Source organism: Ornithorhynchus anatinus, chromosome X1 (assembly GCF_004115215.2).
Source record: "Ornithorhynchus anatinus isolate Pmale09 chromosome X1, mOrnAna1.pri.v4, whole genome shotgun sequence".
Classification (NCBI taxonomy): Eukaryota; Metazoa; Chordata; class Mammalia; order Monotremata; family Ornithorhynchidae; genus Ornithorhynchus; species Ornithorhynchus anatinus.
This window is the reverse complement of record NC_041749.1, coordinates 55,259,585-55,391,411: the sequence shown is the minus strand read 5'-3', so window position 1 is coordinate 55,391,411 and position 131,827 is coordinate 55,259,585. Positions and strand designations below refer to the sequence as shown.

Here is a 131,827-nt window from a genome sequence, read left to right as displayed (position 1 = left end):
TTGGGAGATAGATATGGGCTTAAGTGCTGTGGGGCTGGAAGGGGGGACGAATAAAGGGGGAAGGAGGGATGAATAAAGGGAGAAAGTCAGGGTGAAACAGAAGGGAGTGGGAGAACAGGAAAAGGAGGGCCTCATGGACAAGACTTGCCTTCAATAAAGGTTTGAAGGAGGGGAGAGTCATTGTTGGATCTGAAAAGGGAGGGCATTCCAGGCCCTTACGCTCTGCACACAGTAGGTGTCCAGAACATTCATTCATTCATTCAATAGTATTTACTGAGCACTTTCTGTGTGCAGAGCACTGTACTAAGCACTGGGAATGTACAATTGGGCAACAGATAGAGACAATCCCTGCCCAACAATGGGCTGACAGTCTAAAAGGGGGAGACAGCCAGCCAAACAAAACAAGTAGACAGGCATCAATACCATAAAAATAGAGTCATAGATATATACACATCATTAATAAAATAGAGTAATAAATAACATATACAAATATACACAAGTGCTGTGGGGAGGGGAAGGGAGTAGAGCAGAGGGAGTCAGTAGTGGCAATGGGGAGGGGAGGAGGGGCAGAAGGAAAGGGAAGACTCATTCTGGGAAGGCATCCTGGAGGAGGTGACCTCTCAGTAGGGCTTTGAAGAAGGGAAGAGAGTTAGTTTGGCGGATGTGAGGAGGGAGGGCTTTCCAGGTCAGAGGTAGGACGTGGGGCAGGGGTCGACGGCAGGACAGGCGAGAATGAGGCATAGCTGAGGCACAGCGAGGAGGTTAGCGGCAGAGGAGCAGAATGTACGGGCTGGGTTGTAGAAGGAGAGAAGGGAGGTGAGGTAGGAGGGGGCAAGGTGATGAAGAGCTCTAAAGCCAAGAGTGAGGAGTTTTTGCTTTGTGCGAAGGTTGATAGGCAACCACTGGAAGCTTTTGAGGAGGGGAGAGACATGCCCAGAGCGTTTTTGTAGGAAGATGATCCGAGCAGCGGAATGAAGAATAGACTGGAGTGGGAAGAGACAGGAGGACGGGAGATCAGAGAGGAGGCCGATGCAATAATCCAGTTGGGATACTATGAGAGGTTGTACTAGCAAGGAGATGGAGAGGAAAGGGCACATCTTGGCAATGTTGTGAAGGTGAGACTGGCAGGTATTGGTGACGGATTGGTTGTGTGAGGTGAATGAGAGAGCAGAGTCAAGGATGACACCAAGGTTGTGAGCTTGTGAGACAGGAAGGACAGTAGTGCTGTCAACAGTAACAGAAAAGTCAGGGAGAGGACAGGGTTTGGGAGGGAAGATAAGGAGCTCAGTCTTGGACATGTTGAGTTTTAGGTGGCAGGCAGACATCCAGGAGGAGATGTCCTGAAGGCAGGAGGAGATACAAGCCTGGAGGGAGGGAGAGAGAGCAGGGGAGGAGATGTAGATTTGGGTGTCATCTGCATAGAGATGAAAGTTGAAGCTGTGGGAGCGAATGAGTTCACCAAGGGAGTGAGTGTAGTTGGAGAACAGAAGAGGGCCAAGAACTGACCCTTGAGGAACCCCTACACTTAGGGGATGGGAGGGGGAGGAGGAGCCCACGAAGGAGACCGAGAAGGAATGGCCAAAAAGATAAGAGGAGAACCAGGAGAGGACGGAGTCCAGGAAGCCAAGGTTGGATAATATGTTGAGGAGAAGGGGATGGTCGACAGTGTCAAAGGCAGCTGAGAGGTCGAGGAGGATTAGGATAGAGTAGGAGCCATTGGATTTGGCAAGAAGGAGGTCACTGGGTGACCTGTGAGAGGGCAGTTTCGGTGGAGTGGAGGGAATGGAAGCCAGATTGGAGGGGGTCCAGGAGAGAGTTGGAGTTGAGGAATTCAAGGCAGCCAGTGTAGACAACTTGTTCTAGGAGTTTGGAAAGAAAGGGTGGGAGGGAGATAGGACGATAACTGGAGGGGGAAGTGGGGTCAAGAGAGGGGTTTTTTTAGGATGGGGGAGACATGGGCACGTTTGAAGGCAGAGGCGAAGAAGCCCTTGGAGAGTGAGTGGTTAAAGATGGACGTTAGGGAGAGGAAGAGGGAAGAGGCGATAGTTTTTATAAGATGAGCGGGAATGAGGTCCGAAGCACAGGTGGAGAGAGTGGCATCTGCAAGGAGGAAGGAGATCTCCTCTGAAGATATTGCTGGGAAGGATGGGAAAGTAGAGGAGAGAGTAGGTTGAGAGTGGGGGGGGCGTGGATGGAGAGGGGGAGGGGTGACTTTGGGGAGCTCAAACCTGATGTGTTAATTTTCCTAATGAAGTAGGTGGCTAGATGGTTGGGGGTGAGGGATGGAGGAGGGGAAGGAAGAGGGGGCCTGAGGAGGGAGTTAAATGTCCCAAACAGTTGGTGGGGTGATGGGCATGGGCATGGGTGTCAATGAGGGAAGAAAAATAGTTTTGCCTGGCAGAGGAGAGGGCAGAGTTAAGGCAGGAAAGGATAAATTAAAAGTGAACAAGTTAGGCGGCAGAGGAGTCACCGGCTACATCCATGTGGATGTTGAAGTCTCCGAGGATCAGAGTGGGCATGGAAAAGGAGAGAAAGAAGGTGAGAAAAGGGTCAAAGTGGTTAAAGAAGTTGGAGGTGGGACCAAGGAGGCGGTAGATGACAGCTATAAGAATCTGGAGGGGGTGGTAAAAGCAAATAATATGGGCTTCAAAGGAGGGGAAGGAAAGAGAAGGGGGAAGGGGGATAGTGCGAAAGCAGCATTGAGGTGCAAGAAGGAAGCCGACGCTTCCTCCTTTCCCGGTGAGTCTTGGGGAGTGGGAGAAGGAGAGACTTCCACTGGAGAGAGCAGCAGAGGAGACCATGTCAGCTGAGGTGAGCCAGGACTCAGTAAGGGTGAGGAGGAGGAGAGAGTGGGAAAGGAACAGGTCAAGGATGAAAGGGAGCTTACCTATAATAGAGCGGGGGTTCCATAGGCCACACTTGGCAGCAGTTGTAGAGGGAGGGGAGAGAGGGGGAAGGATGTGGAGGGGGAAGGGAGGGTTTGGATGGGAATGAGATGGCGGGGACCTGGGCAGGGAGAGGGGGATGAGGGATGGCGATGAGACAGGAGAACTGGGATGGGACAAGGGAAGGGGTTGGAAGGGAGGGGTTTGGTGGGGAACTGTGCAAGAGGAAGGGGATGAGGGTTGGCGCTGGTATAGTGGGATTCTAGGGAGGGGGAGGGGAGGAGAGGAGGGGGCGGAGGAAAGTGAAGGAAAGAGCAGGATGGGAGAGGGGAAAGGGAAGGTGAGGATTGAGAAGGGCAGATGGGAGCAAGGGAATTGGAAGGTCACGGTGAGGTCAGCGGCAGCACTGAGATCAGTTAACAATTAACATGGAGTAGCAACAATAAAATAAGCAGGTGATGCCCACAGTAGAATGCTGAATTGTCCATGGGTCAATCAAATCAAAAAGGCTAGTGGCAAGGAGAGTCCAGTGGCTCTTGGCCCAGTTGTCTCTGAGGCTGTGGAGCAAGTCCTGTGGATGGCCGATTTGGAGAAGGATGGAACTGTTATGGGGGACATGGGAAAGGAAATGCCCGGGGAGAGGAGTAAATAACCAAATAACATGGGTGGGCTGAGTAGATGCAAATGCAGGAAGTAGCTAAAAGTAACAGAGTGAGAACAAGGGCACTGTTACCCGGGGAGGGGGGCGGGGGGGGGGAATCAGTCAAATCCAGTCCAAACACAGGGAAGGAGGGAGTGGGGGCTCCCCAAAGATGGTCACTTTTGGTGGACGGGGACTGGGAAACACAATATGCCATGGCCCTGGTCGGGTTGTGGGGGAGTTGGGGAACACAATGTCCCACGGCCCTGGTCGGGGGAGCAGAAGAACATAATGTTTCATGGCCCGGGGGGGTAGGGGGAGTTGTGGGGTGGGGGGTGGAAGGGTGGCAGGGGGAGCTGGGGAACACAATGTCCCACGGCTCTGGTTGGCTACCTGGACGGACTAAAAGTCGCTTCGAGGGGTGGTTCTAGCGATCATGGGAGGGGTCCCAGTCCAGGGGAGTTGGATGGTCAGCAGAGAGATCAACTCTTGGGGATCATCTGGGAGATAAAGGAGGTCCTGACCGCTGCGGGGCCTGCGGTAGGGGGGATGGGGGGGCCTCAGCACACAGTAGATGCCCAGTACAGTGTTCTGCACACAGCTGGTGTCCCAAACAGTGCTCTGCACCCAGTAGGCCCCAGTATAAATCCTGAACAGTAGGTCCCCAGTTTAATGCTTTGAGCAGTGAAGAGTTCTCTGGACACAGTCGATGCAAATTCAGTGCTCCTCATGCAATTGGCCTCAATCAATACCGGTGTTGCAGAGAAGGATGGGGAGGGAGAAGGTGGGAAAGAGTGGAAGGGGGCTGTTGGGGGGAGGGGAGGCAGGGGGAGGGGAATGGATCCCCTTGGTAACTCCAGTTCTGACAGAGCTGGCCCCCGGGGCAGGCCTTTGTCTACTCTCCGGTTCTCTGACCACCAGTGGGTGGGGCTGGGGATGGGGGTGGGGCAGTCCAGCTGAGGCCTCGTTCCCATGTCAACTCCAGGCTGCGCCAGAGCTCTGGACTGCTGTTTGGAACAATAATAATAATAGCAATTACTACGGTATTTATTAAGCACTTTCTATCTGCCGGGCACTGTACTAAGCCCTGGTGTGGATACAAGCAAATCGCGCTGGATCCAGTCCCCATCCCACAGGGGGCTCAGAGTCTTCATCCCCATTTTAGAGATGAGGGAAGTGAGACATAGAAGTTTAGTGACTTGCCCAAGGTCACCTAGGTCGCATGTGGTCAAAGGGTCATTCCTGACTCTTGCCTGAGTTTGCTAGCACTGGACTCTGACCTGGGCCTTGTCTCTGGCCCCAGCCCCATTTATGCTCATTCATTCAGTCAGTCAGTCATAGTCATGGAGCTCCTCAGCCCCCTCCCAGCCCCACTCCATCCCCATCTACTCCCCACCTCCAGTCCCTCTCCGGCCCATCCCAGCTCCATCTCCAGCCCATAATTGAGGGTGAGGGTAGAGGGACGGTGGCAAAGGTGATGAGGGTGACAATCGTGAGGGTGACAGTGAGGGAGAGGGGTGCAGTGAGGGTGCTCTGAGTGCTCTATGCCCTGCCCAGCTCCGGAGGGGCACTTGGGCTTATGGCCGTGGACTGGCGACTTGTCCCTGGGCAGCAACAGCTACGCGTGTGCGCACGCACACGTGGCACACACCAGTCAGTCAGTCATCAGTCAGTCGATGGTAATTATTGGGCACTTACTGTGAGCAGAGCACTGTACTGAGCTCTCGGGTGATGACAATCGAACAACAGAACCAGCACATTCCCTGCTCACAAGTGCCTTGCCTCCTTTTCCTTCCCTTCCATGCAATGCAGATTCTCTCTTTCCAGCCCCGTGGCCCCCATCTTCTGCCCCACTCCTGCCCTCCTCCAGTGCAGGACACAAGTTAGTGGGTGATGAAGACCCAGGACTACACAACGCAGAAGCAGCATGGATAGTGGATACAGCCCGGGCCTGGGAGTCAGAAGGACCTGGGTTCTAATCCCAGCTCTGTTACTTGATCACTTCACTTCTCTGGGCCTCAGTGACCTCATCTGTAAAATGGGGATTGAGTCTGTAAACTCCACATGGGACAGGGACGGTGTCCAACCTGATTAGCTTGCATCTCCCCGGCGTTTAGTATGGTGCCTGGCACATACTAAGCACTTAACAAGTGACATTAAAGAAACCCCAACCCATCCTGGATCTTGGCTCCCATGGGTCCTGGGGCCCACCACAGTGGAGGATCGGGAGTGAACCGGTGGAAGATGGATGAGGGACCCTTGGGTACTGTGTGTGTGTTGGGGGGGGTGGCCCCAAAGGCACCTAGGCCCACCTGCTCCCCAGGAAACCATCCCCCGCTTTCCACTCCCCGTCCCTCACCCCTGACTCCTTGCCAGGGAGGAGGGGATTCCCTCAGGGCTGGCAGCCCCACCACTAGAGCCAGGGGATGTGACTGAAGGCCGCTAGGGTCCACCCTGTCCCAGACCCTATGGTGCCCATCCACTTTGGAAGGGGGCAAAGGAACACCTGGGCCAGCTGTGGGGGTAAGGGGAGGGAGGAAACCATCAACCCCAGCTCCTGGACCCCACATCTGCTCCTGGGCAGGCTGAGCTCTGCCCTCCCAAGTGGGTTCAGGGAAGAAGGGGTAGATCACTACTTACTGGGCTTGTGGGGGTGGGAGCGGTCATGACTGGAAGAGGGGGGCAATTCAGCTGGCAGTGCCCAGAGGAACCTGAGCCAGCAGGAAATGGGCTCTGAGTTCTCCAAAGACAAAGCCAAGCAGCCCAGGGCCGCTGGAGTCTTTGTTCTGGCCTTAGCCATTCTCAGAGGCCACTGCTGCTCCCCTCCCCCCTTCAACCCACCCCAGGGAGAGCACCTGGGGGAAGGAGGGGGGTTCCCACGGGATCTAGTTCCTCCTGATTGGGGCAATAATGAGCCAGGTGTGTGTGGTGGGAGTGGGGAGGCTGGAGTCCTCAGCTGTCCCCACCGTCTGACTCAGCACAGCCTCTCTCCGCGCTTGTGGCATTCGTAGTATTATTTATTAAGTAGCAGTACAGTATTTATTAAGTGATTCCTGTGGGCAGAGCACTGTACTAAGCACTGGAAAAGAACACATGGGTGGAATTAGGGTCCCTGGCCCTCAAGGGGCGCTCAGCCTAAGAGAAAAGTGTGGGGGGGGGGGGACTGGCGATGGACAACCCCCCAAGGAAAAAAAATAAAGCAACGAGAACACAGAAACTACATGAAGGATGAGGAGGGGATGAAATGAATCGAATCAAATCAAAGCCGAAGGGTCCCGGGGCCAGAGAAGCAGAATGGGGGGCTTCTTGAGGTTCAGAGGGTAACAGTCGCAGCTGCAGCCCCAGCGACCATCACAGCTGTGGCCTTGCCAGAATCCTCCATTGCGGGGAGGCGGTCTGCTATCCCTGCCACAGGCTCTTCCCCTACCGCCTCAGCCCCCACCGAGACGGAGCGAAGCAGAACGGGATGGTGGGCCCAGGATGACGAAGGCTGGGGGAGGGGAGAGGAAGTGGGTTACCCAAGAAGGGGCTTGGCTATAATGGTCTCATGCGGTGGATGTGTGTGTAACTAATCCACTCCCACGGCTTCAGCTACCACTTCTACACGGATGACATCCGAGACTACCTCACTAGCCCTGACCTCTTTCCTCTACCATCTCACGTTTCCTTAATCAATTAATAAACTGTGCTCATGGAGAGATTACTGGGTACCGCAAACTGAACTAAGCACTTGAGAGAACACAACAGAGTAAACAGACCCGTTCCCGGCTCACAAGGAGCTTACATCTAGAGGGGGAGAGGCAGATGTTAAAATAAATTAAGGATACGTACGAAAGTGTTGTGGGAACGAGGGCGGGGGCGCGGTGGGGGGGGATGTAAAGTGCTCAGAGGGGACAGATGCAAATGCGAGGGTAATGCAAAGGGAAGAGGGAGTAGGGGAAATGATAGGGAGGCCTCCTGGAAAAAATGTCACTTTAATAAGGCTCTGAAGGTGGGGAGAGGGGTGGTCCGTCGTATATAAAGGGGGAAGGAGTGCCGGGTCAGAGGCAGGATGTGGGCGAGGGGTTGGCGACAAAACAGACGAGATCGAGGTACGGAGAGTAGGTTGGCATTAGAGAAGTGAAGTGAGGGGACTAGGTTGTAGTAGGAGAGCAGGGAGGTGAGGTAGGAGGGAGCAAACTGGTCACCTCTGAATGTGTCCCTCCACCTCAGGCTCAACATGCCCCAACCTGAACTTTTCGTCTTCCCTCCCAAATCTCCTCCCCGTGACTTTCCCATCACAGTGGATACCGCTGCCATCTTCCCCATCTCTCCTGCCTCCTAGGCATCAGGTAATCAAGTAATCAGGTTTCCCACATAGTATTTATGCACATATTGTAAATATTCTATTAATTCCTCCTACCTGTAGTATAGGTCAGGGATGATGGCTATTCATTCCACTGTATTTTCCCAAGTGCTTACTGCTGTGCTCTGCGCAAAGTGGATGCTCAGTCGACTGTGCTCTGCACATTGTAAACGCTCGATATATATCATCGATTGACTGAGTGACTGATAGGTGGGGAATCCTTTGGAAACTGCACTTTGGCTTAAAATGAACGGTGCTCTTAAGAAGCGGCATGGTCTAGTGGTTAAAGCATGGGCCTGGGAAGGATACAAGATGATCGGGTCAGACACAGCCCCTGTCCCACATGGGACTCACAGTTTAAGTGGGAAGGAAAACAGGTTTTGAATCCCCATTTTGCTGAGGAGGGAACGGAAACACAGAGAGGTGAAGTGACTTGCTTGAGGTCACAGAGCAGGCAAGCTGTGGAGCTGGGATGAGAACCCTCCCTCCTCATATCTGACCGACAATCACTCTTCCTCCATTCAAAGCCTTACTGAAGGCACATCTCCTCCAGGAGGCCTTCCCTGACTAAGTCTTCCTTTCCTCTTCTCCAACTCCTTTCTGCATTGCCTTGACTTGCTCCCTTTATTCATCCCCCCTCCCAGCCCCACAGCACATGTGTACATATCTGTAACATTTATTTCTATTAATGTCTACCTCCCACTCTGGACTGTAAGCTTGCTGTGGGCAGGGAATGTGTCTGTTTATTGTTATATTGTATGCTCCCAAGTGCTCAGGACAGTGCTTGGTGCATAGTAAGCACTCAACATATATGACTGGCTGACAGACTGACAGACTGACCGAACCCAAGTCTCCCAAATCCCAGGCCCTTGTACTTGCCAATAAGCCCCACTGCTCCCCCACACCACAGAAGCCGTGGACCACACTTTTTTAAAAAACGGTATCTGTTTAGTGCTTACTGTGTAAAAGGCACTGTTTCTAAGTGCTTGAGGAGATACAAGCACTTGATTCTATTTATTGCTATTGTTCTTGCCTGCCTGTCTTCCCCGATTAGACTGTAAGCCCATCAAAGGGCAGGGACTGTCTCTATCTGTTACCGATTTGTACATTCCAAGCACTTAGTACAGTGCTCTGCACATAGTAAGTGCTCAATAAATACTATTGAATGAATGAATGAATACAAGGTAATCAGATTGGACACAGTCCCTGTCCCACATGGGGCTCGTAGTCTCCATCGTTAATTTACAGATGAGCTAGTTGAGGCCCAGAGAAGTGAAGTGACTTGCCCGAGGTCACACAGCAGACAAGAGATGGAGCAGGAGGAGAACCCAGGTCCCTCTGACTCGGAGGCCTGGGCTCCTGCTTCTCAAGTGCAGTGAAGAGTCTCCCACAGCGCCAGGGACTCCTGGTGCTTTAAGGGCACGCCAGTCGAGCAGAGTGGAGTCCACGCTGGCTGGGCAGGAAGTTGAGGTCGGCTGTGGGAGGGATCGGCCTCCCGGGGGCAGGGTAGGCCTCTCCTTGGCACAGCCGACCCCAGCCGGCAGCTTCCGGGCAGCGGCACCACGTTGCGGTCGACACGTTCTCCGGTTTTGCCTCCCTCCGCTAGGCCCCTCTCTTCCCCTTCCCTCCACCCCCCACGGGTCATGCCCCAGCCACGACCCGGCCCAGCCCCTCCCAGCTCTCCCACCCACGACCGGCCAAGCCCACGCGGCTGCTGCTGCCGTTGTGGGGCCGGGGCCGGGCCTGGGCGAAGGGAGGCGGCGGAGGAGGGCAGTGCCAGGAACAGGGAGGGCAGCCGGGGAGAGGAAACAGGCTCTTGGCTCTCTCACTCCCTCGTTCTGAGCTGACTTCCTGCTCCACCGTGAGCCCGATTATTTTGCTCCTCTCAGGCGACTCTCCCTCCCTCCCCAGCTCTCTTGCCTTTCGCTTGCCTTGAGCAACTTTCTCACTCAGCCTTAGGCAACTTCCCCCGCCTTCGAAGCCACCTCCTCCAGGAAGACTCCTGTGGCTGCCCTTAGCTTCTCCGCCTCAATCAATAGATTAATCATTTCTATTGAGGGCTTCTGGTGTGCTCTGTACTAAGGACTCAGGAGAGGACAATGTAAAAGAGTTGGTAAATCAATCAATTCTATTTATTGAGCACTTACTGGGTGCAGAGCAGTGTACTAAGCCACATCACCTTTTCGGCCCACTCATTTATTCATTCAATCGTATTTATTGAGGGCTTACTGTGTGCACCTGGGACAGTACAGTATAACAATAAGCAGACCCATTCCCTGCTCACCACCAGCTCACTCACACTTCACTGGTTGCCTGTCTTGTCTATTTATTTCGGGGCCTGTTAGTTTTATCAGAGAAGTGGCGTGGCTCAGTGGAAAAGAGCCGGAACTGGGATTTGGGAGACCTGGGTTTCAATCCCAGGGCCACCCCTTGTTTCCTCTTTGACCTTGGGGACAGGTCATTTAACTTCTTAGTGCCTCAGTTTCCTCATCTGGAAATGGGGAGTAATGTGGCCTGTTTATTTTAATGGCATTTAAGTGCTTATTATGTACCAGGCATTGTACTAAGCACTGGGAAGGTACAAGACTTTCAGTTTGGACACAGTCCATGCCCTGCGTGGGGCTCCCAGTCTTAATCCCCATTTTACAGATGAGGAAACCGAGGCACAGAAAAATGAAGTGACTTGCCCAAGGTCACACAGACAAGTGGCAGAGCTGGGATTAGGGCCCAGGTCTTTCTGACTCACAGGCCCATGTCTTGCCACTAGGCCAGGCTGCCAGGGAGTCAGAGGACCTGGGTTCTAATCCTGACTCTGTCCCTCGACTGCAGCATGTCTTTGGGCAGCTTGCTTAAGTTCTCTGTGCCTCAGTTTCCTCACCTCTAAAATGGGGATTCAACATCTCTCCTCCTTCCTAATTAAACTGGCAGCCCCACGTAGGACCTGATTATCTTGTATCTACCCCAGCACTTAGTACAGTGCTTGACATCTAATAACCGCTGAACACACACCACAGTTATTATTACCTCTGGGAGTTCTGGGTCAATGGAGTTGTTCAAGCATAGGTCAGATACAACAAGGTAAAGTGTTAGGATGAGAAGCCATGTGGCCTAGTGGAAAAAACCCAGGCCTGGGAGTCAGAAGGACCTGGGTTCTAATCCTGGCACTGCCACTTGTCTGCTGCATGACCTTGGGCAAGTCACTTCATGTCTCCGGGATCTCAGTTTTCTTATCTGTAAAATGGGAGTTCAATGCCTCTTTCTCCCTCCGACTTGGACTGGGAGCCCCTGTGGGACAGGGACCGTGTCCGACCTGATTATCTTCTATCTACCCTAGGGCTTATAATAATAATAGTGTATTTGTTAAATGCTTACTATGTGCCCGGTGCCGTACTAAGTTCTGGGGTAGACACAAGCGAGTGTAGTTAATAATAATGTTGGTATTTGTTAAACGCTATAATAATAATGTTGGTATTTGTTAAGCACTTACTATGTGCCGAGCACTGTTCTAAGCGCTGGGGTAGACATAGGGGAATCAGGTTGTCCCACATGGGGCTCACAGTCTTAATCCCCATTTTACAGATGAGGGAACTGAGGCACAGAGAAGTTAAGTGACTTGCCCACAGTCACACAGCTGACAATTGGCAGAGCCGGGAGCCGAACCCAAGACCTCTGACTCCGAAGCCCAGACTCTTTCCACTGAGCCACACTGCTTGCTAGTTGGACACAGCCCCTGTCCCACATGGGGCTCCCAGTCTCAATTCCAATTTTACAGCGGTAACTGAGGCCCGGAGATGTGAAGAGTCTTGCCCAAGGTCATACAGCAGACAAGTGGCGGAGAAGGGATTAGAGCCCATGACCTTCTGACTCCCGGGCCCAGGCTTTATCCACTACGCCATTTTTCTTCTTCTTTGTATTATTAATAATAATAATAACAATAAAAAGAAGAACAGCTCATTGTGGGCAGGGAACGTGCCTGTAATATTGTTATAGCATACACCTGCAAGCTGCACGCGGTAAGAGCTCAATAAATACGACTGATGGATTGTTGGACTGGCTGACAGGGACTGCGACCGACCTAGTCTATCTACCTCGGCGGCTCAGTTCAGGGCTCAGCACATGGTAAGTGCTAAACAAATACCAATGAATGAATGAATGAATGAATGAATGAATGAATGATAGAAAGGCAGTGTCGGGCGTGGGGGCAGCGCGCCCCCTAGTGGCTCCGAGCGGAGATGGCGGAGGCCCGGCGGCTCCCCATCTTCCTGGGCGCCGATGATGACGATGGTATTTGGTTAAGCGCTTACTACGTGCCAAGCACTGTTCTAAGCGCTGGGGTAGATGCATGGTCATCAGGTTGTCCCACGTGGGGCTCACAGTCTTCACCTCCATTTTACAGATGAGGTCACTGAGGCCCAGAGCAGTGAAGTGGCTTGCCCAAAGTCACCCAACCGACAAGGGCCGGGATTAGAACTCACGACCTCTGACTCCCAAGCCCAGGCTCTTGCCACTAAGCCAAGCTACTGACGACAATCCGGTGCCACCGCTTCCAGGAAGTCCTCCCTTCTAAGCATTTTGCAAACTTCTCCAAACAACGCAGCGGCTGACGGGGAGAAGGCAAGCTCAACAAGAAGAAAACATGGCTCTGGGAGGAGAGCAGTGCTCGGGGGCTTGGGCCTTAAGAGCAGAGTTTATCATTGCGGTTGATTGCGGGGCACTGTACTGTGCAACTTCGGTGTGCAGGGCCCTGGACTGAACACCAACTGTGTGCAGAGCACAGAACTGGACTCCCAGTACTGAACTGTAAGCACGTTGTGTGCAGGGAATGTGTTTATTGTTCTACTGTCCTCTCCCAACCACTTCGCACACAGTAAGCATTCAATAAATACGACTGAATGAATGGAAGGCCTTCTGAGAGCAAATTCCTGCAGAGTGCTGGGTTAAGTGCTTACTGTGTGCAGAGTACTTACTGAATGCCTACTTTTTAATGGTATTTATAAGCACTCACTATGTGCCAAGCACTGAACTAAGTACTGGGATAGATACAAGCCAATTGGGTTGGACACAGTCCGTGTCCCACATGGGGCTCACAGTCTTAGCCCCCATTTTACAGGCGACGTAACTGAGGCCCGGAGAAGTGAAGTGACTTGCCCAAGGTCACACAGCAGACAAGAGGCAGAGTGGGGATTAGAACTCAGGTCCTCTGACCCTCAGGCCCGTGGCTCTTTCCACCAGACCACGCTGCTTCCCAGTGTTGGCTGCCTACTGCATGCAAGAGGATTGTACTGAATGTCTATTGTATGCAGAGACTGTGTTGGGTGCCTGACTGTGTACAGAGCACTGTACTGAGCCACTCTTTTGCACAGAGCACCATATTGCATACCTAACTTGGTGCAGAGCATTTTATTAAGCCCCTACCTAGTGCAGAGCACTTTACTGGGTACCTACTGCATACTCTCATGTGCCAAGTTCCCTAATTTTCACAACTATTTTGTTCAGAGCACTTTATAGGGAACTTACTGCAAGCAGAGTGATGTTCTGCAGAAGAAAACATGGAAAAGTTCTTAAAGTCTGAAGGGGAAGACAGACAGACTGCTGATAAGAACCAATATCGTTAACACCGAGAAACATTCGGAATAATTCATGGGAGGGAGCAAAGAGCAAAAAGAGCAATGGAGAGGAGGTGGGAAATGTAAGAGAGAGAAAGAGAGAGAGCTGATGAAAACTCGAGGACGCCGGCCAGAAACTTGTTTACAGAGTAGGCAAAGGGCAGATCTTCCTCTGCAACTGGATGGGGAGGTGAGTGAAGGTATTTGTTAAGCTCTTACTATGTGCTAAGTGCTGGGTAGTTACTGTAGACTGTAAACTCTATATACTCTCTCTGTATATCAATATATGCATATATCTCTACATAGAGAAAGCATACTCTGTATACTCTAGATCGGAAGCTCATTTTGGGCAGGGAATGTGTTTGTTACATCGTACTCTCCCAAGTGATTAGTACAGTGCTCTGCATACAGTAAGCATTCAATAGATAAAATTGATTGATACAAAATAATCAGGTCCCACACGGGGCCCACAGTCTAAAGAGGAAGGAGAACAGGCATTGAATTCCCATTTTATTCGTTCATTCATCCGATCGTATTTATTGAGCACTTACTATGTGCAGAGCACTATACTAAGCACTTGGGAGAGTACAACAATAAACAGATACATTCCCTGCCCACAACGAGCTTACAGTCTAGAGGGAATTGAGGCCCAGAGAAGTGAAGTGACTTGCCCAGGGTCACCCAGCAGAAGTGTGATTAGAACCTAGGTTCTTCTGACTCCGAGGCCCGGGCTCTTTCCACTAAGCCATGTGCTTCTCATTGTAAACTGAGTGGACAGGCAAAGGGGAGAAGGGTGTAGGAAATGTGCTGGGGCTGGAGGAGGAGGGTTCTGGGGGCTGTTCTGGGGTGGGGCCCAGGCTTCCAAGGACCTGGAGGAGCTACAGTGGAGGGCCTCCAGGCTCTCAGGGGCAGGGAGAGAGGAACGGGGATGGGGGGAGCAGGGTCCAGCCTAGATGGACTTCGACTGGCAGGGGGTGGGTGGCCAGGGAAGGACTTGGCACTCTAGCTGGGCACCGACGGACCGTGCCAGTGGCCAATGACAGCAAGGCCAGACACATGTGTGGAGGTGTCCCTGGGGGCAGCCAGGGTGAAGGGGAGAGTTGGGTGTTCTGGAACCCAGGTCCTTCTGACTCCAAGGTACTAGGTCACACTGCTTCTCTCCTCCCCCTGCGGTCTCCCTTCACTGGAGGCGGGGAGATGCCAGGGGAGACCTTCCAGCACCTGCTGTCCCCCTTGCCTACATGACCACGGCTAGAAGTCCCTTCCAGGCAGGATCGGTTGCCCCTTGGATACTTCCAGGGGCGCAGAAGGGATGTCCGGGCCGGGGGTGGTGGGGGGCGGGGATGTCTGGGCAGGGGGGCCGGCCAGGGACCCTCTGCAGTGAGCAGGACCGCTCCTCAAAAGTGGTCTGGCTGATCTTGGCCGGCTGGCGGGGCCTTAATCAAGCCATCGAGCAGCGTGGCTCAGTGGAAAGAGCCCAGGCTTGGGAGTCAGAGGCTCCGCTCCTTGTCAGCTGTGTGACTTTGGGCAAGTCATTTAACTTCTCTGTGCCTCAGTTCCCTCATCTGTAAAATGGGGATTAAGACCAAAAGCCCCACGTGGGTCAACCTGATCACCTTGTATCCCCCCCAGCGCTTAGATCTCCTCCCCTGTTCTCTCCCCGTCCCTCCAGGCTCGTATCTCCTCCTGCCTCCAGGACATCTCCACCTGGATGTCTGCCCGCCACCTAAAACTCAACTGTCCAAAACTGAGCTCCTTATCTTCCCTCCAAAGCCCAGTCCTCTCCCTGACTTCCCTGTCACTGTGGATGGCACGTCCATCCTTCCCGTCTCACAGATCCGCAACCTCGGTGTCGTCCTTGACTCAGCTCTCTCATTCACCCCACACATCCAATCCGTCACCGACACCTGCCGGTCTCACCTTCACAATATCGCCAAGATCCGCCCTTTCCTCTCCATCCAAACTGCTATCGTGCTGGTACAAGCTCTCATAATATCCCGGCTGGATTGTGTCAGCCTCCTCTCGGATCTCCCTTCCTCCCGTCTCTCCTTGCTCCAGTCTGTCCTTCATTCCGTTGCCCGGATCATCTTCCTACAGAAATACTCTGGGCATGTCACTCCCCTCCTTAAAAACCTCCAGTGGTTGCCTATCAACTTCCGCACGAAATAAAGACTCCTCACTCTTGGCTTCAAAGTTCTCCATCACCTTGGCCCCTCCTACCTCACCTCCCTTCTCTCTTTCTACTGCCTGTACACTCCGCTCCTCTGCCGCTCACCTCCTCACTGTCCCCCATTCACACCTATCCCGCCGTCGACCCCCGGCCCACGTCCTCCCGCTGTCCTGGAAAGCCCTCCCTCATCACGTCCGCCAACTACCCCTCTTCCCCTCTTCAAAGCCCTACTGAGAGCTCACCTCTTCCAAGAGGCCTTTCCAGACTGAGCCCCTTGTCCCTCTGCTCCCCCTCCCCTCCACACTGTGCTCATTTGTATATATTTTATTACCCTATTAATTTTTTAAATGAGGTATATATCTCCTTGATTCTATTTATCTTGATGATGTTGTCTTGTTTTTGTTTTGTTCTGTTTTGCTTTACTGTCCATCTCCCCCATTTAAACTGTGAGCCCATCAGTGTGCAGGGATTGTCTCTGTTGCCAAATTGTACATTCCAAGCTCTTAGTACAGTGCTCTGCACATAGTAAGCGCTCAATAAATACTATTGAATGAACAGTACTTTGCACATACTAAGCGCTTAACAAATACCATCATCATCATTTATTGAGTGCTTACTGCATGCAGGGGACTGTACTGCACTCTTGGGAGAGTACAACACAGCAATCTAACAGACACGTTCCCCGCCCACGACAAGTTCATGACCGGCTCCAGTGGGGGCTCCCACTGTCCTTGCATTCCCAAGGCCCGTACTCCATCTCTCCCCCGCCCCCGTCCCCCTCACCATCCCCCTGCCCCACCCTACCCTCAGTGGGGACAGGAATTCTAGGCCAGAGCCCAGGCCCCAAGAGGCCGGAAGATAAAGCTCAACCAGGTTTAGGCCAGAGGGACTCGGGGCCGGGGGGGGGACACGGACGGACGCCTCTCAGTCAGTCGTATTTATTGAGCGGTTACTGTGTACTGTACTATACTGTGTGCTTGGAGAGTACAATATAACAGTATAACAGACACATTCCCTGCCCACACGAGCTTACAGTCTAGAGGAGGAGACAGACATTAATAGAAATCGATAAATTACAGATATGGACACAAGTGCTGTAGGGCTGGGAGGGAGATGAATATAGGGATCAAGTCAGGGTGACACAAAAGGGAGTGGGAGAAGAGGAAAAGGAGACCTTAGTCAGGGAATGCCTCTTGGACGAGATGGGCCTTCAATAAGGCTTTGAAGGCCGGGAGAGTCATCGTCTGCAAGATATGAAGAGGGAGGGCGTCGCAGGCCAGAAGCAGGACGCGGGCAAGAAGTCGGAGGTAGGAGAGAGGAGATCGAGGTACAGAGAGGAGGTTGGCATTAGAGGAGCCGAGTGTTTGGGCTGGGTTGTAATAAGAGAGTAGTGAGGTGAGGTAGGCAGGGGCAAGGTGATTAAGTGCTTTAAAGTCAATGGTGAGGAGTATCTGTTTTGATGTGGAAGTTCTTGAGGAGTGGGGAAACATGGTCTGAATGTTTCTGTAGGACAATGATCAGGGCAGCAGAATGAACTACAGACTGGAGGGAGGAGAGACAGGAGGCAGGGAGATCAGCAAGGAGGCTGATAGTAATCAAGGCGAAATAGGATGAGAGATCGGATTAACAAGGGGGCAGTTTGGATGGAAAGGTAAGGGCAGATTTTAGTGATGTTGTGAAGGTCAAACCGACAGGATTTACTGATGGATTGAATATGTGGGTTGAATGATAGAGAGGAGTCAAGGATAACACCAAGGTTACAGGCCTGTGAGACAGGAAGGATAGTAGTGCCGCCTACAGTGATGGGAAAGTCACTAGGAGGACAGGCTTTAGGTGTGAAGATAGGTTCTGTTTCAGACATATTAAGTTTGAGGTGATGGGAGGACATCCAAATAGAGAGGTCTTGAAGGCAGGAGGAAAGATGAGACTGCAGAGAGATAGAGATAGAGAGAGAGAGAGAGAGAGAGAGATCAGGGTTGGAGATGAGGATTTGGGAATTATCCCCATTATGAAGCCATGTGAGCGAATGAGATTCCCAAGGGAGTGGGTGGAGATGGAGAAGAGCAGGGGACCCAGGACTGAACCTTGAAGGACCCCCGCTGTTAGGGGGTGGGAAGCAGAGGAGGAGCCCACAAAAGAGACTGAAGATGAGCGGCCAGAGAGATAGGAGGAAAACCAGGAGAGGCCAGTGTCAGTGAAGCCGAGGTTGGATGATCTTTCAGCTGAGAGGTTGAGGAGGATGAGGATGGAGTAGAGGCCGCTGGATTTGGCAAGAAGGAGATCACCGGTGACCTTTGAGAGGGAGGTTTCTGGGGAGTGTAGGGGCCGGAGGCCAGACTGGAGGGGATCAAGGAGAAAATTGGAGGAGAGGAACTTGAGGCAGCGGGTGTAGACAACTCGCTCAACTTACTGTACTAAGTGCTAGGGAGAGTAATCGGGCCGAATACAGTCCCTTGTCTCACAAGGGCCTTCCAGTCCAGGAGGGAGAGCAGGGATTGAATTCTCATTTTGCAGTTGAGGAAACTAAGGCTCAGAGAAGTGAAGTGACTTGCCCAAGGTCACACAGCGGATAAGTGGCAGAGCTGGGATTAGAACCCAGGTCGTTGTGACTCCCAGGCCCGTATTGTAATGGTATTTATTAAGCGCTTACTATGTGCCACCCACTGTACTAAGCACTTGGTGGGGGGAATACAAGCAAATCATGTTGGACACGGTCCCTGTCCCATATGGGGCTCACAGTCTTAATCCCCCTTTTACGGATGAGGTAACTGAGGCACTGAGAAATGAAATGACTTGCCCAAGGTCACACAGAAGACGAGTGGTAGAACGGGGATTAGAACCCAGGTCGTTCTGATTCCCAGGCCCGGGTTCTATCCACTAGGGCACTCTGCTTCCCTAGGAATGGAATAGGTGGGTTTTGTGTCCCCACCTGGGTAAAATGGGGAGAAGGGTCCCTCTCCCTTCTGGGTCACCATCTGCACCCTTTAAGCACTTGATACCCCATCCTTGGTCCCGTGGCATTTATGAGCATATCCATAATTTAGCGTAATGTCTGTCTCCCCCTCTAGCTTATGAACTCCTTGTGGGCAGGACACGTGTCTACCCACTCTTTTTTTTTTTCCAGTGGCATTTGTTATGTGCTTACTATGTACCAGACCCTGTTCTAAGCGCTGGGGTAGATTCGAGCTAATCAGATTGGACAGAGTCCATGTCCCACAGGGGGCTCACATCTTACTCCCCATTTTACAGGTGAGGGAACCGACGCCAAGAAAAGGGAAGTGACTTGCTCAAGGTCACACATAGCAGATGAGTGACGGAGTCAGGATTAGAACCCAGGTCCTCCACAAGGCCCCGCTGTGTCTCTGTCGTATCGCACTCTCCCAAGTGCTCAGTATGGGGTTTCGCAGACCGCGAACGCTCAATAAACACCACTGATTGACAAGTCCTCAGTGCTGCGGAGATAGCCTCAGATGAAATTGGGTGACCCCGTCTGCCCCACTTTTCTGTGCCTCAGTTACCTCAGCTCTGCCTGGTTCTTGGGGAACTCTGGGTCCTCGGCGGGCCCGCCGCAGACTAGGATCACCAGGGGTCACCAGCAGTAGCTCCCGCTGGGAGCTGCTCCGGCTGCTGTCTGCTGTCGGCTGCTGTCCCTTTGAAGGTGCTTTATCGAAGGTCGGGTTCCTGGAGAGCCTCCATTTGGCATCAAATTCTATTAGAGAAGGGGAGGTGGAAAGGGAAAACAGGTCCTGCCGGGATGGGGGCAGGGCTCGGGGAGAGGAAGAGGCAGAACAGCAGGCCCCTGTCGGAGGGCCAGACAGCTCCCAGTCTGAGAATTGATCAGTCGTGTTTCTTGCGCACTTACTGTATGCAGAGCACTGTGTTAAGTGCTTGGGGGAGTACAGTAGAACAGAATTGGTAGACATGTTCCCTGTCCACAGGGGCTTAACAGCCAGAGTCACTCAGTCAATCGTATCTACTGAGGGCTTACTCTGTGCAGATCCACTACGAGAATGATTGCAGACAGACAGCGGGGCCTTCTGCTGTCTGCAATATAATAATAAACAGGCACATTCCCTGCCCACAATGAGCTTACAGGCTTCGGGGGAGAGGGGGTGGAAAGAAGAGAGTGGAGCTACCCGGGGGGCAGGGTCATAGAGGAAGGGGCGCTTTTCTCAGGCCCAGATCCCATTCCGAGAGCCATGAGGAGAAGTGGGTGTGCCCCATGGAGGTACCAGGATCACTGGAACCTTTATGGCCAGACCTCCTGGAATGATTTCTTTGTCCCAGCCTCTGTGACTCTACCAGTTCATCTCTTTGCTTATTTGCTTTTCGCTAAACCACGATAACTTGGGGCCATTCCATTTCTTGGACTTAATCCTGGTGGTTTGAGGACTTTGGCTTAGTTTAGAAAGGGGACAGCCTGAGTTGAGGAAGAGGAGAGTTTAAAATCACCTGGCAAGGACCCTCCCCGACTTCTGGCCCTAGAGGGGCCATTCCGAGGGGGGCTGAGGAGAGTCGGGCTGTGGGGACCCCCAGGACCTGGGTCTCTGGCCCCAGGGGAACACCCGGGAGGAGGAAGGGATGGTCTCAATCAATCAATCTGTACACTACAATACAGTGGGTAGATCCGTTCCCCTGCCCACAATGAGCTTAGAGTCTAGTGGGGGATAGTAATATCTGTCTATAAATAAATTATGGATCTGTACATAAGCGCTCCCCTCTCAGGGTCGCACATGGAGAGTTTCCAGTCCTCTACCGGTCTCGACGACCGGAGGGAGAGTCAAGCAGAGGCCTGTCCATTCCAGTCCTAGCTTGGGCGGTGGCTAGTGAGGGGAAGGCTACTGCTACAAGTTGGAACTCACCTGTGCTGGGCAGAGGTGGCACGGGTGAGAGTCGAGGGCGGAGACTGAAGTTGACTGCGCGGAAGGCGGCAAGGGTAAACCACTTTGGGAATTTTACTAAGAAAACTCTCTGGATCCATTACTACCAGGACGATCGCAGATGGAGACCGGGGCCTTCGGAGAGAGACGTGTCCGTGACGTTGCTATGGGTCGGCGACGACTCAACGGCGTAAGACACGAGCGCTGTGGGGTGAATTAAGGGTGCAAACCCAAGCGCACCCTTCTCCACGAGGGTAAGAAGCCCAGGAGGCCTGTGCAGATCCCCGTTGGGCAAAAGCGTGGCCTAGTGACAGCGTGGCTCAGTGGAAAGAGCACAGGCTTGGGAGCCAGAGGTCATGGGTTCGTATCCCACCTCTGTCACTTGTCAGCTGTGTGACTGTGGGAAAGTCACTTAACTTCTCTGTACCTCAGTTCCCTCATCTGTAAAATGGGGATTAAGACTGTGAGCCTCACGTGGGACAACCTGATTACCCTGTATCTAGCCCAGTGCTTAGAACAGTGCTCTGCACATAGTAAGTGCTTAACAAATACCAACATTATTATTGTTAGTGGGAAAAGTCTGGGCCTGGGAGTCCGAGGCCCTGGATTCTACTCCCACCTCCACCGCTTCTTTGCTGTGTGACCTCGAGCGAGTCACTTAATTCCTCGGGCCTTAGTTTCTTCATCTGTAAGACGGAGAGTCAATCCCCCTTCTCTGGCCGACTTCGAGTTGGGAGCCCCATGCGGGAGCAGTTTAAGCAGCAGCGTGGCTCAGTGGAAAGAGTCCGGGCTCGGGAGCAGAGGTCATGGGTTCGGATGCCGGCTCTGCCCCTTGGCAGCTGTGTGACTGTGGGCAAGTCACTTCACTTCTCTGGGTCTCAGTTCCCTCATCTGGAAAATGGGGATGCAGACTGCGAGCCTCTCGTGGGACAATCTGATGACCCTGTATCTACCCCAGCGCTTAGAACAGTGCTCTGCACATAGTAAGTGCTTAACTAATACCAACATTATTATTAGCCATTCCAAGCGCTCAGTCCAGCGCTCTGCACATAGTAAGCGCTCAGTAAATACTATTGAACAGGACTCCACACATAGTAAGCGCTTCACCAATACCAACATTATTAGTCCATTCCAAGTGCTCAGGCCAGCGCTCCGCACATAGTAAGCGCTCAATAAATACTACTGAATGAACAGTGCTCTGCATGAGTAAGCGCTTCACCAATACCAACATTATTAGTCCATTCCAAGCGCTCAGGCCAGTGGTCTGCACATAGTAAGTGCTCAGTAAATAGCTGTGTGACTGTGGGCAAGTCATTTAACTTCTCTGTGCCTCAGTTACCTAATTTGTAAAATGAGGATTAAGACTGTGAGCCTCATGTGGGACAACCTGATTACCCTGTCTACCCCAGTGCTTAGAACAGTGCTCTGCACATAGTAAGCGCTTAACAAACACCAACATTATTATTATTACTATTGAATGAACAGTGCTCCGCACATAGTAAGCGCTTCACCAATACCAACATTATTAGTCCATTCCCAGCGCTCAGCCCAGCGCTCCGCACATAGTAAGCGCTCAGTAAATACTCCTGAATGAACAGTGCTCCGCACATAGTGAGCGCTTCACCAATACCAACATTATTAGTCCATTCCCAGCGCTCAGGCCAGCGCTCCGCACATAGTAAGCGCTCAATAAATACTCCTGAATGAACAGTGCTCCGCACATAGTGAGCGCTTCACCAATATCAACATTATTAGTCCATTCCCAGCGCTCAGCCCAGCGCTCCGCACATAGTAAGCGCTCCGTAAATACTCCTGAATGAACAGGGCTCCGCACATCGTAAGCGCTGCACCAACACCCACGTTATTAGCTGAGGGTGCTCGGGCCCGAGTCAGGGCCTAACGCAGGGCAGAGGGGAGGAGGCTGGGGCCCCGGGGGGGGGGAGGGGGCAGCTGCCGCGCGGGGAACAAAAGGGAGGCCGTTGCTCGCGGGCGCGCGCGCGCGCCCCGCCCCCGCGCGCGCCGCGGCCCAATGGGCGGCCGAGGCCCGGCGGCGCGCGCCCCCCCCCCCCCCCGGGCCGCGGCGCGCGGCAGCCCCGGCCTGCGAGGACCGACCGACCGCCCGCCCGCCCGCCAGGACCGACCGCCCGCCATGGCCGCCTACCTGCGGGCCGCGCAGTCGCTGTGCAGGCCCCCCGCCCGCACCCTGACCAAACCGGCCCCGGTCCTGGCGGCCGCCGTGCTCCCCCTGCAGCGCCAGCCAAACCGCGACTGTGAGTGTCCCCTCTCCGACGTGCCTTCAAGGTCGTTGGCATCAGAGCCCCCCCGCCCCCCTCCGGACCCCGGAGGGGCGAGGGTCTTGGGGTTGCCATGGCGACCGGCCAAATTGGGCGGGGGGGGGGCTTGGACCCGGGTTGGTGATGGTTAACCCGCCGGCGGGACTCCACCCGGGGGGAGGGGAGGCGAAAGAGCCCCGGGAGACATTCACTAGTATTTATTGAGCGCTTTCTATGTGCAGAGCACTGGACTGAGCGCTTGGGATGGACAAATTCAATAGTATTTATTGAGCGCTTCCTATGTGCAGAGCACTGTACTAAGCGCTTGGGATGAACAAGTCGGCAACAGATAGAGACAGTCCCTGCCGTTTGACGGGCTTACGGTCTAATCGGGGGAGACGGACAGACGAGAACAATGGCAATAAATAGAGTCGAGGGGAAGAACAGCTCGTAAAAACAATGGCGACTAAATAGACAAATCGGTAACGGAGCCAGTCCCTGCCCTTGGACGGGCTTACAGTCTCAGCCCATTCCCTCCTCCCCCAGCCCCAGGGGGAGGGGGGACCCCCGCAGCTGGCACCGAGGAAGGGGGACCCCGAGACGCCCAGGGCTGGGGTCCCTCTTGCTGCCCAAGCCGGCCCCCTCGAGCCACGGGCCGTGGGCTTGGAGGGCCCGGAAAGGAGGGTCCCTGGGGTCGTCCATTCTTCCCTTAGTAGACCGGCAGGACCTATTGGCAGGACTGGCAGGACCGGGGTCTGCAGCCGCCCCAGCCCACCCTGCCCCGCTGGACAGCGTTCCGGGACAGCCACCCTGCCCTTTCCTTTCTTTCCCCTCCCCTCGCCACAGCCTATTTTCTCCCCCCTGGAGCCCTGCCCCCAGCCCTTCTCAGGTGCCAGGCTGCTGCCTTTTTGGGCCTGGAGGCCTCCGGAGTCCCACCTCCTCCCCTCGGGCTCCGAGCTGATCTCTCTTCATGGAAAGTTCGGGTCACCCTCCCTCCCAGCTCCGTCAAGGGCAGCGCTCGGTGCCCTCCAGGAGGCCCCCCGGCCGCACTGGGCCGGGAAGACCCTCCCCGAAGAGGCCTCTCTCTTCAGGCCCAGAGAAGGCAGGGCCTGGCTGCGAGGGAAGACCAAAAATCGAATCCATCATCAGGGTGTCCGCTAGGCAATTTCAGGCACGCGGTCCCCGCCCCCGCTTTAGGACTCCCAGTCTACCCGCTGTTATTCAGGGAGCGCCTGCTATGTGCTGAACACTCCAACAAGCGCTTGGGAGAGTTTCCATGGAGGTAGGAGGCGTGATCTCGGCCCATAAGGAGTTCACAGTGTAAGGAATAGGCGTAAAATAATTGGCAAACAGGAGGAAGTCGTTCCCGAACGTATATTCCCCCCCCCCCCCCCCCCCCCCCCCCGACTCTAAGCTTTTTTGTTTAAATGGTATTTAGGTGCCGACTATGTGCCAGGCACTGGGGTAGATACAAGCTCATCAGGATGGACGCAGCCCCCGTCCCACACGGGGCTCACAGTCTTATTCGCCGTTTTACCGACGAGGTGATTGAAGCGCAGAGAAGTAAGTGACTTACCCGAGGTCACACAGCAGGCATGATGGAGCCGGGATTAGAATGCAGGCCATGCTGCTTCTTGCGCTGGCGTGTAGCAGTCAATCGTATTCAGTGAGCGTTTCCTGTGTGCAGAACACTGTGCTAAGTGCCTGGGAGCGTACGCTGGAACGATAGTCACATTCCCCACCCACAGTGAGCTTGCGGTCTGAGGGGAAAAAAAGCTAAAGAGGTGCCCTAAAACCAATGGTCAGACGTTTGTCTGATGTGAAGATGCTAATAATAAAAATGATGGTATTTGTTAAGCCAAACACTGATGTAAGCCTTGGGGTAGATATGAGGTAATCAGGTTGTCCCCTGTGGGGGCTCACGGTCTTCATCCCCGTTTTAGAGATGAGATGACAGATGTGTAGAAAGATATTTGAGAAAGAGAATCTGAGCGGAAGAGTGAAGTAGAGCCTGATGAGGGGAGAGAGTGGAGTCCGGGAGAGGAGTTGGGGTATGGCGAGTGCCTGACCTGGAAGGGCGACCTTCTGCGTGGAGAGGAAAGAGCGGATCTTGGAAATGTGAATTTAGTGATCAGTTGAATGTGGGAGTTGAAATGGAGTGAGATGTCAAGGGTGACGTCCAGGAAGGTGGGGAGTCCAGCTTTCTACCTAGAGAACTAGCGTAGCCTCGTGGTTGGAGTCCGGGCTTGAGAGTCAGAAGGACCTGGGTTCTAGTCCTGACACTGGCCCTTGTCAGCTGTGGGACCTTGCGGGAGTCACTTTGCTTCTCTGGGCTTCATCTCCCGCACCTGTGAAATGGAGATTAAGATTGTGAGCTCCACGTGGGACATGGACTTTGTCTAACCTGATTAGTTTGTATCTACTGAGAAGCAGCGTGGCTCAGTGGAAAAGGCACGGGCTTGGGAGTCCGAGGTCATGTGTTCCCATCCCGGCTTCGCCGCTCGTCAGCTGTGGGACTTTGGGCAAGTCACTTCACTTCTCTGGGCCTCAGTTCCCTCATCTGTAAAATGAGAATGAAGCCCGTGAGCCCCACGTGGGACAACCTTGTATCCTTCCCAGCACTTAGAACGGTGCTTTGCACATCGTAAACGCTCAACAGATGCCATCATTATTATTATTATTGTTACCCCAGCTCTAAGAATGGTGCTGGACACATAGTAAGCGCCCAACAAATACCGTTGTTGTTATTGTCACTACTTATTGAGCCGAGAGACCGGGGGTCCAGACGAACGGAGGAGGCGTGAGGCGTTGCAGATGGAGGACGAGGTCGGGCCTAGCGAGGCAGATTTGGGAGTTATCCGTGTGGAGGCGGAACGGAAGCTAGGGGAGAAGGTGAACACCCGTTCCGAGTGAGTTTGGAGTGAGAAGAAAAGGGAACACGGGAAAGCCTTGAGGGGGACACACGGTTTGGGGATGAGGGATTGGAAGAGGAGCCAGCGAGACACCGAGAGGGCGTCCAGAGAGGAAAGAGGAGAACCTGGGAGACAGCTGCCTTGAGGAAACCAAGATCAGACTGTGTTTCCAGGAGGAGGACAGGGGCGTCCAGCCAAAGGGAGCCGAGAGGTCAAGGAAGCAGCCTGACTTGACGGAAAGAGCACGGATGTCTGGATGTCAGGGGACCTGGGTTCTGATCCCCACTCCACCGTTTTTCCACTGTGTGACCTTGGGCAAGTCACTTAACTTCTCTGGCCCTCGGTTTCCTCGCCTGTAAAGTGGGGATTCAATACCTCTTCTCCCTCCTACTTAGACGTGGAGCTCCGTGTGGGACAGGAACTATGTCCAACCCGATGACTTTGTGCCTACCCCGGTGCTTAGTACAGTGCCTAGCATGCTGTCCCCGGTGGGGGGGGGGGGGCAGTGGGCAGAAGTTCCTTATCCCCATCTTTACAGTTGGGGAAACTGAGGCGACACCTCTCCGACTGGCAGGGCTGGCGCCGGAGACCCCTTTGTGATGGCCCCTTGGGTCTGTGAGTAGGTGAGGGTGGGGGGTCCTAGCGTGTAGTCTCACACAGTTGTGTCTGGCGCATAACTGCCCCACTCAGATTTTTGAGGAGGAAATAGAAGTTCATTTTTCTGGTACTACAGAATTGTAAACAGTGACCGATAGCCAGGGAGAGGAGCGGAAGGTGAGAATGGGGTAGAAACAGTGGGTGGTGAGTTGTGGCGTCTAAGCATGGGCCAGGTGCGAAACATTATGCTAAGCACCGTGGCCCCTACACCTAATCAGGTTGGGCCCAGTGTGTGTCCTACCTGAGCTCACTGTTTAGAGGAGAGGGAGAACAGGTATTAAACCTCCATTTTACAGAGGAGGAAACCGAGGCCCAGAGGAGAAGACGACAAAGAATTATTATCATGGTACTTAAGCGCTCACTACGTGGCAAGCACTGTTCTGAGAACTGTGGTAGATACAAATGAATCAGGATGCACACAGTCCCTGTCCCACATGGGGCTCACACTCTTAAATCCCCATTTTACAGCTGAGGTAACCGAGGCCCAGAGAAATGAAGTGACTTGCCCAAGATCACACAGCAAAGTGGCAGAGCGGGATCAGAACCCAGGTCCTTCTGACTCCCAGGCTCCGTTCACTAGGGCACACCGCTTCTAAGTGAAATGACTTGTCTAGGTTACCTCCCCCTTTTTTTTTTTAATGGCATTTGTTAAGCGTTTAGTGTGTGCCAGGTACTACACTAAATGTTGGGGTAGATATAAGTTAATCAGGTTGGACCCAGTCCATGTCCCACATGGGGCTCACAGTCTTAATCCTCATTTAGCAGATGAAACTGCTGAGGCACAGGGAATGAAATGACTTGCCCAAGGTCACACGGCAAGCAGTTGGCAGAGCTGGGATGAGAACCCAGGTCCTCTGACTCCCAGGCCTGTACTCTGACCGCAACACCACGCGGCTTCTAACTCTGGGAGTTTCCCCGGAGCCGTGTGAGACCTCGGCCCCCAGGCAGGTCAGAAGGCGTTCGTGCTGCTCTGGATGTCGACCACTTATCGGTCCCCGGATGGGAGCCTCTGGGGCTTCCTTCAACTTGCCCAGAGCTCCTGGCTCGTGCCCAATTCTGGCCGGGCTGGAAGTCCAGCCGAGGAGGCAGGTTGTAGGGGAGAGACTGCGGGCCTGGGAGTCAGGAGCAACAAAGCTCCCGGTTCTCATCTCAGTTCCATCACTTGCTTGCTCTGTGACCTCACGCAAATCTCTTAACTTCTCCGCCTCACCTCTCTCCCTAGACGAAGCTCATTGTGGGCAGGGAACGTGTGTCCCAACTTTGTTAGACTGAACTCTCCCGACTGCTCAGTAGGCCGCTTATCATACAGTAAGCGTTCAGTAAATACGATCGGTCTATAAAATAACATGGAATAGGGACCGTGTCCGTTCTGATGGTCTCCTACCTACCCCAGAGCGTTGAGCACAGTCTTTGGCACCTAGTAAGCGCTATAAGGAGTACCATTCCCCTCCCCGCCACTACATTTTAACCCCCTTTGGCCAGGGCCCGGGAAGCTGTCGGGAAGTCTTCCAGAAAGCAAATCCAGGTGTCTCCCAGCCTCCGGGGGCTTCCCGTGCGTGTGCAGTGCTGCCCATCGTGATGCCTCCCCCCCCCCAAAGAACGTGGTTGGGGACGGAAGGTGGACCCGCCAGCCTGGCCCACAATTTGTGCTTGGTGGTGAGAGGGTAGTGGGGCTTGGAGTCCTCTGACTCCTCAGTCAGTAAACCAAATGTCTCCCAAGAGCAGATGCCACCTTCTGATGGGTGACCAATCAGGGCCGGCTCATTTGGACGGGGTGGCCGACCGCCTCCTATCCTTCCCGTGCCACCCCTCCAGGGGGCTTAGGATCCGGGCCTTCCGGGTTCATTTGCTGGGACCGAGAGAGATTCCGGTCTTCCAGAATCTGACCAGGGTGCGGTAGGTGCGGTAATGTCCGGTTGGGGGTGGTGGGCGTGAGAGGGGCTGGGCAGCTAATAACCCCCAAGTGACGTGGTCAGCTGGAGTGGCAGCTGTGATTTCCTCGATTTTCCTGCAGTCCTTTCTCCTGGCAGCCAGCACCGCCCCCGAAGATCATCCCGAGTTTTCTCCCCGATCCCCGGCCGGGTCCCCTCCGATCCCTCGCGTCTCAGGACCTTCTGTTTCTGGTCTTGGTTGGGCCAGACCCTGCCCCGCCCAGCAGAACTGACGGGAATCTCGGAGAGAGCGCTGTGCAGCGGGCCTGGCACTCCGCAGTCCTTGAGGCGCCACCTCAAGTGGAGGAAGCCGGGTGCCCGGTTCTAGGGACACCTTGGTCCCTCTCTGACCAAGCGTATGCCGAGGCGGGGAGTTGCCCTCGTCCCAGTCACCTGGTTGGAGCCCACCCTTTCTCACTCCTAAAACCTCCAGGGGCCTCCCCGGTGCCACCCTGGATCATGAGCTTCGAGGCTTCCGCCGCCAACTCCCTCTGACCTGTCTGCTGTCTTCTCCCGCAACACCCTTGTTCAGTCTGCTCTTCCTGAGCAATACCTCACTCTCGACCCTTCTGCCTCGGACCGGTTGCTCGTGCCTTTTTCTCCTCCCCATTTAGGACCCCTCAGGTTAAGTCAACCACCTCCTTCTCTATCTAAAGGATCCCTTCAGCCGTCTCAGCTTTCTCGAATTTATCTGTTGGAGAGGCAGCATGGAGAAGTGGATAGAACATGGGCCAGGGATTCAGAAGTTTGTGGGTTCTAATCCCTGCTCTGCTGCTTGTTTGCTGTGTGACCTTGAGCAAGTCACTTCACTTCTCTGTGCCTCTTACCTCATCTGTAACATAGGGATTGAGAATGAGTCCCACAAGGGACATCCCGATTTGCTTGTATCCACCCCAGCGCTTAGTACGGTGCCTGGCAGGTAGTAAGCGGTTAACAGATGCCTCAGTGGTTATTACCGTTTGTGCTTCGTTTATCCATTTGCACCTGTTATTTATGTCTATTCTCTCATACTGACGGTAGATGGGCCGGTTTATGTTTCCCTTCCCCTTCATTAGATCGAAGGCTCCCGAAGGGCAGAAACAGGCATCTTTTACAACTGTCCGTTCCCCGAGGGACTGGTAGAGCGCCGAACCCAGTGTCGGCTCGATCAGTACGGTTGATGCTAAAGATCACGAAGAGCGGAAGCTCCTGAGGACAGGGATCGTATCTACTAATTATCGTACTCAAGTGCTCAGTACAGTGCTCTGCACGTAGTAAGCGCTCCCTAAATTACCGTCTCCCGATGGACTGGGTCAAGAAGGAGAGTTGCTGTGGGGGAGCCGGAGAGGGGCGATCGGGGAAAGCCCCCTGCCGCCCCCCAGATCTGAGACCCGGGGCGGGGTTCCCTTTCAGATGCCGATAAACGGATCAAGGTGGCGAAGCCGGTGGTGGAGATGGACGGAGATGAGATGACCCGCATCATCTGGCAGTTCATCAAGGAGAAGGTTGACCAGGGGCTGCCCATCTCCCTCTCCCCCCTCCAGGCCTCAGCCGGGGCTGGGCGTACCTCCTGACCCTTCCCCTACACACATAGTGCCCTCAGAGGGGGTTGGCATCACAAGGGCATCATTTTCCCTCTCTTGTCCCGTCTACTGCCCCGCTGCCCAGCCTGCAGCCGAACCTTCTGTCTGTCTAGCTGGTTTTGGGGTTTGTCAGCCCGGCCCGCCCAGCCCTTCCCTCTCTCCCTTCCAGCCGCCGGGGAAGGTCTCACTACTGGGGGAAGACCCCTCTCTGGACTGTGTGCAGAGCGTATAGTGCGTGATGCCCTGTGCCAAGCACTGGGGAAATCCAAGGGTGTTCGTCTAGACCCCGGCCCAGTCCCACGAGGACTGGGAGAGGTTGAACCCAGAAGACGTGCAGACCGAGTAAATGAAACCGGAAACAGCGGCGGCTAGAGAGAGAACCATTTGTTTCTCACTCTGGGGCCGCCTCCTTCCGGCCCTAGCCGGGGGTTCCTCCCACCCTCCCTCCCTCCCTCCCTGTCACCTCCGCACAGTCCCGTGGCAGCTGGGCCCCCTCCCACTTCCTCCTTCGCCTCCAGCTGGGCACCAGGCCATTCCCCTGGGCCACCTGTCCCAGGTTGTGTTTGCGATGAAACCCGTTGCATTCAGTCACCCTCGGCCGCCCTATTTGGAGAGGTCCCTCTCCAAGCGGTGTCTGGCCACCAGTCTTGCCCCTTTCTAGCCCTCTGATCTGGCCACCCTCTCCTTTCCTCCCCCCGCCCCCCAAGTCCCCTCTTGAACCACCCTGTTTCCGCTTCTCCCTAGCTAATCCTGTCGCACGTGGATGTTCAACTCAAATACTTTGACCTGGGGCTTCCGCACCGTGACCAGACGGATGACCAGGTGACCATCGACTCGGCGCTGGCCACTCAGAAGTACAGCGTGGCTGTCAAGTGTGCCACCATCACTCCTGATGAAGCTCGGGTGGAAGGTAGGGGCATGCGTGTGTGCGTAAGTAGAAGAGTATAAGGGAAGCAGCGTGGCCTAGTGTAGCCCTGGGAGTCTCGGACCTGGGTTCTCATCCCAGCTCTGCCATTTATCTGCTGTGTGACCTTGGGTGAGTCACTTCATTTCTCTGGGCCTCCATTTCTTAAAATGGGGATTAAGACTGAGCCTGATGTGGGACTGGGACCATGTCCAACCTGATTGACTTCTTTCTACCCTAGCGCTTAGTACAGTGCCAGGCACAGAGTAAGTGCTCAGCAAATACCATTTAAAGAAAAAAAATGTGCGCTTGGGGCAGTGGGGTGTGTGTGTATGTACGTGTGTGTGCGCAGGTAGAGAAGCATGGGTCAGATCCTAGCAGGGCCTTGGGAAGAGGAACGAGACCCTGCTCTGAGCTGGGGCCCAATGGGGGATGAACCCTCCTCTGCTTCCACCCCGGAGGTTGCCCCCGACTCCCAGAGGCTGACCCCCTCCCCCACCCCGCGCCCTGGAGATGGACCCCTCCCCCCACCCTAGAGACTGACCATTCCCCCCGCCGCCCCCGGGTGCCGCAGAGTTCAAGCTGAAGAAGATGTGGAAGAGCCCCAACGGCACCATCAGGAACATCCTCGGGGGGACGGTCTTTCGGGAGCCCATCATCTGCAAGAACATCCCCCGCCTGGTCCCCGGCTGGACCCGAGCCATCACCATCGGGAGACACGCCCATGGCGACCAGGTGCGCCCGCTGTGGGGGCGGGGGCGTTGAGGGGGCGCGGCGGGGCGCCCGGGATCCCTTCAACACCCCGCCTTGCTTTCACAGTACAAAGCGACAGACTTTGTGGTGGACCGGTCGGGCTCCTTCAAGATGGTGTTCACCCCGAAGGACGGCAGCGGGGTGAAGGAATGGGAGGTGTACAACTTCCCCGGCGGCGGCGTGGGCATGGGCATGTACAACACCGACGAGGTGAGTGCTCAGCTCGCCACGGGGGCCCTGGTGGGGGGTGAAGGCGGCGCCTCCGGCCGGCTGCCCCACCCAGTGATCTTCTGAGCCGTCCCCCTCCCAAGACCTGGGGCTGGGGATGACCGGGGACTCTCTCTCTGACCCGGCCGGCTGGAGGCTTCGCAACAGTAGCTTCCAGCTTCTCCCTCGGGGGCACTCAGTGGGATGGAAGGGCAGTGGGGAGGCCTGGGGCCACCTCCCCAGGGGCCGGGGCTGAGGACGTGTCCCCGCCTCCCCGCAGTCCATCTCAGGGTTTGCGCACAGCTGCTTTCAGTACGCCATCCAGAAGAAGTGGCCCCTGTACATGAGCACCAAGAACACCATCCTCAAGGCCTACGACGGCCGCTTCAAGGACATCTTCCAGGAAATCTTTGACAAGTAACGTGGGAGCGGGAGGAGGAGCAGGAGGAGGTAGAGGGACCCGGCCTACTGGCTCTCCCCACTTCCCGGTCCCAGCCCGGGGGCGGGAGGCCTGTCAGGGTAGGGATTGGGACCCTGCCCCCTTTGGTTGTCCCTTTCCTGGCCCTGGGTGCCTCGTGTTGGACACCAGCTCCTCCCCGGTTCCCGCAGGCACTACAAGACGGAATTCGACAAGAACAAGATCTGGTACGAACACCGGCTCATCGACGACATGGTGGCCCAAGTGCTCAAGTCCTCGGGCGGCTTCGTCTGGGCCTGCAAGAACTACGACGGCGACGTGCAGTCCGACATCCTGGCCCAGGGTACGGCGAGGGGTCACCGGGGCGGGGCCCGTGGGGTGAGGGGCCGGGCCGAGTTTGTGCCCCCAGGGTGGGCAGCCTTCATGGCTGCATCCGCCGCCAGAGGAGTCTTTGAGCATAGAGCCCAAGGGAGCTGGTGCCCTACAGCCAATTGAGGAGCAGTGTGGCCTAATGGGAAGATCCCGGGCCTGGGAGTGACAGGATCTGGGTTCTAATCCTGGCTCGCTCTGCCCCAGTGTCAGCTGCAAATCACTTCACTTCTGTGGGCCTCAGTTAACCTCATCTGTAAAATGGGGATTAAGACTATGAGCCCCATGTGGGTCAGGGACTGTATCCAACCCGATTTGCTTGTATCCTCCCCCCGCGCTTAGTACAGCGCTTGGCACATAGTAAGTACTTAACAAATACCGCTATGACTGTTATTCTGTGGGTGGGCCTCAGTTTCCACAAATGTAAAATGCAGATTCAATCCTCCTCCTTCCAACTGAGAAGCAGCGTGGCTCAGTGGAAAGAGCACAGGCTTTGGAGTCAGAGGTCATGGGTTTGAATCCCGGCTCAGCCACTTGTCAGCTGTGTGACTTTGGGCAAGTCACTTAACTTCTCAGTGCCTCAGTTACCTCATCTGTAAAATGGGGATTAAGACTGTGAGCCCCACATGGGACAACCTGATTCCCCTGTGTCTACCCCAGCGCTTAGAACAGTGCTCGGCACATAGCGCTTAACAAATACCAACATTATTAACTTAGATTGTGAGACCCCATGTGGGATGAAGGCTGTGTCCAGCCTGGTAAACTTGTGTCTGCCCCGATGCTCGGCGCCTAATAAGCGCTTAACAAATACCATAAACAAAAAAATGGAAAAAACTAGGCCGGGGCCTCAGAAGGGGAGCAACAGGGCAGCTGTCGTGGCTGATGGGAATGCCGCTAAAGGCCATCACACCAGGTCGCTCGGTGGAGCGGAGGAGTAGCGGGGGAGTCGAGGAACAAGATCAGGGAAAGTCAAAGCACGGAAGAAGACGTAGATTGGGTCTCTAGAATTCATTCATTAATTCAGTCGTACTTATTGAGCGCTTACTGTGTGCAGAACACTGTACTAAGAGCTTGGAGAGTACAATCTAGTAATCGAGAAGCAGTGTGGTTCAGTGGAAAGAGCCCGGGCTTGAGAGTCAGAGGTCACGGCTTTGAATCCCGGCTCCGCCACCTGTCAGCTCTGTGACTGTGGGCAAGTCACTTCACTTCTCTGGGCCTCACTTACCTCATCTGTAAAATGGGGATTAACTGTGAGCCTCATGTGGGACAACCTGATGACCCTGTATCTACCCCAGCGCTTAACAAATACCAACTTTTTTTTTTTTTTTTTTGAGAGAGAGAGAGACAGTCCCTGCCCACACCAGGCTTACAGTCTAGAAATCCTGCCCCGACCCTAGAGAGGCCTGAGCTTCAGGTTGGGGACTCGGAGTGGGTCGGGGGGCTCGTGAAGCCTTCCCTATGGGACTTTCAGAGGAATTCCTGGCCGCTTAGGATGGAGAAAATGGTTGAACTTTTTTTTTTTTTGAGAGAGAGAGAGAGAGATAGTCCCTGCCCACACCAGGCTTACAGTCTAGAAATCCTGCCCCGACCCTAGAGAGGCCTGAGCTTCAGGTTGGGGACTCGGAGTGGGTCGGGGGGCTCGTGAAGCCTTCCCTATGGGACTTTCAGAGGAATTCCTGGCCGCTTAGGACGGAGAAAATGGTTGTCCCTTGTCGTGTTACTCTGAAGTTTGCACTGTTTTCACTTTTGCCTTCTTCGCTCTCACTTCTGCTCAAAAAGAGCCTCTCCTGTCTTGGCTGCAGCAGTCTCGTGGATATCCTGCTGAGGGTTCTCCACACGTTATAGTAACAATAATAAGAATAGATGTGGTCTTTGAGCACTTACCATGGGCCCGAGAATTGCGGGAGATACAGTACAATCAGCTCGGGTATAGTCCCTGTCGCATGTGGGACTCAGAGTCTAAAGGGATGGGGGAATAAAATATTTAAACATTCCCACTTTACAGATGAGGTAACTGAGACCCATGGAGGTTATGGCCTAATGAAAAGCGCATGGGCCTGAGAGTCAGAGGACCTGAGTTGTAGCTCCCAGTCTGCCATATGTCTGCAGTGTGACCTGGGGCAAGTCACTGAACCTGTGTGTGCTGGTGTGCTCATCTGGAGAATGTAAAATCTGAAAAAATACTTATTCTCTCTCTTATTTGGACTCTGAGCCCCATCTGGAATGGGGACTGGTCCAAGTTGATTAACTTGGATCTACCCCAGCCCTTCGAGTGTTTGACACATAGTAAGCGCTTAACAAGGGCCATAATTCATTCAGTGACTTGCCTGAGGTCACGCAGCAGGCTGGCGGCGGAGCTCGGATCAGAACCCAGTTCGCCTCGTGGCAGAAAGGAGGGAGTGGCTTGGGGGGGGATGTGGAGTCTGGCAGGACTGGGGGGCCCGCTGGAGCAGCGGGAGGTCTCCTGCCGAGAGACGTCATCTCTGCCCTCCGCGGCGGCCCCCGGAATGCTGACATCTGGCCGCCGGCCTCTGATCCCCAGGCTTTGGCTCCCTCGGGCTCATGACCTCCGTGCTGGTGTGCCCAGATGGGAAGACCATCGAAGCGGAAGCGGCTCACGGCACCGTCACCCGCCATTACCGGGAGCACCAGAAGGTGGGTGCCGGGCCGGCCGGGGTCAGTGGGGTGGACACGCCACCACCACCCACCCGCTGCCCTCCTGAGGGGGCTTCCTGAGAGCTCCAGTCGTGGTCGTGCCTTCCGGGGCCAGGGCAGAGTAAATGGGAGGGCGAGGCCCGGGCGGGAAATCCCAGGGCTTCCTTCCCCAGGCAGAGGAGGGGCATCTCCATCCCGGCCTGGGGGCTGGCCTGCCGCAGCTTTGGTGGGGCCGGGGGCGAGGGGCAACCCCCCCCTCCCCTGCTCGGGGTTCCTGTGACCCTGGGTTCCAGTCTGGGGTCCCATCCCCTCCTCGTCTCCCCCCCCCCCCCCCCCCGGTCTCCCAGGGCCGGCCCACCAGCACTAACCCGATCGCCAGCATTTTTGCCTGGACCCGGGGCCTGGAGCACCGAGGAAAGCTAGACAGCAATCAGGACCTAATCAAGTAAGCAGGGCCTGGGCCGGGGTGGGGGTGGGATTTGGGGGGACACGGACGGCGTGGGGAAATGAGGTGGACGTTGTAGTTCGGGCGCTGTCAAAATCAGATATTCAGTGAGGACCTACTGTGTGCAGAGCACTGTACTGTGTACTTGGGAGAGTACAATAGGAGCAGGAGACATGATCCCTGCCTTCAAGGAGCTTTCACTCTAAAGAGCGTTTATCAGTCAGATTGCCTATACTGAGTGCTCATTCTGTGCCAGGCACTAGTAAAGGCTTGGGAGAGTACAGTCGGATCAGGCGGTCCCGGCTTGGCCCCTTGTGTGCTGCGTGACTTTGGGCAGGTCACTTCATTTATCTGTGCCTCAGTTCCCTTAATTTGTAAAATGGGGATTGACTGTGAGCCCCCTGTGGGATAGGGACTGTTTCCAATCCAATTTGCTTGTATCCCTCCCACCCAGCGCTTAATACAGTGCCTGGAACACAGTAAGCGCTTAAAAGATGCCGCAATTATTATCGGCTGGCACGTTCCCTTCCCTCAAGTAGCTTACAGTCTAGCAGCGAAACCCTCGGGGAAAGCTTCGTTCTTAGGGTCTCACACCTCCCTTCTCCAGCATCTCCAGGCCCCTCCTCTGGCCCAGCTGTTTACTGTTCTATTGTCCTCTCCCAAGTGCTTAGCACAGTGCTTTGTGCACAGAAAGCGCTCAATAAATGAGAATGAATGAATGACCTCCCCATCAAATTGGTATCGACTGGGCACTTGCTAGGGGCAGGGGGCTGTAGTGGGTGCCTGCCGGATGCAGGACTGGGTGCCTTCTGGGTGCAGGGTGTTGGATAAGATTTTTGGGTGACATGGAGATAATGTGCCCACCTCTCTTTATATGGAGGTTGGATTCTTGCAGGAATCACATATTAAGGAAAACTCGCGCTGATTGCTCTATTGCACAAACGCATACAAACCCCCCACACCAGCTTAGCTGTGCACACGTGTGACCGGCACTGCGTGAAGACAGATCTTCCCTCATCCCACCTCTAGCCAGAATGTGTAGGGAAAGCGTGAGTTCCTCAAGAACCGAGCGTCTAAGACGCGATCCTTGTCCTTGGGGAGCTTACTGACTGCTGCGGGAAACAGAAGACGTAAGTTGAGTACAGGTCTACTGGGCTGAGAAGTATCGAGGCCTAGTGGAAAGAGCCCGGGCCTGGGAATCAGGGGACCTGGGTTCTAATCCTGACTTTGCCACATGCTTGCTGTGTGACCTTGGGCAAGTCACAATTCTCTGCCTCAGTTTCCTCATCTGTAAAATGGGGATTCGGTATCTGTTCTTCCTCCCCCTTAGACTGTGAGCCCCATGTAGGACAGAGACTGTGTCTGACCTGATTATTTTGTATGCTCCGCTGTGTAGCACAGTGTTTAAGCTCATTGTTGGCAGGGAATGTGTGCGTTTATTGTTATTCGTTCATTCAGTCGTACCTACTGAGCGCTTACAGGGTGCAGAGCACTTTACTAAGCCCTTGGAAAAGTACAACACAGGAGTAGAGACAATTCCTGCCCATTAATAAGTGGAACTAATAGACCCCAGGAAAGAAATGACTACTAAGTAGACGGATAAGTGTATGAAGGTGGGGGATCCCGTGGGGAGGGGCTGTTTAGCAGAGCTCCGTGGGAGAAGCGGATGAGGGTTGAACGACCCTGAGGGGAGGCGGAGGTTGCCGGGGGTTCCTGACCCGGCCGGCCGACAGAGAGAAACGATCGGACCCCTCTCCAGCTTTGCCCAGACCCTGGAAAAGGTTTGTGTCCAGACGGTGGAGAGCGGAGCCATGACCAAGGATCTCGCCGGTTGCATCCATGGGCTGAGCAAGTAAGCGGTCCTTCCCATCCCCACGGCGGGGGGCTGGTGGGTGGGCTGGCCATCCCGGCGGGGCCGGACGGGAGGAGTCGGGGGCCGGGACCCACTTCTGCTCCAGGGGACACCCAGCCCTCAAAAGCGGGGTCCAGGAAGCTGGGGGACACTGCCCTGCACAGTGCCCAAGCGGGATCTGAGAGGCCAGAGCAGGCGGGAGCTGTGAGCGGTTCTGATGGGGCAGACCGGTAGTCCTGGGAGGAGGGGGCGACTAGGTCCAGAAGTCACCAGAGGCCCCCGCCCCTCACCGCGGGTTCTCTCCGCAGCGTGAAGCTGAACGAGCACTACCTGAACACCACCGACTTCCTGGACGCCATCAAGAACAACCTGGACAAAGCCCTGGGCAAGAGCTAAGGGCCGGGAGGAGTCGCCGGGCCCTGCAGCCTCCACGCCGGGGGCCGGGGAGGGGCGGGCACGGAGGGTGGAGAACCTCACCCGGTAGTCGGTAGCCCTCTCCCCACCCATCCCGCCCGCCACGGGTGCAGAGAGCCAACCAGGGGTTTTCTAAATCGGGTTGTTTATTCGTTTTGGTTTTTTTTAAAGGTTTTCTAAACGGGTGTCCTACCTCGGCCACCCACCTCAGCCAAAGGTGACGACGTGACCTGCGGGTCCCCGTCTGTAACTTATGTGCCTTCTCCAGGACTCACAGTGCCATATTTAGCTACTAAAATCTCTTCACCGAGCCGGCTGCCTGCTGCTGCCGTTGTGTTTTGTGTTGTGTTTTGTGGGGGGGATCGGAAGATGCAGTAAGCACTCAGTAAATGCAATTGAATGAATGAATGAATTGGGGGGGTGGGTGCCAGGTGAAAGGAAAGACCCGGTCGGGGGCTGGAGGGATGTCTCACTGCCGGCAGGAAGGAGGGTGGAGGACGTGGGGTCGGGCCAGAGCTGGGCTGCTGATATCCACCGCGGGAGGCATATTAATTAATAGGCAGAACCGGAAGAAAAATATGGTCCTGCCTGCCCCTGCCCCTCCTGGGAAGCTGATAGTGTCTCCATGGAGATGCCCGGGCCGCCAGCTTTACCTTTTGGTCCCCCGGACTGGATCCTCCACCTGATAGCACGCCCTGGGCCACAGCTGCTGTACCCCTGCCAGCAACCCCCTCCCCAATTCCTGTCTCCTCAGCCCTTCCCTTCCTCTCCCGCCCTCCTCTTGGCCCAAACCACTGAGCCAACCCCCTGCAACCATTTATGGCTCCAGGCAAAGAGTGGGCCCGGGGTTGCGGGGATGGGGATTTTTTCCCCTGGTTTCAGCTCCCTGACCCTAAGACTCATCTTGGCCTGTTGGTGCTATGCTTAGGAATGTCAGGAGGCTCAGGGAAGAACAGAGAAGCGGCGTGGCTCAGTGGATAGAGAATGGACCTGGGAGTCAGGAGGACCTGGGTTCTAATCCCAGTTCCACCAGTGTTTCACACAGAGTAAGCGCTTAACAAATACCACCATTATTATTAGTCTGCTGCATTACCTCAGGCAAGTTACTTCACTTCTGGGCCTGTTACCACCTAATAATAATGGTATTTAAGTGTACCTCATCTGTGAAACTGAACCCCATGTGGGACATGGACTGTGTTCAACTTGATTAGCTTGTATCTTCCCCAGTACGGTGCCTGGCACATAAGTACTATTTAAAAAGGCAAAAAAAAAGATTTGGACCTTTGGCTTCTTTCAGCTCGTGTTTGTATCCGTCAGGTACTCAGGGGGTTAAAGCAGAGCAAGCAAGGTACTGGGGCCCCCCCCAACGTGTCTTGGGGATTTGGGACCCATCCCAGGAGGGCAGTGTCATCTTGAGACCCCTCCCCAGGTCCCCGGAGCTAAGACACCCCCACTGCTGTGCTCTATCCCAACCCAGACCCCCCCCCCCCCCCCCCCCCGCCACCAGGTCCCCCTTCCCGCCATAGCAGACTCTGCTGAAAAGAATATTCATTTATTGATCATTATTGCTAGGTAAACAACTTCTCTTTAAAACAGAAACATAAAAAACACAGTAGGGCTTTGCACAAGTGGAATTCCTAAATTGCTGCTCTGGGCCCGGAAGGAAATAAGTTAAAAGGGGATTTTTCACACAGGGGCCGGTGGGAGATCCAGGAGAGGCTGCTTCCGTGTCTGGAGGGGGTGGCTGAAGGGTGGGGTGGGAGGGTCGGGGGAGGCTGGCTTGGCCATGGCTGACCCCGGGGTGGGAATTGTGCTGCTGCCCCCTTCTTGGCCTCCCCTGCGGGGACAGACACTGACTTGGGGAGCCGTTTTCAAGTATGAGGAAGAGAGGAGGGCAGAGGGTACCGGTGGGGCGGGCACCGCTCCCCCCCGACAATGGGTTCGGCCGGGGGGAAGGGCCCTCGCCAGGGCTGGTCCCCGGGCAGGGAGGAGGGCGGCACGTCTTTTTGGTACCAGACAAAGTGGCTAGAGGTAGTTTGTGGGGTTGAAACTGTCTGGCTGAGCAAGAGAAAAGGTCCCATGCAGGAGCTGGACTTACGAGGTCCCAACGGGGACGACTGGGACGGTGGCCGGTGGATATCTCGGGGTATCGTAGGGTTAACTGACGCCTTTCCTGCCACAGCGGGGGTGAGGGTGGGAAGCATCCGGAAAGTCCTCAGTTGAGCTTGCTGGAGGAGGAGGAAGGGCCAGGGGGAGGCTGGCTCATAGGAAGCCCCCAGGGTCAGCCTCCCCTCAGAGGTGACTTAGTGGCGGGTGGTCACCTCTCTTCCCCTACTGATTCTTTTCTCCTCTCTCAGAGGGCACGGAAGGAGCAGTTTACACCCAGGGCTCCGTCCCGGGCCCACCGCCCCATCGCCGGCCTCTGCTCGGCCCTCGCCCTCCGGCCCCAAGGGGAACCCTCTACCCTCGTCTACCCAGACGAGGGTAGAGGGTTCCCTCTACCACACTGACCCCGATCCCTCTTCCCCTCCTCTTAGTCCTCCCTCCTGTCCTCCCTTCCCCCCACCCCCCATCCCCTGCCACCTCCCCAGGCCTGAGGCCACTCAAGCCTCCCCGTTTCGGCAGATCCTAGGCCTTGGAGGAAGCCCGGGCCGGCCGGGAGAGAGGGAGGGGAAGGACCCTGTGGCCGCAGCGGCGGGGCACGTGAGGGCAAGGGAACATGAAGGCCAGCTGCTGGCTGCTCCTGCCCCCGTGGTCAGGGGCCTTGGATGGAAACAGCTCGCGGCCCCCTTAGCTGCCCCCACCCCCCTGGTTTTCTTTAGGTAGTGATAGCACATCTGTCTTTGGTCCACCACAGTGTAGTGCTGGCAGCAACAGTCACCATCGGAGCCCTGAGTTTGGATACAGCCCGCTCTGGTTCGAGTCTCAATCAGCCAATCCATCAGTCAATCGATCTCTCTCACACCCATACTCTGTCTCTCACACACACACCTATCTGCACATGGCATGTGCACACACACCTGTGCATGTGTGCACCTCTGCACATGCCTACACACCTGCCAGCACATGCGTGTGTACCCACACACAAACCCATCTTCTGCACAAACCCCTACCCGCATATGCCCACACGTAGGTACACATACACCCACACACACCCCTCTACCTGCATACACCCCTCTACCTGCACGCGCGCACACACACACACACTCACATAAACACACGGTCCACAGGAATTACTGAGTTTGGAAAAAAAAAAAAGAACCCATTTCTGGTGAAAGAGAAAGTTCCACAGATCAGCAAGTAGTCAGGGGAAAACAAAATAAATTACTCTCAAAATACCCCATTGGCTGCAAACTTTGTGAACAGACCCGGCTTCCCTTGAGTTCCCTTAAGCCCCACACCTCACTGCAGGCAGGCAGGCCGACCGGCCAGGCACGGCGCCTGGCCTCCATCTTCCAAAGCGGGGTCCGTGTTCATAAGAAAATACATCTTTTTTTCTCCACCGGGATGAACCCTCCTCAAGCTCCTCGTACCCTCCCCGGTCCCTGCTCCACCCCCACGACCCTGTCCCTGACGACTTTCCCAGCGGCTGGAGGCTGCAGATCCCTTGTGTTTTGACGCTGGAGACCCCCGCCCCTTCTCCCTGGATTGAAGGGAGGGGGGGCTGAGGCCAGGGGAACAGGCGCTTTGGAAGTCACTGTCCCGAGGAGAGGATGGAGAAGGGAGCACAGGGCGGAAGGGAGGGATCGGGCAGGAGGGCTGGATCGGCCCGGATGGGCCGGGAATACATTCGTCCTTTGCCACGGGCTGGCCCATGGGCTGAGGGGGCCCGGCGCCCCGGAAATGGACACGGAGGTCCGGAGGGGAGCCGGGAGGTAGAACGCAATGAGGGCGGTCGCCCCTGGCCCGGGCCTTCTCGTAGTGCACTTGAGGTGGCAGGAACGGGCCCTGGGCCCTCAGAGGGCCCCCTTCCCATGCCCGTCCTGCCCCTCGGAGGGAGGTGATTTGGGGGCCAGGCAGAAATGAGCCCGTCACACCGTGGATGGCACGAAGAAGAGAGACCCGCAGCCCAGAGTCTCCAGTGTTTGGCATGAACGAGGTGCCCCGACGGGAGACGGGGAGAGACTCGGTGGAAAGGGGCAGCCCTGGGGTACCGGGCTTCCCCTGCTTTCCCCAGGAGGGTCCCATCCCCAAGCTGCTCTCCCTCCCGCCCCCGAGTCTCCCTCTGGGCTTTGGGCCGGGGACCACGTCGCCGCCTGGTCGATACGAGTCCGAACTCCCGGGACGGGGCATCGGAGCCGGAGGGGAGGGGGCTCGTTTCTTCAGCAGCAGGGTCTCCTCTCCCCGCCCCCTCCCTGACAGTGCTCTCCGGGGGCTGGAGGCTGGGCCGGGGAGAGAGGGAGCTGGGCTGCAGCTCCCGGCTACAACACGTTATAGTAGGCCATTTCTTTCATGGCCTGGTCTGCTAGGGCGGCCTGGTCTTCGCCGTGGGGCACCCCGCCATACCCGTAGGCGTTCTCCTCCTCGTAGTCCTCCATCTCCTGCTGACCGTCCAGCTCTGAGGGATCCCCGCCCGTCAGCTCCATCATGGGATCTGGAAGGCACCGCACCACACCCGTTTGGGACGGACGGACGGACGCCGCCCGCCGCCCGGGTTCTCCGTCCAGGGTCTCAGGACGGAGCCTCATCCCTCCTGCTGGGGGCCACCCCCGCTCCTTCCATCCGTGTTGCTGCTGTTCCTCCTATTGCTCCCGCTACTCTTCCATTCAATAGTATTTATTGAACGCTTGTTATGTGCAGAGCACTGTACTAAGCGCTTGGGATGTACAGTTCGGCCACAGACAGAGGCGATCCCTGCCCAATGACAGGCTCTACTCTCGCTACTTTGCTTTGGACCGAATTGTACATTCCAAGCGCTGAGTACAGAGGTCATAGGTTTGAATCCCGGCTCTGCCCTTTGTCAGCTGTGTGACTGTGGGCAAGTCACTTCACTTCTCTGTGCCTCAGTTACCTCATCTGTAAAATAGGGATTAACTGTGAGCCCCATGTGGGGCAACCTGATTGCCCTGTATCTACCAGCGCTTAGAACAGTGCTCTGCACATAGTAAGCGTTTAACAAATACCAACATTATTATTATTACAGTGCTCTGCGCACAGTAAGCACTCAATAAATGAATGAATGCTACGGCTCCTACTGCTGGTACTCCTCCTCCTGCTGCTGCTCCTTGCTGTAGCGCCCAAGCGCGTGCAGCCACGCGCCCGACAGTCATCTGAAGGGCAGTGGCGCCTTTGAGTGGCAGCCGGCACCGCAGCCCAGCAGAAATACACGAGGTAGGCCGGACCCCCAAAGGAACCTGTTGGTCTCAGTCTGGGTCGGGTTCCCAAATCTAATCTCTCCGGGGTGCCAGAGGCTCTTCCAGTCCTCCTGAGGGAGGCGCTCTCCTCCAAGGAACTCCTGGGAGCCTCCCGGCCGACCCAACTTTGAAACTCGGGGTCCTCCGGGCGGGGAGCTTCGAAGTCGCCCTACCGCAGGCAGTGGCCCTCCCTGCCCCCTCACACACGGCGGGGTCAGCTGGGGGAGCTGCTGGCCTCGCTCTCCTCGGGGTCCCCCTAGATGGCAGGGATCGGCTGGTCTGGAGGTCCTGGTCCGGGGTGTGCGGGCTGGGGGTTCCTTTCATTTATTCACACATTCATTCGATCGTATTTATCGAGGGCTCCCTGTGCGCAGAGCACTGTACTAAATGCTTGGGGGAGAGTACAATATAACAATGAACAGACACATTCACTGCACTGCTCTAAGCACTCTAAGTTAATCAGGCTGGACAAAGTCCCTGTCCCACACGCAGCTCACACTCCAAGTAGGAGGGAGTAGGATTCAATCCCCATTTTTCAGATGAGGTAACTGAGGGACAGAGAAGTGAAATGACTTTGTCCAAGGTCAAACAGCACGCATGTGGCAGAGTTGGGGATAGAACCTAGGTCCTCTGATTCCCAGGCCCGTGCTCTTTCCATCGGGCCACACTGGTTAAAATCCGGCCTAGGAATCATAGGGCTGGGGCTGTAATCCCAGCCCTGCCACTTGTCTGCTGAGTGACCTTGGGCAAGTCACTTCACTTCTCTGTGCCTCAGTTCCCTCATCTGTGAAATGGGGATGAAGACTGTGTGAGCCCCAAGTGGGACATGGACTATATCCAACCTATGATCTTGTATCTACCCTAGTGCCTGGCACATAGTAAGCCCTGAACAAATACCATAAAAAAAAAAGGTTCGTTGGCCCCAAGGTTCTGAGGCTCCACTGACCTACTTGTCCATTGGGGACTGGCAAGCGGGGACGGTGAGCAGACCCCGCCACCTCCAGCCTCCCCCCGGGCCACTCAGTCGCAGCCTCCGCCACCGGCCGTCGCCCCCCGCCCCTCCCTCCACCTTCCCCGCCAACCCCAGACGCGTTTTGAAGCCGTGGTGGCGGCCAGAGGCACAGCAGCGGCCGTCTCTCGTCACCCATCCCTGCGACGGCTCCGCTTCTGTCTGGGCTTCCCGGACCGCTCGCCTCTTCCGGGGGGCCCCTTTTCTCCATGCCCCCCAGGGCCCCTCGAACCCCCCGGGGTGGAAAACATCCACTCTGAGGAGCTCCCAGAGGGGCAGCTGAACCCGGGCCGCCATGCTGCTGGCCCGGGTTCCCATTCCCCTTGGCATTCCCCAACTCAGTCACCTACCAGTGTGGCCTACTGGAAAGAGCCCGGGCCTGGGAGTCAGAGGACCTGGGTTATAATCTCAGCTCCGCCACTTGTCTGCTGGGAGACCTTGGGCGAGCCACATAATTTTTCTGGCCTCCATCTGAAAATGGGGATTCAGTGTCAGTTCTCCCTTCCCCTTCAACTGTGAGCCCTATGTGCTCTGCACAAAATGGAGAAGCAGCATGGCCTAGTGAGTAGAGCACAGACTTGGGAGTCAGAAGGACCTGGGTTCTAATCCTGACTCCGCCACTAGTCTGCTGTGTGACCTTGGGCAAGTCATTTAATTTCTCCACGCTTGAGTTACCTCGTGTAAAAATGGAGATTAAGGTTGTGTGAACCCCAACGTGGGACATAGACAGCATTCAATCTGATTAACTGGTATTTACCCCAGCGCCTAGAACAGTGCCTGGCACATAGTAAACACTTTCCGAAAACCATTTAAAAAATGACTTTCATATGGGACAGGGACTGTGTCTGACCTGATTATCCTGTATCTACCCTAGTGCTTAGAACAGTGCCTGGCACATAGTAAGCACTTAACGAAAACCATAAGAAAATTTGTAATATGGGACAGGGACTGTGTCTGACTGATTATCCTGTATCTACCCCAGTGCTCAGCACATAGCAAGTGTTTAAGCAACACTGTAATTATTATAATTGTCATTATTATTCTCATAATTACCGTGGCTGTCCAGGCTGATGTCCATGACCCCGTGTTTGACCTTCATGTGCCGACTCAGGTTGCCCTTGAGGTTGAACTTGCTGGAGCAGTAGGGACACTTGAAGGGCTTGCTGCCCGCGTGGAGGTGCATGTGGCCCAGCAGGTTGTACATGCGATTGAAGGACTTCCCGCAGACCTGGGGAAGACCCGAGCCCGTCAGCCCCAGGCCGGGTGCTGGCCCCAGCCTTCCTCTCCTGGCCGGCTCCTGGGCTGCCCGGCTGGCTCAGGCCTCTCTGGCCTCTCGGGCCCCCAGGAAGAACCTCTGGTGGCGGAAGAGAAGCTGTGTAGCCTAGTGGATAGAGCACAGGCCTGGAAGGCCTCTCCCCACTCCAGTCTATTCTTCATTCCGCTGCTTGGATTATCTTCCTACAGAAACACTCTGGGCAGGTCACTCCCCTCCTCAAAAACCTCCAGTGGTTCCCTATCAACCTTTGCACGGAACGAAAACTCCTCACTCTTGGCTTTAAAGCTCTCCATCATCTTGCCCCCTCCTACCTCACCTCCCTTCTCTCTTTCTATTGCCCATCCCGTGCACTCTGCTCCTCTGCCGCTCACCTCCTCACGGTCCCCCGTTCGCGCGTGTCCCATAGTCGACCCCGGCCCACGTCCTACCGCTGTCCCGGAATGCCCTCCCTCCTCACATCCGCCAAACTAACTCTCTTCTCCTCTTCAAAGCCCTACTGAGAGCTCATATCCTCCAGGAGGCCTCCCCAGACTGAGCCCTTCCTTTCCCTCTGCTCCCCCTCCCCCCAGCCTCTGCTCTTCCCCATCCCCTCCCCTCAGCACTGTGCTCATTTCTATACATTATTTATTACCCTATTTATTTTGTTAATAAGGTGTATATCTCCTTGATTCTATTTATCTTGATGATTTATTGTTTTCGTTTTGTTGTTTTGCTTTGCTGTCTGTCTCCCCCATTTAGACTGTGAGCCCGTCACTGGGCAGGGATTGTCTCTATCTGTTGCCGAATTGTACATTCCAAGCACTTAGAACAGTGCTCTGCACATAGTAAATGCTCAATAAATACTATTAAATGATTGAATGAAGTCAGGAGGACCGGAGTTCTAATCTCAGCTCCGCCGCATGTCTGTGTGCCTCATCTGTAAAATGGGGATCAAGATTTGAGCCCCATATGGGACAGGGCCTGTGTCCAATCTTATTAACTTATTAAGCACCCCAGTGCTTAAGGGTGCTTGGCACAAAATAAGTGCTTAACAAGTACAAGAATAATAATATTATTATTTTTATTATTATTATTGCTCACCCCCAGCAGTCTGCCCTCTTCTCCCTTCTGGTTCAGGTGGCCCCAGGGGCAGAGGAGTGGGACCTTGGGGGCAGGGCCCAATTCTCCAGGTTCCCAGTAGATCTGTCAATTAATGGTACTTACTGAGCACCTACTGTTTGCAGGGCACTGTACTAAGTGCTTGGGAGAGTACAATATACCAGAGTTAGCAGCCAAATTTCCTCCACAGAACAAGCTTCGAGTCTAGACTACAGATGCTCTATGAGCATCTTCTTACCAGAACCCTGCCTTGTGCCCCCATCCCCTCCATGTTCTCCCCCGCCTTGGGCCTCTGGAAAGCACACCCCACCCCTCCCGGCCCCGGACAAAGCCATCCTCCGCATCCACCCTCGGAGCGGTCAGTCCCCTGGACAGTGCCACCCTCCTTATCCTCCCTTCGAGTAGCCAGCCCCGCACTGTGCCTGCCCGCCCTGAATGATGCCACCCCGGGTCTCCCCCTTCCAGCTAGCCCCGGGCCCAGCCATCGGGTACCTTGCATTTGAACGGCTTCACCGGGGAGTGCACGATCATGTGGGTCTTGAGCGTCTGCTTCTGCACGAAGGTCTTGAAGCAGACGTGGCACTGGAATGGGCGGACGCTGGTGTGGATCAGCTTGTGTCGCTTCATGTTGGCCTGCAGTGTGAACTCCCGGCCACACACCTCACACTTGAACTCCTTCACGCCCTGAGGGAGGCATGGCCGCATGAGTCTATAACCCAGCCCGCAGAGTCTATAACCCAGCCCGCGCACACTTCGCTCCTCTGGTGCTAACATTCTCACTGTGCCTCGATCTCGCCCCGTCTCGTCGCCAACCACTGGCCCACGTCCTACCTCTGGCCTGGAGCGCCCTCCCTCCTCAAATCCACCAAACGATTACTCTCCCCGCCTTCAAAGTCTTACTGAAGGCACATCTCCTCCAAGAGGCCTTCCCAGACTAAGCCCCACTTTTCTTCATCTCCCACCCCCTTCTACATAGCCCTGACCTTTGCTCTTCCCCCTCTCCCTGCCCCATAGCATTATATATATATATATATGTAATTTTATTGATTTATATTTATGTCTGTTTATTTGCATTGATGTCTGTCTCTCCCGCTTTAGACTGTGAGCTCGTTGTGGGCAGAGATTGTCACTCTTTATTGTTGTACTGTACTTTCCCAAGTGCTCAGTACAGTGCTCTGCACATAGTAAGCGCTCAATAAATACAATTGAATGAATAAATGAAAGGAGTCCCTGCGTCAGGAGGGCCCCGGGGGAGGCCGTTCTTTGCTCCATCGACCAGCCACCGCCCCCTGACCCGGGCGGCCCCTCTGGCCCATGGCAGAGAGGAACTGGACGGCCTGGCCTACTGGGTCCTGGCCCTCCAGAAGGCAAGACCTCAGAGTGACTCCCCAGGGGAGGACCTCCGGTCTGGCCCTCCCAATAGTAATAATAATGATAATAATTGTGGTATTTGTTAAGCACTTACTGTGTGCCAGGCACAGTACTAAGTGCTGGGGTGGATACGAGCAAATCGGGTTGGACACAGTCCATGACCACGTGAGGTTCACAGTCCCATCCCCCATTTTGTGAGTGAGGGAACTGAGGCCCAGATAAGTGAAGTGACCTGCACAAGGTCACACAGCAGACAAGTGGCAGAGCGGGGATTAGAACCCATGTCCTTCTAACTCCAAAGCCCGGCTCTTTCCACTACAACATGCCGCTTCTCGTGCACCACGCTGCTTCTCCTCTCCGCTGGTCCCTGGTGGGTGTGCAGACAAATGGGGACCCATCACCCCTTTCCAGGGCACCGGGAAGCTGCTTTCCCTCAGGCCAGGGGTCGCGGGCGGGGGGGGCCAGGGTGGGGTTCTTCCTGCTCAGGGCGGCCAGAGGGTCCTCTGCGGAATGGCCTAATGGATAAAGCCCGGGCCTGGGAGTCAGAAGGTCTTGGGTTCTAATCCTGGCTCTGCCACAGGTCTGTGTGACCTTGGGCAAATCACTTCACTTCCCTTGGGTCTCAGTTCCCTCATTTGTAAAATGGGGATGAAGACCGGGATCCCCATGTGGGACAGGGACAGTGACAAACCCGATTAACTTGTATATCTCCCCCAGTGCTTAGAACAGTGTTTGGCACACAGTAAGTGCTTAACAAGTACCATCATTATTATGATTCTTCCCCCGGGGTGCCACTCCTGGGGGAGAGCAACAGGGGAGCGCCAGTCCCTCTCCCTGCTGATGGCTCTGTCCCTGAGTGGAGTCCAGGTGGCGGGTGCCCAGAAGCCCCCACATCAGCTCCCTCACCCTCAGCTGCTGGCAGGGGGATGGGGGCAGGACATCAGAGCCCCCTTCCCCACCGGCTGTGGAAGCAGGCGGTCTGCCGGTCCCTGCGGGGGTGTTCCGGGGACCCCCTCCAACCATGGCCCGGGGGCCTGGATCAGCACCCAGGGTTGGTGCCTCCACGGGAAGCTTGCAGGAAACAAACCTGGCCTCCGACCTCTGAACTCTGGCCTTGACCGTACTGGGCCAGGCCGACCCCACAGGCTGTCTCCCCTGACACACCGCCTGCCCCTGATGGAGTCCGGCTGGGCCCTGGAGGCCTGCTTGGCCTCCCCATCTTTGGTAGACTGGAGCAGCAGGGAAGTCGCCTCCTGCCCCTCCCCTCCGCTCCTTCCTCCCTTCCTTCCCCTATTTATAACAACAGTAATAATAGTGATATTTGTTAAGCACTTACTATGTGCCAGGCACCGTTATAAGCGCTGGGGTGGATACAAGCACATCGGGTTGGACCCAGGCCCTGTCCCACCTGGGGCTCACAATCTCAATCCCCACTTTACAGATGAGGTACAGAGAAGTGAAGTGACTTACCCAAAGTCACCCAGCAGACAGGTGGTGGAACGGAATCAGAACCCATGATCTTCTGACTCCCAGGACCATGCTCTGTCCACTATGCCATGCTGCCGTTTCTCCCTTCCTCTCTCCCTCCCCCAGTTCCCCTCTCTATCCAGGGTTCTGACTTGGGCAGCGGATCAAGGGCACCAGTGTCCCGATTTGGGTTTCGGCTCCAGTCACGGAAGGGGAGGCAAGTGTAATTTATTTACTTCTATTAATGTCTGTCTGCCCCTCTTTTCATTTTGTTTCTGGTATTTGTTAAACTCTTACCCTGTGCACTGCTCTAAGCGCTTGGGGAGATACAAGTTAATCTAGTTGGTCACATGTGGTGCTCACAGTCTTAATCCCCATTTTGCAGATGAGGTCCCTGAGGCACCGAGAAGCCAAGTGACTTGCCTAGGGTTACACAGCAGACAAGTGGGGGAGTTGGGAGTAGAACCCAGGTCCTTCTGACTCCCAACCCCATCAGCTATTCACTAGGTCATTAGTCTGTCTTTTCCCTTGAATAACCCCCAGGACCTTTTGTTTAGAACCCCCCAAGCCATGTCTAGTGCTTCCCCAGAGCCCACGGACCCTGCCTCCACAGAGCAGGGGGCCGGGCCTGGCCGGGCAGGCCGGGATGTGGAGAAGGGCGGACTGGGATTGGCCTCGAGGGCTGGGGGGAGGAGGATGAGATGAGTTGGCCCAGCCCCCACTTGGCAGGGAATGTGTCTGCTTATTGTTATAGCGTACTCTCCCCAGTGCTTAGTCCAGTGCTCTGCACACAGTAAGTGCTCAATAAGTACAATTGAATTGAATAAGTTCTGCCCCAGACCCCCTCAGCTTTAGACCCTTCATTTCCCCCTTGGCATCCACCAGGGCCCAGGCATTTGGGCAGGACTGGGAGTGGGAGTACAGAGGGGGAAAGCAGGAGGCCTCCCCACGGCCCAGACGGAGCAAATCTCGGAGCACCGGGAGGTACCTTCTCCGGGGGCCAGCCTGATGGAGACGCTGGGCCACGGTGGGAGGGGATGAAGCTGGGGCACACCGCTCCCCGACCCGAGAGCTTTTCCTGCTGCTGCTGACGACAAGAAACTTGGGGCCGGGCCATCCCTGTTGACGTCTGGATTCCGGTTTTCCCTTCGGTTTTCCGGTCTGCCTCTCATTTTTAAGGCTTGAAAAGGAGCCACCCCTCATTACCATCGCTCAAGGGTAGCCCACGGCAGGGACAGGCACCTGGGGTGAGTCAGGGCACTCCCTCTTCCACCAGGTTCCCCGACTCTCCATCAAGGAGGTGGGGCTTCCCTCAGGAGCCGGGCTCTGAAGAGAAGCAGCATGGTGTAGTGGAGAGGGCACGGGCCTGGGAGTCAGAAGGTCACGGCTCTGCCACTTGTCTGCTGTGTGATCTTGGGCAGATCACTTTACTTCTCTGTACCTCAATTACCTCATCGTAAAACAGGGGTGGAGGCTGTGAGCCCCATGTGGGACAGGGACCGTGTCCAACCCGATTAACTTGTATCTTCCCTTGCGCTGAACAAATACCCCAATTACCATCATTACTATCATTATCATTAAGAGTGGACGGAGGCGACGGGGGCTGGGGGCGGGGCGGGGCGGGCAGGGCGGAGGAGGCGGAGTGGCCTCCGGGACTCCCGGTGGGCAGTACCCGGTGGGCTCTCACCTTGTGCGTGAGCGAATGCTGCTTGAGGTGGTGGATCTGGCTGAACTCCATGCCACACTCGGTGCAGACGAAGGGCCGGACGTCCTGGTGCTTGAGCATGTGGTTCTGCAGCTGGCTGCGGTAGTGGAAGGCCTTGCTGCACTCCAGGCACTGGTAGAGCGTGGGGCCCTGGTGGGTGGCCAGGTGGCGCTTGAGCTGGGGCAGGGTGGAGAAGTCCAGCCCACACTCGACGCACACGTGGCAGCGCCCGCTCTCGTGCTTGGCCTCGTGGGCCCGGAGCTCGCTGGGGTAGGCGAAGCCACGGCCGCAGAAGCGGCAGCTGTAGGGTTTGACGTCCGTGTGCAGCAGCATGTGCCGCTTGAGGTGGCTGGTCTGCGTGAAGGCCTTGAGGCAGACCTGGCACTTGTGGGGCCGCGTGCCCTGGTGGGTCAGCAGGTGGGTCTGCAGGTGGCTGGGCTGCTTGAAGAGCTTGCCGCAGCGGGCGCAGGCGTGGGGCTTGACCCCGCTGTGGCCCAGGATGTGGGTCACCAGGTTGTACTTGGAGGTGTAGGACTTGTCACACATGCGGCACTGCCAGCGCTTCTGCCGGGCGCCGACCTCCACCAGGTACGAGTCGTCGATCTGCACGTTGATGTCCAGCCGGTCCAGCTGGGCCTTCTTGTGCCGCTCGGCGGGGGCCCCGCCCGCTCCCGGCCCGGCCCCGCCCTGCCACACGAAGCCCGGTTCGCTCTTCACCGGCTCCGGGGAACCCGGCCCCGCCGCCGGGTCCGCCCGCCCCGGGCCGCCGGCTCCGTCCGCTCTGCCCGAGCCGCCGCCATAGCCGTCCCGGAGTGGGTCGGGGAAGTGGGGGTCGTGGGCCGGGCCGGGGGGCTGCGGCCGGGCGGGGCGGACCTGGTGCCGGAGTCGCCGGGGCTTCCGGCCGAAGGCGCTCAGGTCGATCATCTTCACGGCGCTGGTCGGCAGTGGGGCCTCCCCTCCTGCTCCCTGCCCGGGCCCCCCCGGTAGCCCCTCCTCACCCTCGCCCCCATCCGGTGCCGCCGCCGCCTCCAATCCCGCTTCGTCCTCCTCCTCTTCCTCCTCCTCGCCCCCCTCCTCCGCCGCCTCCTCCTCGTCCTCGTCGCCCTCCTCGCTGCCGCTCGCCCTCTGGCCCTTGGCCTTGGGCACCAGCCTCACGGGGGGCCGTTTCTTCCGGCGCGGGTGCCTCCCGGGGGCCACCTCCGCCTCCGGTCCCTCCGTCTCCTCCGGCCCCCGCCGGCGGTCCGGGGGTTCCGGTGGCTCCGGCTCGGCCCCCGCGGCCGCCTGGTTCCCCGGCGCTGGGTAGAAGGCCCCGGGGCCTACGGTGGCACCGAACAGCACGTTTTCGGAGACCAGGCCCAGCACGGCCGCCTGGGCGAGGGACAGGACCACCACGGCATCGGTCTGGGTCCCCGAGTCGGCGAAGCGCTCCATGGCTCCTGTCCGGCTAGGCTCGCATGGCTGTGGAAAGAGAGAGGGGCGTCAGACCCCCACCCCGGGACCCCTCTGCTCCCCTCCACTGCTCCCGGCCCGGAGGCTCCGTTCCTTCCGCCTTATGTAATCATTTCCCCTGGCCCCCAGCCCCTAGCCGGGCTGCACCCCCAACTGCCCTCAGCCTCGCTCTGCCTCCCTGGGGAACCCCTGTTTTCCTTACTCCCTGCACCGCTCCCCACTGGCGTCCTGCCCCCCACCGCCCCTCCACTCTCCCTACAGGCCAGACAGGAAGGCCCCTAAAAAGGAGTATGATGGGCGAAAAGACAAGGAAACAGAGTGGCCTAGTGGACAAAGCCCAGGCCTGGAAGTCAGAAGGACCTAGGTTCTGATCCCGTCTCTGCTGCTCATCTGCCGTGGGACGTTGGACAAGTCACTTTATGTCTTTGGCCCTCAGTTTTTTTATCTGTAAAATGGCATTAAGACTGAGAGCCCCGTGTGGCTGATAAACTTGTATCTATCCCAGGCCTTAGCACAGTTCCTGGTACATAGTAAGTGCTTAGCAAATACAATAAAAAAATTAAAAGGAGAAAATGTGTCAGATTTCATTTTTGGCCCATAACCATTAATAATAGTATTAATAATAATTATGGTATTTGTTAAGAGCTTACTATGTGCCAAGCACTGTTCTAAGCGCTGACAGGGCTTGGGTCACACTGTCTTTGACTGGAGGCTGGACGCTCCCGTGGGCAGGTGGGGCCGGTGAAGAGCAGCCCACCCCAGGCCCCTCAAAGCCCCCAGGAAGCCTGACAAAAGCCTGACACAACAGGCCCACAAGCCACCTTCTCCTTCCCCCGCCGATTCCACAGCTCAAATCCCGATCGATCGCTGGATCGTTCCGTGAGGATCCCGGGAGGCTGTGGGACTGGGGATAGCGGTGCAGGGGTGGTGGAGTGGGGAGCTCATTCAGGGAACCCCAGATTTCTCCACTGCTCCTTCATTCCCCCCGCCCCTCCGCCCTTCCCCGCTGGGTCCTCCACTTCCCCTTCCTGCACTTGGGCTAAAGCGCAGGCCGGAGGGACCCGTCTTCCTAGAAACGGAGACCAGAGCTGGAGCCATAGGGGGCAGAGTGGACTCCCGGAGCCCAGGACCAGACATGGTCTGGCTCGGCCCGGCAGCAGGGATTCCAAGGTCGGCAGCCACTGCGGCTCTATGAAACCACACTTGTCCTTCCTGCTCCAGCAGGCATATGCTTGCACGCACACTTTCCTGTGTACATTCTCTCTTCACTCACACATACACACACACACACTCCCCCCTCCCTGTGTGAATTTTCTTTTCACACACACACACCTTCCTGTGTGAATTCTATCTTTCCTCATACACACACACAAGTACACTCTCTCCTGTCGAACTCTACTCATACACACTCTACCCCCCACAGTTTTCTGTGCAGACTCTCTACACCCTCTCAACACACACACACACACACACGCACACTCTGTCTCTCCTGTACAAATTATCTCTACCCCCCACCACACACTCACACACATACACACACACACACCTGTGTTTGTGCCATTTCTTGTGGGTGAATTCTCTCTTGGCAGCTGGGATGGGACAGACTGGGATGGAATGGGATGCGACAGGATGGGATGGGACAAGCTGGGACAGGATGGGATGCTCCGGGATGGGACGGGACAGGATGGGATGCGACGAGATAGGACGGGATGTGACGTGACAGGCTGGGACAGGATGAGGTGGGCTGGGACAGGCTGGATTTCAGATCCAGCAATGAGAGCAGCTGGAGGCTGGGGGAGCCAGAACCCCCTCCAGCCCAGCGTCCCCCCACAACCACGAGGCCCCAAGGGACTCGTCAAACCTTGACGGGCACCACCCACCCTGCAGTGGGGAGACTTGGGTCCTTGGCCGCGTGGGGTTCTTACGCTGCCCACGAGCTCCCCAGCCAGGCCTCCATCCAGGCTGCCCACCCTAGATCCCTCCTCTCCTCCTCCACCCCCCCAAGAATTCTGCATGGGAAACTGCTATAGGGAGGAAGATTGAAATTTGGAAGCATGGGGCCTTCCACTGAGGCTCAGACCTCTGTACATCTGCCCGGGATCCCACCCTCTGCTGTCTCCATTTTGGAGAGATGACAGCTCCCAAGTCAAAGGGCCCCAGAGCCCCTGACTCTGGCTGAGGGGGGGGGAGGCCCGGGCCAGAGGAGAAGACACACAAAGATGGGAGGAAGAGGCAGGAAGGAGGGGGAGCTGGAGCTGGAGGAAGGGAGGGAGGGAGAGAGAGAGAGAGAGAGAGGAAGAGAGAGACAGGCTGTGGAGGCAGAGAAACAAAGGAAGAGGAGAAGGGGGAGGGGAGGCGGAGGAAGAGAAGACGGAAAGGAGGATGCGGAAAGAGCTAGGAGGGTAGGGGTGGGGGCCACGACTGCTGTCAGTCAATCATATTTTTTGAGCGCTTACTGTGTGAAGGGCACTGTATTAAGTGCTTGGGGAATGGGCCAGGGAGAGACTGTGGTGTGCACGGAGGGCTCCATTTCCACTCTGCTCCTGGACCTGCAGGGAACGGGATATCTAGGGGCCCGTCTGTCTTCACCTCTGCTCTGTGGCCCCCTGAGGCCCCCAGGGTAGGTTAGAGCCTGGGGGGGCAGGGGGGATCCTGGGGAACCCCCGGAACACAGCTCAGCCAGAGGCCCCAGCTGACCTGCCTGGCACTGACCCACCCCAGACCCAGCAAGGCCCTTCCACAGTGCCTGGAGCCAAGCCGGATTTTCATACTGAGCCCAGGCGCCCCTGCCCCTAGTGGACCCCTTTTTCCCCGGGGAGACTGGCCCCCCCCACCCCCCATATGCCGGGCTGAGCCCCTCTGCCTTTGCACCCCCACGGGGTGGGGCGGCCTGCCGGACCCACATCCCGCCCGCTCTGCCTAGAGGGGTGGATGATCCATCCACTCAGCCTGTCGGAGCTTCTTGGTGGGGGCGGGGAAAGTGCTTTGATATCCCTCAATGGGCAATGGGGAGAAGAAGGCCTTGCAGTGCCCCCCTCCCTGCAGCCCCCCGCGAGTAGGAGGAGGAGCGGCCTGGCTCTTTCCGGGTGCTCTTCCCCTGCCCCGGTGGGCCTGGCATCCGGACTTCTGCTGTCCGGGGGTGGAAGTGAGGGGAAGGACTAGACTGCGGTCAGCCCCACGGTCCACCCGGCCCGGGGCTCTGTCTCTGACACCGGCAGGATGCGCCTTCTGGCCCACTGGCTCCCCCTTTGTTACATGAGAAAACGGACGTGTAGAAAGCAGGGCTAGGACCCGCGCATCTCCTGGGTGGGTCAGAGCCCCCAGACCGGTTCAGGGAGATGTGGGGCTAGCGGGGTCTTAGACCTTTCGGTAGCCACCTCGACCCTTGACAGGGGATCATCCCAAGGCAGCCTCTCTGCCCCAAACAACTTCTGTCTGGGACCCTCTCCATCCCTGCCCTGCCTCACCCCCTCCCCTGGGGAAACTTGAGAAACTTGATGCTCGGGCCCCTGGGAAACAGGAAACAAAACCCTTGAGTCTGTTTCCCTGCCGCATTTTCACTTCTGCCTTCTCCCCAGGCGGATGGGAGCAGTTTCCTGGGGGAGGAGAGAGCGAGCCAGCAGCTGTGGCTAGAGAGCTTTGGGAGTGGCCGGCCTGCCGGCGGCCAAGGGAGAAGGAAGAAAGAGTTTCTCTTCCTGGTCAGTCACTGGGCCTCAAACCGCCCTTCCACTGCGGGACGGCACCCTTCCACTGCAAGACGGCTCTGCCTGGGCCGCCCAAAGGGGCTTCTACAGTGACTCCTCCAACAGCGGGACGGACTCCACCCTGCTTTCCGGAGGAAAGAAGGCCCTCCCTCCCAGCCTCCTTCCTGGTGCTCTAAACCCTGGCCCTCCACTCCCTCAAAGCCACCTCCTCCAAGAGGCTTCTCCTCATGTGCCCCATGAGGGACGGGGTCTGTGCTGGACCTGATGATCTTATGTCATTCAATCAATCAGTGGTATCTATTGAGAGCTTACTGTGTACTCATCCCCTCTCCCAGCGCCCCACAGCACTTATGTACATATCTGTCATTTTATTTACCTATATTAATGTCTCTCCCCCTCTAGACTGTAAGCTCACTGTGGTCAGGGACTGTATCTGTTATATTGTACTCTTCCAAGCGCTTAGTACAGTGTTCTGCACACAGTAGTCACACAATAAATACAATTGACTGACTACTGAGTACTAGGGAGAGTACACTACATCAGAACTGGTAGACACATTCCCTGCCCACGAGCTTGTAACTAGCCCAGCACTTAGTACAGTGCTTGGCACATAGTAAGTGCTTCCCAAACACTACAGTAATTATTATCCTGGACCATCCCAGATATGTCAACTCTCAACCCCTTTAGGCCCTCATATCTTTATTACCTCTTTCTTCATTATTTACCCCCTATTGGCTATTATTTAATCACTCGAACATTCACGTCTCCTATCTCCTCTATTTGTTGTGGGCAGGGAGCTTGCCTACCAAGTCTATTATACTGTACTCTCTCAAGCACTTAGTACAGTGCTCCACACAGTAAGCGCTCAATAAATACCACTGATTGACTGACTGATAGACTGGGATCTCCTTGAGGGCACAGATGTCTAAGCGTGGAAGGTGCCTACCAACTCTGATGTACTCTCCCAAGCACTTAGGACAGTGCTCTGCACACAGTAAGCGCTCAACAAGTACAATTGATTGGTTGGACGGGAATGATGTCATATGTAAGCCAGCTGCAATCCTGGCACCCTGAGTGTGTCTCCAAGTGTGTCACCCCACAGCATGGCTTAATGGAAAGAGCTGGGGCTTGGGAGTCAGAGGACATGGGTTCTAATCCCAGCTCTGCCATGTGTCAGTTGTATGACTTTGGGCAAATCACTTAACTTCTTTGTGCCTCAGTTACCTCATCTGTAAAATGGGGATTAAGACTATGAGCCCCGTGTGGGACAACCTGATTACCTTGTATGAACCCCAGTGCTTAGAGCAGTGCTTGGCACATAGTAAGTGCTTAACAAATACCCTCATTATTATTATTATTATTTTTCTTGCTCCAAAGTCACTATGAGGCCCTGTCAGTCAATTGATGGTATTTATTGAGTACTTACTGTGTGCAGAGCGCTGTACTAAGCACTTGGGGGAGTCCAACAGAACAACAGAACAGGCCCTGCTCATCCAGGCACTGCTCCTGGTTTGAGCCAGGTGAATGGTCTGCCAAGGCCGCCCACCCTGCCACCCCTGAAGCTGGGGAGCCCCAAGATGCCTGCCTCCTTGGCTTTGCCATCTGGAGACAGCCCCACCCCCCACCCCGCCTCAAAGGCCAGAAAGAGGAAGCAGACTCCTCACTGACACACCAAAGCAGCTGGGCCCAGGAACCTCGAGAAACCATGTCCCTTCCACATCTCACGGCAAACTGCTGGACGCATGCTCTCCCGGGGAATGTCCCCGCTTGGTGGCCCCGTATGGCCCCCCAGGCAGCCGCTGCTGGGCTCTCCACTCCCTGATCTCTCCAGGCCACATGCCCGTGCTCAGCTCTCTGGCCCTCAGGGAGCCTCTTCCCTCTCTCCCTTGTTTTCCCCTGATCCTGAGTGGAAGGGTGACTACTGTAGCCTCCAGCCCCTCTTCAGCTACTGCTCATCCCATCCTACGCCTCCTGGCCCTGCCATCCCATCTCCCTGGCACGGGACAGGCCTCTCGTCCTTTCCGAGCCCGCCCCAGCCCGAGCTTAAGTCCTCCGACACAGGGTCAGCTAGGACAGCTGGGTCTTCTTTCCTGCTCTCCTTTTCCTCCTTTGGTACAGACCTCTGACCCCACCTCCACCCCCGTGTACGCCTGGCACTGATGCTGGTTCCCCCACCCTGCACACTGGCGCTGCTAGTTGGAGTAAGTGACATCACAGCTGAGGGGGCCGGGAGGTAGAGGTCATCCTGGGATTGATGACAAAAAAGCCAAGAGCTCAGGACAGCTCTGGGGCCTTTTTGGGTCAGCAGGGGTCAAAGGTCTGCCTCGGGACCTGAGCAGGATAGGTACAGTTCCCCCTTTCTTTACAAACCCTGGGCAGTGAGCCACTTTGGCATCTCCAGGCCTGCCTTCTCAGCTCCATCTGTTCAGTCACCCGACTGACCTGAGCCCAGCTACAGGCCTCATCTTGCCTGGGAAAGCACACACATGCATGCACGCACGCACACACACGCGCGCGCACACACACACACACACACACCCCAGCAAACCCTTGCATACAGGTTGTGCTCCCGTTGGGATGGCTGTTATCCCAAATGCCCATTGGTGGTGGGCAAGGAAGGAGGGAGCTGTTCTACCTCAGCGGTCCAGGGCAGGCCTCTCCGGTGCCCACAGGGAAGGCACTCGGAGTCTCCAAACCGACCGGCTTTTCCAGTGGAAAGAGTCGGGAGAAGACAGAGAAGAGGAAGTTTCTGAAACCCTAGAAGGCTGGGATCTTATCCCTCCTCAGGTCTGGCCACAGAGACCCCGGTTGGTTTACAACAAACTGGTTTGGGTCAGCTGGAGTGACGCTGACAACTTTTAAGCAAGGATCTCAAGGCACTGAAAAGTTCAGGAGTCTTCCCAGCATCCCCCCTAGACTGTAAGCTCGTGTTCTAGACTGTAAACTCGTGGGCAGGGAATGTGACTATCAACTCTGCTATTTTTTACTCTCTCAAGCGTTTAGTACAGTGCTCTGTACACGGTAAGCACTCAATAAATACAAATGATTGACTACCAACGCTGTTGTATTATCCTCTCCCAAGCTCTTAGTACAGTGCTCTGCACACAAGAAGTGCTCAGTGAATAGCACTGATGGATTGAGAAATTGGACCGATCCCTGGCCCAGACACAGACAAACACCCCCGGGCTCTGAAACCCGGGTGGGTGTTGGGCCACCCCTCCCACTTTGGTTCCATCACCGGTGCCGCTCCTGGAAACTTCCGTTCGGATCAGCACCCGTGGTCACATGCCCAGGTTGGGTCGTTCCCAAACCCTCCCCTGTCCCCCTTCTCCTTCAGAATTGGCGGCCATGGACCACACCTCATCCTGTTGTCCTGTCCCAAGGTCAAGGCAGGGTGGTGGCCGGCCGTGGAGGCCTCCTCCCCAAAGTGACAGGCCCGGGACCCAGGAATCCAACTCCCTGGGGTTCTCTGCTGCTGCTGATGGTATACGCTTACTCTAGGTCAAGCACCGTTCTAAGCACTAGGGTAGAAATAAGTTCATCAGATTGGATTCAGTCCCTGTCCCACATGAGGCTCACCGTCTCTGCCCATGGCAACTACCGAAGCTGGGAGCTTGGAATGGCTGGGGAGAAGATCTGGAGCGGAAGGCAAAGAAATATAAATAGTATAATAATAATAACAACGATAATAGCAACAATATTAATATTTAAGCACTTACTATGTGCCAAGATTTCACTAAACACTGGGGTAGATACAAGATAATTAGGACTCTGTTCCCCATGGGGCTCATAGCCTAAGCAGGAGGGAGAACAGGCAATGAATTTCCATTTTACAGATGGCGGAACTGAGGCACAAAGATGACTTGCCCATGGTCGCCCAACAGGCATGTCGCAGAGCTGGGGTTAGAACCCATTCTCTTTGCTCCCAGGCCCGTGAGCTTTCCACTAGGCCACACTACTTCTTAAGTCTGGCCTGGCCAAGGAAGAAAGACCAGAATTTATGCCCGGTTAAACACCGGGCAGGATACACACAGGCAGTGTGGGCAAACAGAATGGGTCTGGAGCCCCAGGTTCTAATCCCACCTCTGTCACTGGACTACTGGGTGACCAGGGGCCAGTCACTTAACAGGCCTCAGTTTCTTCATCTCTAAAATGGGGATAAATGGGGATAAAATGGGGATACCTCCCTGCCAACAATGCTGTGAGGACAAAAGGAGACGATCTTGAAAATGTTGTGGAAAAATAAGTGCTCTATCAATTCAAGGTACTGCCCATTTTAACCCCCAACCAGGACTCCCACCCCCCTAATTAAGGCCTCATCCTTTCTCTTCTTTTCCAACATTCAGTCGGCAAATCCTTAAGTCTCTCACTCCGCGCTCCCTAGCCTCTCCTCCCCGGCGCCCTCCCCTCCCTCTGCCCCTCAGCATTTTCCATCCTCTCTCCATTCTCCCTCCATTTCTCCTCTCTCGCTCTCCCATTCTCCGTTTCCCTGGCAACCCCTCTCGGCTCTGTGCCTCTCCTCTCCCTCTCTCCCCCTCTCCCTCTCTCTTTCTCTCTCCCTCTCTTATCTTCCTCTTTTCTCTTTCATCTGCCTCCTCATCTCTCTGAGTACTCCAAACCCCCTGTCTGTCCTCAGTGCTCCCTCGCTCTCTCTCCCTTTCATCTCTCCTCAAGTTCCCTTCCCATCCCCAGCCACAGAGGTTTGTCTCTCATTTGGGGCCCAGGGTAGGGAGGGAAGGGAACTGGGTGGGGATCGATTTCCTTGGACCCCACTTCTCCTTTCTGCAGACCAGCATCACAGGGTAGTCCACCCTCCCTCCCAGTCCTGCAGCCCTGCAGCCAAAGTCAAGGGAAGGACCCAGGAGTCCCCACTTCCACTCTAAACAAAGAGCCCTGAGGAGGAAAGCCCCTCTTCCCACCCGGGGAGATGGAAAGGAACAGAAGGGGACAAAGGTGGAGACCTGGGTGAGGGGCACCTCCCACTTAGAGAAAGGCAGGGGACCTCAGAGTCAGCCGCCTCGTGGCGGCTCAGGTCAACCCCTGCCTGTTGGCAGGGCACGCTGTTGCCGACTCTTTCCTGGGGCAGAACTGGGGGTCTTGGTCACTCTGGCCCAGGGCCATTTCTACATCCCTGGGGCCAGGCCCGAGGGGTCGGGCAGGTCTGGCTGGTTCCTCGGGGTGATCCTGTGTCCGGGATTTTGCAGGAGGGGGAGGCCTGCTCTCTCAGGGAGTCTCAGCACCTCGGTCCACAGGTGGGGGCCTGTCCTGGCTCCCCGGTGACAGCTCCCAGGGTGAGGCATCTCACGCTGAGCCCGGCCACCGTGGGGGCTGCCCAGACGTGGAAGAGCCAAGCCTGTCTCTGGCTGCCAGACCCCAGTGCCCTTTTAGGAAGGCCAGCTTCCTGAGGACAAGGCCCGGGGCCTCTCTGACGAGGGTGCTCGTTGGCCTAGGCACCTCCAGAAGGGCTCAGGAACTGTTCGCGGACTCACTTACCTCAGTTCCACGCTCCCTTCATGCGAGGAAATGGCTGCGCACCCCACCCAGCCTGCCCGCCTGCCCTCCAGCTTCATGTGTGTGTTTGGGTCTCTTCCTTTATCTTGGGGGGTGCGGGGGTCTCTGTGACTCTGTTCCTTTCAGTTCAGTTCTCTGTCTCCCTCTCCCCATCCCCCATCCTCTCTCTCTTCCTCTTGTCTCCCCATCCCCCCTCTTTTTTCACTCTCTCTTCCTCTCTCCCTATCTCCTCTCTCTCCCTCTCTTTCTCTCCCCTCCCTCCTTTCCCTCTGTCTTCCTCACTCTCTCTCTCCCTCCCACTTCTTTCTCTGTCCCCCTTACCTCCTCCCTCCCCATCCTCTCCCCGTCCCCCCTGCAGCTCCTGGGACCGGGCGGTAATTGTGCACCGGTCTGTCCGTCCGTCCCCACCCTCCCCTTGGCTTCTGGATTTCAGTTTTGAATCTAGAGCGATCAGAAACCAGGGACGAACAAAGCTGCTGGAACACAATGACTTGCTATAGAAAATGCACAAAGCAGATTATGCCCCCGGCCCCAAAGTTTCTAAGTGAGTGAGAGCAGGCCCCATGGCTGTAGAGCTGTATCGGTGGTCCTCTGGATATAAAGTCCAGGAAGGGAAGGGGAAAGGGGCATTGGGTGTGATTTCACCCTGAGAGCTCTCCTCAGGGAGAAGGTGAAGCAGGGTGGCCTTGAGGCTAGAGCACGGGCCTGGGGGTCAGAAGCACTTGGGTTCTCATCCCGGCTCCTCCACTCGTCTGCTATGTGACCTTGGGCAAGTCACTTTACTTCTCTGTACCTCCATTTACCTCATCTGTAAAACGGGGATTAAGACCGTGAGCCCTATGTGGGACAGGAACTGTGTCCAACCTGCTAAGCTTGTATCTACCCCAGAGCATAGTACAGTGCCTGGCACGTAGTAAGCTTTTAACGAATACTATAAAAAAACAAAACAACCAAAAAAAAACCCTCTTCCCAACTGGCCAGCCCCAGCACAGGAAGAAAGGAAGTTGTAGACCTGGGAAGGGGACTCTGACCAGAAGCAGCTTGGTGCAGTGGATAGAGCACAGGCCTGGGCTTGAGAAGGTCATGGGTTCTATTCCCAGCTCCACCACTTGTCTGCTGTATGACCTTGGGCAAGTCGCTTAACTTCTCTGGGCCTCAGTTATCTCATCTGTAAAATGGGGATTGAGACTGTGAGCCCCACATGGGACAGGGACTGGTGTCCAACTTGATTTGCTTGTATCCACCCAGTGCTTGGCACATAGAAAGCGCTTAATAAATGCCATCATCATCATCATCAAGGTCAGGCCTTGGATGTGCTCAGCTGAACCACCCTCTTGACCATCTCAGAGCCCCCTGGAGAAGAGAAGAAGAAGAAGAGAGAAGAAAGAAAGAAGAAAAACAAAGGAGAGGAAGAAGATGATAATGATGATTCTCTGTGTCTCGGTTTCCTCATCTGTAAAACGGGGAGTCAATAATTGTTCTCCCTCCTCCTTAGACCATGAGCCCCTTGTGAGACAGGAACTGTGCCTGATCTTATTATCTTGTACCTACTCTAAGTGCTCGGCACATAGTAAACCCTTAATAAATACCACTTTCAAAAAGGGAGTTTTGAGACTTTCTTTCTCTTCCTCCCCTTTTCACCCTGGCTGAGGCCCATTCTGAGCAGAAGACAGCGGGATCAGGTCTGCTCTGGGTCTCCAGTTCATGCTGAAGGCTGCCCCGGGGGTCTGGACCCCCCCTGGATCGCTGCCCCACCCGGGGCCCAGCCTCTACATGAAGCAGCATGGTGTAGTGGATGGAGCACCGGCCTGGGAGTTAGAAGGTCATGGGTTCTAATTCTGGCTCCGCCACTTGTCTTCTGTGTGACAGGCAAGTCACTTGACTTCTCTGGGCCTCAGTTTCCTCATTGGTCAAATAGGATTAAGGTTCTAAGTCCTATGTAGCAGAGGGACTGGGAACAATCCAATTAGCTTGTATCTATCCCAGTGCTTAGAACAGTGCCTGGCACATAGTAAGCATTCAACAAATACCACAATTATTTTACAGAGCAGCGCTTCAGGGAACAGCAAGAATGAACCTCCTGCCACACACGAGGTAAGGTAACAAGGTAACCCCAGCAGCAGAGAATATCAGCAGCGGGTCTGGATGGATCCGAGATTGTGCAGCCTTCAGTGGGCCACTGGTGGGAAAGTCAGGGATGGAGAGGGGAAAGTTGGGGTGCTGGATGGTCCATCTTTAACCATGGGGGTCCCCGTGTCCTGGAGGGCAAGACTGGCAGATGGTTCCTCCACGTGTCTTAGAGCCACTGTCGCAGATAAAGCCTTGGGCCAACTGAACCAAACTCTCTCCCTTTCTTTTCCTCATCTGTAATTTATTTTAATGTCTATCATCCCCTCTAGACTGAAGCACCGTTGCCCAGTGGAAAGAGCTTGGGCCTGGGAGTCAGAGGACCTGGGTCCTAATCCCGTCTCCACCACGTGTCTGCTGTGTGACCTTGGTCTTGTCACTTAACTTCTCTGCGCTTCAGTTACCCCATCTGTAAAATGGGGATGAAGACTGTAAACCTGGGCTTTTCCAGGGAAGGGATGACTTCTGGATTTCCCACGATCTGCCTCAGGAAATCCCCTGAGGTGTAGATGGCCCGGGGGATGAAGAAGAGGGGACTGGACCCCGAAACCTGGGGAATTCAAAATCTCCACCCAACATCTGTTACACACCATTCCCAGAGGGACAGGGTGGGCCAAGAAAGCGGTGTTTAATAATCACTGCGGTATTTGTTAAGTGCTTGCTATGTGCCGAGGACTATATTAAGCCCTGGGGAAGATATGAGATAATCAGATGGGACACAGTCCCTTCCCTACATGGGGCTCAAAATCTAAGGGGGACAGAGAGCAGGCATCTTATCTCCATTTTACAGATGAGGAAACTGAGGCCCAGAGAAATTAAGTGAATTCCCCTAGATCACACAGCAGGCTGGTGATGGAGCTAGGATTGGAACCTAGGTCCCCTGACTTCCTGGCCCATGCTCTTTCCATACTTCTATCTTTTGCAAGGCAACTTAAGGCAAATTGAGAGAGAGGGCTGTCCAGATGTTCACTGACCCACAGAATACCACAAGCGAATATAAAGATCGTAAGAAACATCAGGCCCAAAGTAGAAACCTGGGAATTCTTGTTGCTCTTGTCCCAAGAGAGAATGGGAGAGTGGACTAGTGGAAAGAGCCCGAACCTGGAGTCAGAGGACCTGAATTCTAATTCTGACCTACCAGTCTCTTGCTGTGTGACTTTGAGTTAGTCTTAACTTCTCTGTGCCTCAGTTTCCTCAACTATAAAATGGGAATTAAATACGTGTTCTCCCTCTTACTTAGACTGTGAGCCCCAGGAGGGACAGGAAGTGTGTTCAACCTGATTAACTTGTATCTACCCCAGCATTTACAACAGTGCTAGACACAGAGTAAGCACTTAGTAATATATACATATGTATGTACGTATTTGTATGTGTATTTTAATGTATTTTAATTTAATTGTCTTTTATTTTAATCATAAGTATTTTAACTTTTATGATATTTGTTGTGCTAACTATGTTTACCAAATCTTTTACATTAGACACAGAGTAAGCACTTAGTAATGTATACATATGTATGTACGTATTTGTATGTGTATTTTAATGTATTTTAATTTAATTGCCTTTTATTTTAATCATTAGTATTTTAACTTTTATGATATTTGTTAAGTGCTAACTATGTTTACCAAATCTTTTACATTATAGTCTCCTAAATGCTTAGTACAGTACTTTGCACACAATAAGCACTTAATAAATACAACTGATTGGCTGATTAATTGATTGAAGGTGTGCAGCTAAACATATCAGCAAGTTCAAGAAGAAGTTGGATAGCATCATGGATGAGCAATCAATGAGGGGTGGCCTAGTGGAGGGTGCACAAGACGGGCAGTCGGGGGATCTGGGTTCTAATACCAGCTCTACCACTTGTCAGCTCTGTGACCCACTCTGTGACCTTGGGCAAGTCACTTAACTTCTCTGTGCCTCCATTTCCTCATCTGTAAAATGGGGATAAAACACCTATTCTCCCCTTTTCTTAGGCTACTGAACCGCACATCCAAGAAAACTGGATTCGATCTGATTATCTTGTATCTACCCCAGTTCTTAACGTAGTGCTTGGCACAGAGTAAGCTCTTAATATACTCTACCATTATCATCCTCATCTGTAGAGGAAAAGATAGGCATGGAGAGCGGACAGTTGGGGTATTCACCCCCTGATATCTGGACATCTGGCACACTTTTTTTTGGTTTGTTTTTGTGGTACTTCTCAAGTATTTATTATGGGCCAAGCCCTGTACTAAACACTAGGGTAGGCACAAGTTAATCAGGTTGGACACAGTCCATGTCCCTTAAGGGGCTCACCGCTTTAATCCCCACTTTACCAATGAAGAAACTGAGGCACAGAGAAATTCCTTCAAGAATCCTGGTGCCGCCGCTGGAATCAGAGCCCTGATCAGGGAGGACCATGGGGCTGAGCTGGGCGTGGGATGGGGGAGAATGTTTATGGGCTCGTGCTTTTTATTTTTACTATTAAGCACTTACTATCTGCCAAGCACTGTACTTAGTGCTGGGATAGATACAAGACCATCAGGTCAGACACGGTTCCTTTCCCATTTGGGGCTCACTGTCTCAGTACAAGGGAGAACAAGTATTTTACCTACACTTAGAATGATGCTGAGACATGGGTCAGAAGGACCCGGGGTAGAGATGGGAAAAGCAAGAGAGAGGGAAACAGTGTGATTGAGAAGTGGCATGGCTTCTAATTAGGACCTGGGTTCTAATCCCGGTTCCACCATTTGTCTGCTGTGGGACCTTGGGTAAGCCATTTCCCTTCTCTGAGCCTCAGTTTCCTCATCTGTAAAATGGGGAATAAGACTGTTAGCCCTATATGGGACAGGGACTGTGTCCAACCTGATAAGCTTGAATCCCAGTAAGCGATTAACAAATAGCATAAAAAAAAGAGGATGGACAGCTTGGAAAATGAAAACATCACTAGCTTAGGCAGCAGAGGAACGGAGAGTGAGAATTATGTAGACTGCTGTCAATAGCTAAGCAAATGCAAGCCTCCGGAGGGCAGGGAGTTTGTGGAATCCTGTTAGTGGCTGGACTCTCACCAGCTCACTCTGATTAGATTCCTGCTTTTCTGGGAAAAAGCGGTAAATTCCCTGGCTCCCCACCCCGGCCCCTTCATCAGCCCCATCCTTGGCCCCTTTCCTTTCCCTCTGCCCAGCAGGCCTTTTGGCCAGCAGGGAAGTGGCAGGAGTAGTCCTGGGGGGCAGCGATGGTTGGCTCTGCCCCTCTGCCCGCTGCCGGAAGAGAAGAGGCTCCTGGCATCTGAGTTCTCCCCGGTGGGCTGCTGGCAAGCTGCTGCCATCAGAGGGATGTGTCTTCACCTAAAAGTCCTTGCTTTGGCCTGACCCTAACCCTTCCCCTAATCCCAAAGTCAGTACCATAAAACAGGGTTCCTTTCCAGATTGGCCTAGTTGGTTTATTGTTATATTGTACTCTCCCAAGCACTTACTACAGTGCTCTGCACACAGTAAGCGCTCAATAAATACGATTATGAGCCCCACGTGGGACAAGGACTGTGTCCAACTTAATTATCTTGTCTTTATGCCAACGTTTACTGGGCACATAGGAAGCGCTTAACGAGTTCCATCAATATGCTCTCTCTCCCATCCTCAATACTAAATCTGTCAGCCAACAGCCCTCCTGAAAGCCCACCTCCTCTACCCTGCCTTCCCTGATTCCCTGAAGCAGCACAGCTTCGTGAAAAGAGCATGGGCTTGGGAGTCAGAGGACATGGGTTCTAATCCATTCCTACTGGATTATTGGGTCGGCCTTCTCCCTGATCTCCCTTCCACCTGTCTCTCCCCACTCCAGTCTATTCCTCATCCCGCTGCCCGGACCATCTTCCTATAAAAACGCTCTGGGCATGTCACTTCCCTCCTCAGAAACCTCCAGTGATTGCCTATCAACCTCCACACGAAACAGAAACTCCTCACTCTGGACTTCATAGCTCTCCATAACCCTGCCCACTCCTACCTCACCTCCCTTCTCTCTTTCCACTGCCCACCCTGTACACTCCGCTCCTCTGTCGCTCACCTTCTCATTGTCCCCCGTTCACGCCTATTCCACCATCGACCCCTGGCCCATGTCCTACCGCTGTCCTGGAATGCCTTCCCTCCTCACCTCCGCCAAACGAACTCTCTTCCCCTTTTCAAAGTCCTACTGAGAGCTCACCTCCTCCAAGAGGCCTGCCCAGACTGAGCCCCCTTTTCCCTCTGCTCCTCCCCCACCCTCTGCTCTCCCACCCCCTGCTCCTCCCCCTTCCCCCTTCCCCTCAGCAATGTGCTCATTTGTATATATTATTTATTACCCTATTTATTTTGTTAATAAGGTGTACATCCCCTTGATTCTATTTATCTTGTTTTTGTTTTGTTCTGTTTTGCTCTGCTGTCTGTCTCCCCTGATTAGACTGTGAGCCCATCATTGGGCAGGGATCGTCTCAATCTGTTGCCGAATTGTACATTCCGAGTGCTTAGTACAGTGCTCTGCACATAGTAAGTGCTCAATAAATATTACTGAATGAATGAATCCCAGCTCTGCCACTTGTCTGTTGTGTGACCTTGGGCAGGCCACTTAACTTCTCTGATTAGACTGTAAGCCCGTCAATGGGCAGGGACTGTATCTGTTGCCGATTTGTACATTCCAAACGCTTAGTACAGTGCTCTGCACATAGTAAGCGCTCTATAAATACTATTGAATGAATGAATGAGCCTCAGGTACCTCATCTGTAAAATGGGGATTAAGACTGTGAGCCCCACGTGGGACAAACTGCTTACCTTATATCTACCCCAGTGCTTAGAACAGTGCTTAGCACCTAGTAAGCACTTAACAAATATCATCATTATTATCATTATTATTATTGTTAATTTCCAGGATCCCAAGTCCTGTAAACCCCTCACCCAGCTCAAGCCCTTATACACCTACTTATACTCCGCAGTATATATTCATTTACCCAGCTACACACTAAATTATGTATTTTGATTACTCTGTTTATAGTTATTTTCATGTCACTGTCTCTGGTTAATGGATAAGCTCCTTGTGGGCAGGGAACATATCCCTTGCTTGCAGAAGAAGCATGGCCTAGAGGCAAGAGCACAGGCTTGGGAGTCAGGCTTGGGATCTAAGCCCGGCTCAGCCACTTGTCTGCTGTGTGACCTTTGACAAGTCACCTAATTTATCTGTGCCTCAGTTACCTCATCTATAAAAAAGAGATTGAGACTGTGAGCCCCATGGTGGGACAACCTGATTACCCTGTATCTCCCCCAGCGCTTAGAACAGTGCTTGGCACATAGTACGCACTTAACAAATACCATTATTATTATTATTATTATTGTTCTACTTCCAAAGCGCTCAGTACAGTGCAAAGCAACAAGTTGTGCTCGATAAATACTAGTTACTACCTTAGGCACAGCTGTCCTTCTCATGCTTTATTGAACGCCCATGATGGTATGCCTGGGAAAGGCAATAACCAATCAATCATATTGATTGAGTGCGTACTGTGTGCAGAGCACTGTACTAAGCGCTTGAGAGAGCACAAAAGAACAGAGTTGATAGACACATCCCCTGTCCACAACGAGCTTCCAGTCTAAAAGGGGAGACAGACATTAATAGGAATAAATTACGGATATGTACAGAAGTGCCGTGGGGATGAGAGAGGGGTGAATAAAGGGAGCAAATCCAAGTACAAGGGTGATGCAGAAGGGAGTGGGAGATGAGAAAATGAGGGTCTGTTTGGGGAAGGCCTCTTGGAGGAGACTTTGAAGATGGGGAGAGTAACTGCCTAGCAGATATGAAGAGGGAGGGCGTTCCAGGCCAGAGGCCCGAGGATTACAATACAGGATTCTTAGTCCCACCCACAACACACACATGCAAAGATTGCCCTTTGACATGCTGATGTTTTGCATTTTTACTTCATCCTCCTTCAGGCTGCTGCTGCTGGTATCTCCTCCCATCAGGAGGACGGAGGCAGGGAGTGTTTTGAGGAGAAGTTATGGGCAGGGAACATGCCTGCTAATCCTGCTGTTGTGTACTCTCCCAACCACTTAAGACGGTGCTCTGCACAGAGTAAGTGCTCAAAAAAAAACTATTGATGGATTGATTGAGTGGGTGAGTGAATGACGATACGGTGCCCTGAGAGCTATACGCAAATTCTGCCTCACTTCCCCTCGGCATCAAGAAATTGTTCCCCCACCAGAAAGAGCGAATCAATCACTGGTATTTATCAAGCACTTACTGGGGGCAGAGAATTGGTGGATATGATCCTTGCCCTCAAGGAGCTCACAGTCTAGTTCTTCAGGGCTCTAAAAGGCTCTTTTCATTGGACAGTGATCAATTGTGTGTGCAGAGCATTGTACTGAGCACCAGCTCTTTGGAAAGCACCGTATTGAGTGCCTGTGTGCACAGCACTGTAATGACTAGTGCAGAACTCTGAAATGAGAACTCACTCTGTGCAGAACACTATCTTGAGTTGCCTGAGCACTGGCCTGGGGGCCTGGGTGCAGGGCACTGTGCAGATTGCTGCACTGGGTGTCTGTGTGCAAGGCTCTATACTGAACACCTACTTTGGGCATTCAGCACTGTACACTTAAATTTGGTTCACACTCTGTGTTTTGGCCAGAATGTTATTAGGAAACGAGGGAACTTTCAACCGATATTGTGAGCCTGTTTGGAAACAGCACATTGCAGCGTGGGAAGGAACTGTTTGTGCAGATTCGGTGGCATCAGATGTGCTGAATACCACACACAAGTTTTTCTTATCACAAGGCTTTGCAACAACACAACCTTTGTGTTCTAAGAGGAATGGGTGTACTATGAGTGAATTGTATGCAGAGCACTGTACTGAGTGCTTTCAGTATGCAGAACACTAGAGAGAGTGCCTCTGGTGCGCAGAGCACTGGTACTGAGCACCTACAGTGTGCAGAATCCTGAAGTGAGTGTCTATGATGTGCAGAGCACTGTACTGAGCATCTATGGTGTACAAAACACTGAATGAGTGCCTACAATGTGCAGAACACTGTCCTGGGCATCTATTTTGTGTAGCGAATTGGACAAAGTTCTGCCATTAAGTGAGTTTACACTCCACATTTTAGCTGGAGTGTTCTTCAAAAATAAGGCAATATCCACCAGCAATGGAAGCCTGTTTGGCAACAGCAGGTTGTGTTTGTTGTTTGCTCGTTTTGATTTATGGTATTTGTTAAGTGTTTACTAAGTGCCAAGCACTGTACTAAGCACTGGGGTAGATACAAGCTAATCAGGCTGGACACAGTCCATTTCCCACCATGGTGTTTACGGTCTTAATCCCCATTTTACAGATAACTGAGGCTCGAGAAGTGAAATGACTTGCCCAAGGTCACACAGCAGACAAGTGGCAGAGTCAGGATTATAATCTAAGTGGGTGTAGAAAGAAACAGCTAATACACATGTGTGCATTGGCATGGAGCTGGGCAGAGTAAGTATTTCAACTTGAGTCTTCTTTAACACGACTCCAGCATTAGAGGAGAACTGAGTGTACTGAACACCTATGGTGTGCAGAGCACTGGGTGCCTTCCACTGTACTAGGCACCTTCCATGGGAAGAGGAGTGATGAGCACCTGCAGTGGGCAGAGCACTGAACTGGAGCACTGAACTGGATGCCTAGCATTTGTGGAGTACTGTCCTCAGCACTTAGACAATAAAAAGAAGAAAAAGATGCATTCTCTGCCCTGGAGGGCTTTATCATCTTAATAGGGAAAACTGAATACCGTAGACTGTCTAGACTTGTAAGCCTCTCCTCTAGACTGTAAACTCATTATGGGCAGGGAATATGTCTGCTAATTCTCTTGTACTGTACTCTCCCAAGTGCTTAGAATAGTGCTCTGAACACAGTAAGCACTCAATAAGTATCATTGATTGACTGCTTGATTGATTGATTGCAGATATACATGGAGGTGTCAGCATCTCATGGGCACAGATCGGGCCACTTCTTTTTTTGTTTTTAATTGTTTTTATGGTATTTGTTAAGCACTTACTATGTGCCAGGTAAATACAAGCTAATCAGATTGGGCACAGTCCCCGTCCCACATGGGGCTCCAAAGAAGGAGGATTTAATCTCCATTTTACAGATGGGGTAGCAGAGGCTCAGAGAAGTTGTGACTTGCCCAAGGCCACGCAGCCAACGAGTGGCAGAGCTGGGATTAGAACCCTGGGCCTCTGATTCCCAGGCTCGTGATCTTCTCACTAGGCCACACTGCTTCACTGCTTCATTGTTTTGTATTTCCCAAGCGCTTAGTATAGTCTTCAGGGGGAAAGAGGGTGAGGGGGGTGCACACACACACAAACACACACACACACAGTGCACTAGCGGTCGAGGCCTAATACATGAGTCCTCCGGAGTTGAGAGTGAGGGAACGGGCAGACAAGCGACTAAACGTGGGCAGGGAATGTGTCTGTTTATTGTTATATTGCATTCTCCCAAGCGCTTAGTACAGTGCTCTGCACACAGTAAGCGCTCAATAGATAAGAGTGAAAGAATGAATAAATGAAAACCATCGATGACTCATGAGTGGACAGACAGACCCATGATCGCCAAGGCGCTGAGGGGGCTCATATGGTGGTTTATCCAGGAAGGAGGGGGGCCCATTGGTTGACATTTCCCCTTTCCGACTCACCCCAACCTCTTCCTGGAACCTTTTCCTCCCCCTTTTAATGTTGTTAAAGTGCTCACTATGTGCTAGGCACTGTACCAACTGCTGAGGTAAATACAAGCTAATCAGGTCAGACACAGTCCACGTCCACATGGGGCTCGCAGTCTTCATCGCCATTTTACAGATGAGGTTACAGGCACAGAGAAATGAAGCGACTTGCGCAAGGTCACACAGCAGACAAGAAGTGGGGAGTGGGGATTAGAAGCCAGGTCCTTCTGGTTTCCAGGCCCAGGCTCTATCCACTAGGCCATGCTGCTTCTCCAACACTTCCCTCCTCCTGACACTGTGAGAAAGCCTCTTACCTTAAAGGGGAAACAGCTGTCTCCCCACCCCCAGGATGATCTCTGAGGTGTGGGAGCATCACTGCATCCCTTCCTTGCCCTTTCCTGGACTCCCCACCCACGCGAGAGGGGGAATCATGCCAGGGTTGAGCTGAGCCACCATCCGATCTCAGCCCCCTCCTGGCACCATCTCCTAGCTAGCAAGAATCACTGTGGTATTTGTTGAGGGCTGGCTGTGGGCTGAGTGCCAGAATTGCTACTAGTCCAGTCCCCGGCTCACATGGGGCACTGGGGGCTGGGAACGTGCCCAGCAACTCTGTCATATGGTACTCTCCCAAGCGTTTAGTTCAGTGCTCTGCATATGGGGAGAGTTCAATAAATACCATTCATTGACTGCTCAATGGGGCTTGTGGACTAAGATGGAGGAAGAACAACTACCTCATCCTCATTTTACTGATGATGAAACTGAGGCCCAGAGAAGTTCAGCCACTTGCCTAAGGTCACCCAGCAGGCAAAGTGGTGGAGCCGGGATTAGAACCCAGACCTCCTGACTCCCAAACTGGGCTCTTTCCGCTAGGCAGCTTTTCTGCTTCGGTCCATAGTGACCATCCTGTCCTCTGAAGTCCACTTCCCGATCTTGCGCTTTGCTGCCAATGGCCCTGGCTAAGTAACCCTTGCCCAGCCCTGACAAACCCAGCGCTCTTCTCCTGGCAGGTCCAAGGGCAGAAACATTCTTCTCTCTCCGAGGGCCAGACAGTCCCTGACCCAAGCCAAGGCCAATCCCCTCGGGGAAGGCAGGCTCAGGCCTGGGGCCTGGCAGTCCCTGACCTCACAGAGCAGTCCTTCCCAGCCTGTGACATCCAAGACCAGCCAAGCCCACTGGGTCGGTGACCATCATAGAAGCAGGGCTCCCATGACAAGTGGCAGAGCTGCAGCCTGGGGCGGGGGTGGGAAGGGGGTAGTGCCCGGCGGGACCCAGAGAGGTGCAAGACTGGTCTTTGGAAGACTGGAAACCGGAAAGCCGGCCTGCCCTTCATTCCTTCTGAATTCCTGGGGAAGTGAAGCAGTCGTGAAACTGGACAGGGGTCCCTGCCATGAAGCAGCGTGCCTAGTGTCAAGAGCATGGGCTTGGGAGTCAGAGGACATGGGTTCTAATCCCAGCTCTGCCACTTGTCTGCTGTATGACCTTAGGCAGGTCACTTAACTGCTCTGTGCCTGTTACCTCATCTGTAAAATGGGGATTAAGAGTGTGAGCCGCATATGGGACAACCTGGTCACCGTGTATCTACCTCAGTGCTTAGAACAGTGCTTGGCATATAGTAAGGCTTAACAAATACCATTATTATTATTATTATTCAGATCCGGGGGCCCCGCTCAGAGTCTGCCCTAGTTGGGGGTTCAGGGGCCCCGAAGCAGGGGAGGGGGCCCGAGGGGGTGGCCAGGGAGGAACCAGAGTCCCCTCCTCCGATCTCGTTGGCCAAGTCAGGCGTATACGTTTGATATCGAGAAGGAAGTTCCAGTTGTCAATAATCCCATTGAAGGGATGATCGATTAGAGAGAGGAAGGAAGGACAGACCAGATGTCGGGTCTCTTCCTAGTCCAGGTCCCTCGCTGACTGGGGACACCAGGCACCCAGGGGTCCCACCGGATTAGTTGCAAGATGCTCCCTGCCCCCTTCCCCATCCCACCCCGCTATTCCCATCTGAAAAAGTCCATCTGTAGCCTAATTTTTACATGTAAGCAAAATGAGCGGCAGAAATGAAGATTTTTCCCATTCTATGGCCTGAAATGACTCCTTTAGGCAATATACCCTTCTCCCCGAAAATAGGACTCTTCAAAATGAGGTAAAGGAAAAAGGAACTGAATAGGGGAAGGAGAGAGGGAGAGGGAAGTGGGGAGGGAGGGAGGGGCTAAGAGAGGTCGGGGGGAGAGAGATGGGGAGAGAAGGGAGAGAAAGGAGGGGGCAGAGAGAGGGAAGACAGAGACAGAGAGAGGCAGAGATGGAAAAGAGAGATAGGGAGAAATGGAAAGAGGATGGAAGATGGAGAGAGAGGGAGGAAAAGAGAGAGCAAAAGGGGGAGGGAGGATAAGAGAGATGGGGAGGGAGCCCCAAGGGAGTGAGGAGAAGACCAGAAAGAGAGGGCTGTGAAAGTAAAGAAAAGGGAAGAAAAATAAAGAAGTAGGTGGTGTGGGGAGAGGGGGAGGGAGAGAGAGACAGAGAAGCTTTGAAAAGAAAGAATGTTTCCAGCTTGAATCCAGTGCACATGGAAAAAAAAAGAACGTTTGAAAGGGAACAGCCACACGAAATGACCCCTCATTCACTGGCGGTGCCAATCACTGCGACAATGCAAATCCTTTCTTCTTTTTTTTTCATTCTCTCCCTTTTTCCAGCCTGGGGATGGGGGAGCTGGGAAGTGGGGGAGGGATGGAGGAGGAGGTGGGAGAAAGGAGAGTTAATTTCCAACACTGCGGAAAATAAATTCCATTCCCCTGGTTGAAAGGCTGAGGCGTCTCTTCAAAGTCTTACCCGAGGGTCTCGCCCTCGTGGGGAGATAGGGTGGCCATGGGGAGATAGGGTGGCCGGGACCTCTGTGGGGGACCTGATTTGGTGGTCTGATATTCCTATATTCCCTACATTCTGTGCCTGTATTCCCTGCAGTAGCTCAAGAAGAGGTCTTTTGCCCCCTATCAAAATCTCCCCCCTCCACCTGAGCTTCTGACACCGTCCCTTAATACCTTATTAAAACGCATTCCCCTCCCTTCTTCCTTCCTTGACTGCCATATTCAACTGTTCTCTTTCCAACTGCTTCTTCCCCACTGCTTTCAACACGCTTACATATCCCCAATCTTAAAAAAACCCTTCCTTGACCTCCGCAGCTCCCTCTAGTTATCGCCCCATCTCCCTCCTACCATTCCTCCTCAAACATCTTGGGGGAGTTGTTTACACTTGCCGTCTCCATTTCTTCTCCTCCAATTCTCTCCTAGATCCCCTCCAATCTAGTTTCTGCCCTCTTCTTGCCAAGGAAACAGCCCTCCCGAAGATAACCAATGATCTTCATCTTGCTAAATGTGATGGCCTCTACTCCCCGCTAATCCTTCTAGACCACTCAGCTATCTGTAGTCCACAGGACCACTGTGGACCATCCCCCTCTCCTGGAAACATTATCCAACCATGGCTTCATTGACACTGTCATCTCTTGATTTTCTTCCTATCTCTCTGGCTGCTCATTCTCGGTCTCTTTTGCAGGCTCCTCATCTGCTTCCCACCCACTGACAGTGGGGTTCCCTCAATGCTCAGTTCTGGGTCCCCTGTCTATTCTCCAGTTACACCCACTCCCTGGGAGAACTCATACCCTCCCATGGCTTCAACTACCATCTCTATGCAGATGATTTCCAAATCTACATCTCCAGCCCTGATCTCTCCTTCTCTGCAGTCTGGTGTTTCCTCCTGCCTTCAGGACATCTCTACTTGGACATCCTGCCGACACCTCAAATTTAACCATCCAAAACAGAACTCCTTATCTTCCCACCCAAACCCTGTCCTCCTGGTGACTTTCCCATCACCGTATATGGCACCACAATCCTCCCTGTCTCACAAGCACATAACCTTGGTGTTATCCTTGACTCATCTCTCTCATTCAACCCACATATTCAATCTGTCACCAAATCTTGTCGGTTCACCCTTCACCACATCGCTAAAATCCACCCTTTCCTCTCCATCCAAACTCCATCCAAACATTAATCCGGGTACTCATCCTTTCCCCACTTGATTGACCTCCCTGTCTCTGGTCTTTCCCCACTCCAGTCCATACTTTATTCGGCGGCCGGATCGCTTTTCTACATAAACGCTCAGTCCATGTTTCCCGACTCCTCAAGAACCTCCAGTGGTTGCCCATCCACTTCCACATCAAACAGGAACTCCTTACCATCGGCTTTATAGCACTCAATCACTTCGTCCCCTCCTATCTCACCTCACTGCTCTCCTACAACCCAGGCCGCACACTTCACTCCTCTAATGACAACCTACTCACTGTATCTCAATCTCAACTATCTTGCCTCCTAACTCTCACCCATATTCTGCCTCTGGTTTAGAAAGCCCTCCCTCTTTATATCAGACAGATGATCACTCTCCCTACCTTCAAAACCTTGTTAAAAGCACATCATCTCCAAGGGGTCTCCCCTGACTAAGCCCTCATTTCCTCTTCTCCCACTCCTTTCTGTGTTATCCTTGAACTTGGAGTTGCACCCTTTATTTACCCATACTCGGTCCACAGCACTTATGTACATATCCATATTGTATTGCATCGGATTGTACTCTCCCAAGCACTTAATACAGTGCTCTGCATAAAGTAAGTGCCCAATAAATACCATCGATCAATTGATCAATAGACTCTGTTGTACTGCACTCTCCCAAGTGCTTAGTATAGTGTTCTGCACACATTAAGTGCTCAATAAATACCACTGTTTGATTGACTGAGCATGGGACAAGACATGGCAGTAAATTCAGTGCTCCACGCCCCACTTGGTGCCCCTACTTCCTTCACACCACCCCTGGCTCTGCCACTAGATTGCACACTCCTTCAAGTTCCCTGGCTTATCCTGAAAGCACCCGGAACCTAGGACAGGTCAGAATTCTGCACACAGACGATCACTCTCCCCACCTTCAAAGTCTTATTGAAAGCACATCTCCTCCAAGAGGCCGTCCCCGACTAAGTCCTCATTTCTTCTACTTCCTCTCCCTTCTGTATAGCCCAGTACTTAGCACATACCCATAATTTATTTTAGTATCTGTCTCTCCCACTGGACTGTAAGCTCCATGTGAACAGGGAACATGTGTACCAACTCTAATAATCATAATAATAATTGTGGTATTTGTTAAGCTCTTACTATGTACCAGGCACTGTTCTAAGTGCTGGGGTGGATATGAGCAAATCAGGTTGGACACAGACCTTGTCCCACATGGGGCCCACAGTCTTAATCCCCATAAATGTCAGCTGTGTGACCTTGGGCAAGTCACTTAACTTCTCTGTGCCTCAGTTACCTCATCTGTCAAATGGGGATTAAAAATCTGTGAGCCCCACATGGGACAATCTGATCACCTTGAATACCCCAGAGCTTAGAACAGTGCTTTGCACATAGTAAGCGCTTAACAAATACCACAATTTATAAATCTGATTGAATGAATGAATGAATGAATTTTACAGATGAGGTAACTGATGCCCAGAGAAGTGAAGTGACTTGCCCAAGGTCACAAAGCAGGCAATGGCAGAGCTGGGATTAGAACCCGGTCCTTTTGACTCCCAGGCCCGTATTCTATCCACTAGGCCATGCTCTCCCAAGTGCTTTGTACCATGCTCTGCACACAGAAAGTGCTCAATAAATACCCATGATTGATTAACTGATTGATTGGACTATGCTGGAAGCAGGAGGAGATGCTCCCAGGACATCACAATCAGTGAAGCCGGGATGGGGACTACTGAGATAAATTTGGGAATCACTTTTGAAGAGGTAGGGCTTGAAGCTGCAGGAGCAGATGAGCTCCCCGAGGAAGAAGAGGTGGAGACGCAGAATACAACCTTGGGGGACCTTCAAAGTTGTGGGGGTGGGAGTCAGAGAATGAGACGGAAAAGGAGGGGCCAAAGAGATAAGAGAAGGACTAAGAGAGGATGGCGTCCAAAGATCCAAGCTTAGAGTTTCCAGAACACGGAAGGCACCTAGTACAGGTCTCTGTACATGATAAACATCCAGTACATTGCTCTGCCCTACTCTGTATGTACTGGGCGCCAAGTCCAATGCTGAGCACATAGTAGGCAGCCAACAAGTACTATTTTAGTGTGCAAAAGTCACAGGTAATTCAACAGGAATAAGAAGCTTCATATCCTTGGAGACTCTGTGTCCAGCTCTGCCCCACATCAGTCTCTTGGAGTGGCTATTTCTTTAGCAACAATTACAAAATGATTACATAATATTAGGAATGATCTAGTAATTCTGGTAAACATTTGTTTAGCTCTCATTAGGGAAGCAGTGAGGCCTAGTTGAAACAGCAGGGGCCTGAAAGCCAGAAGGCCTGGATTCCAATCACAGTTCTGCCAGTTGCCTGCTGTGTGACCTTGGGCAAGTCACTTCAGTTCTCTGGGTCTCAGTTTCCTCAACTGTCAAATGGGCATTCAATACCTGAGCTCCACCCTACTTAGACTGTAAGCTCGCTGTGGGCAGAGAGCATGTCTACCAACTCTGTTATTTTGTACTCTCCCAAGCACATAGTACAGTTCTCTGCACATATTATGCATTCAATAAATACCATTAATGGCTGTTTGAGTGCTCTGTTCCCTGTAGACTACAAGCTCCTTATGGGCAGAGAATGTGCCTGTTTGTTGTTATAATGAGCTCTCTGAAGACCTTAGTATAGTGCTCTGTACGCAGCAAGAGCTCAATAAATACGACTGACTGACTGCTCCCGCGTCTGCTATTTACCTGCTGTGTGACCTTGTGCAAGTCACTTAACTTCTCTGCGCCTCAGTTCCCTCATCTGCAAAATGGAGATTAAGTCCTGTTCTCCCTCCTACTTAGACTGTGTGCCCCATTTGGGACTTGATTAACTTTGATCTACCCTAGCGCTTAGTACAGAGCTTGGCAAATAGTAAGCACTTAACAAATACCACAATTACTATCATCTTCGACATCATCATCATCATCATTATCATCATTATCGTTGTTATTATTATTATTATTATTATCCATCCCTAACTCCAACCATCCCCAACTAAGAGGATATGTGCAACACAGATCCTTCAGTTGCCCTGGGGCTGTGGGAGGCGAGAGAGTGTTCTGGGTTAGGTGGCCTAGACCTGGAATTTTTTGCTTGACAAATATCTTCCTTGATCTGGGCGTAGAGCGCATTTCTGGGGAGAGTCAGGCTTCGGAGAAATGGGCCCTGAAGGGCCTGAGGGAGCGGGTGGTTACGGATGGCCTGAGAGCAGAGGGAAAAGTGGCAGCAGAGGCCTGGGGACACGAGTGCTGGGTAGAGTGAAGCCACCCTCTGGAGGGGTGGGGAGAGGGCTGGCGAAGCAGGAAGGGGCATGCGGGCAAAGGCAGCGAGGAAGGGGAATGGAGAGGGCCTTCCCAGCCCTGAGAAGCAGAAAGTATGTGAGGGGGGAATGGTGATGGGGTGCGGGCAGAGGAGCAGGAAGGGAAAGTGATGGGAGTTAGGATATAGCCCGGGCCTGGGAATCAGAAGGATGTGGGTTCTAATCCCGGCTCTGCCACTTGTCCACTGTGTGACCTTGGGCAAGTCACTTCACTTCTCTGGGCCTCAGTTACCTCAAATGCAAAATGGGGATTAAGGCGTGAGCCCCATGTGGGACAATGACTGTGTCTAACCTCATTAGCTTGCATCTACCCCAGTGTTAAGAACAGTGCCTGGCACATAGTAAGCACTTAACAAATACCATAAGAGACAGACCTGAGATGGGGCGGTTTCCTGGGTTAGCCACAGCTGCAAAAGGCAACGGAGAGGGGTGGGAGAGGCTCAGGAAGAGAACAGTCCTGTAAGGTGCACAGAAGGCCACAGGGAGAGAGGGGAGATGTCACTGAGGGTAACTGAGCTCCTTAAGGACCCCTGAAAAGGCCCCACCTTGTACTGCCCCACCAGGTTCAGGAAGGAAAACGGAGAGCCTGCCCTGGGCCACATCCAGCAGCGAACCGCTGGGCAGGCATGGGAAGAGGGGAGCAGATTAAAACAGCAGCCATCTCCTGGGTGCCACCCAGCCACCAGCTGGCGGGAAAACCAACCCATCTAGAAGACACACTGAGCTCTCGGAGAAACCCCTTGGAAACATGGGAAGAAGCCCCGCCTCAGTCAGGCAGGGGAAGGGGGGCACATCCAGAAACCACCAGGCCCTCTCTCTGGCCGCCAGGAGTCAGCTCCCTGGTCGGCCTCGGAGGACCCAGTCATACAGCCACCAGGTTGGCGCCATCTCCCTGCCCATCACCAACACGACCCTCCCCTGGCCATTGGCTCCTTCCTCTGGAGCCAAACTCTTCTGAGGAGACTTCCCAGGCAGAAAATGCCCCTTTTTCCCCAGCAGGCCGTTCCTCGCCTCCTTTCCGTTTCACTGGGCTTTGAGGATAAAACCCATCATTTCTCCAGAGCTTTAGTGCCCTAGACCCTCTACATTTTAGGAGGAACTGAGGCGGGAGGCCACTTCCCAGTGGCATCAATGAATGGTAAGCTAGGGCCTTGTGGATGGAGAAGGGACTAGGTGGCCAAAGAAAGCTCTTCCAAAGTTAACCACAACCTAGTCCCTTGCCATCAGGGGTTTCCATTCCAAACTGGAATGCCCTGTGGCAGCACCACCAGTAATAACCGGATCAGACGATAGACACAAACGTGTGCATGCACGTGCTCACACACACACACAGACACACACACACTTTTTTTGCAAGCAAGGAGATGGGCACTAGAAAGACGGTCTCGAGTGCTTCCTCGGTTATTTTTTTTCTGTTGTTCTTTGCTTTCACTGAAAGGGCGGGAAGACCAGGAGGATGGGAAAGAAAGTGCTTGAAGGGATTTACTGGGAAGGAGGGTGGAGGGTGGGTCAGGTTCAAAAGGCTGTCACAGGTGTGGGGAGCAGGATCAGATGGGGTGGAAGGGGAAGAAGAAGCAGGGGCACGAGAGAGAATCACACTTATAGGGGGATAAATCAATCAGTCCTATCTATTGAGTGCCTACTGTGTGCATAGCACTGTACTACGAAGCGGAAATGGGGGTGGGAGTGGGAGAATGTTACGGGGAGTGGGAGGTAGGGATGAAAAACCTGGAGGAAGGGAGGGGAAAGACCCCCCTAGACCCCTCGGAATCAGTCAGGGACCTGGAGCAGACAGGGTGACATGTGCCCCCCGGTTGCTCATCGGAGGCCTGCCCCCACTCCGGCCAAAGGTCTGGTCCACAGGTGCCAACGGTAGTAGCCATTGGGAGGGAGAGGAGCTAATGGGGTTGTGTCCTCAGAGTTTGGAGAGTGGGGCCTGGCCGGCATTGCCAGAGCTGCCGGAGTCTGGCTAGTCAGGGCCAGCTGGTGGCTACGGAACCACTGGAAGTCAACAAGGCCATCCCCGTGCTGCCATGCGAGGCTGCAACCCTCCCCAGCCATTTACGGAAAAAGGATTCCCAGCGAGACCATGCATCCTTTCCCCTCCTAAACCACCTTGCCTCCCAGACAGCCCCAGGAGGCGGGGCGAGGGAGTTGCGACTCACCGGTGGCCATCGGCGCTCCAGAGATCTGTCCGGCCGGGTGGGCCGCAGCCTGACTCTCTCCTGCAGCTCCAGCCTCGGCCCGGGGCTGAGCGGCCGGTTCTGCCACCTCGCGTTTCGGCCCCTGTGAGTTCCACCAGCCAATGTGCGGCTCCCCCCCTTCTAGCCAAACCAGGCTAGTGGCCTGGGGAAAGTCCTAGACAGCAGGAAAAGATGTCTGTAAGAGCGTACAGAGGCAGGAGCCAGGCAGGACAGGATTCAATGAAAAGCACCACTCCGGGGGAAACGGAGGACCAATCGGCAGCCACCAACCCACAGCGTGTTTTAAATCGAACAGAGGAGAACAGAGACCGCGCTAAATGTGTGGGTGGAAAAATGTGAACACGTGAAGTGCGTTTTTGTTACCCGGAGATAAAAGGGAGAGGGCGAGAAAAGGGGGTGGAGGAGAGAGGAGAATGGGGGAGGGAATGGGGATGGGGGAGAGAGAAATGGAAACAGACAGGGAGCGAGACAGACGGACGGGCCTGGTGCTTTATTAGTTTAAAAATAGAGGGGTTAGCAGGAGGAGGAAGCAAGCAGTTTGGAGTCCTTTCCCGTCTTCTGAAAGGCAATACGGACCCCCTGGGAAACAGCACACTTCAGGGAGGATTCCCTCTCCTCCCTCAGCCCTTAGGTGGCCTTTGACCCAAGGTCGCCCACACTCTCCCCAAGGCAGGGGTTCAATCCTGAGGGGCCCGGACTAAAGGGGCCACCCTCTCCCTTCCGGAGAGAAGTAAGCCAGGTCGTGGGCCGAGACCCCCGCCTTTCCTTTGTGGGTTTCCCAGCCAACATGAACTGTCAGCGGAGCGAGGTGCCACCAGGAGAGAGAGATGCAAGAGAGTTGGCAGGGAACAGAGCATGGCAGCAGGTGAGCTAATAAAAAATCTGCATTCCCAGCTTAAGTCATCGGTACGGATAGTTCGAACCAGAACCATCTCATCTCCTGTCTGGCCTCGAGGAATCCAGGCCGCCCCCTCAAAGGGGATGGGTTTCCCCATTCCGCTGGGCCTGCTCCAGAACCAGTGACAATCATCGCCGGGGATGTGCCATCTTGGGGATAGAAGGGGAGGACCAGATAAACTGGGAAGACTGAGAAACTAAAACCCGGCTGGGCAGGAGGCTTAGCAAGACTTTTCCAGGCCTGACTCCTTACTACAGAGTTGGTAGGCATGCTCCCTGCCCACAGTGATCTTTCAGTTGAGAGAGGGAGACAGACATTTCCTTTTTCCTTTTCTTCCATTCCCTTCTGCGTCACCCTGTATTCATCCCCGCTCCCTGCCCCATAGCACTTATGTTCATAGCTGTAATTTGTTTATTTATGTCTGTCTTCCCCTCTAGACTCTAAGCTCACTGTGGGCAGGGAAATATGTCTGTTATATTGTTCTTTTTTACTCTCCCAAGCACTTACTACAGTGCTCTGCACACTGTAAGTGCTCCATAAATCCGATTGACTGACTGACCAACTAAAGTCATGAGTCGAACTCATGAGTTCGAATCCCAGCTCTGCCACTTGTCAGCTGTGTGACTGTGGGCAAGTCACTTAACTTCTCTGTGCCTCAGTTCCCTCATCTGTAAAATGGGGATTAAGACTGGGAGCCCCACGTGGGACAACCTGATTCCCCTGTGTCTACCCCAGCGCTTAGAACAGTGCTCTGCACATAGTAAGCGCTTAACAAAACAAATACCAACATTATTAAAGGTGAAGGTAGAGGAGCTCCCTTCAGGCTCCCCTTTTAGTGCCAGGAAGTTCTGCTGAGGATGGTGGCCAGGGAAGAGATCAGTTGGCAAAATGAGACTGAAGCTTGCCGCCCCACACCCCTCCACACAGTATGGTCATTGTCTGTCCTGCGCACATTTCTCCCCAACATCCGGGAATCTCAGTGGCCCCCAAAGGAAGGATTGAGCCTGTAGCTCAAGGCCAGATTCAAGCTAAAAGGTCATGTGCAAGGAAAATTGTGTGTACTCATTAAGGGACTAAGACAGTGCAGGTGTATACACACACACACACACAAACACAAACACAAAGCCCAACTTTCCATTTCCAGCTAGGGGGCAAACTTGGGTAAGGGCTTCCCAAGTGGTGAAGCAGGGAAGGAAAAATGAGAGTCAAGGACTGTGGTGTGCTGGTGACTTCTTGAGGATGGCCTCCAGTTTTAACCCCACGGTCCCATGTGCCAACTGCTCATTACAGCTATTATTGGGATGCTCTCAGGGCTCCATGCCAGGGTACCCTTGCTCTGGGAGATTGCGTTCACCATCTCCGGTCTCTGAGATCAAGCCCCCGCTCTGAGAGGCATGGGAAGCGCTACTAGAAAAGCAGCGTGGCTCAGTGGAAAGAGCCCGGGCTTGGGAGTCAGAGGTCATGGGTTTGAATTCCAGCCCTGCCACTTGTCAGCTGTGTGACTGTGGGCAAGTCACTTAACTTCTCTGTGCCTCAGTTACCTCATCTGTAAAATGGGGATAATAATAATAATACTAACTGTGAGCCTCACGTGGGACAACCTGATTACCCTGTATCTACCCCAGCACATAGTAAGCACTTAACAAATACCAACATTATTATTATTACTGCTACTCCGTCTACTATACTACGACTAGTATAGTATACTACTAGCAGTACTTCTATTATTTACTATACTACCACTATTCCCTTTTCTACTATGCTCTTATTGCTATTACTACTACCTTTGCTACTACTATTACTGCTACTACTAATAATTCATAGTTATGGTAGTTGTTAAGCACTTACTCTGTGTCAGGCACTGTATTATTATTGCTACCATACTACTACTCCTACTTCTATGACTACTGCTACACTACTTCTACTACTATTCTACCACCAAGATTACTGCTATGACTACTACTTCTATTACTACTAATATTACCTCCATTACTATTATCGCTACTACTCTACTCTTCTTATTGTTACTACTACTATCTGTTCTGGGAGATTGCGCTCACCATCTCGGGTCTCTTAGATCAAGCTCCCACCCTGAGAGGCATGGGAAGTGTTAGTACTGCTACTGCTCTGCACCTAGTAAGCGCTCCATAAATACTATTGAATGAATGAATGAATATTACCTCCATTACTATTATCACTACCACTCTACTATTCTTATTATTACTGAGCCCGTCACTGGGTGGGGATTGTCTCTATCTGTTGCCAAATTGTACACTCCAAGTGCTTAGTACAGTGCTCTGCACATATTAAGTGCTTAATAAATACAATTGAATGTATACTACTGCTACTACTTCTCCTACTGCTATAACTATTACTATACTATTACTACTGCTACTATTGCTACTATTACTCCCGCCCCACAGGTCCTGCAGCAGCTGCATGTGGAAGGTCACGTCAGAGAAGCAGCGTGGCGCAGTGGAAAGAGCACGGGCTTTGGAGTCAGGGCTCATGAGTTCGAATCCCAGCTCTGCCACTTGTCAGCTGTGTGACTGTGGGCAAGTCACTTAACTTCTCTGTGCCTCAGTTCCCTCATCTGTAAAATGGGGATTAAGACTGTGAGCCCCACGTGGGACAACCTGATTCCCTTGTGTCTACCCCAGCGCTTAGAACAGTGCTCTGCACATAGTAAGCGCTTAACAAATACCAACATTATTATTATTAATGCCCATCCCTCCCCTTGGAATAAGTGATTCTTCTTGAATTTGTAAGCTCCCCACCTAGTGTATTCACAGGTTCTCTTAGCTTATCATTCAGTGGTATTTACTGAGTGCTTACGGTGTGCAGAGCACTCTACCAAGCATTTGGGAGAGTACAATAGAGTTGTAGACACTCCGCCCACAAGAAGCTTAATGAACAGTTCTCCAGGATTTAATGGGTCGAAAGGTTCCTACGGCAGTGATAATCGTACCGCAGAATCTTAGATCGGCTCCAGAAATAAACCCAGGAATTCCCAGCCTCCCCCAAAACGCTGCTACAGCTACACTTCCCAAAATAGCTCCCCTGTGGTCATGTCACGAATAGATCCACACCGGGCACTTTTCCGAATTTCAGCCCACCCAGAAAGGGACAATTGCTAAAATCATTCCCTTGTGGAGGCAGGCTTGGTCTCTCTCTCTCTCTCTCTCTCTCTCTCTCTCTCTGTAAAATGGGGATTAGGACTGTGAGCTCCATGTGGGACATGGACTGTGTCCAATCTCATTAGTTTGAATCTACCCCAGCATTTAGAACAGCACTTAGCACTATGTGCCAGGCACATAGTAAGCGCTTAACAAATTCCTTAAAAAAAAAATGTGCCAGCTCATCTCCCAGATCCAGATCCAGTCAGCGTGCTTGACTTCAATAAAGAAAATCCACTGAGAAGCAGCGTGGCCTAGTGGAAACAGCACAGGCCTGGGAGTCAGAGGACCTGGGTTCTAATGCCTGCTCCACCGCTCATCCGCTTGGACAAATCACATAACTTCTCTGGGCTCAGGTACCTCATTTCTAAGATTATGAAACCTCTGTGGGATAAGGAGTGTGTCTAACCTGATTAACTTGTATCTACCCTAGTGCTTAATACAGTGCTTGGCGCATAGTAAGTACTTAACAGAGATCGTTAAAAAAAAATTCTGGCACTGGGGAAGAGTTGGCCTGAATCCCAGGAGGTATAGCCGCTTCCCTGGGTTGACCAGAGACCAAAGTCCATCCGGATGACCCTTAAGTGGCTCTTCCTTCATTTAAAATAAATCAATGAATGAATGAGTCGACCCGAGCACAGTTGTTTGCCAAGAAAAAGAGTGTGAAAAGAGAAATACAGGTAGGTACCATTTTCCTTTAGAACAGTGAAAACTGGATTACTCCAGTAAAATAAGAAGAGATGCAATGCAGTACTTACCGTGAACCCTTATAATTTATTTTAGTGTCTATCTCCTTGAGGGCAAGGATGGCATTTGTTAGGCACTTACTATATGCCAGGCACTGTACTATGCACTGGGGTAGATGCAAATTACTCAGTTGGACATAGTCAACGTTCCACATGGGGCTCACATTTTAATCCCCATTTCAAAGATGAGGTAACCAAAGCACAAATGAAGTGAAGTGACTTGCCCAAGGTCACACAGCCCACAAAGTGGCAAAGCTGGAATTAGAACCCAGGTCCTTCTGACTTCCAAGCCTATTCTCTATCCGCTAGGTACCACTGCTTCTTGTTTCTATTTACTTTACGGTCCTCTCCCAAGCGCTTAGTACAGTGCCCTGCACATAGGAAGTGCTTAATAAATGCCACTGATTGATTAGCCTCCACAAATTAAGAACTCAATAAATACCATTGATTTGTTATGTGGTTGATTGACTGACTGATACCAAGGTAACTGAGAAAGGTAAGGGCTGCAGTCGGGCCCATGGCGTGGTGCATAGACCACAGGCCCAGAAGTAAGAAGGTCATGGGTTCTAATCCCAGCTCTGCCACTTGTCTGCTGTGGGACCTTGGGTAAGTCACTTCACTTCTCTGAACTTCAGTTACCTCATCTGTAAAATGGGGATTGAGACCGTGAACTCCACGGGGGACAGGGACTGTGTGTCCAACCCGATTAGCTTGAATCCACCCCAGTGCTTAGTACAGCGCCTGGCACATGGTAAGGGCTTAACAAATACCATAATTACGCCGAGGTGCCCCGTGACTGCTGATTGACTGCGTTGGTTCAGTGAAGTATGAGACCTTCCTCCAAAGAAGAGAAGTCTAGGGGGGATGATATGGGGGTGGTCTCCCTCAGTTTCCAGCAGGAGGGGTGAAGCCACTGCTTCCAATCCCCTGGTTTGGGCTGGACCTTCAGCCTGATCCATCCCAGTCAACAAGACCCGAGAGCTTTTCTGTATAGCTGAGCTTTCCTCTAGTTGAGTTCTTAGGTCCCTGCTAGCTCTTTAACTGGCAAGGACATCTCCACCAAGAGGCCTTCCCTGACTGAGCCCTCATTTCCTCTTCTCCCATTCCCTTCTGCATCGCCCTTGCCCTTGGATCTGCTCCCTTTATTCACCCTCCACCCTCAGCCCCACAGCATTTATGTCCATATCCATGATTCATTTATTTCTATTAATGTCTGTCTCCCCTCTAGACTGTAAGATCAATGTGGACAGGGAACGTGTCTACCAACTCTGTTGCATTGGCCTCTCCCAAGCACTTATTAGAGTGCACCGACCACAGTAAATGCTCAATAAACATGATCGATTGGCTGATTAGGGGCTACCAAGTGCAAAATGGCAGGCAGTACTTGTGGAAACCAACTCTTAACCAGACTTACTCCATTTTGTTTTCAGTTTCCATTTTGCATTAATCTACCTCATTTTTCCTAAGTCATGCTTCAGCCGCACCCTTCCCCCTTCATCAGTTTCAGCCACACGGTGTCATTGATTAAGAAAACAGCAGCCCCACTTGATTGGATCCGGTTGTTGGTGTGAAGGAGCACCAGGTCCACAACACAGACTTTAACTAGTTCCCTCTCCCACTTTTTGGTAATGAGGTTGAGCCCCCTCTTAGTGCAACAGACTGTCTGCCCTCATCTGTATTAGTATTGCAATAATAAATCCCTTATGCTCAATCAATTAATGGTGTTTATTGAAACCTTACTATGTATAGAGCACTGTAGTAAATGCTTAGGAGAACACAACACAAGAAAATTAGCAGATACATTCCCTGCCATATGAGTTTACAGCCTGTGTTTCTGTGACTTTTTTGTTGGACTCAACACACTAGAATCAATTTCTTCATGGAGGCCCTATACAGGCAAGGGACTTGGCCATCATTTTCAACAGGAGATTCCCTTAATGTTCTCTAGCCCTATGCCCCCAAATTCTTCCCAACTAAATGCAACTTTCTCCTTTGCACCTTCGTTATGGGCATGGAATGCATCTGTTATATTGTTCTCTCCCAAGTGCTTGGTACAGTGCTCCACACAGAGTAAGCACTCAATAAATACCATTGACTTGCAATGAAAAGCTGGCAAAAGGGCCCTCGAGTGTTCTGTGCACGTGCCAATCCAATAACAACGTGGTTTCGTGGAAAGAGCACAGGCTTGAGAGTCAAAGGACGTGGGTTCTAATCCCAGCTCTGCCACCTGTCTGCTGTGTGACCTTGGGCAAACCACTTAACTTTCTGTGCATCTGTTACCTCATCTGTTAAATGGGGATTAAGACTGTAAGCCCAATGTGGGACAACGTGATTACCTTGTATCTACTCCAGTGCTTAGAACAGTGCTTGAGGGAGCCTGCAGAATTGCACTGTGTGTTTTGGGTTCTGTACTATACATGGCTCTGTTTTTTTAAGGATTAAAGAAACCCAAAAAAAACGGGGGCTGATAAATTGACAAGAACCTCCTCCCCCCAAACCCCGAAGGTTCTGTGTCACTGTGTGGGTTCCCTCTTGGCAGCCATCACTTGGAGCCTATTTAGTCAGCTGTGGAAGGAGGAAAATCGATTCACCTGGTCAGGTCCATCGACGGTAATCAATCAATGGTATTTACTGATCACTTACTGTGTAGAGAGCACTGAACTAAGTACTTGGAAGAGTACAGTACAACAGAGTTGATAGACACATTCTCTGTTCACAAGGGGCATAGGGTCAAGATGGGTCAGGTGACAGAATGCTGGTTGTTAGGTGGGCTCTCTCTCCTAGAGCTCTGAAGGAGCCTTGCAAACTAGCCCAGCCCACAGTCCAGGCCCACAATTAATCAGTCAATCAATCCTATTTGTTGAGCTCTGTCCGGGTGCAGAGCACTGTGCTAAAAAGTGCTTGAGAGAGTCAGTCGAAATGTTCCCTCCCTACAAGGAGGTTACAGCCTAGAAGCAATCAGGCCTTGGGGCTCGCTTGATAGTGGAGGGCTGAGGCAAATGATATTCTTGGTCCTGGGGTGAGAAAGTCCGCTGACATGAACCCATGAGGAGGCAGGCTGGTGAAGGGCCGAGAAAGAAGGGGAGCCTTCTACAGGTGAGGCCTCTTTTGGTGATTCAGCATTGGCTCAGAAGGCAGCCCCCCTCAGAGATGACTGGGGAAGCAGCATGGCCTAGTGGATAGAGCAGAGGCCTGAGAGTCAGAAGGACCCAGGTTCTAATCCCAGCTCTGCCATTTGTCGGCTGTGTGACCTTGGGCAAGTCACTTCACTTCTCTGTGCCTCACTTATCTCATCTGTAAAGTGGGGATTAAGACCGTGAGCCCTATGTGGGACAAGGATTGGATCCAACCTGATTAGGATGTATCTTCCCCAGCACTTAGAACAGTACTTGACATACAATAAGTGCTTAACAAATACCAACATCATCATTCAATCCCCTTCCGCGGAGGGGGTCCAGTCATGGTTTCTTCAGCAGCACAGAGATCCATAAAGATCCTTATGGAAAAGAGGTCACAGGAAGAGACAGTGGCGTTCCCAAGTCAGCCCTGCTAGTGGGGGAGAGGGGTTCATTATTGCCTGTTTCTAGCTGTAACATAAAGCATTCTTCCAGAAGCTTTCTAACATATAACAGCTTTCCCTTCCTGTTTTTCGGGGGGGTGTCAATTTAGAAGTTTGGGCTCTCCCCGCCCCAGCTCCCAGAATCCCTTCACACAATCAGATGGGGTCTGGCAGGAAGAGCCCCTAGCAAACACAGAGACTGTTTGGTCCTTGCAATCAGCCACTCGCTGTGTCCCCTTGGCGATCATCCTGAAGCAAAATCAAGGGCAGAGAGGGTACTTGGTTCAATCTCTTTTGCACCGTAATTATGGTAGTATTCATTAAATGCTAGCTTTATGCCAAGCCCTGGAGTAGGAATAAGATAATCAGAACAGACACAGTCCCTGACTCCTACAGGGCTCACAGTCTAAGAGGACAGATATTTTATCTCCATTTTACAGGTAAGAAAATGGAGGCACAGAGAAGGTGAGTTGCCTCTGGTCACACAGCAGGCAGTGGCAGAGCCGGGACTAAAACCCAGGTCTCCTGACTCCCAGGCCCATGCTCTTTCCAGTAGGCCTTAAGGCCATCAGGCATGATCTCCCTAAAATTTCCCCTGCTCCTCTCCAATCCCCCCTCCTACTCCAACCTCTTCTATTCTCCCTATGTTCACTGCAGGAACTCAAGGTGAAATCTCTCGCCACCTCTCTAAATCTAATCCCTCCACCTGTACTTTGGACCCCATCCCTTCAAACTTTTTACAAACACTTGCCCACTCACCTCTTCCCTCTCTGACTGCCATCTTCAATGATTCACTTTTAATGGCTTCTTCTCTACGGCTTTCAAACAGGCTTACGTATCCCCTTTCCTTAAAAAACCCTCCCTTGACCCCACGACTTCCTCCAGTTATCACCCTCCTACCATTTCTGTCCAAACTTCTTGAGAGAGTTGTTTATACTCACTGTCTCCACTTCCTCTCCTCCAATTCTCTCCTAGATCCCCTCCAATCTGGCTTCTGCCCTCTTCACTTCACTCCACAGAAACAGCCCTCTTTGAGTTAACCAATGACCTTCTTCTTGCCAAATCGAATGGCCTGTACTCCATCCTAATCCTCCTAGACCTCTCGCCCGCCTTTGACACTGTAGACCACCACCTATTCCTGGAAACATTATCCAACCTTGGCTTCACTGACACTGTGCTCTCTTGGTGTCCTCCTATATCGCTCTGACTGCTCCTTCTCAGTCTCTTTTGCTGGCTCCTCTCCCTCCCTCCCTCTGACAGTAGGGGTCCTTCAAGGCTCAGTTCTAGGTCCTCTAGGCAGATGATTTCCAAATCTACATCTCCAGCTCCGACCTCACTCCTTCCCTGCAATCTCACATTTCCTCCTGCCTTCAAGACATATCTATTTGGCTGTCCCTCTGACACCTCAAATTAAACATGTCCCAAACTGGACTTCTTATCTTCTCACCCAAACCCTTTCCTCCCCCTCTCTTTCCCATCACTGTAGGCAACACCACTATCTACCCTCTCTCACAAGCCCATAACCTTGACGTTGCCCTCGTCTCATCTCTCATTCCACCCACATATGCAATCTGTCACCGAATTCTGTTGGTTCTACCTTCACGACATTGCTAAAATTCATCCTTTCCTCTGCATCCAAACTGCTACCATGCTGATCCAAGCACTTATCTTAACCCACTTCTACTACTACATCTGCCTACTTGCTGACCTCCTGGCCTCCTTTCTCTCTCCACTCCACTTCACTCTGCTCAACAAATCATTTATCGACAAAAACGTTCAGTTCATGTCTCCCCACTTCTCAAGAAACTTCAATGGCTGCCCATCCACCTTCACGTCAAACAGAAACAAACTCCTTACCATTGGCTTTAAAGCACTCAGTCAGCTTGCCTCACCCTACCTCACCTCACTAATCTCCTACTAGGACCCAGCCTGCATATTCCACTCTTCTAGCCCTAGTTTACTCACCATGTCCCGATCTTGTCTATCTCACCGCCGACCTCTTTCCCAAGTCTTCCCCCTAGCCTGGAACTCACTGGCCCTCCATATATGCCAGACCACCACTCTCATCACTTTCAAAGCATTAATGGGGTCACATCTCCTCTAAGAGGCCTTCTCTGATTAAGCCCTCTTTTCCCCAGCTCGATCTCCCTTCTGTGTCATCTACGCACTTCAACCTGTGACGTTTGGACCCTTGATATTCACCCCATCCCTGACCCCACAGCATTTATGTATATATCTTTAAATTATACATTATAAACTATTTATTTATTCATGTTAATGTCTGTCTCCCCCTCTAAACTGTAAGCTGTTGTGGGCATGGGACCTGTCTGCTAATAGTACTGAATTCTCCCAAGCGCTTAATACAGTGCTCAGCACATAGTAAGCACTCAATAAATTTGATTGATTGATTGATTGCCTGTCTTTTCGAAGCTAGAACTTAGGTGAAATGAAAAAAAATTAAAGCAAGAGAATTACTGCTAAGGTTTGCTCCAACACCTCTACCTACTGTTCCCTTCAGTAGTAATAATAATTGTGATATTTATTAAGTGCTTACTAAGTGTCAAACACCATACTAAACACTGGAATACAAGATAATCAAGTCTCTTATAGTCCCTGTCCCATGCGGGGCTCACAATCCAGTAGTAGTATCAATCAATCAATCAATCAATGGTATTTATTGAGCACTCATTCTGTGCAGAGCACTGGACTAAGCAGTTTGGGTAGTACAGAACAAGAGTTGGTAGATATGTTCCCTGCCCTCAATGAGCTTGCAGTCTAGAGGGGGAGACAGGCATTAATATAAATAAATAATTTATAATATATAATTTATAATTATGTGCATAAGTGTTGTGGGGCTGAGGGTGGAACGAATACCAAATGTTCAAAGGTCACAGATTCAAATGCACAAATGACACAGAAGGGAGAGGGAGGCAGGAAAAAGAAGACTTAATCAGGGAAGGCCCCTTGGAGCAGATGTGACCTTAATAGGGCTAATAGTATCCTATTATCACTATCACTAAATCCTGCCGGTTCAACGCTCATGATATCGCTAAAATGTGTCCTTTCCACTCCATCCACATTAAACCAAGCGCTCCATCTTATTTCGTCTTGATTACTGTAACAGCCTCCTTGCTGACCTCCCTGCCTCCTGTCTCTTGATGAAGATGATGGTATTTGTTAGGCACTTAGTATGTGTCAAGCATTGTTCTAAGTGCTGGGGCAGATGCAAGCTAATCAGGTCAGATACAGTCCCTGTCCTTCATGGGGCTCACAGTCTTAATCCCTATTTTACAGATGAGGTAACTGAGGCACAGAGAAGTTAAGCAACTTGCCCAAGGTCACACAACAGACAAGTGGCAGAACTGGGATAGAACCAAGGTCCTCTGACTCCCAGGCCCATGCTCTTTCTACTAAGCCACACTGCTTGTACTTTCGAAGGAGGTCACATCTCCTCCAAGAGGCCTTCCCCAATTAAGCCCTCTTTTTCCTGGCTCCCTCTCCCTTCTGCGTCATCTATGCACTTGAATCTGTGACCTTTGAACATTTGGTACTCATCCCACCCTCAGCCCCATAACACTTATGCACATATTTATAAATTATATATTATATATTACTTATATTAATGTCTGTCTCCCCTCTAGACTGCAAGCTTGTTGAGGGCAGGGAACATGTCTACCAACTCTTGTACTGTATTATATTGTAGTAAAGTACTTTTTACTCAGAAAGATGTCTGTGTCACGGATAAAGCAGTAGCACAGACTCAGGTGGAGAGAGCAGCTGACAAGAGTCATAAGCAACCCCATGGTGCATTGACTGATGGACATTCCCTGGAAATTGGGGGTGGAGTGGCAAGGGAAGGAGGGACTGTGGGTTTTAGGGTCTGCAATCCCAGGACAGATCCTTGGGGATTCGGGTTGTGGACTCTATACAGAGAAGACAGGGCCTCAGTCCGCTGGTGTCCCCGGCCTGGCTCCTGACCGGGACGGAGAAGCGGCATTACTCAGCCTGAGCCTGACTCTGAGTCGGAAGAGCTGGCACCAAGACCCGGGACTTTGCGGTTAAGATTTTCCTGGGATGAGCAGATGTTCCCAGAGCCCTAGACATCCACTGGAGCTGAGTCAAATGGCGACCATAGGCCCAAGGGAACTTGGCTGCAAGCTCCGAAAGACTCCCTTCCCCGTCACGACCTCCCTGACCTGGAACCGCACCCTATGCCCCGATCGCCATAACCCAGCTCAGGGGGCCCAGGGAGCTCCGGTTCAACCTCTTTCTAAAACCTCCCTTGGGGCATTCTGGGAGAAGAAGAAGAAAAAAACGACAGGTCACCTCAGCTCCAGAGGGGGCCCAACCCCCTTGACTTTGGGCAGAGCTTGGGAAACTGGGTGATGCGTTTTTGGGAGTAGCGCCTCCCCGGGACCTGACCAGGTTCCATCTTGTCATTAGCAAGGACTGGAGGGCAAAGGGTTGAGAGTGGGAGGGTGGGGAAGAGGGGTAACGGGGGTGTTGAAGGAAAGATAATAGTTCAGAAACTAGACAGATAAAGTGTCTAAATGCCAGCCAGCAGCAGATCAACTAGCCTCCGTCTTCAGGCCTTTGAGCCGGAGAGAGGAGCATATTAAATTTTAAACAAAGACTACCCCCAGGGAATCTCATCCCAACACCCTCTTCCAACGGGGGCCTCTATTTCCAGAACCATCAGACGTTGAGTTCAGATAAAGTGAACCGTTCTTGAAGCTCTGGGGTTGATAAAAAATAATTTAAAAAATATACACACTCCTCCTCCATGCAGTGGCTGGGACACTGAGCCTTTTGAGGGCAAAGCGGTCCCTGTGCTGACCCACTCCCCTATCCCCCCACCTCTGAATAGCCCCAGGAAGGGCTACTGATCCCACGATCCCAGGGTTCCGACTCGGGGAGGGAAGCTGTCAGGAACGAGGGGAAACAACAACCAAATGGAAGAAAAACAGAGGATGGGAGGGAAGGGAGGGAAATAGAAAAGATGGGAGGAGGGCTGGAGCTGGGAAAGAAAGATAAGACTCCGCCTGCTTGGGTCCGGAAAGGAAGGAAGCAGCAGCCCCGGTGGTAAACGTCAGTCTGAGGGGAAAGGACGAGGTAAGAGACACTTTTCTAGAGACTGCAGGAACAGCGAGAGAGGCAGCTTTGGACTACTGGGAGAGATATAATGGGAGAGACTAGAGAGGGGAGGGAGAGAGGGAGAGAAAGAGAGAGGAAAGATAAATTTAGAACAGTGAAGGAGCGGATCTTCCTTTGGTAATTCTATCCCGACTTCCTCCCCTCCCCCTCTTTTAGATAACCTAGGTCGGGGCCTGGCAGCTCTGGGACAGGCAGCCACTGGACTGGGGGCTCTGGGAACACATGCTGAGGGCACCCCAGAGGATTCTGGGAACACGCTGGCCTGTGGCCACTTTTACACCTCCCACACCCCGTCAAGTCAACCCAGAAATGGGGAGAAGCTGGGTGTTCACCACCAAACCCAGAGGCCTCTCAACCTCCCCCTCCAGAAGAGTCCAGGACCCTCAAGCTGGTTGTTCTGGCTGGGAGCCCCAGGGGCTGACCACTGGGGAGAACCAACCCAAGCAACCTGGATTCTAATCCCCGCTCCGCCACTTGTCTGCTGTGTGAACTTGGGCATGTCACTCGACTTCTCTGGGCCTCAGCTACCTCATCTGTAAAATGGGGATTGAGACCGTGAGCCCCATGTGGGACATGGATCGGGTCTAACCTGATCAACTTGTGTCTACCTCAGTGCTTAGTAGAGTGCCCAGCACAGAGTAAGCGCTTAACAAATGTCATAAAAACAAAACAAAAAAGCAATGTGTGCACTTGCTAGCCCTGTCCACTCCCTGGTGGGTTCAGACAACTTGTCCCATCCCTCTACCCTGGGTAGGGGAGCAGAGGAGAAGTAGGGGGGCTTCAACAGGGGACAAAAGGCCATTTATAGTCATACTTTACACCTTTCTCTCTGCCTCTCTCTGTCCAGCTCTCTCCTTTCCCTTTCATTCTTAAAATATATTATGAAATAAGAAGCCAACAAAAAAGAAAGTTGAACCCCAGGATGGAATTGGAACACTAAGGTGACAGTCTAGAATGAACTCTTACACCCAAGCTATAGAGGGGTGAAAATCATAGAATAATAATGATAATAATAACAGGCATTTTTGAGCCTTTATCCTGTCTCAAGCACTCTGCTAAGTACAGGAGTAGATACGAAATAATCAGACCAGTTACAAGGTAATCAGGTTGGACCCAGTCCACATCCCACTTGGGGCTCACAGTTGTAATTCCCCTTTTACAGATGAGTTAACTGAAGCACAGAGAAGTTAAGTGACTTGCCCAAGGCATTAGTATTTAGTGAGTGCTGGTTGTATGCACAGCACTGTACTAAGAGCTTGGGAATGGACAGTGTTGTCCCTGTTTTATTGTTGTACTATACTCTCCCAAGTGCTTAGCACAATGCTTTGCGCATAGAAAGCACTCAATGAATACAATTGAATAAGTGAATAACAATACAATAGAATTGGTAGACACAACCCCTGCCCTCAAGAAACTTAGGGTTTAGTGGGGGCTACAATGGGGGATAGCAGAGGCAAAGGAGAAGGTTAGCACCTGAGCCATGCTGGGGTCCCATGGTGGGAAACCTCCAGAGGCCCTGCCTGCCCCTTGTCAATCACGAGCCCCAAGAAAAGGGGAGGAGGAAGAAATTAAAGAGGCCAAAGTTTCCTCAATCTCCTTAACTGCGTGGGCAGCAGGGATCTCCCTCATATTGGAAAGTCACAGGCCAAAGATGACAAAACGCCAGATGGAAAGTCAGGGGCAAGAGGAAGGCATCTGTGCCATGCACCTCTGAGAAGCCGTCAGTAGATTGCTCAGTGGTTAGAGAAGCAGCCTGGTGTAGTGGATAGAGTGCAGGCCTGGGGGTCAAAAGACTGTGGGTCCTAATCCCGCCTCCGCCACTTGTCTGCTGTGTGACGACCTTGGGGACGACACATCATTTTTCTGTCCCTCAGTACCCTCATCTGTAAAATGGGGATTGGGACTCTGAGCTCCACATGGGACAGGGACTGTGTCCAACCCGATTTGCTTGTATCCACCCCAGCACTTCATATAGTGCTTGGCATATACTAAGTGCTTAACAAGTATCAGAATTATTATTATTATATATTGAGAGCCTACTGCGTGCAGAGCAGAGTCCTTGGGAGAGGACAGCGGAGTTGGCAGATGCTATCCTTGCCCTCGAGGAGATGCCAGTCCAGTGGATTGATAGTGATAGCTTTATGCAGGGCTGAGGCTGACAAAGGAATGGAACAGCCCCCACCCCCCGCCACCCTCCGGCAATCCGAGTCCTAATTCCAACAGTTCCCGCCCTAAAATGTCTCCAGGTGAAGACGATGGGCCAGCATGAAAGTTTCCTAATCGTCATCCCGTTTCAGTTTCACAACAGGTCGGTTTCGATTTCACAGAACCGGCCTCCGCTGTGGCACTATCTGTGGGGCTTGGGAATTGTGGGGGTCGGCGTGGGGGAGAGGGGTTTAGGAGAGGTGCGTGTGGAAACCGGGCAAATAGGAAAGCAATGTTAAAAGTTGAGATGGAGGCCAAAAGGGGAGGAAACTTCAAATAAGGAGGTGACGGGGAGGAGGGGGCAGGCGAGAATGGGTTACTTGACTGAGAGGCAGATTCCCGGGGAATCTTTGACTTGACCAGTTAATTTCTGATGGAAGTAAAAGTCAGCTAGTCTTGCTGTGGATCCTGACTCAATTTAAATAAGAATAATAAAGCTATTTATTAAGCATAGGTTCTAATCCCAGCTCTGCCATTTGTCAGCTGTGGGACCTTGGGCAAATCACTTCACTTCTCTGTGCCTCTGTTACCTCATGCTTAAAATGGGGATTAAGACTGTGAGCCAAGTGTGGGACAAGAGCTGTGTCCAACCCGATTTGCTGTGTCCAACCCTGACCAGCACATAGTAAGTGCTTAACAAATAGCACAATTATTATTATTTATTATTATGCACTTACTATGTCCCAAGTGTTGGGGTAAATACGGGCAGGAAATGTGACTGCCAACTCTACTGTATTGTTCTCTCTCAAATACCTAGTACTCAGCTCAAAGGAAATGCTCAATAAAATACCACTGAATGATTAATTGACCGATGGGCAAGAGTCCTTGCCCCATGTAGGGTTCCCAGTCTGACAGGGAGGGAGGATGGGTATTTAATCCTCCTTTTTCAGATGTAGAAACTGAGGTACAGTGAAGTTAAGTGATTGCTCAAGGTCACACAGCAGGTAAATTGTACAGCCGGGACTAAAATCCAGTTATCCTGACTTCCAATCCTCTTCTCTGTCCTTTAGGCCACACTGCTTCTTAAATATATTAATAAAGCTATATTGCTTATTTAGAATTGATGGGAGTACATGATTCTGGGTAATTTTGATAAGAAATAGAGTATCCAAGCTTGGCTCAGAAACCACTCTGACACCAACATCATTGTTCCTCTGAGAAAATTGGCTCTAACTTTTTTCCAATGGTATTTGTTTCCTGCTTACTATGTGCCAGGCACTGTACTAAACAGTGGGATAGATACAAGATAACTGGGTTGGAGACAGTCCCTTTCCCACATAGGGCTCACAGTCTTAATTCCCATTTTACAGATGAGGTAACTGAGACCCAGAACAGTGAATTGACTTGCCCAAGGTCAAACAGCAGGCAAGTCGCTGAGCGGGATCAGAACCCAGGCCCTCTGACTCTCAGGCCCAGATCTTAGGGCACCAACTACGCCTTAATTCTGAGACTCTGACTGTATGGACAGCTTTGGATCACCAAAGCCCTTCCACTCTCTTCAGAAATGATGGTGTCAACTAGAAAATAAATATGACACTTTTAGAAAGCAGGTGATTCAGGGAAACTCCGTCTCTTAAAGATACCAAATTTCTCCCCAGGCTAAAGCTGGATCCCATTAATTAGAGCCACAAATGTATTATGCACATCCAGGGGGCTCCTCTTCCTCGGTTCAAGCTTTTCCATAGGGCAACGAGGGAGAATTCAACACTGTACAGGGTAAAACGCAGCTGGCTTCACCGGGGCACATTTCAATCTTAAAAAAAGAAGACAATTCCATAATGGCACCTCCCAGTTTAATTATAGGGAGATTTCCACCCACGAACCCCCTCCTCCCCAAGATGCAGATTCAGACCGGGAGGATGAGAAAAGTTCTCCCCTCCCCACTGAGGGGAAAACGGTAGGTCTGCCAACCAAAGTACAAAGGACCACCGACCAATGAAAGTTCTCTCCCCTCTAAAAGAGAATCCGGCCTGGGTCCCAAGCACCGGCCTGCTCTCGCCTTCTCATGCTCTGTACGAGGCCAGGAGCGGCAATAATGAAAGCTCCGGATAAATAATGTTCAGGTTCTGACACAGACTGATAAAAGCGGGGACACTTCAAAGGTAAGACTGAAACTCCATCCTTAATCCTCCTCATTGTGTCTGGGGACAGCAGGGGGTCTGGGAGCCTGCGTCTGTCCTTACCTACCGCATGTGTTTCCACACAGGGACTCACACAGGGACTCGCGGTGTGGCGGGGGTGGGGGAGAGGCAGGAGGGAACTGATGGGGGATTAGGAGACAAGGTGGGGGTAGAAAAAGGGTTTGGGGGGACGGGAAGACAGGGAGGAGTGTCTGGAGATTGGGGGGGGTGGGGGAAAATGGATGGAGATGAGAGTGGGGGAGGCTGAGGAGGCGGGGGGGGGGGGCGGGGGCGGGGGGGATGGAGTGGGGATGGGAGGGGGGAGGCTGGGGAGGTGGGGAGAAGAGATGGGGTCGGGGATGGGACGGGGAGATTTGGTATTTGCCCGAGGTCACAAAACAGACAAATGCCAGAGCCAGGATTAGAACCCAGGTCTCCTGACTCACAAGCCTGTGCTCTATCCGTTAGGCCACACTGTTTCCTGAGTCCTTTCTGCTAGTGCATGCTGCCTTTTACCTCTTCTGGCATTCTAGGATTCATGACACTATGACCCAGCTGATTTTCTCCTGCTCCAAGAAAGTAAAACTCCCGACCATATCCCTGTTTTCTCTGCTGCAAAGATATTACTGAAATCTCCCTCCTGTTTCCCAAAACGTTTGATTGATTGAGTGTTTGACCCACCCCAATTTCCAGGTCATGGCCTCTTTTTGGGCTCAAGGCAGGTATCAGGAATAAAAGAATCCAATGGAGATGGGCTAAAAGTAGTCCCTCACATAGAGTTGGCTATTCACGTACATCTGGAAACTTGCTTAAAACTAAGTCACTAACCAATCTCCCTTCTTCTGATTCCTGCTATCCCATCAGTTACTTCAGTCCTCCCACCTTTATCTGCTTGTTTATTTGTAATTGCTTTATTTGGTTCTATCCATGGGCCCAAGGATCTAGGTATTATAGTTCTGTCATATTGTACACTCCCAAATGCATAGGACAATGCTCTGCACACAGAGAATGCTCAATAAATACAATCGATTGATCTGTTAAGTGCTTATTATAGCCCAAGCACTGGGTTAGTTCCTGTCCCACATGAAGTTCAGTCTAAGAGGGAGGGTGAAAAGACTTTTAATCCCAATTTTAAGGATGAGGAAACTGTGGGGAAAGAGAAATTAAGCTCCTTGTGGGTAGTGAATGTGTTTACCAACTCAGTCATACTGCACTCTCCCAGGCATTTAGAAAAGCGCTCTGCACAGAGTAAGCACTCAATAAATGCAACTGATTGAAATAGAGAGACTCGCCCAAGGCCACACAGCAGGCAAGTGGCAGAGCCGGCACTAGAACCCAGGTCTTCTGACCCAAGGGCCATGTTCTTCCCCCTAGGCCAGGCTGCTTCTCCTTTAGGTTCTCAGTTCCTCAAGGAAAGTCTTCGTCTTCTTCTGAATGTTCCCCAAGTGCCCCGTTCAGTGTCTGGCCCAAAGGAGGTGTCCAGACTTGTGCTTGGATTTTTTTTTGCAGCAGTGGAGAGGGCTCGCGCCATCTTGGTGGGCATCCACTCTGTTCTGGACACCCAGCGACACTGGCTTGCTTTTCAAGATGGCTGATGAGCACAGGTGCAGTCTATGTCTGTATGCCCCTAGACTCTGACAGCCTCTAAACTGTAAGCTCACTGTGGGCGGAAAATGTGTCTGGTATATTGTTCCATTGAACTCTCCCAAGGGCTTAGTACAGTGCTCTGCACACAGTAAGTGCTCAATAAATACCATTGATTGACTGATTGAGTGACTGCGGAACAGAATAGCTGAGAGACCCATGGCTAAATCTCACCTGTGAATTTTTTCCCAATGCTCTGCCCAGAAGAGAAGAAATGTGGCCTAGTGGAATACAACACGGGCCTGGGAGTTAGAAGGATGTGGGTTCTATTCCTGACTCTGCCACTTGTTTGCTGTGTGACCTTGGGCAAGTCACTTCACTTCTCTGTGCCTCAGTTCCCTTATCTGTAAAATGGGGATTAAGACTCTGAGCTCCACGTGGGACAGAGACTGTGTCCAAAGACAGAGACTGTGTCCAAACTAATTAACTTGTACCTACCCCAGTGCTTTTCATACAATGCCTGGCACATAGTAAGCACTTAAATACCTTTAAAAAAAAAGAGGGGCTAAATAAACTTATCTTCTTACTATTCTTACTCCATAGAAGAGAACATTCATTTATTCAGCCATATTTATTGAGCACTTACTATGCGCAGAGAACTGTACTACACACTTGGAATGTACAATTTGGCAACAGATAGAGACAATCCCTGCCCAACAAGGGGCTCACAGTCTAAACGGGGGAGACAGACAACAAAACAAGTAGTCTGGTGTCAATATCATCAAGATAAATAACCAGTGCCCTCCCTCAACTGAGAAATCAACACTGAGTATGGCACTAAAAGTAGATTAATAAGGGCTGGGGTGGAGCCTTTTCAACTTTCTTGCTAGAAGCAGGGGAAAAGCAAAAACCAAGAAACAAAAAAATACCTCATTTCCCTCCCCAGAGGAGGGGCAACAGGAAAAGGGCAGAGGTGGCAGAGGTAGCAGAGTAGGAGCGGTTAATCCATCAGTGGAATTTACTGAGCACTTACTGTGAGCAGACCACTGAACTGAGAGCCTTCGGGAGAGTACAACTGCTTAGTACAGTGCTCTGCACACACTAAGCTCTCAATAAATACGATTGAATGAATGAATCCCATGGAGTTGGCAAGACATAATCCCTGTCCTTGAGGGGGTTCCAGTGGAGCAGTTGTGTTTGGGAGGAGTGCGGGGTCACTACTTCAGGACAGAATTGTGGGACTACAAATACAAACCCTCATTAGCTCCTGCTCTACCAGAGACACCACTCCGAAGACAGAAGCGCGGTCTTCCATACTCCCGGCGCTGTGCTTTTGCCAGTAGCCATGCTCAGTAGGTGCTCAGTACACTGCTCTGCATACAGGAGTTTAGGAAGTGCAGTGTTCTGCATACAGCAGGCACTCCTAAACGCACAAGTCATTTAGGACAGTGCCTGGCACTGAGTGGGAGCACGGTCCTGGGAGTCAGAAGGACCTGGGTTCTAAATCCCAGCTCTGTCACACTTCTTTGCTGTGTCAACTTGGGCAAGTCACTTCACTTTTCTGTGCCTCAGTTCCCTCATCTGTAAAATGGGGATTAAATACTTGTGTTCCCGCCTATTTAGACTGTGAGCCCCAGGTGGGACCTGATGACGTACTCTCCCAAGGGCTCTCTGTACAGTCCTTGACACATAGAGGGTGCTTAACAAATACCACAATTATTATTATTATGAGCAGTAGTAATAATAGTAGTGGAATGCTCTGCACACAGGAGTTTAGGAAGTGCAGTGTTCTGCATAGAGTAGGCACTTGGTACAGCATTTGCCCACATGATCCACTTATGACAGTGCTTGCCACTGAATAGGAGCTCAGTTCGGTGCTTTGCACAAAGCAGGCATATAAGACAGTGCTCGGCACAGAGTAGGCACTCAGTCAGTCCTGTTGATCCTGATCCTGGGAATATGTCCAGCAACTCTATTGTACTGAACTCTCCCAAGTGCTAGTATAGTGCTCTACACGCAGTAAGCGCTCAGTAAATACCATTAATTGACTGCTCCTGATCGTTGACTCTTGATAAAACTTTCCTTTTGTCCTCCTTTACAGAATATCATCTGCTCCTTGGCCACCGCTTGGGTTAAGGGGTAGAAGTAACGTCTGTCTAAGGACCCTTCTGGGGAACAGTGGAGACACTTTTGCTTAGGGTTCCCCTTCTCTACTGGCCCATCCCTTGGCAGGACAAACTTCTGGGGACTTCCTAGAGAGAAGAGCAAGGGTTGACGGTGAAGGGGCCATACACCATATTGCCTTTTCCCAAAGCGAGGGAGGGTATGATTCCCGGATAATTTTAACCCAAATATCCCAGCATCTCCAGGGCAACTTCTAGCCCCCAAACTGGGATCCCAAGTCCCAGTATCCTCTCCTGCCCTGTACCATTTCCAATCAATCAAGGTATTTATTGAGCGCTTACTGTGTGCACCAGTGCTTGGGAAGAGTATAGAGAAGCAGTGTGGCCTACTGGAAAAAGCATGGGCCTGGGAGACAGAGGTCGTGGGTCCTAAACCTGGCTCCGCCTTTTTTCAGCTGTGTGACTTTGGGCAAATCACTTAGCTTCTCTGTGCCTCAGTTACCTCATCTGTAAAATGGGGATGAAGACTGTGAGCCCCACGTGGGACAACCTTAGTAATAACCTTGATTTCTACCCCAGTGCTTAGAACAGTGCTTGGCACATAGTAAGCCCTTAACAAATAACATTATTATTATTATTATTATTATTATTACAGTGCAATAGAGTTGGTAGAGTTGGTGGTCCCTGCCCACAAGGAGCTTCCAGTCGACAGAGAAGGCCAACATTAAAATAAATTACAGATATCAGAAACAGTATAAAGTATAGCGATTTCCAATTATTACCAACTCTGGCTTGTCATCTCCTTGGTCCTCAAGAAGCTCTAAGTAAGACTTCCCTGGAGAAAACAGAATCTAAATGAAATTGGACAAACTTTCCTTAGGGGTCCCTGGTGTCTGTCTAGCAATCCCCCTCTGCCCCTGAAGTGGGAGGGAGGGGCAAAACTGGCCCCCTCTCAGAGTCGAGGAGGAGGCCAATCTAATGCCCAACTCCCAGAGTCTAGTTCCCTCCCCGCACCGTCCAAGGATGACAGTCTGTCTTCCCGCCCCTCAGTCTTAGAATATCCCCGCTCTCCAAAGTCAGTTACTAACCTTCTTCTAAAAAAGAGCCTGGAACAGATTTTGTAGGTGGCTTCCCAAGGCCAGGGTGGATCAAAAGCGGTGGGCTGGATGGAGGGGAGGGAGGAGGAGGAAGGGGGAGAAGGATGAGAAAGGGCAGGGGGGTGGAGGAGAAGGAAGACAAGGAAGAAGGGGAGGAGCATGAGGAGGAGGAAGGGAAGGAGGAAGAGAATGGAAGGGGAGGGGGAGGAGAAGGATAAGCAAGAGGAGGAGGAAGAAGAGCAGAGAGAAGGTGGAGGAGAAAAAGGAGGAAGAAGAGGAAGAGGGGGAGGAGGAAAATGAAGAAAAAGAGGAGTGGAGGAGGAAGAGGAGGAGAGAGGAGAAGGGGGGAGGAGGAAAAGGAGGAAGAGAAAGAGGAGGAGGAAGGGGGAAAGGAGGAGGAGGAAGAGAAGGAGTAGAAACAGGAGGAGGTGGAAGATAGAGGAGGTCACTCAGAAATAGTGGACATTTATTTGGAATGAGCAAAGTAGAGAGCAGGTCAAGTCAGGGGTAGCCTGACTGAATGAGCCCCAGGGCTTTGGGGAGGATAATTACCAGGATATTAACCCCGGCCTGTGGCTAAGGCTCTTTCCCCACCTCTCCCTCAAGTCTCTAATGGTAAGGAGTCCCCATGGCTCCGGAAAACGTGGCTGTGGGCCACATCAAAAACTTCACTTTTATTTATTTAAAGCACACCGGGACCGGGGCCGGGCGAAGGTCTCCGAAAGCAGAGAGCAACCTTTCCCCGGCCGCTGGTCAGGGAAGGCCGCGATTTCATCAATCCAGCCGGCCGGGGGCTGGGAGTGCCTTCCCCTCGGGAGAGAAATTTTCATTTTAAATGGAAATAACGGCGATTCCGGGCACGCACCGCCACACTGCGCCCTGAGAACGGCCCCTCAGGAGCCCCCCCCCCCGACTCACCATCTCTTCTGCTGCCCACCCACCCACTCACCCATCCCCTTTGCAAGCCGTGCCATTTCAGGACTTTACAGATGTATTTAAATTAATTACTGCTCCGCTGCATTAGTTAAAACCCACGAAGCCTCTTAAATCTTCCCCAACTACTCATCTGACTACGGGGAAGCACTCTTCCAGCCACCATAAAAGTCATCTTAAAAGGCAAATTGAAAAAAACACACACTCGTTAACGAGTCGGGAGTTTAAACAGGCAAGTGCAGCCTTTCAGAGCTTGGGGAGCGGAGCTTCTCCCCCATCCCCTCTCAAGGGCCCCAGGACCACAGCCCATCGCCCCCCCCACCCCCGGGCCTACCTGCTCTAAAACACTCCCCCTGTGCCCCACCTGTCCGACGGACACTTGTGGAGCCCCCGCGGCCCCGATCGAAAACACCGCCCCCTCCCCACCAGTCCGACGGGCACCTTCGGAGTCCCCTGTGGCCCGGCCTAAGACACTCTCCCTGTGCCCCACCTGCCCGATGGACACTGTCGGAACGCCCATGGCCCGGTCTAAAACACTGCCCCCTCGCCACCTGCCCGATGGACAGGGTGGAGCCCGCCTGGTCCGGTCTAAAACACTGCCCCAGCCCCACCTGTCCGATGGGCACTGTCGAAGCCCGATCTAAAACAAAACCCCTCCTCACCTGCCCGATGGACAGAGGGGCGCACCCCCCCCCCCGGCCCAGCCTAAAGCTATGCCCCGGCCCCGCCTCCCCGATGGGCACCTCTGCCCGCCCCCTTCCCGGCCCGGATGATACCGGGGGGTCTTTGCAACAGGTCAGTGCCCTCTGCTTGGAGGCAGTGCCAACCGGGGCGACCCGGCCCCCTGCTCTCCCAGCGGGCACGGGCTAGGGGTGTGGGAGTATGGGGGGAGTGGGTTTATGGGGGGGTCCTCCTCTTCAGCCCCACCCCCACCGGCGGCAGCCCCTCCTCCCCCTGGCTCAGCGCCAACTCTCACCGCTGCCAGCAGCAGCAGCGCCGAGGAGGAGGAAGAGGGAGAAGACACGCAAATACACACACGCAAACACACACACGCTTGGAGAATAAAGTTTGTGACCACGCACGGGAAGGGGGGGTGGAAGGGACACAAACTTCCAGCCCCGGATCGATAGCCCCAGCGAAGTGTGCGGGGCGCCGGGGCCGCCCACGTGCGGGGCCGGGGGCTGGGGGGCTGGGGGCTGGGGGCTGGGGGCTGGGGGCTGGGGGCTGGGGTGGTAGCAGCAGCAGCAGCGAAGTCTCGGCTCTCTCCTCCTCCTCCTTCCCTTCCCCCTCTCCCTCTCTCCTCCCCTCCCGACGCCATCTCTCTCTCTCTCTCTCTTTCTGTCTCTGTGTGTGTGTCTCTCTCTGTCTCGGCGACATGTTTGCAGCCCCGGATCCGGGCTCCGGCGCGGCGCAGCTCCCCAAGTGAGGGGGTGGGCTGAGCTGGGGAGGGGGTGATGAGCCTCCCTCCCTCCCCTGCAGCCCCCCCTTGCCCCCTCCCCTGCAGCCCCCCTCTCCTCCCCATCTCCCTCCTCCGCCCCCAGGTTGAACGAGGTGGGGTGGGGGGGAGGGACGGACGGAGGGGACGGACACTCACCCGAGGGATCCAGGAGCTGCTGTTCGGGAAGGGGCTGGGGGGTGGGAGGGGGCGAATCTCCCGGTTTTGCCCCCCGCCCCTCTGCTGTTGCTGCTGCTGCTGCTGCTGCTCCTCTCACCACCAGCTCCAAGCTCCAAGCTGCCTGCCCCTTCCCTCTCTCCCTTTCTCTATCTTTCTCCCTCTTTCTTTCTCCCCCTCCCTCTCTCCCTTTCTCTTTCCCCCTCCGTCTCTCCCTTTCTTTTTCTCTGTTTCCCTCCCCCCCCCTTTCCTCTTCCCTCCCTCCCTCCCTCTCTCTCTCTCTCCCTCTCTCTGTCTCTCTACAGCAGGAAGGAAGAAGGGAATGAGGCAGAGCTGACGTGAAGAGATGCAAAACAGCTCCTCCTAACCCGGAGAGAAAGAGAGGAAGAGAGAGACAGAAAAGCAGCTCCTTTTTTTATCTCTCTTTTGTTTTCTCACTTCCTTCCCCCCTCTCCCCAGTACCCCACCCCCCCGCCCCCCTTCTCTGCCAGACCAAGTTTTCTTTCGTCTCCCACCCAGGATTTTTCCTTTCTTTCTCTCTGTTCAACTCTCCTACTCTAATTGAAAGCCTGAAGGGACTATTCTCTCTCTCTCTCTCTCTCTCTCTCTCTCTCCCTCTTTCTCTCTGCCTCTGCCCCTCCGTCTTTTCCCTTCTCTTCCCTCTTTTCTTTAAAAGGGTTTTGTTTGCTGTGGGAGTTTCATTTGAAAATCAAGTCACGCCTTTTTTTCTTCTTTCTTTTCTTCTTTTTTTTTTTAAACATCAGAACAGAAAAGGGGAACAAAGCAGGGGGAGGGAGAGGAGGGTTTTCTAGAAGGAGCCCGAAGTGGAGAAGGGTTGGGGGGAGGGGGGACCCAAGAGCAGCAGCCTCCTGTACCCTGGCCATACTAAGGGGCAGCAGAAGAGGTGGCCTGGAGAGGAGAGGAGAGTCTCTGGGGTCCTGGGGAGGAAGGGAGATGAGAGGTCCCCCTCCAAAGGGAATGTGTACTTTGGTGGGGGGGGTGTGGTGGGGTGGTTGTGGGATTCAGTGCTCCTTCAGAAAAGGGGGTCCAGAGGGATACGAAGAACCTTCAGGCCCGGCACAGACGGGGAAGTGGAGATTGTGCAGGGTGTTTTGGCTTGGAGTGAAAATACACCAAGCAGTAAAAAACACATGGTGCTTTAAAAATACACTTGAGAGAGTGGAGCAGGCCCTAATTAGTCCCTGAAACAGCCTGTCCAGGGTGCGCTGCTGGCTCACTCGTCCGGCATGGGACAGGAGGAACACGGGGCCCGGGACGCCCACCAGAGACAGGGGCCTAGCTCCCCTTGGGCATGGCACCTCCTCTGGGCTCACCCCAACTCACCCTCCTCCACTGTCCCATCTGACAGCAGATCGATCCGTCCTTTCAGTGTAGGGCCCTGGAATGGGCCTTGGCTGGTGGGGAGGGGGTGGAGAGGAGGAGCTGGGAAAACCCTCACCCCCTCCTCCTCAGGAACAGTTCCTGGGGGGTAGGAGTGGAGGGGGAGCTGACACCTCCCAGCCCCCAGCCTCCAGAAGAATCAAGGGTCCAGGGGTCTGGGCTGCTCTTCAAACTCCCCTTGACTGTGGGTGATGAGAGTTACCCCTGGGTCAGACAGGCCTCCCGGAGGGAGAGAAGACCCTAAACTTTCCAACAGGCTTACTCAGTTTGTGAGCCCCTTGTGGGACAGGCACTGAATCTAAACTGATTAACTTGTATCTACCCCATTGCTTAGAACATGTTGGAAGCAGCATGGCTTAGTGGAAAGATCAGGGGCTTGGAAGTCAGAAGTCGTGGGTTCTAATCCCACCTCCACTACTTGCCAGCTGTGTGACTTTGGGCAAGTTACCTCACTTCTTTGGGCCTCGGTTACCTCATCTGTAAAATGGGGATTAAGACTGTGAGCCCCATGTGGGACAGGCACTGAATCTAAGCTGATTAACTTGTATCTACCCCATTGCTTAGAACATGTTGGAAGCAGCATGGCTTAGTGGAAAGATCAGGGGCTTGGGAGTCAGAAGTCGTGGGTTCTAATCCTACCTCCACTACTTGCCAGCTGTGTGACTTTGGGCAAGTTACCTCACTTCTTTGGGCCTCGGATACCTCATCTGTAAAATGGGGATTAAGACTGTGAGCCCCATGTGGGACAACCTGATTACCTTGTATCCACCCCAGCGCTTAGAACAGTGCTTGACACATAGTAAGTGTTTAACCAATACTGTTGGAGGCCATCCCAGACTGACCCCCCCCTTTTCCTCTGCTCTTCCTCCCCTCCCCATTGCCCTGACTCCCTCCCTCTGCTCTACCCCCTTCCCCGCCCCACAGCACTTGTGTATATTTGTACATATTTATTATTCTATTTATTAACGATGTGTCTATATAATTCTATTTATCTATTTTGATGCTATTGATGCCTGTCTAGTTGTCTTGTTTTGTTGTCTGTCTCCCCCTTCCAGACTGTGAGCCCAGTGTTGGGTAGGGATTATCTCTATCTGTTGCCGAATCGTACTTTCCAAGCACTTAGTACGGTGCTCTGCACACAGTAAGTGCTAAATAAATACAATTGAATGAATGAGTAGTAAGCCTTTAACGAGGAGCACAATTATTATTTTTAGAAGTCAGACTTAGTCTATGAGCCCCATGAGGGACAGGGACTGTGTCCAACCTGATTATCTTGCATCTACCCCAGCGCTTCTTACACTGGTCCCCTCTAGGCTGTTAGCTCGTTGTGGGCAGGGCACACATCTACCAACTCTGTTATAGTGTCCTCTCCCAAAGACTTAGTACAGTGCTTGGCACACAGTAACCGCTCAATAAATATGATTGATTGATTGGTACATAGTAAGTACTTAACAAGAAGCAGCACGGCCTAGTGGAAAGACCACTGGCCCGGGAGTCTGAGGACCTGGGCTCTATTCTTGGCTTTGCCACTTGTCTGGTGTGAGACCTTGGGCAAATCACTTCACTTCTTCAGGCCTCATTCATTAATCTCATCTGTAAAATAGGGATTTAGACTGTGAGCCCCACTTGGGAAATGGGCTGCATCCAACCTGATTATTTTGTAACTCCTCTAGTCCTTAGTACAGTGCCAGGCATATAGTAAGTACTTAACAACTCCCCTTCCCTCTCAAACATTGTCTCTGCTCTTTCAGGGTAAGCTACAGTCTCCCTCGGGGGGTGTTCCACCACCACTTTTGCCTACCCCTATGAGTGGTTTGTTCTCTTGCCCTGACAGCAGAGAGGGTCTGTGGGGAGTGGTCATTCCGAATCCAGAACTTTCTTGCCAGGAAGGGTTTGAGAGTATTTATTAATTGCTTACTGTATGTCAAGCCCTATGCTAAGCACTGCAGTAGATCTATGATAATCAGGTCAGACAGAGTCCCTGTCCCACATGGGGCTCACAGTCTAATTGGGAGGGAGAACACGTATTGAATCCCCATTTTACACTTGACGAAACTGACACACACAGACAAGTGAAGTGACTTGCCCGAGGTCACACAGCAAGCGAGTGGCCAAGCCAGGATTCAAACCCAGTTCCTCTGACTCCTAGTCCCGGGCTCTTTCCAGTAGGGTCATGCTGCTTGGTTTGTGGGAGAGGGCAGGGGGATGGTCTGGTAGCAGGGTGGGACAGTGTCACGTGGCTTGTTGAACCCAAAATATACCAACACTCTTGCCCCTGTACTTTCCATAATCAATCAACCAATTGGTAGTATTTATTGAGAGCTTATTGTGTGCAGAACACTGTGCCAAGCACTTGGGAAAGTTCAGTACAACAGAGTGCGTAGACATGTTCCCTATGTGTGTAGACATGTCTCCCATGTAGGCAAGGGAGAGGAAGGGGAGACACATTTAAAATAAATTATGGATATGGACAGAGGTTTTGTGAGGCTGAGGGTGGGGTGAATATCAAGTGCTTAAAGGGTGCAGATCCAAGTTCAAGGGCATTGCAGAGGGAGGGGGAGTAGGGGAAATGAAGGCTTAGTTGGGAAAGGCCTCTTAGAGGAGATGGGGTTCTAATAAGGCTGTCAAGAAGTATGGCCTAGGTGGAAAGAGCCCGGGCTTGGGAGTAAGAAGACCTGTGTTCTAATCCCAGCTCTGACACGTTCCTGCTGTGTGACCTTGGGCAAGTCATTTCCTTTCCTCTGTGCCTCGATTTCCTCCTCTGCCAACTGGGGATTCAATACTCGTTCTCCCTCCTGCTTGGACTATGAGCCCCAGGTGGGACTGCCGCCCAACCTGATTATCTTGTATCTTGAATTATGTGTCAAGCATAGAGTAAGAACTTAATACTACAATTAAACTGTAACCTCCTAGTGGGCAGGGATCAAGGCTACCAACTCTATTGCAATAACAATAATAATAATAATTGTGGAATTTGTTAAGTACTTACTATGTGCCAGCCACTGTACTAAGCCCTGGTTAGGTACAGGCTAATCAGGTTGGACAAAGGTCTGTCCCACATGGGGCTCACAGGCTTAATCTCCAATTTACAGATGAAGTAACTAAAGCACAGAGAAGTTAAGTGACTTTCCCAAAGTCACAAAGCGGGCATGTGGTGGAGCTCAATACACTGGTCTGAACACAGTCAGCACTCAAAAAATCCCATTGATTGATTCACTGATCAATTCCAAACCACTTCTAAAGCAAGTTTCAGTTAACGGCATGGGGAAGAGGGCAGATCCTATGCTCAAACCAGCAGCAAGTCACTGCCAACTACTGGGAGGCTGACGGGAACGTGGCATTCTCTCCCGTATTTATCTTCATGTTTTTACAGTGAAAATCCATTTTTTAGCTATTTAAGTTTTGGACCTACAGCTGCTAGTCTGGCATATGGCTTTCTGATCTCTTCGTTTACCCTTCTGGGACCACCAAAGATTGTTTGCCGAATCGGTAGAGTTGTCCTTTCCCTTCCTTGTCTCTGCACACCCTAATCAAACAGGCATCATATTTATTGAGCGTTTACTGTGTGCAGAGCACTGTAGTCCTGGTTTCTCCTCCTTTCTATTGCTGATGGGAAGAGAAGTGGGCACTCAGATGTGGCTACCTATGGGCCGGGAGAGTGGGGATGGGGGGTGAGAGACAGAAAGCAGCAACAGGGCTAAAGTTAGAGACCAGCAGGCATGCAAGCCCTTCATTGGCTCAGATCTACCCTATCGCTTAGTACAGTGCCTGGCTCATAGTAAATACTTAACAAATGCGATTATTATTGTTATTATTATTGTAGCTGGGAAAGCCCTTCAAATTTACATATTTAATGGTATTTGTTAAGATTTTTCTATATGCCAGGCACTCTTCTAAGGCACTGGGGTAGATACAAGTTAATCAGGTTGGACCCATTCATTCATTCAATTGTATTTATTAAGCATTTACTCTGTGAAGAGCATTGTACTAAGCACTTGGAAAGTACAATTCAGTAATAAAGAGAGACAATCCCAGCCCACACCGGGTTTACAGTCTAGAAGGGGGGAGACAGTCATCAAAACGAGTAGAGAAGCATCGATATAAATAAATAAAATCACAGTTATATAGATAAATACATAAGTGCTGTGGATTGGGGGAAGAGCAAAGGGAACGAGTCGAGGTGATGCAGAAGCGGGGGGAGCTGAGGAATAGGGGGGCTTAGTCTGGGAAGACCTCTTGGAGGAGGTGAGCCTTCAGTAGGGCTTTGAAGGGGGGGGAAGTGTTTGGCAGATTTCAGGAGGGAGGGTGTTCCAGGCCAGAGGTAGCCTGTGTGCCAGGGGTCGATGGTGGGACGGTCGAGACTGAGGCACAGTGAGAAGGTTAGCACCAGAGGAGTGGAGTGTGCAGGCTGGGGTGTGGAAGTAGAGAAGGGACGTGAGGTAAGAAGGGGCAAGGTGAGGGAGAGCTTTGATGCCAATAGTGAGGAGTTTTAACCCAGTCCATGTCCCGCAAGGGCTCACAGTCTTCATCCCCATTTTACAGATGGGCCCAGAGAAGGGAAGTGACTTGACCAAGGTCACACAGCAGACACGTGGCAGAGCTGGGATGAGAACCCCGGTCCTTTTGACTCCTAGGCCCATACTCTATCCACTTAGGGCACACTACTTCTCACTTACCCATTCTCAGTGTATCACTTTCATTTACCCAAAGCGAGTTCACATCAATGATTTCATTTTAACTCATTGTATTTCCATTATTCAGATGAGGGACTTGAGGCCCAGGGGTCCTCAAGGTCACTCAGAGGACCAGTAGGAGAGTAGGGACTAGAGCACAAGCTTCCTGATTCCCTCATTCGTGCTTTTTTTTCTTCTAGGCCAACCTGCCTCATCTGCCCTCATCCCCTCTGATGGTAATAATAGTAGTGACTTTAAACTCCTCTTATAGTCTGTAAGCTCCTTGTGGGCAGGAATCGTTTCTACCAGCCCTTTTGTATTGTAGTTTCCCAATAACCATAATCCTTATAATAACAATGATAATGATGATGATGATGATAATTGTGGCATGTAAATGCTCACTCTGTGTCAAGCACTGCATTAAGTAATGGGGTAGATACAAGACAAGCAGTTTGGACAGTCCCTGTCTCGCTCACATGGGGCTCACAAACAGTGCTCTGCTTAAAGTAAGCACCCAATAAATGCCATTGATTAATCGATTATCTAATAATAATGATATAGCAATATCAATAATAATTGTGGTATTTGTTAAGCACCTGCTAGATGCCAAACATTGTACTAAGTGCTGGTAGATATGAGATCATCAGGCCCCACATGGGACTCACAGTCCAAGTAGGAGAGAGAACAGGTACCGAGTCCCGTTTTGCAGATGAGGGGACTGAGGCCGGGAGAAGTTAAATGACTTAAGAGCTTGATATATAGTAAGTATTTAATAATTACTATTATTATTACTATTTTTATTATCTGGACTGGGACCGTGGCCATTTTGATGGTCGAGATCTGGGCGATGTGGTGGAGAAATACCATCAGGATTTAGTGACTGATGAAAAGCCAGACATGAAACGGATAATGCCAAGATTGTGGACTTCAGGGATAAGAAGGATGGTGGCACCATTAACTGAGATGGGAAAGTAAGGTGGAGGAGAGGATCGGGAAGAGAAGGCGAGGAGCTTAATTTATACATGTTGACCATAAGGTGCCAGAGGGGCATCCATGAGTTGTCCTCTAGACAAGAGGAAATGTGAGAGAGGTCAGGCCTAATGAGAAAGATTTGGGAGTCATCTGCACAGATTAAGTGTTCAATAAGCACTATTGATTGACTGATTGATTGACTCATCTGCTCCCATTCCCTTCTACGCCGCCATTTGTGCACTCAGATCTTCACCCTTTGGACATTTGGTATTCACCCCATCCTCAGCCCACAGAATCCATATATATAACTCTAAATTATTTATTTATGTTGATGTCTGTTTCCCCCTCCAGGCTATAAGCTCATTTGTTTTCTGGGGGTTTTTATGGCAGTTGTTAAGAGCTAACTATGTGCCAAGCACTGGGGTAGATTCAAAGTAATCAGATTGGACACAGTCCATGTTCCACAAAGTTTTAATACCCATTTTACAGATGAGGGGACTGAGACATAGAGAAGTGAAGTGGTTTGCCCAAGGTCACACAGCAGACATGTGGCGGAGGCAGGATTAGAACCCAGGTCCTGCTGATTCCCAGGCCCATGCTCTAGCCACTAGACCAGGCTGCCTCATGTGGGCCCAGAACATGTCTACCAACTCTGGGGTTCCCAAGTGCTTAGTACAGTGCTCTGCATACAGTAAGCGCTCAAAAAGTGCCATTGATTGATCGATGGATGGATCGATCTGCACTGAGGTGGTGGAGGATTTCGAGGGAATGAAGGTCAAGTCAGATGATCGGGGAAACAAGGACAGAGCCTCGAGGGACCACCACAGTTAGGAAGTGAGATGGAAGAGGAACTGGCAAAAAAAAGACCCTGGTAAAGAGAGAATGGCCAGAGAGGTGGGAGGAGAACCTGGAGAGAACTGAGTTGGTGACCAGCAGGAGGGAGTGTCCAAGATGCCTAAGGAGGCTAAGAGATCAAGGAGGATTAGGATCTAGGAGAGAGCATTACAGGTCACAGCTTCCGAGTCTTTTGCTAGTCTCCTCCCCAGATGATTGAGTCATCGGTTTCCAGGTCACTCCCCTGTTCCTCCTGAAACCTGCCTTGCTGGGCTCCTCCTCTTCTTCTTAGACAAAGGACAAATTGTTTTGGCCAAACACACCCACATGTGGGGGCGTGCTCACACGAATACACACGTGCGCACACACCCCTCCATCAAGGCAGTTTATACCTACTTTTTTCTTACAGTATTTATTAAGTGTTTACTATGTGCCAGGCACCGTACTAAGTGCTGGGGTAGTTACAAGCGAATCACATTAGACACATCCCTTGTCCCACATGAGGCTCATAGCATTAATCCCCCATTTTACAGATGAAGGAACTGAAGCACAGAGAAGTGAAGTGACTTGCTAAAGGCCACAGAAGTGGCAGAGTGGGTATTAGAACCCAGATCTGCAGTCTGTTCCACTCCCTTCCAGGTTTCTGTCTCTGGACTTGTCCCCCAAACTGCCTTTTGGTCCAGAAATTTTGAAAAGAGAAGAAGACATCTTTTCCCCTCTGAATTATTCTCATTTTCTCCATAGGCACTGTGGTCTCTTTTCTACCTGACTGGCTTTAGGACTGCCCTCAAGTCCTTCTACCATCTCTTACGGTTTATCTAAATGATGCTGTGCATAGTCCCCCACAGGCATTGATTAAAAAGAATGAAAGGGAAATCCCCAATCCCAGGGCGCCTGCCAGACCCTAAGCATCTCTGTAAGGGGAGCTGGAGAAGAGGTGGGGGAGGAGTGAAAAAAGAGACTTTGAGGGTCTTGTTCCTGAGATGTTCCTCTTCTTGCTCACCTTTCCTCTCTTCCCTCTCCCCTAAACCCTGCTCTCCCTGTCCTCTTCCCCTCCCAACCTATGGCCGGGGGAGGAGGGGTGTGGGGGAAAGGAGGAGCAGCGAGGCCCTAGTGGCCTAGTGCCTGGATTCTAATCCCAGCTTCATCACTTGTTTTTTGGACAAGTCACTTAACTTCTCTGTGCCTCAGTTTCCTCATCTATAAAATGAGGATTCAATCCCTGCACCCTACCTTTCTTGGACTGGACTGTGACTGTGTGGGACAGGGATTGTGTCTGACCTGATTATCTGGTATCTTCTCCAGTGCTTAGAACAGTGCTTGACACATAGTAAGCACTTAGCACATATTATTATTATTGGGCCAAAGTGGAACCTGCCCCAAACCAGTAGCCCTTAGAAGGCCCTACCGCCACAAACAGTTATTCATTCATTCAATTGTATTTATTGAGCACTTAATATGTACTAAGTGCTTGGAAAGTATAATTCAGCAATAAAGAGAGACAATCCCTGTCCAAACCGGGTTTACAGTCTGGAAGGGTGAAGAGAGACATCAAAACAAGTAAACAGGCATCAATATAAGTAAATAGAATTATAGATATATACACATCAAAACAAGTTAACAGGCATCAATATTAATAAATAGAATTATAGACACATACACATATACATAAATGCTGTGGGGCGGGGAGAGGGAGGAAGAGCAAGGGAGCGAGTTGAGGTGAAGTGAAGGGAGGAGGAGCTGAGGAAAAGGGGGGCTTAGTCTGGGAAGGCCTCTTGGAGGAGGTGAACCTTCAATAGGGCTTTGAAGGGGGGAGGAATGATTGTTTGGAGGTGTTAGAACATCTCCCTTTCCCCTCCAGCCTCTTTCTGCCTCAGGGGCTCCCTCTCCAGCCACAGAGGGAACCATGCTCTGATTTGGGGAGACACATTATCCTCTGACCTCCAGTTGTATTTCCTCCAGGGAGAGGGAGGAGAAGGGTAACCTCTGGTTTAGGGTGACAGAAGGGAGGCTCTCCAAGATTTCCACTATCCTCAGCATCTTGACCTAGGCCTATCCTCCCTTTTCCCCAAAGGAATCACCCACACCCATCAAAGTGCATTTTTTAAAAGTGGTATTGTTTAGTTCTTACTATATGCCGGGCACTCTAGTAAGCGCTGGGATGGATACAAGAAAACCAGGTTGGACACAGTCCAGTCACACATGGGGCTCAAAGTCTTAATCCCCATTTTACAGATGAGGTAACTGAGGCATAGAAAAGTGAAGTCATTTGCCCAAGGTCACACAGCAGGCAAATGACAGAGCCAGGATTAGAACCCAAATCCTTCTGATTCCCAGATCTGAGTTCTGTTTGCAAAGGACAATAATAACAATGATAATAATAATCATAGTATTTATTTGGCACTTACTATGTTCCAGGCAGTGTTCTAAGTGCTGGGGTAGATAGAAAATAATCAGGTTGAACACAGTCCATGCCCCACATGGGGCTCACAGTCTTAATCCCAGTTTTACAGATGAAGTAACTGAGGCACAGAGAAGTGAAGTGACTTGCCCAAGTTCACACAGCAACCCTTGGCTTGTGCTGGCCACGAGTCCCCTCCCGTAGTTTCATTCCTACGGAATTCCTCAGCAGCGGGTGCCTTGCCAAGACCTGCGATCCAGCAGATGGCAGCCGGCTTGTGGTAGGGGCAGCTGCATACGATTCCACGGGAGGTGCAAAAAGAGTAGGATCGGACGAAATACCTGCTACTGACATCATTAGCATCATCTTCTTCATTAATAAGCAAGTGTCCCTGGAACTAGACTGGATGAAAGTCTTCTGATGGAGGCTTTGTCCTGTTCAGGAAGAAAAATTCTCTAGACACTCCCCCATGGCCCCTTTTACCAATCAGACATATTTATGAAGTGCTTAGTACAGTGCGTTGCACTCAATGGAGGCTCAATAAATACTATTGCTTCTTCTCCTCCCCCTCTCCTTCCCCTGCTTAAACTTCTACTCTTCCTCCTCATCTTGCTCCTTGTCTTCCTCTCTTCCTCCTACAGCTATTACATGACATTGCCTGGAGGAGCTACAATAATTGTGTTATTTGTTAAGCACTTACTATGTGCCAAGAATAGGGGAAGGTACAAGATAATCAGGTCCCCCCTGGGGCTCACAGTCTAAGTAGGAAGAAGAAAAGGGATTGAATCCCCATTTTGCAGATGAGCAAAATGAGGCACAGAGAAGTGATGCGACTTGCCCAAGGTCACGCTGAAGACAAGTGGCGGAGTCAGGATTAGAACCCAGGTCCTTCTGACTTCGAGGCCCGTGCTCTATTCCCTAGACCATGCTGCTCCAAGTTTCTAACTTACTGTCATTGTCATAGTTAACGTTATTGGGTAGGTTTCCCCATCATAATGTCTGACAAGTCCCAGTCCAGTTGAGAACACTTTGGGCCAAGAACCCAGATGAGGTAACTGAGTCACAGTGAAGGAATTGATGAGTGTGAGGGTGGTTTGCACAGTCCCACTCACGTGCTATTGTCCCTGCCAGTCGTGTTCCTCCCAGAGTCGCACATGCCATAGCGAGTTGGCGGGCAGATTGCAAAGTACCTGACATGATTTTAATATTTTAAGATTGAGAAGCAGCATGGCTCAGTGGAAGAGCCCGGGCTTGGGAGTCAGAGGTCATGGGTTTGAATCCCGACTCTGTCACTTGTCAGCTGTGTGACTGTGGGCAAGTCACTTAACTTCTCTGTGACTCAGTAGCCTCATCTGTAAAATGGGGATTAACTGTGAGCCTCATGTGGGACAACCTGATTACCCTTTATCTACCCCAGCGCTTAGAACAGTGCTCTGCACATAGTAAGCGCTTAACAAATACCAACATTTTAAGAAGCAAACCCATTTGTGGCCACAATGGCTACAGTATATCAATCAATTAATCAATCGATGGTATAATAATAGTGTTGGTATTTGTTAAGTGCTTACTATGTGCCAAGCACGGTTCTAAGCGCTGGGATAGATACTAAGTAATCAGGTTGTACCACATGGGGCTCACAGCCTTCATCCCCATTTTACAGATGAGGTGAGTGAGGCACAGAGAAGTGAAGTGACTTGCCCAAGGTCACACAGCTGACAAGCGGCGGAGCCGGGATTAGAATCCACGACCTCTGACTTCCAAGCCCGTGCTCTTTCCACTAAGCCATGCTGCACTCTCGCTCTCGCTTGAGCGCTTGCGGTGTGCAGAGCGCCGTACTGAGCACGTGGGGAAGTACAGTATGACAGAGTTGGTAAACACGATCCCTGCATAGTGCCACTGCTCTCTGCCTAAACGGTTGCCAGGTTAGCAGCCTTGGTTAGTCACTGGGATCCTCGCTGCCCATATTGGGCAGAAGTTTTCCGGTTGCCAGTTCAGCCCTAAGACACCCTAGGTGGTTCTTTGGTCAGAAGCTTTCTCCACCGTTGGAGAATCCCAGAAATCTTTTTCCCAAACTTCCCCAAGTCCCTGTCGATGCCCCATGGGGAGATTGCTAATAAAAATCTCATAATAATGACCGGGTCCAGTCGACTTATCTTGTAGCTACCCCAGCGTTTAGTACAATAATCAGCACCTAGAAAGTGCTTATTTATTTATTAAGCACTTAATGTGCTAAGCGCTTGGGAGAATGCAACACAACAATAAACAGACACATTCTCTGACCACAATGAGTTTACGGTCCAGAGAAGCAGCGTGGCTCAGTGGAAAGAGCCTGGACTTGGGAGTTAGAGGTCATGGGTTCGAATGCTGGCTCTGCAACTTGTCAGCTGTGTGACCATGGGCAAGTCACTTCACTTCTCTGGGCCTCAGTTGCCTCATCTGTAAAATGGGGATTAACTTTGAGCCTCATGTGGGACAACCTGATTACCCCGTATATACCCCAGCCCTTAGAACGGTGCTCTGCATGTAGTAAGCGCTTAACAAATACCAACATTATTAAAGGACTGTAGTTTAGCAAATACCACAATTACAGTGCATCTTCCCAGCAGCCCTAGAGAAAAAAAGGAAGCTCTTCTCTCCTTCAACTCCTGCTGCAGATGCTCCATCGCTGCTTTTCTGAGGATGATGCTGCATTCGGGGAGTGGGGGTGGGGAGGAACCCAGCCGAGCCCCATGGCATTTTAATCACTCAGGGTGCTCCCCTCTCTAACCCTGCTCAGGGGGATTAGCAGGCCGTTATTAAAACAAGCGCTTAGCATTAGGGGAGAGGAATCGGCCCATGTTCTGGCTGATGAAAACAAGGGGAGTGGCTTTGGGAAGACCAACGGGAAGAGGCCAAGTGCAAAAGGGTGCTGGTTAGAGGGGGTCCGGCAGAAAGAAGCAAGAGGCTGACTGGGCTTTCTGGTAGAGGTGGGACCCTTGCCCTCTGTGACCTTGGGGAGAGGGCACCAGTTAGCCCAGGTTAAAGGTCACCCTTGCCCAGGGAAGTGGGCCCGATATCAGGACCCCCGCGCCACCTAGTGGAAGGCTGTGGCAGCCTTGGCCCAGCACCACCTGGAAGCGAATTGCGACTTCAGGTAGGATCGATACAGTTGCATAATTTATGGAAATACCAATCAATCAATCAATCATATTTATTGAGTGCTTACTGTGTGCAGAGCAGGAAAAGACAATATAACGGACTCATTCTCTCCCCACAATCAGCTGGACACTCACCTCGTCACCATCCCCCGTTCCCGCCTATCCCGCCGTCGACCCCCCGCCCACGTCCTCCCGCTGTCCTGGAATGCCCTCCCTCCTCACCTCCGCCAAATTAACTCTCTTCCCTTCTTCAAAGCCCTACTGAGAGCTCACCTCCTCCAAGAGGCCTTCCCAGACTGAGCGTGTCTGCCCCCCCCTTCACCTCCCCTCAGCTAAGTCCCCTTTCCCTCAGCTCCTCCCCCTCTCGCTTCCCTTCCACTCAGCACTGTGCTCATTTGTATATATTTTTATTATCCTATTTATTTTGTTAATGAGGTGTACATCCCCTTGATTCTATTTATCGCGATTAAGTTGTCTTGTTTTAGTCCGTCTGTCTCCCCCGATTAGACTGTAAGCCCATTAATGGGCAGGGATTGTCTCTATCTGTTGCCGAATTGTACATTCCAAGTGCTTAGTCCAGCGCTCTGCACATAGTAAGCGCTCAGTAAATACTGCTGAATGAATGAATGAACCATCTTCCTGTCGATCAACTCTCGAGAAACAGAGTGGCCTAGTGGATGGAGCACAGGCCTGGGGATCAGAAGGTCCTGAGTTCTAATCCCAGCTCCGCACCTGTCTGCTGGGTGACCTCGGGCAGGTTTCTTTACTTCCCTGTGCCTCAGTTACCTCATCTGTAAAACGGGGATAAGAACTGTGAGCCCCATGTGGGCCACGTATTGCAACTAACCTGATTAGCTTGTATCGACCCAGGGCTTAGTACAGTGGCTGACACATAGTAAGCGCTTAACAATTACCATAAAAAACAAACAGAAACTCTCCTTATTCCAGGAAAGACTGGAACAGCACTTGGCCACTGTGTGAACTTGGGCGAGTGACTTAAACTTCTCTGTGCCACAGTTGCCTTGTGTAAAATGAGAATTAAGACTGAGAACTCTGTTTGGAACATGGACTGTGTCCAACCTAATTAACTTGTATCGACCCCAGGGCTTAGTACAGTGCTTGGCACATAGTAAGTACTTAAAGATACCATTAAAAAAAGCACCAAACTTGAATCTGAAGCCCTTAGACCACTGGGACCCTGGGAGCTGCTAGGGGTTGCCAGCCTCCTGGGCATGGAGGGCACCAAGTCTGTGTGCCCAGTGTTGAGAACACTGGGATGGTTGAGGTGGTTTGTAACTAAAGATTTTGTTCCCAAACCTCCCCTTCCAGGTTTGGATTAGCTGCTACATTTTTTTTATAGTAAATACTTTTTCACATATGATTCCCAAATCTCCCGCTCCAGTCCTGACCTCTCTCCTTCTTTGCAGTCTTGTATTTCCTCCTGCCTTCAGGACTTCTCTATTTGAATGTCCTGGCCGACACCTCAAACCAAACATGCTCAAAACAGAACTCATCTTCCCACCCAAACCCTGTCCTCCCCAGTCTCTCCCATCACTGTTGACAACACCACTTCCCTCCCTATCTCATAAACCCGTAACCTCGACATTATACGCGACTCATCTCTCTCATTCAACCCACATATTCAATCTGTCACCAAATCTAGTTGGTTTTACCTTCAGAGTATCGCTAAAATCCGCCCTTCCTCTCCATCCAAACTGCAACTATGCTGATCCAAGCACTCATCCTACCCGACCTTGACTACTGCATCAGCTTCCTCTCTGACCTCCCTTCCTCCTGTCTCTCCCCATTCCTGTCCGTACTTGACGCTGCTGCACCGATGATTTTTCTAAAAAAAAAATTCAGTCCATGTCTCCCCATTCCTCAAGAACCTCCAATGGTTGCTCATCAACCTCCACATCAAATAGAAACTCCTCACCATCCGGTCTTAAAGCACTCAGTCGGCTCTCCCCCTCCTATCTTACCACACTGATTTCCTACTGCAACGCAGTCCGCATACTTCGCACCTCTAACACCAACCTTCTCACTGTACCTGTACCTCGGTCTCATCTATCTAGCCGCCGACCCCTCGCTCACATCCTCCCTCTGGCCCGGAGCTCCCTTCCTCTTCATATGACAGACCACCACTCTCTCCTCTTTCAAAGCCTTTTTAAAATCATATCTCCTCCAAGAAGCCTTCCCAATTAAGCCCTACTTAATTTCCCCTACTACCCTACTACTTCTGCTTTTCTCCTACTACCTCTACTTTTCCCCTACTACCTCTCTCTTCCATGCTTTTAAATCTTTATCCTCTAAGACTTGATATTCACCTTATCCTCAGTCCCACAGCACTTATGTGCATACCCATAATTTATTTTAATGCCTGTCTCCCCCTGTACACTAAAATCTCCTTGTGGGCAGGGAATGTGACTACCAATTCTGTGACTATTAAGCCCTTGAGAGAGTACAAACTCTTCCGAGAACTTAGTACAGTGCTCTGTACACAGTGGGTGCTCAATAAATACCACTGATTGATTTCGATTAGTGAATTTAAGCTTGTTTCTGTTATTTTTGTATTTTATTGTGTTGTATCCATGTCTGCCCTCCCATTTGAGTCCCCTGGGGACAAGGGGAGCAGGACTGAATGTGATTTTCTTGGCACTACCGGTGCTTAGAACATTGCTTTGGACACTGTAATTGCTGAGAAGTGTTAGTAATGCTAATAATAATGTTTTTCAGAGATGAACCCTTACAGAACTTCCAGTGTCTATTAGTGTTCCGGGGTTCTGGATGTGGCTCAAGCAAAGCGTGAGGAGAGACCCTTGAGGCAAGGTGCCTGGTCCTTCCAGTTTAGTAGGTAAAGGCACAAGGTGCCAATGGCATTTGAGTGCCAGACAGCTAGGCACCCCTTTTTTTTAATGGCATGCCAGACACTGCTCTAAGCCCTGGGGAAGAACCAAGCTAATCAGGTTGGACGCAGTCCCTGTCCCTTATGGGCTCACAATCCTAATCCCCATTTTGCAGGTGAGATAATTGAGGCACAGAGAAGTGAAGCGACTTGCCCAAGGTCACACAGCAGACAAGTGGCTGAGCCAGGTTTAGAACCCCGGTCCTTCTGATTCCCAGACCCATGCTCTATCCACTAGGCCATGCTGCTTGCCGGTTGGGGAAGAGCTGAGAAAGAGAGGGACTCTCACGATTGGAGGATGGAAGAGAGAGGAGAAGCCCACAAGGAAGACTGGGAGTAAGTCGCCAGGGAGATAGAGGAAAATCAGTGGAGGATGGTGTCTGCGGGGTCCACGTTGGATAATGCTTCCAGGAGAAGGGGGTGGCTGACATCGTAGAAGTCAGTGGAGAGGTCGAGGAGAGAGTTGCCCCTACAAGCCCTGTAGTTCGAAGTGCTAGCAGCAGTAGTTCATTCGTTCAACAGTATTTATTGAGCGCTTACTATGCGCAGAGCACTATACTAAACACTTGGAATGTACAATTCGGCAACAGATAGAGACAATCCCTGCCCAATGACGGGCTTACAGTCTAGTTCCCTCTAGACTGTAAGCTCATTGTGGGCAGGGAATGTGTCTACCAATATTGTTATAAGGTTCCCAAATGCTTAGTTCAGTGCTCTGCATACAGTAAGCGCTCAATAAATATGATTGATTGATTGGGGAGCCCAGACAGCTGTAGGAGATTTTGCCCCAGGGCAAAGACAGGGTGGGTAGAAGGACCAGTGGGTCTGAGCTCCTGAGAGGGAGGATGGATGGGTGCTGGCAGGGGAGGAGGCGGTGAGGGAAACAAGAGGTCTTGGATGGTGGCTATTCACCGCTGAGGAAAAGGAGGAAGCGGATGTGGAAAAGGAGGAAGTAGACTGGGGTTCAGAGTTCACAGCAGTGACATAGGGTTGTCTGGAGTCTCTTAGGCTGTGGGAGAAATGAAGAGAGACAACATTCTTTCGATCATTCAACAGAGTCATTTGAACACCTGCAGTGTGCAGGGCACTGTACTAGGCGTTTGTGGAGGTTGAGTGTATATGAGTGGTTACAGTGGAACTATGAGGAGGTTACAGTGTAATAGGGAAGCCAAGGAAGCATATAGTAGGCACAGGAGACAGAACAGGTTCAGTGATCGCCCCTTCCTCTCTGCATCAAACAGAAACTCCTGACAGTCAACTTTAAGGCACTCAAACAACTCTCCCCTAATCTTAATATTATTAACATTATTATAATAATAATAATTGTGGTATTTGTTAAGCGCTTACTATTTGCCAAGCACTGTTCTAAGCACTGGGGTAGTTACAAAGTCATCAGGTTGTCCCACAGTAGGGCTCATAGTCTTCATCCCCATTTTACAGATGAGGTAACTGAGGCACAGAGAAGTTAAGTGACTTGCCCAAGGTCACACAGCCGACAACCGGCGGAGCCGGGATTAGAACCCATTACCTCTGACTTCCAAGCCCGAGCTCCTTCCACTAAGCCACGCTGCTTCTCAAATTCTAAGTGCTGGGGCAGATACATATGAGAAACAGCGTGGCTTAGTGGAAAGAACACGGGCTTTGTAGTCAGAGGACATAGGTTCTAATCCTGGGTCCTCCATTTTTCTGCTGTTTGACCTTGGGCAAGTCACTTAACTTCTCTGGGCCTCAGTTGCCTCATCTGTAAAATGGGGATTAGGACTGTGAGCCCCACATGGGGCCTGATTACCTTGTATCTATCCCAGTGCTTAGAACAGTGCTTGGTACATAGTAAGCGCTTAACAAGTACCATAATTATTATTCATTCATTCATTCATTCAATCACATTTATTAAGCGCTTACTATGTGCAGAGCACTGTATTAAGCACTTAGCATGTACAATTTGGGAACAGATAGAGACAATCCCTGCCCCAAAATGGGCTCACAGTCTAAACGGGGGAGACAGACAGCAAAACAGAACAAAATATTATTATTATTACAAGATATTCAGGTCAGATATAGTCCCTGGCCCAGATAGGACTCACAGTGAAAATAGGAAGGAGATGAATTATTGAAACCCTATTTTACAGATGAGGAAAATGAGGAAACTGAGATTCAGAGTAGTTAAATGACTCTTGCCCAAGGTCACACACCAGACGAGTGCTTAGTACAGTGCCTGGCACATAGTAAGCACTTAAATACCACAATTTATTTTTATTGATTTTATTTGTAAGTGAAGGAGCTGGGATCAGAACTCAGATCCTCTGACTCCCAAGCCTGTGCTCTTTCCACTAGGCTATGCTGTGTTTTTTTCTTTTTTTTTTTAAATGATGTTCATTTAAGCACTTACTTTGTGCCAGGCACCCTGCTAAATGCCAGAGAAGATACAAAATAATCAGGTTAGACACAGTCCCTGTCCCATGTGAGGCTCACAGTCTTAATCCCCATTTTGCAGATGACTTGCCTGAGGTCACACAGCAGACAAGTGGTGGAGTCACATTAGAACCCAGGACCTCTGACTCCCAGGCCCATAGACTTCAGTGACTTCCAGCACAGACAGGCTTTTCAGGGCTACCGATCCATAACAGGTTCTCAGTGACAAACATACAGTATTAAAAAAAAAAAAATCAGTCCGATTTCCTAATTCTAAATTTGAGGTGGTGCAGGAGTGGAGTGTGGAATGGAATCTGCAAGGCAGCCAAAGCCAAAATAATTTCTTTCCATAAATCTTTTCATCAAGATCATCAGAGAAGAGGAATGTGGTGGCTGAGTTCAGGAGTATACTTTGAATCAAGGACAAGCAGGTGAAGCAGCAAGTTAGGAATTTATTGCACTCCTTAAGCCCCATCAAGTTGAGGTTAATGTCTGCACTGGCTCCTGTTTAGAGAATGGGCTTGAGCTCGGTGGAATATTTTGTGTTGTTTGGATCCCAGACGACTTTGTGTGAGGAAACAAACCAAATACGTGGGGACACAGAAAAATTCAAGAGAGAGAGAGAGAGAGAGAGAGAGAGAGAGAGAGTGTGTGTGTGTGTGTGTGTCCTTTCTGCTAACTTCCAGAATAGGCCCAGGACCCCCTATTAGTGGAGACAAATATCCCTCTCTTATTCTTTAGGATGAGCAAACGCTGAAGGAAGCTGAAAACTAAGGAAATGAGTTTAAACCCCGCCTAAGACCACTGGAACCACAGTGATTGGTAAGTTGTGAGGGTTCCCAGGAGCTTAATAGGCAGACGGGAGGCTGGGACTTCTTGTAGGTGGAACATCCCAGGGCAGCATTGCGGGGGGCTTCATTGCCAACTTCCATGTGGGTCTCTTTGTGGATCTCTTTTCTCAAGTCCTCCATCCTGGGAGAAGAGCCCAGTGCCATTGAATAAGGAGAGCATTTGTTGAGGGCAGTTTGGGCCGGGTGCCTTCCCCCCTTGGGCTCCACGGGTCTGCAGATGAAAGAGCTGCCTGGACCTCAGAAGGCAGAGCAGTTGCTCAGGGTAGTGGGTCGTTTAGAAAGCCATGTGGCCTCATGGATAGAGACAGGCTTGGGAGTCTAAGGGTCTGGGTTCTAATCCCAGCTCCTCCACTTGTCTGCTGTGTGACTTTGGGCAAGTCAGTTCACTTCTCTGGGCTTCAGTAAACTCATCTGTAAAATGAGGATGAAGACTGTGAGCCCACGTGGGACAGGGACTGTGTCCAACCTGATTAGCTTAGTACAGTCCCTGGCTCGTTGTGGGCAGGGAATGTCACAGTATATTGTTGTATTGTACTTTCCCAAGCACTCAGTACAGTGTTCTGCACACAGTAAGCACTCAATAAATACAATTGAATGAACTGAATGAATGAATGGCACCCAGTAATGAATAGCATTGAAAACAAAAAACAAATAAACAAAAAAAAAAGAAAGATCCACCAGGGCCCAGCTTTGATGCCACTGCAAAGCCCTGTGGCCTGGTCCACAATGCAAGCCTCCCTAACCTGTCTGTTTCTGCCTGTCTGAAGGATGAGGCCTCTGGGGGCTGGAAGGCTGGCTCTTATCTGGGCAGTTATTAACCATCATCATTGACCCGGCGTTCCCAATGCCGAGTCCAAAGGGCCGCATGGATCAGAAACCCATGGGCCTAGTAGAAAGAGCATGGGCCTGGGAGTCAGAAGATCCAGGGTTCTAAGCCTAGCTCCGCCACTTGTCTGCTCTGTGACCTTGGCCAAGTCACTTCACTTCTCTGGGCCTCAGTTACCTCATCTGTAATATAGGGATTAGACTGTGAGCTCCATGGGAGCAGGACTGCGCCCAATCTGATTAGCTTGTATTGACCCCGGTGCTTAATACAGTGCCTGGCACATAGTAAGCGCTTAACAAATACCATAAAAACAAAGCACAAATGAAAGCAGAGTGTTTTCCTGGCCCCGGGGCCAGCTTGGCCATGGTGCTGCCAGACCACAGGCTAGCGATGCTCCAGGCTAACAGCTGGTCCTTCCCCCGCCGGGCTCCAAAGTGGCCCAACATCCTCCGACCCGCCAGTTCGGTCCAAGGAACCCGTGGCTTGCTCGCGTAGTCCCCAGGGATCTAGCTTGGTCTCAGGGAGACGGATCTGGACTGAGAATCCTGGTGCAGCAGGGAAGATTAGTTAAAGGGAAGGGGAGAGCCCTTACCACTCAGTTCACTCTGCAGCCATCAAAGAAGAGGCCTCACCCCTCTGCTCTAGGCATCCAGGCGTCCCAAGCTTGGCTTGGAGACCCTGCAGGGGATGCCCCCAAAGTGTGTTATCATTTAATTTTTTTTAATGATATCTGCTAAGCACTTACTATGTGCTAGGCATTGTTCTAAGCACTGGGGTAGACACAAGCTAATCAGCTTGGACAAAGTCTTGATCCCCACTTTACAGATGAGGAAACTTGTTAACTACTGCACTAAGCTCTGGGGTAGAAACAAGATAATCAAGGGGAAACAGTCCCTGTCCCACATGGGGCTCACAGTCTAAGTGGGGGGAAAGTAACTATTTAATCACCATTTTACAGATGAGGAAACTGAGGTGCCGAGAAGTTAAGTGACTTGACCACTGTTCCAAAGCAGTAGCCAAGCAGCAGAGCTGGGATTAGAACACAGGTCCTTCTGACTCCTGGGCCTGTGCTCTTTCCATTAGGTCATGCTGCTTCCCACCACGCTTCTCTCTGTTCTCATAGAACCAGGGTCTGAGCCTTTCACGTCTACGTCAGAGTCCTTGGGGCGGGTGGGCGGGGGACAATGGCTAGTATTCTTGGGCCCCAGAGAGGCCCCTGGGAGCGATGACCCTGAGGTCAGAGGTCATCCCGAGCCCCATCGCAGCAGACGGCTGGACAGCTGCTCCTCTGAAATGGGATGGGGCGCTCGGCCAAATTGTTTCTGCAGTTCCCGCTAAATGCTGTCATCTTTGGGGTAATTGTCCGCCTCTGTCCGGTGCCATTTAATGAGGAAGGTGTTTGTTGAGGACAGCTTGGGCTGGGTGCCTTCCTCCCTCGGGCACCCTGGGGCTGCAGCTGAAAGGGCTAGCAGGACCTTGGAAAGTGGAGCAGTTGCTCAGCGAAACAGGTAGCTGTAAAGAAGCAGAGTGGCCTAGTGGATAGAGCACGGGCCTGGGAGTCAGAAAGACCTGGGTTCTAATCCCGGCTCCACCACTTGTCTGCTGTGTAACCTTGGCTAAACCACTTCACTTCTCTGGGCCTCAGTTACCTCATCTGAAAAATGGAGATTAAGGATTAAGATTGAGCCCCGTGGGAGATGTGGACTCATTCATTTATTAATTCAGTCGTATTTATTGAGCGCTTACTGTATGCAGAACACTGTACTAAGTGCTTGGGAGAGTACAACACAGCAATAAACAATCACATTCCCTGCCCACAATGGGCTTACAGTCTAGATAGCCATCAATACAAATAAAAAATATTGTGTCCAACCTGATTAGCTTCTATCTATCCCAGCGCTTGGAACAGTGTCTGGCACATAGTGAGTGCCTAACAGATACCATAAAAAAAACCCCAAACCCCGTCAGGATCCCTTTCGAGAGGGACCCGGGAACATCAGATGGGGTAGGATTGAAGGCTAGCTGGTTCTGCTTTCAGTACGTTGTCGTGTTTTAGTCTCTCAAGAGCTTAGTTCAGTGCTCTGCACACAGTAAGCACTTAAATATAACTGGCTGACTGATTAATTCATTAATTGAACAGAGGGCCAAGATTGGGTCTCAAACCTCCCTTGGAAAAGCAGCTATAGGAGTCAGGAGTCCTGGGTTCTAGTTTTGGTTCCTCTGCTGGTGACCTCCTGAAATCTCCTTGACCTCTCTGGGCCCGTTCCTCCACCTGTAAAACTGGAAGATTACGCCTGCTTCCTCCAATCATTCAGGGAGGAGGCGAGAATAAAAGAGATTAAAACATGAAAACCCTTTGGGTTCTTTGAGGTAAGGCACCTGGCAGACTTAGGAATAATAATAATAATGTTGGTATTTGTTAAGCGCTTACTATGTGCCGAGCACTGTTCTAAGCGCTGGGATAGACATAGGGGAATCAGGTTGTCCCACGTGGGGCTCCCAGTCTTAATCCCCATTTTACAGATGAGGGAACTGAGGCACGGAGAAGTTAAGTGACTTGCCCACGGTCACATAGCCGACAAGTGGCAGAGCTGGGATTCGAACTCATGAGCCCTGACTCCAAAGCCCGTGCTCTTTCCACTGAGCCACGCTGCTCTGTTGTTCTTGGGAACAACTTTGTTCTTGCCTTTTTGTGGTTCTGATGTTCCCCTCACTGGACAGCAGAACAAGAAGAGATGAGCTGGAGGGCAAGATAGAATGACAAACTGTGTGACCTTGGGCAAACCACTTCACTTCTCCGTGCCTCAGTTCCTTCACCTGTAAAAGGGGATTAAGACATTGAGCCCTTCCAGGGCATGGACTCTGTCCAACCTAATCAGCTTGTATCTGCCCCAAGGGCTTAGTACAGTGCCTGACATATAGTAAATACTTAATGAATGCCATTAAAACAATAACAACAACAACAAAAAAAACCCAGCAGGGCCACCTAAAGCCATTGTGCCCCTTGAGGGAAGATGAAAACAGATTTGAGGCCACATTGGCAGCTGGGAACCAGCTAGTTTTGGGCAGGGTTTGGCGACCACCCCCAAAACTGCTCTCCTCTTGAGTCCAAGCCCCTTCCTCCACCGAGCCAAAGCCTCAGCCCCTGCTCTCTTTGGACCCAGGAGCCAGGACCCCCAGCCCTGGACTCAACCAAGAACCTCAGCAATTCCAAGACTGCCGAAATAATAATAATAATGATAAATATATTTGTTAAGAACTTATTATGTGCCAAACACAGTTCTAAGCACTGGGGTAGATACAAGTTGATCAGTTTGGATGCAGTCCCTGTCTCACATGGAGCTCGCAGTCCTAATCCCCATTTTACAGATGAGGTAAGTGAGGCACAGAGAAGTTAAGTGACTTGCCCAGGCTCACATAGCGGATAAAAATGCACCAAGCAGAACCTCTCAGGACTCGTCTCCAACAGGAGTCCTTAATAATAACTCTGGTATCTGTAAAGTGCTTACTATTCCCAAGCACTGCCCTAAGCAAAAGGATAGAAGCAAGAAAATCAGTAAAGACCCAATCCCTGTCTCACATGGGACTCACAGGGTAAGTAAGATGGAGAACAAGTATTGAATCCCCATTTTACAGATGACTCAACTGAGGCACAGAGATTTTAAGTGACTGGCCCAAGGTCACCTAGCAGGCAAGTGGAGAAGTTGAGATTAGAAGCCAGGTCCTCTGTCTCCCTAGCCCAATCTCTTGACACAAAGCCACATTGGGCCAGGCCTCCTCTGATTAATCCCGTCACCATCCTGTTTATACCTTTCCTTCATCCGTCTTGGCAGTCTCTTTATCTGTTTATTTGTCACTGATTTATTCATCCACTTGTTTCATTATTCATTTTTACTCATACTCTATTAACTATTGGCCTCATCAATTTAAACTGGCTTGTCTTCTCCCTCAAACTGCGTGGCTCCTCGAGGACAGGAATCGTGCTTTTACATCTTCTGTCTG

General features: G+C 52.0%; 2 protein-coding genes across 2 annotated transcripts; one reads left to right on the top strand and one right to left on the bottom strand.

Moving 5' to 3' along the window:
- Positions 1-22,648: 22,648 nt before the first annotated feature.
- On the top strand, positions 22,649-38,189 carry IDH2 (isocitrate dehydrogenase (NADP(+)) 2). The gene is made up of 11 exons (XM_029051543.2): positions 22,649-22,796; positions 29,692-29,783; positions 30,606-30,771; positions 31,340-31,500; positions 31,585-31,728; positions 32,006-32,142; positions 32,335-32,486; positions 35,055-35,167; positions 35,515-35,612; positions 37,372-37,464; positions 37,773-38,189. The coding sequence occupies exons 1-11, from the start codon at positions 22,676-22,678 to the stop codon at positions 37,858-37,860; spliced, it is 1,365 nt and encodes a 454-aa protein (XP_028907376.1). The 5' UTR covers positions 22,649-22,675; the 3' UTR covers positions 37,861-38,189.
- A 2,277-nt stretch (positions 38,190-40,466) lies between these two features.
- On the bottom strand, positions 40,467-107,575 carry ZNF710 (zinc finger protein 710). Its single transcript, XM_029051075.1, has 7 exons — positions 107,396-107,575; positions 82,168-82,360; positions 52,242-52,616; positions 51,141-52,184; positions 47,108-47,299; positions 45,295-45,469; positions 40,467-42,472 (listed from the first exon to the last, which is right to left on the bottom strand). The coding sequence occupies exons 3-7, from the start codon at positions 52,587-52,589 to the stop codon at positions 42,300-42,302; spliced, it is 1,932 nt and encodes a 643-aa protein (XP_028906908.1). The 5' UTR covers positions 52,590-52,616; positions 82,168-82,360; positions 107,396-107,575; the 3' UTR covers positions 40,467-42,299.
- Between the last annotated feature and the right edge of the window lie 24,252 nt (positions 107,576-131,827).

Bases quoted from the DNA above. Each gene is read 5' to 3' on its own strand.
- IDH2 (XM_029051543.2), top strand. From the start codon at position 22,676: ATGGCCGCCTACCTGCGGGCCGCGCAGTCGCTGTGCAGGCCCCCCGCC. The intron at 29,784-30,605 runs GTTGACCAGGGG...GCTTCTCCCTAG, and splicing joins GGCAGTTCATCAAGGAGAAG to CTAATCCTGTCGCACGTGGA. The intron at 31,501-31,584 runs GTGCGCCCGCTG...TTGCTTTCACAG, and splicing joins GACACGCCCATGGCGACCAG to TACAAAGCGACAGACTTTGT.
- ZNF710 (XM_029051075.1), bottom strand. From the start codon at position 52,589: ATGGAGCGCTTCGCCGACTCGGGGACCCAGACCGATGCCGTGGTGGTC. The intron at 52,185-52,241 runs GCGGCGGAGGAG...GCGGGATTGGAG, and splicing joins GCGACGAGGACGAGGAGGAG to GCGGCGGCGGCACCGGATGG. The intron at 42,473-45,294 runs GTAATTATGAGA...GGTGCCTTCCAG, and splicing joins CATCAGCCTGGACAGCCACG to ATCCCATGATGGAGCTGACG.